This window comes from Arvicanthis niloticus, chromosome 2 (genome assembly GCF_011762505.2).
Source record: "Arvicanthis niloticus isolate mArvNil1 chromosome 2, mArvNil1.pat.X, whole genome shotgun sequence".
Lineage (NCBI taxonomy): Eukaryota > Metazoa > Chordata > Mammalia > Rodentia > Muridae > Arvicanthis > Arvicanthis niloticus.
The window spans coordinates 33,994,271-34,138,449 of NC_047659.1; the positions used below are offsets into that span (position 1 = coordinate 33,994,271).

General features: G+C 37.3%; 2 long non-coding RNA genes across 2 annotated transcripts; one reads left to right on the forward strand and one right to left on the reverse strand.

The window, feature by feature from the left end:
* Positions 1 to 38,479: 38,479 nt before the first annotated feature.
* LOC143441312 (uncharacterized) lies at positions 38,480 to 84,734 on the forward strand. The gene is made up of 3 exons (XR_013108605.1): positions 38,480 to 38,615; positions 69,467 to 69,778; positions 82,885 to 84,734. It is a non-coding gene; the product is annotated as an uncharacterized LOC143441312 (long non-coding RNA).
* LOC143441313 (uncharacterized) lies at positions 42,818 to 54,151 on the reverse strand. The gene is made up of 5 exons (XR_013108606.1): positions 54,001 to 54,151; positions 51,584 to 51,659; positions 50,823 to 50,970; positions 49,973 to 50,183; positions 42,818 to 48,037 (listed from the first exon to the last, which is right to left on the reverse strand). It is a non-coding gene; the product is annotated as an uncharacterized LOC143441313 (long non-coding RNA).
* Positions 84,735 to 144,179: the final 59,445 nt, after the last annotated feature.

Sequence of the window (144,179 nt, forward strand, 5' to 3'; positions counted from 1 at the left end):
AAAATGACATGTCTTAAAGAAAGTAAATAAAATAGCTTTGCCAAAATGGGGTTTGTGTCTAAGTGGACACAGTGTAAGGAAACATATTATAATTGAGTACAATCCCTCACATTACAGGACACACACACACACACACACACACGCACACGCACACGCACACGCACACGCACACGCACACGCACACACACACACGTGTGCGTAAGTGTAAGTGCAATAAACATAAAGAAGCCAAAGTGTGTGTAAGTGTAATGAGTATATAGAAGTCAAAGAATATCTGGTGAAGGTTGGTTCTTTTCTGTCACCACAAGAAATTCAGGGATTTAACTCAGGTTTCCTTAAGGAGAATGATCAATGTTTCCCTTGGAGATCAGTTAGGTACAGACCAAAGATGCTGTGCAGTATCTTGCATTGTGTAGACTAGTTCTCACTCCTTACAGACATCAATAAGTGAGTAAACTTAGAATTAGAGTCATACAGGTTTAATGAAATAAGATTAGTTGATGTGGGCTAGAGAGATGGCTCAGCAGTTAAGATCACTGACTACTCTTCCAGAGGTCTTGAGTTCAATTCCCAGCAACCACATGGTGGCTCACAATCACCTATAACGGGATTTGATGCCCTCTTCACCAAAAGACACTGTGTGTGAAGACAAATACAGTGTACTAATATAAATAAATAAATAAATAAATAAATAAATAAATAAATCTTTAAAAAAGAAAAGAAACAGGATTGTATTTTTAAAAAATTGGCTGATGCTATTGAGACAGTATAAGAATAAAACCAGACAAAAAGGCAACAGAGAGTTCTGTCCTAAAATAGTCCTATGTAGGTTTTCAAATACAATAAATGTCCTGTGTGTCTCAGTAAGTTTTCTTCTGAAATTCTACTGCCCGACTGCATCTGACCCAATGAGCCCAATTCTAGAAATTTATCTTGTGGAAATAATCTAAGAAAAGACATGGTCATAAGTATGTTCTTTGCAGTGCTATTTATAACCTAAAATGTATCCCTAGAATAAGATAACTGATTTATCTTGCAGCATCCCAGAGAAAAATGTAGATTCTGCAATCAGAGCTGAAATGCAGGAGTGAGGTTGAGGCAGAAAACATAAATTCACAGCCTTAATCTTGCCCTAAGATTAAATATATTTATCTCTAAATGAAATTTAATCTGCTCTGATTTCTTACCTGTCTGGCCTTGTCTAGCAGAAATTCCAAGTGCAGTTATTATTGGATGTTCCCAGGCTTGTCCCCTCCTATGTGGTTATAAAAGACTCTTGAACTTATTCAGGGCTAGATAACCGGGATGGGACTTGGTTGTGAGTGTAAGGGAGCCTCTTTCTTCAGTGTTTCATCTTGAATGTGTGATGCTGTTCCTGAGTCCTGGAACTGACAACATAGCTGCCCTTAGAGGTGCCTGCCTCCCTCAATTCAACTTATTCTCCCAAGTATAGGACAGTACTGCCTGGAATCATAGATGGAGCCATCCCCATCTGCTTTGAGGTGATCCAACTTCCTTCTGGTCAGATCCTGTTCTGTTTTTTTTCCTCTTGTCCAAATGTCTTCTGTGACTCCCTTATCACCACCCCTTGATCCCTGTAGGACCTGAAAGAACAAAAACTTTATGAAAACACTTTCAGGGTTTTACAGTAAAAAAGAAAAAAAAAAACAATTATCAGCCTGATTTGACTTTTTAAAAAAGGTACTCCGAATACTTAAAGATGTGGGAAAAGACTTAAAACCCACTAGCTAGAAAAATTAGAGAGCATACCAAATACCCAGTGAAGACAGCAATTTTAGAAAGGAGGGGAGAGACACAGGCTGATAAAGGGTGTAAATTTGGTTATGAAGAGAATACCTCAGTAGTGAATCTCCAAGTGTATAATTTTGGAAGGATAATAAAAGATGAACTAAGATCATAGACATAAAAGAACAAAGATGGTTGGATCAGTTTGCTTTAGAATCAGGCAGCAAAAGGGAGTTAAGAAACGGTACTAATCAGGATAGCCAATACCATTAAGGAAGAATTTATAAAATGAGAGCTATACATAAAGCTGTGAGCAAAAAAGGAGGGTTTCCTTGGACAAAGAGAGTTGGAAGACAAAAAAGAGGTAGGAAAACTGAACAAAAGAGAAGGATACTAAGAACACAGATAGGTTCAACTTTTCAAGGAGGAAGGGCAATTCTTTGAGACTAAGAAGTGTGTAGTTGTCATCACTAAACACCCGAGTAAGCTACTTTCAGCAAATCACCTTGAATCTTCGGAGTACAGAGAGAAGCTCTTATTTTAAGGAAGCTGGGGTCCTAGAAAGTCATAGAATTTTCCTTCAAATTATTCTAACTAAATTCTATATAGTTCACTATAGTAGACTAATAATAAAACAAGTTTAGATTTGTGTTAATTTTTGATATGCAAATTCACATCTACATCTAATGTCCTTGTAAATGCCAGGACACGGGAACATAAAATCTTTCTTTTAAAAAAGTAAGTTACGATCCTACCCAGAAGGGCAGCCCATGTATCAACAAGATTGACACCGTTGTTTTTATTTCTAATAAGGACCTTCATTTACTTAAAATGTTGCTCCCTAGACATTCTATAGCTCTTTTAAGCACGTAAGACTATTGCTATAAAAAGAAAAGGGAATTACATTAGATCAAAAGCCAGTGGAAATGTTAGGTAGAAACTTGGTAGTGATACACAGAGTCTTACTTTTGAAAATGTAGTAAGATTTGACTCCATCATAATAACCCCAAGAGGCAGATCAATATGATGGAGTTAAGATCTGTTCCACAAATCTTTATGTGTGCACCAATTAGGATACAGAAGAACGATGTCCACAATACTGAGGAGCCAGCTTTGAACACTCCTGACTGAGTTCCCAAAAGAGTCCATCTTGTGGCTGCAGGAACAGAGGAATATGTACTGTGTAGAACAAGCAATGATTGCTCTACTGATGAAGCTAACTCAGGCATGGGGATCTTGGATTTTGAAGGCAAAGTTATTTTTAAATAATAACAAGATAGAAAACTTAAATAATAAGAATAGGCTAAGCTGTATGTGATATTTAGTTTTCAAGTTTGGTAGCTGGCAGAATGCAAGGATGACATAAAGTTTGTTCCTAGATGTAGTACCTTTTTCCCACTTCTAATCTGCCAGTTGTCCAAGTACTTAAGCTTTTTCAGTCTAGTATTGACTATGCACAAAATACTGCTTAAGAACCATAGATTCAAGGATGAGAGATTGTACCCTGACTTTCCTATGCTTGGTGAAATAGTCAGTTATTTAAAAATTCAGTAGAAGGCACTGTTTAACATTATTATCAATTTTCAAACTCTATTTTACTGAAAATTGAGAGGAAGTGTTTATACTCTCTATCATTTATAATGTAGTAAGATGTATTATATTAAAAGAATAATGTCTGTGTTTTATATATTACTATAGGAAGCACAATACCTGCCTGATGAAAATTAGATACAAAATAAATGTTTGATTAAATAAAAACGTGAGACTATAAGCATCTTAGAAAGTGAGTAGAATATTAACACAGTGGGAAATCGATTGATTGCTTTTGTCAGAGATGCAGATGTGATGAGTAACCATAGTCAAGCTCCCCACAAATCTAGCTGTTAGAATTTGACCATTGAAGGCCTTCAACAAATTTATACACTATTGCACAATGAAACTTTGAAATTCAACAGTGAATGTTTCCGTACCTTAGTAGCTAATAAATTCATCAAGGGATATGAAGGATGCGTTACAGATGGTTTTTTAACAAGCCAAAAACAGTTTGAGGAGTTGGGCATTGCCACAGGCATCTAAGACTGTCTTCCAACATCAGACAGCTGAGCATCATGATGCAGAGGGGTTGTTAAAATATCACAAGGGAATGGATATACATGCCCCTTAGTCATTTTTTTTTTTGCTTATATTGTTAGAATTTAAAACTGTTTTTCTTGGATTTTAATTTCAATTTAAAGCAGTTTTTGTTGTTATTTTTGATTCACCAATGGTGAGGAGGCAAATTATAATAGACAAAGAGCTTAAGATGAAAAGAATGGAAATGTGGTAATGAAAAAAACTAGAGTGAGAGACAGCCATTATTTTCTGCCATAAGTAGGACTAATGGACACTGAGATAAGGTAGCAAACTCTATGCTAAAAGGAAGGATAGCAGATCTTCAAGATGAATTCATCTCTGTGCTGTTACCAGACACAATATTATTATTATTATTATTATTATTATTATTATTATTATTATTATTATTAATATTATTATCAGTTCACCGAGTTGCTGTTGAAGTAGGGAAAGCTCTGTTTTCTTTCTTTCTTTCTTTCTTTCTTTCTTTCTTTCTTTCTTTCTTTCTTTCTTTCTTTCTCTCTCTCTCTCTCTCTCTTTCTTTCTTTCTTTTTCTTCCTTCCTTCCTTCCTTCCTTTCTTTTCTTTTCTTTCTTTCTTTTAGAGAAATATTTCTAGTGATATTTCCATTTTGTGTGTTTGCAGTTTGCTTCCTCAGTAGATGAACAGCTTCTAGATGAAGTGATGGTGTCATCTATGTCCCTGCATATTATCTAGATTGCCCTTGAACAGTTCCTATTAATGTATAAAATTCTACATGGAGTGCCATGGGAAAACTCATGATATTTACCACCATATTCTTCCCTTAGAAATCCTATGTTGACATCATTATCTCCTATTTTATACAGATTCCAGTAAAGAACAAGGAAGAAACTCACCTCTGCTGCATGCTTTTCACAGAGAGATGCTACTTCATTCTGTTTTATGGCGGCTACAATGAATACAATGAGAGATCACGTACATTTTCCAGGAGATCACAGTTACTAAGAATGGCAAAGAATGATTTGAATACAGTCTGATTTTAGAGCCCATAGGTCAGCAATTTTCAGTGAGGGGCCAGAGAGTAAATATTTTAGGCTTTGCAGCCCATACGGTCTCTGTCACAATCACTCAACTGTGGCGTTTATTGAAAAACACCATAGACAGTATGTAAATGAACGAGCATGGCTGTGTTCCAATAAAACTTTATTTATGGACACTACAATTTGAATTTCATATAGTTTTCATGTGTCACAAATAGTATTCTTCTCTTGAGTTTTTATTTTATCCCCTTAAACATTTAAAAAAAATGTTAGATCACTCTTAGATTTGGTCTATGCATTTAGGAAAAGGGGGCTCTGATTTTGGCCCACAGGTTGCTTGGCCCACCTTGATTGCTTGCTGATCTCTGTATATACCATATTTTTATGTTGCTAGAAAAGGAATATAAACTCACCTAAAATGCACTTGGACTTTATCATGTATGCAGAAAATTGGGCCATTTTGCTTTTCTGCTGAATTGAGTGAGAAAAAACTCAAGGAACTATTCAAAGAAGATTTTAAGATACACCTAAAATTACTTACTGATTTTATTTTGCCGTAAGTACTCCAAAGGCTGCCTAAGATGCTAGATGGAGTCACAAAACCAGAAAGTTCAGAACAAGAAGGCACACCCGTGTGGTGGTTTGAATGAGAATGCCTCCCATAGGCTAGTATGGGACACTAGAATGCTTTATCTGCAGATGGTGAAATTTTTGAGAAGGGTTAGGAAGTATGGCTTTGTTGGCGGTAGTGTACCAATACTGACATGAGCTTTGAGGTTTCACATGCCCATGGCATTCTCAGTTAGCCCTCTCTCTCTTGCTTGTGCATTACACGAGATAGGAGCTTTCAGCTACTGCTCCACACCGCGTCTGCCTTGCCTGCTGCCATATCCTCCACCACGAAGATCACAGATTCACCCTCTGCAATTTTAACCAAGTCCTCAAAAATATTTTCCTTAATAAGTTGTCTTGGTCATGGTGTTTTGTCCCAGCAATAAAAAAGTAACTAAGACAGCATGCCCTCTCCATGTCATGTGGTATCTGGGGTTGTCTGGCTGTCAGCCAGGCTTGTTCAGTGAAAACAGAAATCAGCTCTGTCTTCCTTAAAGTTAGTTCTCTTCCTCAGGCATCCATGGTTGTTAAGTTATGGAAAGCTGTGTCTGATGCTTTTCCAGCATCTACATGTCAGTGTCTACGATGCTTGGTTCCCTGGAGGTGAAGGCTTTTTGGACAAGAAATGTGGCTGTCCTGGTCCTGCAGAATTGAGGAGATACTGAACTTTCTAGCCACCTGGTTGGTGACATTACAGCTCTGTCCATGTTATTTACAGTAGAGAAGACAGGCAAGAGGGGTTGGGGAGAGGGTTTTTTTTGAACTCTAATCAGAAGATGAGGTAAAATTGTCTCTTAAACAATGGCAAAGAAAACACAACTCCTTACTATATCCAGATGTTCCGATTAAACAGAATTTCCAAAAATCCATGGAGTTGGGTTGGGAATCGAAGCATAGGGGTGTAAACTGTGGCACCCAGTGAATGTTGCTGCTTCAGATGCTTATGTGTGGATGCACAAAGAAGAAAACCTTTGAGATCTCCCCTGAATTGGACATCATGCCAAATGGGACCACATTGCCTATGGTCCAGAGGGCCATCAAATGGGAGGCCTTCGTGCAGTTTGCTTTGTAATTAGCTTAAGAGCTAAGTGTAGTTAGATTGGGAGGCTCCAGAGAAGCAAGAGGAGAGATTAGAACATGTTTGAGTCATAAGCTTCAATGGTAGTTGGGAGAGCAAGTAGGTGTCATTTGGATCCACCCATCAACTGAGACTGGGACCCTGGTTGAGAAATGGGAGATGAAGCTATGGGGCCACAGGCAACATGGACTACAGTAGCCTCAGTGAAAGATACAACTTTATCAGCAGTTTGGGAGATACCTCAGTTATAGTTTCCCAGGAACGTATGATCACATACACAAAGGGCGCATTCTAAATACAAGGCATCCTATGTGCAGGCTGTCCTGTAAAATGACTGACAAAAAGTTTACAAATTCATATTACTGAACTCCAGGAAAGTTCAGGTTAAGGCTGACTCAGTAGAAGAAGCAGATGAGGGGTGAAGCCAAGTTGCACTCATGAAGTTGTGGTAGCCATGTCAAAAGACAAGGCCAACATGAACCAGAGATGCATGGAGCTCTCGTTAAATTCATCTATGGGGCAGAAGGCATCAATAGAGCTTAGAGCTGTCCTGTGCAGGGGTGTTGGTGACAGGCTGATTGCTCTTGCCTGGAGATCCAGTCAGTGAGTAATGGTTACCCATAGCAGCCAGGAGAGTCTCTATTGATATGACCAGTTTTAAGTGATTTCAATTAAATTTGTACAGCTAGCCAGTGGACACTGAAGAGTAGCTTTTAATTCTAGAAGACGGTGTATGGCACATTGTGTACTATGAGCTTGAGTTAAAAAATTACTTCTTCAGTGTTTCCTCGCACAACCTTTTTTCTCTTAGCATTTAATATTGAATAAATTGAAACATTTTCTCTTTTCTTGATGAACATTTTGGTAGTGTTCTAGTTTGCTTCCTTGTTGCTGTGATAAAGCATTTTCTAAAAGTAACTTAGGGAGGAAAAGTTTTATTTCAACTTGCAGGATACAGTCTATTGCTAAAGGAACTCAGACCAGGAACCCAAGAAGGGATGGGAACTTGAAGCAGAGCTATAAGAGATTGCTACTTACTGACATGCTCCCAGGGTCAAGTTTAACTACGTCTCTTATACAGTCTAGGTCTATTAGCCTAGAGATTGTAGCATCCATAGTGGAACTGGTCATTAGAGAAAAATCTTACTTCTGCATGCCTTGAGTTTAAGTGTATTGGATTCCCTAGTTGAGAAAGAATTGGGTGGGTGTGATAACTTTTAATTATGAAATAGTCATCTGTCTTAATTTGCTTTTTTTTTACATTGTATAATAATATGCAAACTTTAAGAAAAAAAAAACAGGGGCAGGGAAATATAGCTTAGTGTTAGAGTTCTTACTTAGCATGCACCACTATGACCACTATTATTGCCCTCGAAAAATAAAATAATAGAAATACAGTAACTATTTTGCCTGAAATATGAATCAAATAAATTTTTAGTAAAGACAGGCAGAAATGAATATCATTATGATCATTCTATAATGTCTTAAATAATTCTTAGGGAAGAATAAGATTATTTTTCCCCTACCACCAGGATGGTGTGTGTGTGTGTGTGTATATATATATATATATATATATATATATATATATATATAATTTCACAGAGATGTGCCATCGAGATCAACCAAATATAACAACTCCCTTTCACAACCATGTTGAAGCAACTTGCTTCCTGCCATTTCTATCTCTTGTGATATTCTGAAGTGAAAATGAAATACAGATACTATCAAACTGTGGCTATGACAGATGAAAAAAAAAAAAGACACTTCTGTTTTACTGAAGTGCATTTGTTTTCCTCCTCCATTCTGCAGGAAGCATCACACACCCAGAGTCCCTGAGAGATGGATTTTACTGGGAGGCGGAATGCTAACTTTGCTCAAAGATGTGTAAATGCCACGTGCGCAGATGGTTCCTTTTGCCTATTCATAGGAGAGGCTCAGAAACACACATGCATCTTCTGTGGTCAGTCATAACAGACTTGTTCTAAATAAGCCACACTGTTTTGCAAGATGGCAGGGAACTGTCAGGCTGTATTTTAAGCACAAATGTTTCTGCCAGACAGACACAGCATATACCATGTGCTTCAGGAACACACACACATTGATCTGAGGACAGAATATGGACCATGTGTTGTCATTTGTGGCTCAGACCAACAAGCCTGCATTGCTGTTCTCACCTAGACCACAAGGACTTCATGATACCATCAAATCTTTAGAGCCTAAAGGAAGCCGGCAGACAGACAAATAAAAGGACAAATATTTTTCTTTTACATAGTAATATTCCTTTGCTAGACTTGCTTCTGCATATTGCCCCTGAGGGTTGATGTTTTGGGGAGTTACCTAATAGTCTTCTACCTAACTTTTTAAAACTGTGTTTTAAAAATAGCACAATTTAAAAAAAAACAACTATTTATACTTGATGTGTTATATGCTACCAGGTTAACTAGGCTTTCTGGCTTACCTTGTAAGGCAGATATTCTCAGAAAGAAAACCTTAATTAGTAGAGATTTACACTAGAAAACAAAAGTAACAATTCATATGAACATTCTATTTCAGATGTTAAAGGTAATGTGGGATAACAAAACAAAACCATTTATGTTCCAAACTGACTGAACAAGGATCCTGGAGGTTACTGTTTCAAGTCTGTGGAGTGGTGATCCCCGTGTGTCCTCTTAAGCTTCCTAAAGTAAGTGGATAAGGCCACATTTTACTGCCAGGAGACAACATCTTATCAAACATAAGCAGAGATGAACCTTGATCAGAGAAGAAGGAAAAACACATTGCCCAAGAAAGCTAATTCATTACTAAACTAGCGCATTGCATCACCACACGGGGTTAGCAGGAGCTGGCCAAGGCATATGTTTTAAACTTGATTGTGAGTTCGAAAAGATAAGTAGGCATAGGAGCGAAGTAAATGAAGTCAGAAAGAAAATTGCACACAGCACACTTCCTTTATGAACTCTCCCAGAACTAGCTTGAAAATTTACTTTTGAACTTGTGAAGAGTCAAACAAGCGAAATAAGATCCCTTGCAGTTTTTGTAGTATTTCCAAGTGAAAATAAGACTGACTTCTTAGGTTAATCCTAGCTATTTCAAAGAAATTCTCTTCTGGCCCTCATATGAGGTTTGATAAATGACATCTAACACACTTCTAGTTAAAGGAAATTCTAATGGGTTTTAAAAATAATGAACCTTTCACATCTTATGCAGATGAGACCCCAAACCTCAATTCAGTAGAAGCATTTTTGTTCAAACTTTTTGAAAAGATGGGCCATTAAAGACAACGCTGAAGGTGTACAGAGATGGATGACATACAAGTTTCAGACAGTTCTCATAACTATTTTTATGAACAACTTTAGTTTATTTTCTGACAGAAGCTGAAAGTGTGGATATTTTATGTGAAATTATTAAGACAGATTTTTATGCATTGGATATCAGGTAAATTTGAGGTTAATATCCAAGGCCTCTTATGAATTCACATGCAATCAAATAAAATATATACATGTATAGAATGCCACTCAATAAATAGTTAAAATTTTCAATAGCAAATAACATCCCCAAAACAAATGGACACTTGAGACCTTAGTAATGAAAACAACTTTAATATGTTTTGACTATTTCAAAGAAAATATGTGATATGAACCAGGAAACCATTTTTATTATGCCACTGAAATCAACTTTGTAGGATGAAAAACCAGAGATGGAAATTTAGAAATATTGGGTATACTGGGCAGAAATTAAAATATGACATCTTAATAAACTACTTTAAAACCAATCAAGAAATCCAACTATATATTTGTAGCCTGTAATGCTAATATCAAACCAGGCCTGAGGCATTTCCTGGGGGATTAATGACCAGAGGGAATTAATGGCCCTTAGCTTCACCTCAGGCCATCTACTTTCCCAGTCAGTCATTAATCCTACGCAATGTCCCAAGCCTCCATCATTACAGAGTAATTGAGATGTCACGAAAAGGGTTAAAGAAGTTTTGACTATTTTACTACATGAATACCAACAGTGAGATGCATTTAGAATCCCTGTTTAAAAGACTGTAATTGCCTCAGATTCTTTATATTATCATAACTCTTCAAAAATTGATTGGTTTTAGGTTTATGGAAAAATATGCAAATTCACAGAGGATATGACACACATTTTTTTTTTTCATTGTGGGAATAAAAGTAGTTCACACAGAATCCATTTGATTGAGTTTGATTACCGAACAAAATATAATTATTTTAGATACATGATCAGACTTTTCTGAAGATGTGTATTGGAGGCAAGCAGCTCTTGGCGCACGGGATCGTTTACCACCAGTTCAAGTGCATCGAGTCAGACAAAGGCTGCTTGGATGATGGGTGGCACTTCTAGAAAATTGAGTTATCACTAACCACTTACTCAAAGTCAACAAAATGAAAAGAAATTCCTTAATTTAGAGTAGCACACAGTTAGTCTACTGGAGTGGGGGAAAAGACCATCTCCTTCTATCTCAATATTTTGGAACTTGGCTTTCCAAGTAAGATCTCTAGTCACTTTGCCAAGATACCTCATTTACATAAGAATCTACTAACATGAGACACTGGAGAATGAATCAAAACAGGAAGATTGAGAATCAACAGGCCAAATAAGAAGTATTAGAAAAAACTCCACTAGAGAAGTTCTTTTGAGCCAAATACAGTTGTCAGTGTTGGAAAGGGACAAATTGTGTATGATGGTGTACAGTTTTAATCCCAGCACTGGGAAGGCAGAGGAAAGTGCATTTCTGAACTGAAGACAGGCCTTGTCTACATAGTGCGTTCCAGGATAGCTAGGGCTACAGAATGAGTCACTGTTTCACAGGAAAGTGGCGTGGGGGAAGGAGGGAGGGAAAAAAGAAGGAAGGAATAAGACAGAAAGATATATAGAGAGAAAAAAAATAGAAGGGTCAGATCCACTAAAGATAGATTTTGGCTACAGTCTTGACACTAGCTCCTGGAATCCTGTCAGCTAGAGGATCCTTCTAAGATCTGATCCTTGGTAATTATATTTTTCACAGCAAGTTGTGTCTACAGCTCACTTCTTTTCAAACTTTTTCATCTCTTCTCAGAATCTTACTGTTACCACTTTATGAAGAGTGGGACTGGCCAATGTAACATGTCTGAGGACAGTAAAGATGGAGATGTGTATATGAAAGCATAGGATCACTGAGAGACTACTGACAGAATTATATTGCTCTAAACGAGTCACCTTCTGTGGGACTTTAATCAATGCAGTAGTCACCCACTCACTGTTAGTGGAGAAAGATTTGTTTCAATAGCACCATTTAGAAACATCTTAGAATTTTAAGTGTACAGAGTTAGACCTGAGTTGGACTTTTATTGTCTTAAACTGCTAATTTGGGCTGAGTAAAGGAAAAAAGAATGCAATGCATTCATGGTTAAAGAACTGACAACAGTAATGGCTAGCCTGTTCCACTAGGCTTTATTATTAAGAGGATCGTTGGTTTGTTTTGGTATCTCCACTCAACATGTAGCAATCCAACAACATCAGAGACATCAAAGTCATAACTGAACGACAAGACTGAGCAAGAGGCAAAGAACAATCTGGGTCATGTGATTTTTCTAAACTCCAACTTGAGTGGAAGAGCCAAAGGAATTATCACCTCAAAAAAAGAGGTCCCCTAGAAGTTGGAATCAATTCCTATATCAGGTATCTGCTTGCTCAGTGGACTCTAAAGAAAGGAGGGCAAGAAGGAAGTTTATTTCTGGGAGACATGGCTTAGAGATAAAAAGAATACTGAAATGTCCCTTTACCTAGGGACTCTTGGAGGCAGAAATGTTTCAGATGTCTTGGCAGATTCTGGGCTACAGGAGACTTCCTAAGATTGTGAGTGAATGTCCACTGGCACGAACAACCACGAGAGGGGAGCTGACAGAGAGGTGGAAGAGGGCTTTTAGAATGTACACACTGGACTTTGAACAAATGAAAAGAAAAAGAAAAAAGATAAACTCTCCCCAGAGTACTTAGCTGGTCTGGATGGGAAACTTGACAGTATTTGATGCTATGTTAAAGTTAATCCAAAAGACAGGTTTCTCAGGTAATGGAGCCAGAGGACTTCACTCTCCCTGTCCATGGATTTCAGCAAGGCATCTGTTCTTATGAAGAGAAAAGATTCTGGTATCAGAACGCAAGGCGACTTTCAAAAAGATGTTTGCCTGGTATCATTTGTCTAGAAGATTATGTTAAGGACTTCTAATCCTTAGCAGATTTACTAATCTGCAGATGATCCAAACCAAAACAAATGAAATTAGTAAAGTCATTTGATTTCTATGTTGTCCAGGCTAAACCATGAGAATCAGTTTTGGAATATTTTTCTTCTGTCCTTCATCATGTCCAATATACAGACACATCTTGTTATTCTACAATGTACAATATAGTATATTTCCTCTTGGTACGAACCACTGGTGGGTGTTTTCCTCTTGAAGTTTAGCTGTTTCACTTGCTTTTACTTCTGCTTCTTTCCTGTTTATTTCCAATATTACGCAGTGAATAAATGATGGATATCTTAGTTACTTTTCTATTGATAGGATAAAAAACTATGACTAAGGCAACTTATTTTTAAAAAAGCATTTAATTTGAGTTTACAGTTACAGGGGGTGAGGGAACATGGCCATCGTGGGTGGGAGTCTGGCATCAGGCAGGCGTGGTCCTACAGTAGCAGCTTAGAACTTAAATCTTCATCAACAAGTATGAGGCAGAGAGAGGGAATGGAGTGACGTTTTGAAACATCAAATTCCATCCCCAGTGACTACATCTCCTCCAATAAGGCCACATCTAATTCTTCCCTAACAGATCCAATGGGAATGGATCTATGGTGACCATTCTCATTAAACCACCACATTACGCTACCTGATCACGGCAATATCATAATTCAAAAATGTTTTTAGTCTAGCTTCAAAAGTTCCCATTGCCTCTCACAGTCTCAATACTGCTTAAAAGTCCAACGTATCATCTGAGAATCAAGACAATCTCTTAATTGTAGCCCTCTGTACAGCCAAGACCAAAAAGCAAGTTGTATACTTCCAACATACAGTGGCACAGAATATACATTACCATTCTAAAAAGAAGCAATGCGACCGTAGTGATAAAACATTGGATTAACAAAGACTGAAACCCAGCCGGGCGATTCCGTATCCTGGAGTTCCATGGCTGATGTCAAATCATGGCTCCGCCCTTTCAGTTTTACTAACTGCAACGCACTTCTCTCTACTAGGCTAGATTCACTCACTGCCTAAATGCAACTCTTTCTGGCAGAAATCCAATAGCTCTGGCCCCTTCAACATTTTGGGCTCTTCAAAGCAATCTGGGAGGCTTCATCACAGCTTCATGCCTTGGTAGTTGCTTTTTAGAAGCAAAATCTCCTTCAGTCTTTTCCTTTCACAAAAATTGCAGGATTAGCCGGTTGCGTCTTGCCCTGAGGGCACCACCCCATTTATTCAATTTCACATCAAGTCTTGCCTTATGTTTTTTTCAACACAAGCCTTGACTTTGACCTTAAATTTCCTGGTGCACTTATTCTCCTTAAGCTTTACATTTCATATTTCTTTTTGTCCCGTTTGCTCTTTTTTTATTGTAGATCTGCATAAAAATGATTATAGATAACCACACAACAGGGCAATAGGCTGCCTGAAATATCCCGAATAATTTCAATGAAATTAATCCATTATTTTATAGTTTCTCGGATAAGGCTTAAAGCGGCTACATTCTTTGTCAAAATATCACAAGAATGGTCTCTAGTAAGTTAAGATTTTTTTTCCCCTCTGAAACCTCTTGGTACAGGCCGTTACAGCTCACGTGTCTCTTGCCTCTTCTATCTTCCTAGCTCGTACTAGGTTGGCTTACTTAGTCCTACTTACACAGTTCAAATACTTTCCTAGCCCAACATTCCAATGTCCACATTCCTCCAGAAACATAATGGTTAGGTCTGTCATAGCAGTTCCCCATTCTTCTGTCTTAGGTGCTTTCTATTGTTGTGGCAGTGGAGATGAAAGATATTTATTCAGATCAATAGAATCCAGAGCCTGCTTCAGAGGTTAAATCTCAGTTTTATACTGTCACCCATATGCACCCATGAAGCTTTTCTTTTCTTTTTTTCTTCTCCTCTCCTCTCCTCTCCTCTCCTCTCCTCTCCTCTCCTCTCCTCTCCTCTCCTCTCCTCTCCTCTCCTCTCCTCTCCTCTCCTCTCCTCTCCTCTCCTCTCCTCTCCTCTCCTCTCCCCTCCCCTCCCCTCCCCTCCCCCCCAGTTTTATACTGTCACCCATATGCACCCATGAAGCTTTTCTTTTCTTTTTTTCCTCTCCTCTCCTCTCCTCTCCTCTCCTCTCCTCTCCTCTCCTCTCCTCTCCTCTCCTCTCCTCTCCTCTCCTCTCCTCTCCTCTCCTCTCCTCTCCTCTCCCTCCCCTCCCCTCCCCTCCCCTCCACTTTTATACTGTCACCCATATGCACCCATGAAGCTTTTCTTTTCTTTTTTTCCTCTCCTCTCCTCTCCTCTCCTCTCCTCTCCTCTCCTCTCCTCTCCTCTCCTCTCCTCTCCTCTCCTCTCCTCTCCTCTCCCCTCCCCTCCCCTCCCCTCCCCTCCCCTCCCCTCCCCTCCCCTCCCCTCCCCCTCCCCTCCTCTGTTCTTCTGTTTTCTTTTTTTTTCTGAATAGTAGATCCTGATAACCAAAACAAGACTAGCTCCCTGTTTTGGGTCCCTTTTTTCAGCAGTGTAAACTTAATGAAGTTATTTACTACACATAACTGTATACACACACACACACACACACACACACACACACATATACACCAGAGTTCTACATAGTGTGTTCAAAACATTTTAAAATTTTCTTATATTTATTAAATATATTTCAAAATTAATTTTCTTATTTTGAGACTCTTACAATATAGTATATTCAGGTATTTGGGAATCCATATCAAAATAGCTTTGGTTTGTATTAAAGGGTTTTAGACAGTTGAAGGTCAAGGAGGTGGGTATTTTATTTGTAGCTCTCTAAAGGATATTAAAGGCTACAGATTTCCCATGTTGATTCTGTCAACTACGAAGACTTATTTTAAAATTCTAAAATAATAGATTACATTGAATTTGATGCTTTTTGGTAAAATTTGTTCTGATGCAAGTTGAAAGTAACAAGATGTGGTCTGGAATAGTAAGCTTTGTCATTGAAACAGCATTGGAACCTCAATAATATCTTACAAACTCTAGGCTAAGGTTCTTTAAGAGTGAAAATCCCCTCAGAGGAGGCCATCATAGATCTGTGCATCTGCTGTTATAATTATAGCTAGAGTTGTTACATTAAAATCCATGAGCATTGCCTTAATATTACAAAGCACACTCTTTAGATGAACAAAATACAGAGGGTTAGGAGTGACCCATCATTCTCAGGTCACTTCACTATTAGGCACAAAGCTTGTCTTTGAATTAGAGTCGTTTTCTGTCAGTCACACTTCGATACTATTTTGGACAATCTTAAATGGTTTGTTTTGTTTTTTGTTTGTTTTGTTTTGTATTGTGAAATCTTTGTAAATCTTGAATGACCATAGTGGCTCAGTAATTACTTATGGATTAATTGATTTGCTCATTGATTAATGCAATAATGTTTTATATTATTGTCTTTGTCTCTAAATGTCTAACAACACACAGGTATCTGCTGCTGTTATAAATCTCTGATATGTGTTAATCATAACTATATTTGACTACAATAATTCTAATATAAATCTATAAATATATGACAACTATAATAAGTAAAATAACTGCACAAAACTCCTAGCAAGTAGACAGAAGTGTATATCTTTACAATTATATTTTATTTATTAGTGAATGAAATAGTAATTGCTGTTTATTCTAATTTTGATTGGGTTCTTCTTCTGACTCATATGCTGAGATGGATCACACTGATCCTGCTGCCAAGTTACTTTTTTAATTTCTTTTTTTTTTTTTCTAGGAGAACTTGCAATGATTTTTTTTTAAATAAATTATTTTATTTCAAAACAAGGCTACCACAAGAATGACACGGTAAGTCTATAAGGTAAGCTACATCAATAAGAATTTGTTCTAAATCTGTTCTACCAAATGTTAATGAAGTCTCTTGAACTTAAATGCAAATATAACTTTATGTCTATTTATATCACTTTTGAACATAAACCCACAAAAATTAACCTCAGCAGAAAGTTGATTTCTTCTCTCAACCATACACAAACTCTTTGTATATATTCTCACAGTAGAATATCTAAAAAGAAGCAGAGAGGAGGTCCCAGGCATGAGAGAGGTAGCATTTCATAAACAAGTCATTCAGGATATTCTGGATTAAGAATCTTGAGGATTTTGTATGGAAGAAAACTAAGATTTTTCTTTTCTCTTCAAGTCTGGCCAAAACTAGAAATAAGCCAATTTTTTAAAAACAAATTTCTGGGGATTTAAGGGCTTCTGTAATGATTTCTGGACCATAGCAATGAAGCTATCAATATATCCAATCTCAGTGGTTATCGTGAAGAATTCTTCAAAATAAATTTAACTACTTATGATATTTCATCTGCTTGTATTGAAATAGTTTGAAAGGGTTGTTCAATGTACAAAGAAGTTAGTCACAGAAGTCAAAAAATAAAATGGTTCCTATGACAGGAACGATATTGTCAGAGTAGCCCAAGTATGGACCATAGTGCTTAGGGTATAGTATCTCCACCTCAGATTGAGGCTTATTGATATGCAGGCTCATTTACACTCTGTCAGTTGAACCCCACTATGATTTTTTAAAAGAGGACCTAGAGAAAATTGAAAAGGCTCTAGTTGCAGCCTGTTGCAGTTTGCACATTCTCATGCTATACTAACCTGTCTGATCATACTTTATTCTAATGGAACTGAGTCTTAGTCCTGTAAGATTTGTCCTTCTTGGTCTTTAACCCCAGTTCTGTCTAAGTAGTAGTTCTTCTGGGACAGCTGTGTTCCAATTTGTTGAGCTGTCCTCAGCCTACTCCCTACATCACTGTGTTACCTTACAAAATGTGAAGTTTATGTAATGATCGTTTTTATTAAAATAATTGATATGGATTTTGTCTACACAAAGAAAATTGGTCCATACTGTAGAGATTCAGAATAAAGAGGTGTTTTACATCTGCCAAGGTTCATCAAATAAGAAATTGGAGCTAGTAGGGAAGTCCCAAAGGAAAGAGAAACTTGTTCCTGGGAAGATATCAGAGAAATAAGAAGTAGCCGTGGCAAGAGAGAGGGTGGAGGAGGAAACCTTCAATGGTAGACCCTTTCAAAGTCAGAAGGGGAAAATCTTCTGGATCTCTGCATTCTACTACTACAAAGCTTAGAGGATGAGCTTCTGGAATTCTTTGAGCTCTGTGTTTGGTCCTCATTCTCTCTTGTTTTGTGTTGGGATCATCGACTTGTCATTGAGAAAGAACATGGAGAATCTAAGAAAGATTTGAGCACCCACTGGATGTCTGATGGTGAAGACAAGGTCTAAGTTGTTTAGAGACAGGTTTTGCTGTAAAAAATGTTACAAAAAGGAAGACATCTTTCTTTGCCAAGACTGTTGTGTCTAGTATTTTCTGTGGTGGGAAGAATAAGTATTTATATGACTCTATCCATTCTAAGATATGAGGAAGAAAGCAAACTGAACCTGGCTTTAATGAAGAATCTAATACCCAGATTCTGTGTTGCAGTTGATAGTCTAGTCTTTGATGATATAATATAGGACATTTAAACAGAATAGAAAAAGTGCTTACTACATATACAGCAACATTCCAAGCTGCAAACTGGGAATAACTATTCCACATTATGACAAATCATAACTAAGTCCCATCAAAGAAAAGATATATTAATTTAGAGTACAAAGTGGACTAATTGCCATTCTCTGAACTGCTAATGATGTACTTTGCTGTATAATAAAAAAGCAGTATAAACAAGAATATAATTCTAATTGACATTGAAAGCAGTGTGATTAAAATTATGATATATTTTCATCTAACCTATGATTTTATGATGTTCCTTTTAAAATAGTTTTATCTTGGAAAGTTAGATTTCTTTTATGTCTGTCTATAGTCAAACCTCTATCTGAAATACTTAAGTGATCTATCACTTTTAATCCATAGCTTATAACACTGACATTTCCTGTAAAACTTTCATACACACTATTTCTATTAATTTTCATAATAGGGTGACAAGAGAATTATTGATTAAAATTTATTCACCTAATGATAGACATTTGACTATATAACTCTAGTTTCACTCAAATACATGTGCTTGTCTAGTGTGGAAACTGCCACCCCACAATAAATTACAGGTTTACTTTGTGTTTGGGAAAATATAAATAGGGAATTGGAAATGTGAAGCCAGTATAGTAATGATCTCAGAAGACACATCAATTTATAAGTTCTGAGAGGTAGTAAAGAAATTAGCCATATTGCATGTCATCCAGTTTGGTCAAAGTTTCTCTAGCAAACCATCATGTGGGTATACTGAAGGCCCTTGGTAGATAAGTAATGTAGCCTCTGGAAAATATCAAGTTCAGCATAGAATAGAGAAAAACAATAGATACGTTTCCACAGGGAAGGAATATTTTTCAGTTTGTGTTGAAATTCATATGCAATTAAGAAGAGTTGAATATGATTTTTCTTAAAAGAGGTAGAAAAATCTCACGGTATGAGTGATCAGAAGAGCCAAAGCAGTCTTCCTTCCTCAGGTGAGGAGTTGTCCCAGTGAAGAGCTTAACCAGATCATACACAGAGCCCTTCCTACTCATCTTGCCCATGTGACTTGAAGCTGAGCCCATTGGGATTTAAGCATTGGAGTGAGATTTTCTATGATTAATTTATGGGAGGGATTACATTTTTTTGGTCATTGTTTATTGTGATGCCTAGGAAGGAGAAGGAGGCAAATATTTTTTTAGAATACCAATGATATCTGAAGAATAACTTTCAAATTTACTTGCTTGCATTTTTTTCATCCTTTCTTTTTTTTTTTTTTTAAAAAAAGACACATTTATGCAGCATCATGATCAGACTATTACATTTAGCAATCAGCAGCATGGGTGAAAAAGGTCTAAAGTAAAACCTTTTGTTGGAATGCTTTACACTTTCCACAGAACAGAAACTAAAATAACCTGTTATACAATTAGTCAGAAATACAGTCCTGGAGTTTTTGCCCACACACACGAGTATTGTCTAAAACATGTCTTCTTTGTAGCAGCTAAGCCCTGCCACCACTGTGCTTGGCTGAATTCACAAATCTGTTGTCACCTGTAGCTTCCCTGTCACTTCTCTGGCTCTCCTCTCCTGCTAAGCTTTGTTTCCTGGCTATAATTAGAACCTCCTGCCACTGCCATAGCTACCGCTGCTGCTGGAATCTTCATAGCCACCTTGGTTTCATGGCTTAGCAAAGTACTGGCCTCTGTACCATAAGGGCCAGAGCTCCTGCCTCCAAAGTTCCCTCCCTTCATTGGTCCAAAATTTGAAAATGGATTGTTGTAATTGCCAAAATCACTGTAGCTTCTACCACCTCCAAAATTGCTTCTGTCATTGCCTGTTGTGGCCCGAGCTGCCCCATGTTTGGGGCCCCAAGTGTCTCAGACTGTTCTGTCAATGTTGGGACCCGCACTGCCAAAAGCCTTGGGGGCTAAACTGTTAGAGCACTGCCCCAAGCTGCTCCAGTCTGCGGGTCGGGGTTCAGCAAGAAAGAGAGTGAGAACGGACGTGAAGAATGGAGACCAGACAGAGTGTTATTCAATCCTGTTTATTCTTCAGTCTCTCTTCCTAGTCCCAGTCCCAAGTCTTGAGTTCCTAGTCCCTAGTGCCTCCAAGTTCCAAGTTCTTTCTCCAAGTGCCAAGTGCCTAATACCTAATAACTAACTCCAAGTTGTTCTCTCTGAAGTGTCTGATTCTCTGATCCTCCAAATTGTTTTGAACTCTCCTGTCTGCCTCTCGCCTTTTATATGTCTCACTTCTAAGCCACACCTATAATTCACGTTTTTAATCATGCCTTTAGATCTTGTCTCTAAATCTGATCTCTAAGTCGCACCCTTAAGTCACACACCTTTAAGTCTCACACACCCAAGGGAAGATCCTGGGCATCTAAAGCCAGATGTTATCAGAGTGTGCTCAGCTGTTGTAGGCTATTGTAATCACGTCTCTTATCAGGGTATATGGCTCAAGATGGCTGCAAGGATGATAGCCGCCTTCTGTCGGCTCCCCACAATTGCCAAATCCATTATAGCCATCCTCACTGCCACCATATCCACCACCACCATGGCTGCTATCAAAGCCACCACGACCACTGAAGTTCCCTCTTTGACCAAAACTGTCATTGCTACCAAAACCGCATCCACGACCACCACTAAAGTTTCTGGAACCACTCACTTCAAACTCTCTGGTTGGATGAAGCACTAGCTATCTCTTGCTTCGACAGAGCCTTTCTTAAGTGACAGTTGTGGCCACTCACAGTATGGTATTTCTAACTAACACTCTTATCCACAGAGTCATGGTCATCAAAGGCAACAAAAGCAAAGCTCCTCTTTTTTCCACTGCCTCTGTCAGTCATAATTTCTATCACTTCAGTTTTCCCATACTGCTCAAAATAATCTCTTAGGCGATGTGCTTCAGTGTCTTCTTTAATACCACCAACAAAGATCTTTTTCACAGTTAAGTGGGCATCTGGTCTCTGAGAATCTTCCTTGACACAGCTCTCTTAGGTTCCACAACGTTTCCATCCACCTTGTGTGGTCTTGCATTCATTGCAGCATCCACTTCCTCCACAGTGGCATATGTAACAAACCCAAAGCCCCTGGATCTCTTTGGTGTTTGGATCTCTCACTACCACACAGTCAGTTAGTGTTGATGAAGAGCTTCTGCAGCTGTTTCAGCTCCTAGGGAGACTCTGACTTAAACATGATGGCAGGGTGATGAGAGCCTTCAGCGGTGCTTCTTTGGCAGCGTCAAAGAGCAGAAAGCACTTGCTTGCATTTCTATGAGGTAGATTTTCTCTATTACCCCAAACATTTTGGAGAGAATATTGCACACACACAAAGGCATAAATAAGAATGCAGGAGAAAGGATAAGCTCAGTCTCTCTCTCTCTCTCTCTCTCTCTCTCTCTCTCTCCATATGCACCCACAACAGGAAGTTTAACAATATATATATATATATAATGTTTATATATATATGTATATATATAATGTTAAACTTATAATAATAAGTTAATATAATAATAATAAACTTAAATATATATATATATATATATATATATATATATATATATATATAATGTTAAAACAAGCTTTTCTTTTATATTGTTTCTACATATTGTGGAAGTTTGAATGAAAATGGCTCCATAGCACTTAGGAGTCAGAAGCAAGAGGAATATGAGTTTGAGACCAGCTGTGGCTACAAAACAAGACCTGTCTAATAAACAAACAAGCAAGAAAAAGAAAAAAAGAAAGAAAATGGGTCCATAGGCTCATAGGGAGTGGCACTATTAGAAGGTGTGACCTTGCTGGAGTGGATGTGGCCTTGCTGGAGTAGATGTGGCTTTGCTGGAGGAGGTAGATTACAGGGGGTAAGCTTTGAGGTCTCAGATCCTAGGGCTACACTCTGTGTGGCAGTCTCTTCCTGTTGTGGGTGCATATGTAGAACTCTCAGCTCCTCTAATAACTATGTCTGCTTATGTGCCCCCATACTTCACTCCAGAATTGGTGGCTGGAGCTTTAACAGAACGAGTCATCTCATTAGCTCTCTCATTTAGTGTTCATGATCTCCCCTCTGTCTCACTTAGTCTTCATGAGACAGGTTTTAGAAAAACTCATTATCTGTATATGTCATTAGTAAGAGATGATTCAGGGACCATAAATATACTTCATTCTTCAGGAATTTACATGAGGTTTTATAGACAGGAAAGATAATCTTGTTAGTCTTACATAGGTATTTAAATAAAGGGCATGTGCCATGCTGAGAGAAATGGAAATTTGTCCACCCACCATAGCACTTATTTGGTAATCCCTCAAAAACAAAACCCTACAGCTATTATATCATTTCTCGCTACCACTCCTCATTAAATTTATATCACCACAACACAAGCATTGGCTAATTCATGTTAACAGTGGCACTGTTCACAATTAGCAAGTTATAAAACTACCCTGGGTGTCTGTCAGTGTGTGAATAGAGAAGCACATGAGGTATGTATACACAACTGAGTATTATTTAACCATGAAGAAGAATAAAATGATGACATTTTCAGGAACATTGATTGAAATAACTACAGTAAGTGAAATGAGCTAAACTCAAAAAGCACAGTATACTAAGGACTGTTGAGAACTAGAAAAATACTTTTTTTTTTTAAAAAAACCAGGGATGAGCTCCCTAGTTGGTATAGATTATATTTACATATCTAGGCATATATATATATGTATATATATGTATATATGTATATCTCCACAGTTTTTTAGAGAGACCAAAAGAGAGGCATATAGGAAATATTGGATGGAGTGAAGGTAAAGGGAAGATGATGTAATTCTATTATAATATGTAACAAAATTTAATGAAAGTGTTTTTTGGAAGCCAATGATCAAATGTTTTTTTTCAAATACAGAATTCAGGAAAATATAGACATACAAGTAATAGTGGGACTATGAAAAAGGTGGTGGACAATGAGAGAAAATGAGGAAAGGGGCAAATGGGTTACAGACCAACTAAAGTATGTTATGTGCGTATGCAAAAAGTCACAATAAATTTCAAGTTTTCACAGAATTACTATGCACTAATGTTAGAAGGAGGGAGACAAGAGAGGGTGACTTCAGCTCTAGTGATCTGAAGGTTGTCCTATGTTGCTAGTCAATAAGTATTTATGAGTAGTAACACTGTATTGATTGTCACGAGTTATGTTTAAAGCAATGTTGTAAGTAGCTGCTACATTAACTTAATTCACATAAGTAAATAGGAAAATAGGTGCTTTTTTATTATCTTCATTTTAAAAAAGAAGACTTTAAAACTTGATTTGATTTCATTATCTTCTAGGGTGTAGCCACTGGTAAAATACCCATGCCTTAAGAGGGTTGTGTGGGGTGAATTTTTTAGAATATTTTATGTATGTGAAAATATAATGACTTTATTGTGCTAATATATGCCAATAAATCTCTTTTCAAAGAGACTTTCTTCAGAATCTTTCTCATTCACATGTTGGGAAAGAGTAGCTTTAACTCATCAAAGCCATCGAAGCACCTCTATGGAGTCAGCATTTGCAGGATATATATCATCAAATTAGAAGCAAAAGGCAAATTTGAACTTCTCTGGTAACCAGAAAGCAATTTATTTACCTATGACAAAAAACATACTCTCCAGATAATGGCAATAGACTCTTAGCTGAAAGACATGTTGTCTACTATGTCCAGTAAATAATGAACAGCCCCAAAGTCAAATAACATAGCTGAACCCATAAATAGCACAAACTCTGGGTGACCAGGCAAATAGCTAAATAACTAAAGGATAGTAAGTGCCTTAGGGTTTAATTGTTGTGAAGAGACACCGTATTGGGTGGGTTTACAATTTCAGAGGTTTAATCCACTATCATCATGATGTCAAGTATGGGGATGCACAAGCAGACGTGATTTTAGAGGAACTGAGAGTTCTACATATGCACCCACAACAGGTTTAGACTGCCACACTGGGTGTAGCCCAAGGATCTGAGACCTCAAAGCCTATCCCCTGTAATCTACCTCCTCCAACAAAGCCACACCTACTCCAGCAAGGCCACACCCACTCCAGCAAGGCCACACCTCCTAAAAGTTTCACTCCTTATGAGCCTATGGAGCCATTTTCATTCAAACTACTGCAGTATGTAGGAACAATTTAAAAGAAAAAGTTTTTTTTTAATTATATAAATAATATTATCAAACTGAAAAGAAGTTAAAACAAACATGAGAAATCAATAAAAACTGTATGGATGACAAATACAATATTTACAGTGAAAACTGTTTTTTTCACATTAAATGACAGAATGGGGGTGAAGGAGCACAAAACCTTATTAGTTACAATTCTCTGGAGACACCAAATGATTGAGTATATGTTAAGAGGGTTTAGGATCTGGGCTTATACAACACTGTGTAGATTTCCAGCTATGGCTACTTTCACATTGGAGAAGCAAGACCTCATAACTGCTTAGCCCATGAAGCTGGACACCTTAGCTGTCCCAGTCAGGCATTGAGGGCCTGGGTTATCATTCCATGTAAGGAGGCTGAAGAAGTTGGGTCTGATGTCATTGAAGAAGTAGCCATTGAAGTAACAAGGCAGATGAACTTGTGAACAGGATAGATGAATTTGGTAGACATGAAGGCATCTCATTTCTCTTAGACCTCCTTAGATATGGGCTGTCACTGGGAATTGTCACCCATATTTAGAGCGGGCCTTCCATCTCAGTTAACTGCAAAAGAGAACCCCTCACAGAAGTCTCAAGAGGCTGCTCTCTCAGCTGATTCCTGCTCCAGACAAACTGACAGTAGAGTTAACAATTACAATCATTAAATCTAAGATACCCAATAGAAAATTTCTATTTGGTTGACATACAAAGTTTTGCTTTCATTATAATATTTCCATAGATTGATCATATTAACTTCTCCACTGCCTTACCTAGCTTCTCCTAATTCCTTCCTCATGATCCACTTTCCACCCACAAATAGTTCCCTGTATGCTTTCAGAAATAGTTAAATCTAGATTCCACATGAGAGAAAGCATATGACACTTTTTCCCCCCCCTTATGTTCCCGTCCTCCTCCCTTTCAGCCTCTAGACCTTAGCACAGCTGACACCATGATGTGAGTACTATTTAGGCCATTGAATCCAGCACATAGGCAGCACTGCCTGCCAAATGAGAACAAAGACTCAATCCATCAAAGTCCATAGTTCTGGGAAAATTTCTAAATGTACTAACCTTGCTTTTTGGCTTCTATAGTTTTGCTTCTGGCTAACTGTAATTGCTGAATGAAGTGTGTCAGCCCAGGATGTGTTTTTTGTGCTTAAAAGCTCAAGATGAAAAAGGCTTGGGGCTGTACTGTGGTTCTGAACACCTAGTGTAGTCACCAGCAGGCTAATCAAAATTTTTTATTGGTTTGAACCTATATCTGAGGAGTCTGCTGTGGTAGATATGCCACAGCAGTGGCCCCCTTTCTGCTGTCTCCATGTCACACATGATTAGGAATGGAGAACAATTTTGAGACTTCCAAGCCTGACCCCAGTGACACACCTCTTCCATCAAGGATATGCATCTTAATCCTTCCCAAACTGTTCCACCAACTGGGAAACAAGCATTCAAACATATTAGCTTACGGGACCCATTTTCACTTAAACCACCACACAATGTTACATTTTTTAGATCTTCATACTTGTGTAGCAAGCACTTTTTACCCAGTGAGAAATCTTTCTAGCCACATTTTTCAACATTCTATTTTCTGTTTCCTTTCTGAATTTCTCATGTACTTTGAGGAGTTTCTTCTTCAGGTCTTGAATTCTTCAATTGATTTTTTCTTTTCTCATTTATGTGCTTGTCTTTTCTTTTGTATCTTTTTTGAAGTTACTGATTAGTTTTCAGTGAAGAGTTGAGTAGTTTTTCATCTGGTATTTTACCCATTTAAATATGTTTGGGTTTAGTAACTTTGGAGTTGTAATCTTCTAGCGTAGTCCATGTTGCCTTGCTTTTCCATGTTTCTGTGTTGTGATTTGTGCATCTGTTGGGATGGATATCTCTTTCAGTTTTATGTGGGTGTTTTCTTAGTGAGCAATTCTCACTTGAAAACTCAGTCTTCAGTACTATTCAGGAAGTAAGAAACAAATTGCTGTAATAGCAACAGCATTGAACCAAGCCAGAATAGAAATATGCTTTAAATCAAGTAAAGTCAATAACCTTAGAAAAGGAAGTAGCAAAACTAACATACAGCAAGCTATGAAGTTAAAAATTGCTTAGTGTAAAATTAGAAATCATAATTGAAGAATAGGGGCAAGAAAGGAGTAAAAGAGAAGATGAATCTAGTTTTTAAAAAGAGAACACAGGAGAGCAATTTTAGGGAGAAGGACTAAAAAGGGCAAAAGAGTAAAAAGTACTGAACAATAAAGGAATGCTGTATACAAAATTATACAGTTAAAATAAAAAATAAAAATCTATTGTCTGCCTATAAAATAAAATAAGCATATGATAAGAGAAGAAAACACAAAGGTCAAAAGAAAATGAAAAAACAAACAACAAACAAAAAAATAAAAGCAATGTACATGAATACCTTTCTGAATCTTCAAATGTTGGAGACTTTCAGGTGAAAGGCATTTGAGGATCTCTGTTTCCTCCAGTTCAGACTGGAGTTGCGACCAGAGTGGCTAAGGGCTAGAGAGTACAATTGCTCAAGAGTACTGCAATTGCTTTAGTGGCTTTCCTTCATTGAACACCATGATCTTTAGCTTCACAGTTGGTTGGTTTGGCAGGCTATCACAAAAATCTGAATATTCTTCAATTTTTACTTTGGGTGGCTAATGTCTATGTTAATAGGCATCTTCTGAGTGTGTGTTGGGGAAGCAAGTGGAGCTCTAAGATTGGTTATTTTAATATCCATGTCAGTGCTTTGTGACTGTATTTAATATTAAATATTGTATGGGAAAAAGAATGCTAGGCAGGTTGTCCATAAGAGCCGAGCTCTAGGGTTCCTTCCGGTCTGGGCCAGAGCACTGAGCAGATCTTGGGTGGCAGCTCTGTCCCCAACCTCCAAGAACCCAGAGGAAGCAGGGATCCCAGGCGCTCTAACTTGGACAGTGTCTTAGAAACTAGTTCTCAGATCTGAGGCCTAGATCAGACCTCTGCCAGGTCTGCTGTTGTGTGGACCCCGGATTCCACCTGAGACATACTGGAAGGTCCACTCAATCCAGATCCACAGAGGAACAAATGAACTCAGAGCTTCAGACAACATATCCTGAGATATTCTAGAGGAGACACTGCACCCAGAACAGCAGACACCTAGCTGGACTACGACCTTGGAGGCACCATATCCTGAGGCATCCTAGAGGTACCACTGTAATCAGTGCAGCTGGAAAAGATCACAGAGACATCTGGACCCCTAGGAGATCAGACACAAGCTAGATAACTAGAAAGACAGGCTTCAGTCAGAGACAGCAAGTACAGGCAGCACTAGAGTTAACCAGATGGCAAAAGGCAAGAGCAAGAACTTGAGCAACAGAAACCAAAGTTACATGGCATCATCAGAACCCAGCTCCCCCATCAGAGCAAGCCCTGAACACCCCATCACACCAGAAAAGCAGGAATCAGAATTAAAATCACTTTTCATGATGATGATAGAGGGCTTTAAGAAAGACATAAATAACACTCTCAAAGAACTAAAGGAGAGCACTGGTAGACAGATAGAAACCCTTCAAGAGGAAACACAAAAATCCCTTAAGGAATTTCAAGAAAATGCAACCAAACGGGAAAAGGAATTAAACAGAACCATGCAGGATCTAAAAATGGAAGTAGAAACAATAAAGAAATCACAAAGGGACAATACCCTGGAGATAGAAAACCTAAAAAAAAGATCAGGAGTCATAGACACAAGTATCACCAACAGAATACAAGAGATGGAAGAGAGAATCTCATGTGCAGAAGATACCATGGAAAACATTGACACAACTGTCAAAGAAAATGCAAAATACAAAAAGCTACTAACCCAAAATATACAAGAAATCCAAGACACAATGAGAAGGCCAAACCTAAGGATAATAGGTATAGATGAGGGGGAAGACTCCCAACTAAAAGGACCAGTAAATATCCTCAACAAAATTATAGAGGAAAACTTCCCTAACCTAAAGAAAGAGATGTCCATAAATATACAAGAAGCTTACAGAACTCCAAATAGTTTAGACCAGAAAAGAAATACTTCCCGCCATATAATAGTCAAAACATCAAATGTACAAAACAAAGAAAAAATACTAAAAGCAGTAAGGGAAAAAGGCATAGTAACATATAAAGGCAGACCTATAAGAATTACCCAGACTTCTCACCAGAGACCATAAAAGCCAGAAGATCCTGGACCGATATCATACAAACCCTAAGAGAACACAAATGCCAGCCCAGACTACTATACCCAGCAAAACTGTCAATCATTATTGATGGAGAAACCAAAATATTCCATGACAAATCCAAATTTACACAGTATCTCAACACAAATCCAGCACTTCAAAGAATAATTGGTGGAAAACTCCAACACAAGGAGGGAAACTACAACCTAGAAAAAGCAAGAAAGTAATCTTCCAAAAACCCCAAAAGAAGAGAGTTACACAAACATATCTCCACGGATGTTAGCCCAAAAGCTTGGATTAGCGAAGACTCAACCCACAGACCACATGAAGCTCATGAAGAAGGAAGACCAAGAGGGGATGCCTCAGTTCTACTTAGAACGAGAAATAAAAATGTTCAAGGGAGCAAATAGGGAAACAAAACATGGAACAGAAACTGAAGGAGGGGCCATCAGGAGACCTTTCCACCTGGGTATTCACCCCATGTACAGCCACCTAATCTAAACACTGTTGTGGATGGCTGGAAGTGCATAATGTGAGGAACATGATATAGCTGTCTCCTTAGAGGTCAGCCAAAGACTAAAACACTCAGAGGACAATGTTCACAATTAACCACTGATATGATCAGGGGTTTCCCAATGGAGAACTTAGTGAGAGGACTGAAGGAGCAGAAAGGGTTATTGACCCCAGGTGGAAAGCAACAATACCGAACAACCAGAGCCCCCCAGGGTCTAAACCACCAGCCTGGGAACACATAGGGAGGGACCCAAGACTCCAGAGGTATATGTAGGGGAGGATGGCCCAGTCAGACATAGGTGGGAGAGGAGTTTCTTGGTCCCATAAAAAAAAAAAATGAATGAAAAATGAATGAATGAACACACAGTGGGGGGGGGGATGTGAGGGCGGGGAGGGGATAGTGAGGGGGGTAGGTGTGGTCACTGCCTCATAGAAGCATGAGGAGGGGGATGGGATAAGAGGTTTCTGGGTGGTGGGAGGAAGTAGGCTAAGGGGATAAAATCTGAAACGTAAATACTACAACCAATTTTAAGAAGCAGGGGGGGGGAAGTCTTCAGAACCAACATCTTTAAAAAAAAATGTCAGCCCCCTGGGGGTGGAATTTTTTTTTTCTTGATACTAAAACTTGTTCTGAGAATTGTATATTGCAGAATACACAGCCTTGGTGTATCTACTCATCAAGCATACTGAGCAGACCTGCCCAAACCTCTGATGTCCTGGAATTCCATCTGGATTCAGTGAAGACACAGCATCAGAGGCTTATCAACTTACTCTCCCCCCCACCCCTCTTCTAAAATCTCAACGCCCTTAATCAGCTTGAAGAAGTTAAAGAAGAGTCAGCACCCCTATTCCCTGAGCTTGGGGACTAATGTGGTTAATAATGGTCTGTCTTTCTAGGGACAAGTAGTGGTTTTGTTGGAACAGGGGGGATTAGCTAGGACTTACTGCATAGCCATAACCTACTGGTAGAAATCTGTATAATTATTATGAAGATGAAGTTATAAATTCTTAAATGGTACAAAATTTACTTTGATCTCAAATTTAAGGTTTTCATTGGTACGAGCCTCTTATTAATATAAAAATGAGATGAATATTGATACTCTCATGGGCATAGTGCCTGTATAACACATTTAGGAATACAATGCCTAGGCCCAGCCCTTTTTTAACTTTTTTAAACTGATTTGGGACGGTTAACCTATGAGTTAAGGGACTATAGCAAATTCATATTTTTGAGTTTATTGTTAGGGTGCTTTCCATATTTTACTTAGAAATAGCTGAGAGGAGTTAACGGAAAACAGTCCAGGTTACCTTACATGGATAGTTGGTTTTCAAAACATCAGAAGTCCATAGAACTGATACTACAAATATTTATATATTAATGTTCATATTGATTAGAGACCTGTCTGCTCCTGACAGCTTCCTGTCATGGATTCTAAGAAGAAATTGAGCATCCTTGGGGTTACTCCAGTTGTGTGGTAACAGCCACTAGGCAAGAATTGCCTCTCTCCATCTACAGACAAATTACTGTCCAGAAAAGGACACACATGCAGAATAGTCGACTGATTATATCTGCCTAGACAGAGTAATCAGTCCTTAATAATCCTGCATCACCAAGGTCTGTCAGATGATTCTGGGCCAGAAGGCTGAAGATTTGATGCTCCAATGTTCGGTAGTATAGGGGCTTTTCAGGTGTTCAGAGGTCTCTATAAATTGGCTAAGTTTTAGAAGCTATGCTTTGTGCTTCCCACAATTATAGTTAACTCAGTCATTCTGGATTTCTGACGGGGTTGAAAACTTATAGCTATTTACCGTAAGAGAAAAGATTTGAGTGGATGGTCGTCAGCTGACATTCATCCTAAAGCCAGGTTCAGAAGTAAATATTTTAGTTAGGATAGATGACAGAGGTGCTGGTTAGTCAACAAAATGATGGACTGGGTATTAGGACTATCTTGTACCTCACTGGTACAAATTGGCATAATTATGCTCTAATTGTATTTTGAGAGAAAAGTTTCATTTTAACAGGAAGGGTGATGTGTAGGAGGAGCTAAGGTAGGAGGAGTACTGAGAGGAAGAAAAGGAGTAAAAAGAGGTGGAGAAGAAGGATAGGAGAAGCTAGGTGATGAAAGAGAGAAAGAGGGGGGAGACAGGGAGGCAGATATTCATGTATCTCCACCAGTCAAAGATAGTTGTTATATCTAGGTCGGTCAGTGGGTTACACCTCTGATTGAACAATTCCAAACTTATAACGCTTATGATTAACATTATTTTAAAAAAATGTATAAATGCAAAAAGGAAAAGGGGGCATGGGATAGGGGTTTTCTAAGGGGGGGAATGGGGAAAGGGGATGGCATCTGAAGTGTAAATAAAATATCTAATAAAAAAAAAGAAAAAGAAAAAGAAAAAGAAAAAAAAAAAAAAAAGAGCCGAGCTCTAGACTAAGTCCTGTTTGTGGTATACTCTACAGCAGAGAGCAAGCTGTGAACTTCAAGTTGTAGTCTGACTTCTGCATCAGAACTACTTAGTTTCCACAGTTACTATACTTACTGCTCTCAGACAACTGACTACATGGTAGAACACTAGCTACAAAGTTAGAGCTGACCTCCTCACTAAAGAGGGTGGTGCCTTTCACTACTGAGCTTTTCAGTGCCGTCCTTTTGTATTTTCCTGGTTGTCCAGTACATGTGTCTAGCCTTTTTCCATATCCAAAATAATATCATGTAGATAGTCCCTACCCAGGGGGATGTGCGATGGTCTGGGTCTGGGATTCCCAACCTTTTGATTGTTCCTTGCTATTAGGCTTGCACAGAGCCTTAGTCTTAAATCATAGTTGCCCTCTCAAGATGGTGTCCAGCTCCAGCCAAGCCTTCTTTCCCAGTTCAGACTTGTCATTCTTGAGTTGCAGACTCACTAGGATCCTCAGTAGATGTAAAGCTAGCAATAACTGTGAGCTTGTCCTGTGAATAGGAGAATGGCTGATGGCTTCATCTGAAATGCTTGGCTTTTTGCTTGTATGAGGATCCTGTTTCCTATCCCCATGCCAGTGACTCAAGAATTTTGGGCCGTGGGCTGTATATTTCCCCTGGGTTGCCTTGATTTTCCATACTCTTCAGCTCTCTTGTCTCCTTTTTGATTCTTGATTCTTTTTCTCCATTGGAAAACACTGTATTCTTTGTTTTCCTGACTTTTCTAAGTATGTCCATGGAAGCAGCTTCCAATTCAACATCTTTACAACAAGAATTAAGATTACCATTTTAAATATATTCAGTGATTTAAAGAGAATACAAACTAAAATGAGAGACTTATGGAGAATTTGTGAGATCCTTGATTCAATCCTAGTATCAAGACAAACTGAATACCTAAAATGATAAAGGGACATATAAAATGATATTTTGCCAAATAAATAATATCAACAAAATGATACAAGTTTCCAAGTTTCATTTACTTCCACTTCAGAGTCCATCATCCAGGGAAATCAGGGAAGTATTTCTACCAGGGACGGAACCTGAAGATAGGCCCTGAAATGGAGACCATAGAGGAATGTTGCTTACTGGCTCACATCCCAGGCTCATATTTAGCTACCTTTCTTATACCTCTCAGGACAACCTGCCCAGGGTTGGAACCACCCACAGTAGGATGTGCTTTCTTTTATAAATGATCTGTATCATCTTTTCTCCATCAAAATATAGACACAAGGCTCAGGGAACAAGAAAGAATGTAAAAGCCAGAGGATGTGAAAGAGTGCGCTGAAACAGTGACTTTGACACAGTACATAGTCATTGTATTCATGAACTCATTGCAGCTTGGATTACTTACACAAGACATGATTGCAATGTAGGCCATTGCAACTGGAAAGATAGCTCAGTGTTTAAGAGCAGCAAGTACTTTGCAAAGGACCTGTGTTCAGTGATGGCCCACATCATGACAGGTTTAAGCCGTCTATAACTCTAGTTCTTTGGGATCTGACACCCTCTTCTAGCCTCTTTGGGCACTAGAAATCTACATCACACACACATGCATTCACGCACACACGCATGCACGCACATTAGGCTAGATACTCGGACACATAAAATAAAAAGAAATAGTCTTAAAAACATTGATTCTGAAGTAGAAATTTTTGGTTTCTTTGGAAACTCAGTTATGTCATATTTTTGCTGGGGAAAACAGGTGGAAGGATATTTTGCTGAAGCAGACACATAAGAGGATGTGTGATGTGTAGAAAGATTATAAATATGACCCCACAGACAGTGAGATGGGGCTCTGCCATTGATTCACCTTGCTCCATCTCACAAATCCTCACTGATGATGATCTAGCATTGGTTTGCCTTGTGTTGCCAATCTTGCTTGCTGTGACTTTTTAGAAAATAATCCACCAAAGAACTTCTCATGATATTCCAGCAACTTCTTGCCACTTCTGTGGACTCCAGCTGATTGGTGGAGCCTCACAGTTTCTTGTGGTCATATTTTATCCTGGTGACAGAAAAGTCATTAGTAGAGGATCCAAACTCTAGTCTTCACCAACAGAAAGACTTCATTAACTGAGCTAACCTCCCAAAAATGATAAAGTAGAAAACAAAATCATTCTTTTATTTGAACTAACCTTTGTTATTCTCTGGTTACATTATATTTTTAGTCTTAATATAGTCTATGCTTTACTGATATAAACTCTTATAGTAGGTAAGTATGGTGTTATACAACTGCAGTTCCAGCATTTAGGGGGTGGAACCTGGTGGATTAGGAGTTCAAAGCTATACATAGCTACATAGTTGGTTGGAGGTCAGCCCTTCCTTAGGTCCTATCTCAAAAAAAAAAAAAATTTTATTCATAAACAGAAACTAAAAACAACTCAAATGACAGTTAAAGTTATTTCATATCAACATATGAGTGAATAACCGATTCTTGAATGCCCAGGCATTAAATTATTACTTATTAATAAAAGTTATATGTTAAAACATAGAGTTATTTGAACAAAATACCCAGACACAATAAAGGGCACATTTTTAATTCTAAGTATGTCAAGTCTTCGAACAGAGAGAATTAGTTTATAGTTCTGTTAATAACTAGTGGTTCCTGTGGTAGTAACGAGGGGTGTTTAGTGGACTGATTACAAAAAGTATGATGGAACTTTTGGGGTGATAATAATATGGCACACACACTGTGATAGAGACGAGCTGTGCAAGCCTGAAGATGGATACATTTGGCAGAACAAATCAAGCTGATCTCTTAAGTCAGTACATTTAATTGTATGCCTATTATTCTCAATAAAGTTGGTAAAATTGAAGTTATGTAAAACAAGGCAATCTTTAATTATGTATTTAATGGTATGTATGTTATTTAACCTAAAAGTTGTTAAATCATAAAAGATATGAAACTCAAGGCTGTCATAATTATTTCTGAAATTCCCAAGAGTCTGATTGGCAACAAGACAAATATGAATCCTAAAATTCATCCAGGAAGTTTTTCTTCTCCTATTCCGTGTATTATCACTCCGACAAAGAGTCCATTGTCTTTGCCCATTACACACTGCATTGGCTGTATTCTGTATGTGACATACTAGATAAGACTCCGAGCCTCAAAGAATGCATATCCTTGCTGAGAAAGCATATGTGAAAAGATCAATCTGTACATAATGCTCAGAGGTTAAAGCGTTAGAATGGGGCAAGCTGCTGGACAGAAGAAAAACAATTCTATTGGAGAAGTCAGAAAAAGCTTGCCAAAGCATCCTGTGATTAAGATCTTGAAATGAGTAGTAGCTCTTTTTCTGGTGAAGAAGATGTTAAAGGGCAATTGCTGCTCTTTAGAGGACCTGGCTTCAGTTCCCAGCACCTATATCAGGTGGTGCTGATACAACCCTTGTTCCCTTGCACCCTTGTTCCAGGCATGTGACATCCTCTCCTGTGTATGCAAAACCCTTGACCACAAAAATCTGCAACACTTTCAAAAGTAGAAAAGCTTAGAGTCGGCGAGAGGATGGGGGGAGTGAGGAAGAGGAAGGGAGATGTAGCTACGTTTGAAGGATCTTGATACTTAGCTTGTAGCAAACCATATCCATTTCCAGCCTTTAAAAGGCTGGAATACTGTTATGGCTCAATTTTACATTGTTGCTCTGAACTCTGTGCACCTCAGTTTTTATTTTATATTTTATTTTATTTATTTAGCCTCCATTTCTAGCTTTTAGCAACAGTGTGTGAAACTGTCCCTGGAAAATGTTTATTTTTAGATAATAAAGATAAGGTAAAATAGAAATTATTTTAAAGGTCTGAGTATATGCACTCAAATATTGGCATGGGCTCCTTTGTTCACTTGTTTAAAATGTATGATGTATGATGTGGGAAGGTACATGTGACAAGATAAGCATGACACCAGCTGGTTTACCTATATGGGTTACTAAGTATTCTATATGTGACATGTATAAATTGAGATAACATGGAAACTTGAAATAGGAGAGCAGAGTGAAAGTTAGACAGTGAGGCTTTGGAACAATTCACAGGAGACCACACACACACTCCTTTGAGTTTGTTTGAGCCTGTGATAACCTTTGGATGGTATCCTTCCCGGGGGAGACAAAGAAATCCACCTCCAAAGCACACTGGAAACACTGACTATGGCTAGTGTGCACTTACTATTGGGTTTAGCAATTATTTCTTGGGTGCTGAGGGTACAGCTAAAGTTCTGCAGTCAGGCAGCAACAGCAGAAGCCAGATGTTTCAAGACTTGAGAGTGGGGAGGGGGAGGGAGAGGAAGAGAGAGAGAAGAAGAGAGTTTTTCCTTTTGGTTTGTTGTAGTTGCTGAATATATATATATATATATATATATATATATATATATATATATATATATATGTATCAAGCACTAAAAAGGGTAAATATTTTGGCTTGCTAGTTACTGCATTCAATGTTAAATCTGATGCTAATCTGATGTTTCCTTTCTATCTCACCTAAGCCTCAAGATAACATGGCTAGGTGATTTAATACATTGTTAAGCTAAAGCTTTTCCTGAAACCTTTCTTTAAGGGAGGGTGTCCCCTCTGGATTCCCACCTGAAGCCTGGGCTTCCATTTAACCGCCAGGGTCTGGGGGCCCTGCATATTGCCTAATTTACTGTCGCAGGCAGTTCAGAGCTCATCCAGCAGCCAGTTTAGTTTAAGGGCATGAGATTTGACAGGCAGCATTGCTTGATAATGCAATAGAGGTGGGATGGTTGTGGAAGGAAAGAGTCTGTCTGTTTTGCCAGAGGCATGTGAAATGGGTGTACAGAATTTAGCAGTGGGACAGAGTAGAGTTTTATGAAATAGCTCAACAGCACCTGCATTCCTGAAAGTGACCTAAAGCCTGCTCTGTTTCTGAGTGGGTAGAGGAAAAGTTACTAATTTTATTTGTTTTCTCGGGCTATGATGGTGCCATTACCGTTTATGGTTGTTCTGGCCAAGGTTCTTTTGGTTGCATCAAATCAGAATGCCATGTGAGCTTGTTCAGAACTGTTGAGATCAGATGTCAGGACAAAAAGCAGATGGAAATGGGATGAAAAGACTGCTCTCTAGCCCTGTTTTCCCAGGGTTACCTAGCACAAGGCTCTGCTCTTCTCTTTCAATACACAGGCTTCCTGAACTTGCACACAACCATCTGAGACGCTTTGCCAGCTTACACACAATCTGACTATTTCCTGGACTTGTACACAATCTCAGATCATCCTCAGGTTTGCCCACAATCTCAGGTCACTGCCATTCCATCTTGTCCTTTTCTGTATCAAAGATGCCATGCTGTACATTCTATTACCTCAGTCCCCTAAAGTTCCAAGGTCACACGTATTTAGGCTTTGGTCAGGATCTTTGTACCTGGTGATGTCATAGCTCCCTCATCTGTATGTGAAATGGTGCCTTGTGTGTGTCTGACTCTGGTCATATGGTATATGGTTCACTGAGCATGGACTGTGGACAGAAAAGGCAACAGTGCTTTTGTCTGACGTGACACCAACTGCTGATATGAAAATTTCACACTCCCACTTTCACTAGAAACCATTGAGTCTCCTGTCTATGCTGCAGTTCTAAGTAAGTTGGCAGATTTGGAAGAACAAGTATCAGCAAGGTGAAAATCTATGGTCTTCATGGTTTGTCCTGGCCACATCACCTTGGTTTCCTTCCAGTAAGTTCATTCAGTATGTTTTATAGGCCATCTTTATCTTCTGAGTGGTCTGTGCTTTCAACACCCTTCCTTAGGCTAATAAACAGGACCTTCTCATTTTTACTACTTCAAAAGCTCTGGCAATGGAATTCCTTTATTCTCCGTTCATCGTATTTCAGATCACTGCCCTCAATCCTACCATACTCCATGTTAATTTTGAGGGTTTGTTATTGTAATATCATTTCCTTACTGTTTAACCTCTCTTCATCTCAGCTTACAGAGCATCCCTAAGCTAATTAGAAAACTGTTTTGTTGAAAAGTTGAGGTCCCATATTGTATACAAATGAACACTTAGCTAAAATCATTTTCTATGAGCTAGATTTAAAGAGTGAGGCTTTATTATTTAGAAATCCTTCTTTTGCAGTACAGGTTCTACAAGAACATATTCTATGTAGCACAAGAAGTTGGCTACATGAATGCTATTCTCCAGTGATTCACAGAGTGGGTAAAAACCAGGTACACTCTTGTTTCTTCCTGTGGGTACTTTAGCAAACGGAACAAATAACACCAGAGAAAAGTTGTCTCTTTCACAAATTCATCAACACTTTCCTGAAATCACAGTACCTGAGCCATGTGCGTTTAGTACTTCAGAGAGGGGGTGGGCTAAGGGGAAAAAGGAGGAGGAGGAGGAAGAGGAGGAATGATGATGATGATAAGTAGGGGGAGATAAGGAGAAGGAGGAGGGGGAGGAGGAGGATGATGAAGAGGAGAAGAGAGGAGAAGGACAAGGAGGAGGAGGAGGAGGAGGAAGAGGAGGAGGAAGAGAGAGGGAGAGGGAGAGAGAGAGAGAGAGAGAGAGAGAGAGAGAGAGAGAGAGAGAGAGAGAGAGAGAGAGAGAGAGAGAGATGGGGTGGGGAGCTCTTTGCAACTTCCATACAAATCAGGGGCACTGGCAAGGTCACACAGAAGGGAAATTTAGAATGCTGAAAAGATGTTCTTCCAAATGCAGTAAGCAATAACAGCATTCTACACAGGTTCTCCAGCATCCCAGGATGCTGCGCTCAAGCCTACAGCAGCTTCAGGTCCACTGGGAAATGTGTATTATGCCTGGGTTAATTTGCTGATTAATCTCTAGTCAGTGGTTTGTGCTTTCCCCAGATGGCCAATTAAAATTTACAACTGGCAGAACAGTGTCCTGTTGGCAGGCTGCTGAGGGCTGAAGCTGGAGGCAGTGACAGAAGGCATGGGTTCTGCCTTGTTTTCCCCTCCCCTTTTCTTTATTTCTCTCTCTCTTGCTCTTTTTAAAGCTGCTGGATTTATTCGGAGGAAAGTGTAAGCCGGGCTTGTGCGGTAAGTGTGAGATGTGTGGTGTAGTTTACAACTCAGCTGCTATTTACTCTCTAGGACTCTCAGGGCCCCTCCAGTATTCCAGGCATCAACGGTTTTACCCACAGCAAATATAGCTGACAAAATCAGCCAGGGGGCACAACTGATTTAACGGCTTTGAAATGTAATGGCCTTTTTTTTTTTCCTCCTGATTTGCAGTCCCCATAGATTGATGGTCTAATATCATTCACTTCCTCACAAATATATAAAACATTTACAGTTGTTTGTGTAAATCAAAGGCAAAATGCTGTGTGTAAAGCTGATAATAAGTAATGTTGTGATATATATAAAAGATAACATACTTTTACTGCAGTAACCCCCAAATTAACTGTTAGGTTTTGCTTAGCATTCTATACAAATGGCATTGTATACACATCTGAATAAAACATACAGCAGGGATTTTAATTAGAGAAATGTAATTTGAAATAATTCTTTATTTTATAGTGAAATATTTGCCACTCATTTCAAATATGCACAATTCATCTAAATTGGTAATTCTGAAGGAAATTTTTAATCAAGTTCCACTGATCCTTAAATAAGCCAAGCATGGCAGTGATATATGGTACCAAGACAGTTTGTTGATTTCACTAACTATTGAGAGCAGTTGCCAAAACAAAAGAAAATAAATGTATTCCTCAATGGTAGAAAGATTATTTTAAATTGGATATTGTCTATTGGTGGTGAAAAATAAAAGATTCACTTGTACATCTGAAATTAAATTGATAGGAAGAAAAGAAATTCCATAAGGTTATCATTGTATAAAATGAATAGAATTTGCATTTTGTTTTTCATAAGTAGCATATGTTTTAAATTTGTGTAATAGACAGGAACCATTTTCCTCAGACCCTAAGAATGGACTTGGAATTCACAGGTGGCCTTCTGTGAGCCCTTTCCACTATCCTAAATACCGCAACAAAGATGTAATTGTTAAATTTCTTTTTATCCAAATGAAATTTGCAAATGCTTATGAGGGTGTTCTAGTTAGGTTTCTATTGCTGTGATAAAAAACATGACCTATAGCAACTTGGGGAAGAAAGGATTTATTTGGGTTAAATTTTCAGGTCACAGTTTATCACCGAGGCAAGCCAAGGTAGGAACTCAATCAGTGACAGGACCTGGAGATAAAACCTGAAGCAGAGACAATGGAGAAATGATACTTACTGGGTCCCTCTACCAGATCCTGTTCAGCTACTTTTCTTACACCTCTCAGGATCATTGACCTGGGATGGAGCCACCCACACTGGGATCGACCCTTCCACATCAATTATTAGTCTAGAAAATCTTCCACAAACTTGCCTCCAATCTGATGTTTTTCAGTTGAGGTTCCTTCTCAAATGACTCCATCTTGGGTCAAGCTGACAATAACTCTAAACAGTACAGAGGCATAGTACGTTCCTATGGACAATGAGTGACTCTGGTTATGCTCTATTTTTAGCACACAGAATTCTACCTGCATACAGTAGATACTCTAGAAGCATTTAAATGTTGCACCACCTTTTCATAACAAGTAGAAAAAGTTCAAGGTTTTCTAAGTTGACCTCTAGTCAAATAAAGATTCTTGGGACATTCTATAAGTTGTTTTTGCCAGGTGTATGGGGTGGAGCTGCCTTTGTCTAGGAGGTCACAGGGTCATTTCTTTATAGCAAACATCTTATAGGTACCTTCTTTAATGCTAAGCGCTAACACCATTGTATCTGCTCAAGTGCATACAGAAGCGAATTAAAGTGTGTTTCGAATTACAGCAGTGGCCCTTTATAGAAATTAGTCAGCTCTATATTATGAAGCCAAATTTCCACTATGCAGAATTTTAGTTCAGCTTATGATTATCAGTCAAAAGCATTATAAAATGGGAGACATCATGAGAGGCTCTGCTAGAGCCTGACAAATACAGAAGTGGATGCCACCCTCTGGACTGAGCACAGGAACCCCAGTGGAGGAGTTACAGAAAGGACTGAAGGAGCTGAAGGGGTTTGTAATCCCATAGGAAGAACAACAATATCAACCAACCAGAGCCCCCCAGAGCTCCCAGGGACTAAACCACCAACAAAAGAGTACACATGGAGGGACCTATGGCTCCAGCCACATATGAAGCAAAGAATGGCGCTGTCTGGCATCAATAGGAGGTGAAGTCCTTGGTCTTGTGAAGGCTTGATGCCCCAGTGTAGGGGAATGCCTGGGAGGTGAGGTGGAAGTGAGTGGGTGGATAAGAGAGTATCCTCATAGAAGCAGAGGGAGGGTGATGGGATAGGGGGATTCTAGAGGGGAATCCAGAAAAGGGGAAAACATTTAAAATGTAAATACATAAAATATCCAATAAAAATGGGAGTCTTCAAAACAAGAGAGAATTGCTGAAGCAATATTTAGTTTAATAGTCCAATTTTTGTTATATAATTGCATGTTGTACAAATAGAGTAGATTTTTCTCTAAAGGTAAACATTTTACCCATTCCATAAAGACTTTATGGAATGTATGGGCTGCATCTAAGTTGTTTTATCTAACTTGTGGCTTGCAGTTGGTCATATGGGATGCAGTGGAGAGGCTGTTTAATGCCCAACTTGGACGACGTATTGCCCTGGGAACTGTAAACCATGTCTTGATAAGACAGGCTGCAAGTAGTGTTACTAATATTTATTAAGCATATAGTGTATCCAGAAAGTAGTATCATATGCTGTAGTGCCTTAGATGGAGTGCCAGATATTAAGAAAGTTAACATCCATATATCAAAATGATTTTAAAATTAAGAGAATATGATCATTGCCAAGGACAAACAATTATATGCAGTTCTTGCTAGAAATGACTGATTTTTTTCCTGGAAGGATTAGAAAAGCTTCTTCTGGGGGTGGCAAATTCCAAGGAATATACTGGGATTTGTCAGGGACAGGAGAGTGAAAGGGATTTCCAGAGGCGTGGAATTACATGAGCAGAGGATTTCAGGTAGAAAAACATTAATTCTATTCCAGGAATTGATGAAAAGAATGATGAGAGAGCTTGTGTGGGTGTGGATACAAATTGAGACTGTAAAGGTCAGTGGATAAATTTGGTAAGTAGAGCTGTGAAAATTTGTATTGAGTTTTTGATCAATGCAGGATCCTCAAAGTTGTAGAAGGGACATTTTCTAGTCCTCTCTCTGTGTTTAAGCATGAATAAGAAGTGGGAGTCTGACAGAGGAATAGAAAGTCAGAACTGTTATAGGGTTCTAAGCCAGAGCGAGGAAGGTACCTGTATAGAAAGAACTGAGATAGGACAGCATCAGGAGTTTTCTAGGCTGAGGCTCAAATGTATGAAAAGATCCTGTCAAGAAACCAGGTAAAGGAATATCATATTTGGAGGGAAGAGACATAGCCCGCTCTAATTGGGTGGAGAAAGTTGTTCCTCTTCAACTTGCAATCTTACTGGCCTGACCATGCTGATTATTGTAGCAATTTCTTTCTTACTTGGGTGATGAATACAGCTGTCTCAAGCTCTTCATTGCATCCTCTGTGCGCACACACACACAGACAGTCATTAAGACAGCATATAGTGTTAAGTAGAAAACCTTTCTATATTATTCACCTGTCCTGTGTGATAAAACACCTTGTCAAGAGAGGGTTAAGGAAGATTCTGTGTTTGCTTGCAGTTCAAAAGGCACAGTCGATCTTAGTGGAGGAAAAAAGCACTGGAGTCAGAAGCTTAGGGCTGCTGGTGATGTTCTAACCACAGTCAGGAAGCAGGGAAGAAGGAGGGAGGGAGGGAAGGGGAGGACAAGGGAGATGGAGAGACAGAGTGGGTTGTCTTGTTACTGCTTGTCTATTTTTGTTTTTTGTTTAGCCTAGGACCCCAACCCTAGAATAGTGTTACCCTCAGTTAAGATTGAGTGTTTTTATTATAGTTGACCTAATGTATAAAGTTCTTTGCAGATATGTCCAGGAGCTGATCTGCCAGGTGAATTGACAATCCATGTAAACCATCCCAGCAGCATAAAAACCACAAAACAAAACAAAACAAAACAAAACAAAACAAACTCTGAACTTTTAGGTCCATGTCCCATACTTTGATAGGCATGCAATTTGACAATATATATTTAAGTGATTAAGAAGGTTTATTGTTGTTAACAAAACAAAAATTCATACAATTTTGTTGTACATTATCTTAAAAATAATCCAATCTTGTAAGTCGAAGGCAACTAAATTTTAGTGAAATTGCTATATCCATCACTGCTCATTCATTAATATGCCAAAATGTTATTTTATTGTTGTTGTTTTTTACTTTGTTTTCTTTTGTGTTTTTCGAGACAGGGTTTCTCAGTATAGCCCTGGCTGTCCTGGAACTCACTCTGTAGACCAGGCTGGCCTCGAACTCGGAAATCCACCTGCCTCTGCCTCCTAAGTGCTGGGATTAAAGGTGTGAGCCACCGCTGCCCAGCTTGTTATTATTACTATTTTTTAAATTTTAGATCATACCTACTGTTGGAAAAATCTTAAAGGGAGATAATCTAGAAAACCCTGTGACAAGGCAAGTTCATTCCAGTCTATTTTCAGGAGCTGTAGGTTTGGCCACAGTCAGGGATGCCCTACTATAAACCTCAGGCAGCCTTGTGGTTGAATTTGTGCAAGCTGCAAGTTTTCAGGTCTCAGATAAGTATTCCTTCTGTCAGCCATAGGAGAATTCAATGAATCAGTCTAGGTCAGGGTGGTTTTGTTTTCCAGTTGAAAGGTCAGGTATCAAAATCAGAGAGCAAGCTACAGTCTTCCCAGGGCTTTCTCAGCATGAGAGAAATTTAAGTATTCATGATATTATAATTACACATACCAATCCCTTGCAGCAGAAACAACCTTAAAGGAGAGTTGGAAAAGTATGTTTTTCATCATTACAAGGAAAGAAAAAAAAATCCTTTCCTGTTCTAGTTATTTGTTATTAAACTTATATTATACAACTTTAATAAATATTTTAATTTGATCTGATAATTAACTGGCTCTAAAAGGCTGTTCTCTTTTTTCATGATCTCCTCACAGGGAGAATAATTTTGAAGACACACTTCTAAGTTATTAACTGGTGAATTATATAAACCCTTAAGTAAATAATGAAAATGTAAATATTAGAGCTCTAATAAGAGGTGGGCCAGAGCGCAGTAGATATTGTGGTGCAGACCAAGCTTATAATCATGGCTTTTATCCTGCTAATTGTGCATAGCTGTTAATCATACACTTATTCAATGCAGAGTGGGGTGAGCCCATACAAGATTTTTTGTATAAATTTAGGTATGATTCTTTAACTGAAGCTCAAATCAACTTTTAGCTGCCCCACTGACCCATAACACCTAGTAAAGAAGTGTTTTTCAGAACAACCAGTTTCATGGCTAGAAATAAATATGTATACTCAGTGCTTCTTATAGTCAAATCAATCCAGTTTTTTTGTTTTTTTTGTTTATTTGTTTAAAAAAAACAAACCAAACAAAAAACAAACCCAAAAAACTGTCACTAACCTATAGAGGCATATGGTGCATTAAATGAAAACTTTTGGAGATTGTTTTATTCTACTTTCATAAGAAAATGAAAAATTAAACCACAGACATGTATTTATCTAGGTGGGCTCAAAACAAATCAACAAAGGTATCTACCATGCTTCGGTCTTTTATTCTATGACATCTTTCAGCCATATAACTGAGAGGAAGTGAAGTAATGTGTTAACATATAGTAACTGGAAGAGAAAATAGTTACAGTCATGAGACTTCATGGCAAAGAGGGGATAGGGAAGAAGAAAAATAATTTTAGAAAAGGGGAGAAACTAGAATCAAATCGAACACAGCAGACTTTTCTTTTCCAGGAGATGAGCAAGGCATAGAAAATTCAAATGTCTTCTGCAAAGTTCAGGCATGTTAATTATTGCTCACATTTTAGTATCTCTTTGTGGAATCTGCGATGTGGAATATAAATAAAGGAATAGGTTGAGAGAGGAGCCTCATGTATATGTTTCTGTGTTTTGTTATGGCATATGGCTTTAATCACTCATGCAGCCAGTCACTCACTGAAAATATTTATGATGTATATGGCACAAGGCAGACACACAGAGAGGTGAGTAAAATAGACATACCTCCCTATTAAAAAGCCTCCATTGCAGGAGGAAGGAACAGGGCATAAGCAAATGCATATGAACAAAGCATGGTAGTAATTATTGCTGTGCATACATGTAAATATAGGCTAGGGGGTACCCTAGAAGGAAAACTGCAAATTTAAATAGGATGATCAGAGAAGGATGGGGGCACATAAAGAACATGTTATGGAGGTGAAGGAGCAACAGACTTATGGGGAAGGCAGAGAATTCGAGGCGCTGGGTAGCTGGCATCTTCAAGTACTGAAAATGCAGTGAGAAGAAGGGAAATTACTATACAGAGGGTCTGAGTGCAGAATGAATCAGGAAAGGGGTTTGAAGCCAGGGTAAAGTACACTTTGTTGTTGTTGTTGACTCTCTTGATGACTTTTTAGTTTGTCCAGGTAAATCTTTGATAAGATGAGGAAAGTAATGAGAAGACAAGAACAGAACTGGGGTCAGCTTTCAGGATGTTGCTTAGGGTACATGAAATATACATAAAGGCTGGTGAATATATATCTTACTTGTGAATACATTTGGTTCAGGTACCTAAACACAGCCTCTGAGATGATAGGGATATAAGAATATGGGACAGTTGTGTAATGGATGAAATTTTCCAGAATAACTGAGAGGAAACAAAGTAATGTGTTAAAATTGTCCCTGGCAAAAAGGAGATTATGAGGTATAACAAAAAGAAAGATACTAAAGATGACTCCAAGAGGTAGACCCTGAGAAACCCAGAGAATAGAGTCACAATTTTCCTACAAGAAAGAGGACTGCAAAAGAAAAGTTAAAGGGAAGGGCGAACGCAGATTGAGAACATCTGAGCTGAGATGTCTTGAGATGCTGAGTAGGTAGTTGGAACTATGAACTTAGGATCCAGTTGAAGAGGTATGGCTGGAGACACATATTTGAAAGTACAGAGGACAATATTGTGACCAAAATGAAAAGACTGTATAAATAACATCCTTGAAATGAGTGAAGGCTGAGAAGACTGGTTCCAAGGGTCTTCAGATCTAGGAGACTGAATGGGACATAAGAAAAAGAATCAAAAGAGCCTATGGAGACATAGTAGTCAGTGAGGGGAGCCATGGGTCAAGATGACTAGCTGTGATAACACTGGGTGAATTTCACCTGCAGTCTCCTTAGTCTTGCTTAGAGGATAGAATAATGAAGGTTCACCATTTTCTACTATCATTTTTTTTTTTTTTTTAATAATATAAAGCCTCAATTTTTAGGATGGTCTCTAGTCCATTTAATTTAATTTTTTGCATTTCTATCCATAATGGCATGATGACTAGAGGCAATTTAATGACTGATAGTATGAAGAATTCTTTGGCAAAAACTTTCAGTTCTTTTTCAGAAGTTTCCAAAACCAATGAACAAAGCAAAAATAGAGCTCTTACACATTTAAGGGCTTTACACAAAACACTATGCGCCATTCAGAATGTAGCATTTACTTAATAGAGATTCTTTTTGGTGAACTATTAGATTTCAGATACTTTGTTAGTGCAAAAACCACATGCTTTTTCTGGACTTATAAGGAGAGTCCCTATTAACAAGGCTCATATCAGAGGACAGGGACATTATCTACCTAAACCAGGATCCATTGTGGGAGAGGTTGTGATGTGTTCCTAGTAGCTCCTGAGACAGATGTATAAGAATGTGGCCTATTTAGACTGTAATTATTTTCAGTGAATAGAATTCTCAACAGATGACAAGTCTCGATACAGTTCAATTACAGTTGCTGTGAGTTTAATCCATTTACAGTTGCTGTAAGTTTAATCTACTCTAGTTGAAATCAAGTATTTTGTGAGATTTTTCTCCAGAAGCTTGTGATTCAAATATGTGTCTCAGATAGTACACTAGTTAGAATTTTATTTCTATTTATTAATTTTTTGTTATCTTGACACCAACTATGGTTATCTGGGAAAGGAGAATCTGAATTGAGAAAATATCTCACTCAGATTTGGCTTTAGGCAAGTCTGTGGAGGCATTGTCTTTTCTTAGTTTTACTTTTATGTGTGTACGTTTTGCCTGCATGCATGTCTGTATACCATGTGTGTGCCTAGTGCTCTCAGAGACCAGAAAATGGCATCAGATCTCCTGGAACTGGAGTTACAAATGGTTGTGAGGTCCATGTGGATACTAGGAATTGAACTTGCTCTTAACTACAGATCCACTCTTAGTTTTAACTTTACATCTTTTTGAGACAAGTTCTCACTGTGTAACCTGGGCTGGTCTATAACTCAGATATGTAGACAGGGCTAGTCTCAAATGTATAGAGATTCACCTCTGTCTATTTACCAAGTGATGAGGTTAAAGGCACATGGTATTTTCCCTGGCCTACATTTTCCTTATTAGTGACTAAGTTGGAAGGCCCAGCCCACTGTGAGTAGTGCCACTCTTGGTGGTGGTCCTGGATTCTAGAGAAGGTTAAGATGAGGGAGCCACGGAGAACAAGGCAGTCAGCAGTGCTCCTCCATGGTCTCTCCTTCAGTTCCTTCCTCTAGATTCCTCAGTTGGCTTCCCTCAGTCATGGATAATGATCTTCAGGACAAACGAACCCTTTCATCCCCAAGTAATTTTTGGTGATGGTGTTTATCACAAAAATCGAATGCAAACTAGGGCAAGGGTCTGATACTGACTGAGCCTTTTTAATGTAGACACTCAGTTCATGTGTAACAAGTCCAAAACCTCTGCATCTCTATCTACTACCTAGGTGATGCCTGGTGAGCTGAGAATAGATTTTTACTTCTCTCTTATCCTGACACAAAGTGTAGGACTTCTCTGCTGGCAAAAGGTGTGAGCCAGTCGCTCTGCTTTCAGACCTGCCTGAACTTGCCTACCTGACTACAGAAAAGGATGGGGTGGATTGTGAGACGGAAGAAGAAAGAGAGTGCTGCAGGAATCAGAACTTTAAGACACACTAATTTACAACCAACAAGTATTCCAGTTAATGTCCTGGCTCCGAACCACTAAATTAATAATTCATAAAAGTTTACCCAAGATCTATGTTTCTCATACACGTATGGCCATGAATATTGTGAAATTATATATTTTCCCCATCGACTCTAAAATCCTATGATTTGACAACCAAGCAAATAAAGAGAATTTTGAAAATGTTGTGAAAAATCAGGAAATTTCTCGAATTTTCAAAGGATCATCAGGCACTTTCTTCTCAGGCTGGGATGGTCAGGATCAGCAGTACATGGGTGCTGGAGAGAGAGAGTCATCAGAACCAATCCCAGGCTAACTGAAGCAAGAATGCATTGGACAAAAATCCCTGGGACTGGTATGTGTCTATAAGTTTCAAGCATCTGGAAAAAGAAAAAGCCCATAAAGTATCTTAAACTTCAACAATAATGTTTTAAACTTAAAGTCATAAAACTGAATCTCAAATGTCCCTGTCACCAGCTGACAGTTCTACTGTGGACCTTTACATCTAATGAATGAAAAAAAAATTGTCTAATGAAACCTAAGGATAAGGAGAGACATTCACGATAACGGTGTCTTCTTAGCTTTTATTTATGGTACCATACTACTTATAACAGCATCCAGCTGTCCCACAAGCTTCTTTCCAATGCCTCTTGATTAGTGAAAGCTTCAAACTTTGATGAAGGTGATGCAGAGCACTGAAAGTTCATTGAAAAAAAATTTGGAATTTTAGAAATGACTTTACTCTGAAAGCACACCTTCCTTGTTTTTAATATGCTATTTTATATGCACTCTCTGTGCTATAAATACTATTATCAGTTGGAAACAAAGGTACAGCCATGTTTTTCTCTGATTAGAAGTATTTGTGAGGACTCCTTGCTAAAATGGGGAAAGTCTTAACTCCAACAAAGAAGTCTCTATAAAATTTACTTCTAATAATTCAAGCTTCGATATCTATGGTTCCTCCACCATGGCAGCCCTCATGTTTTTGCTTCTCACAACTTTTATTCTTAGACCCGAGGCATTTTCACACACACACACACACACACACACACACACACACACACACACACACACACACATTATTTTAAGAATTATACATTCAAGTTATTTGTCTGGCACAAACCAGTATAGATATACACACATTTAATTAACTTTCTCTTTGAAAAGGAAATAGTTCATTTCAAGTTTGTCACTTTGATTGTCTATTCAGAAGTCTCCTACATTGGAAAGCTCCTTGGTTGAGGCAGATATTACATGAGCAGTACTTTCTGGAATTAGTTTAGTTCAGAATTTGCTGTGCATCTAGTTATCTGCTAATCCTAGAACAGGACCAGTAATATTCTGAAGAAAGAACACAGTCATCCATCAGGACTTCCAATAATCTTCAGGTGTTCAAGTCCCTTATATAAAATGGCTTTAGAAACTGCAAATACATGCAGATGATATAAAATGCCCTATACAATGTAAATTCTATGTAACAGTTGTTAAACTGAATTATTTAGGAAATGATGGTGAGAAAAAGTTTGTAGTGTTCAGAAGAGTCAGTCTTTCTGAGTATTTTGGGTCTGATGTTGGCTGAATCTGAGGATGCAGAACTCGTACAAAGGACTAGCTGTAAATGAATGGTACAGGGCATGCTCTTACCTGGCAATTTCTACATATTTTAAGAAACACCAAGAAGGAAAAAAAAGAAACACCAAGAAGCGTATAAAGTAAAACATAATGCAACAACGGAATAAGAGTCAAGTAATAGATTTTGGGGGCTGGAGAGATAGCTTACAGGGATCCCAGCACCTCTCTGGGGGCCTTATGACCACCTGGAACTCCAGTTCCAGGGAATCCAACAGCATTTTCTGGCCTCCTTTGGCACACATATGGACAGAGGTATTCACACATACACACACACGTGTAATAACTGAAATGTGATTTACAGTCTGAACCTCAGTGTCTCAGGTATGAAAAATAAGGATTGGAATATAGTCAACAAATTTTATTCTTTGCCACTCAAAACCAACTAAAAGTTTTAAAAAATTGGGCCATTTCCTGCCTTCTGAAACACCCACCCCCCCCACACACACCTTATTTATGTGTATGTTTATATAATATGTCTATGATAATATTTGACATGTTTCAAAACCTTTGTATGATTTTAGGAAAAAAAATACAAAAGTAAAAATACTTGAAAATAAAGTCTTTGTTGTTTTATTAGAAAATTGTAATAAGAATATATTTTAGTAAGCCTTAAAATATTCAGGAATGCTAATATTGATTGTCAGTTTGACAGGGTCTAGGATCACCAAGGAGAGGGCACGCACCTGTGAGGGAGCTTATAGATTGGATTCATGAAGGTGGGAAGCCTCACTCCAACTGTGTGTAGCATCATTTCATAGCTCTGCTTCCTATTGTGGATGCAATGTGACATCATGTTCTTGCTGCTGTGACTTTCTCCACCATGATGGACTGTAACTCAATCCGTGAAGCAAAACGAGTCTTTCTTTTCTTAGGTTGCTTTTGTCAAGGATTTTGCTACAGTAGCAGGAAAAATACTGAATACAAAATTAATAGCCCAGCTCCATTTTCTCAGATAGAACAATATGAGTTATGATTAAGAACAGGAGCTTTGAAGTTAGCCATGAGTTCAAATATAAAATATATGAAAAAGAAATAATCATAAGTTGGTATTAGTACAATAATGTGTTCATTAATGAAATAAGTGGATCCATTAATTAGCATTAAAACTATCAATAAGACAATATAATGACAAGTTGACCCATATGTTGTACATAATTTATCCTTAAACTTATATGTAATTTATTGAAAACTATAATATAGAGTATGTTGAGAAAGGTATATAAAATGTATTGATGTGGTTATGTCACCATAAAATGACAATACTGCATTTGGATTAAAGAATGATTATCCTTCATTAATAAGAATATTCCTTGAAAATAAGGTGATGGCATAGCAGGTTCCAGTGCCCTGAGAGAATGATAAGATACTACTTAGGAGAATTATTTAATTATAGATTGCTTCAGAGTTCTCCCCTCTTTGAAGTCTACTATGTCGGTCACATGATCCTTGTAGACCATCCTAAGATAATCAGAAGAGAGTCACACATTTATCTTTAAGATGGAAGAATTAATGTAAAGAGTCAATGTACTTTACCTTACTGTCTGTCATATGGTTGGGATACCATGAGGCTAACTCTTGCCCCTTCACAGCAGAACTCTGTTTCCTTGCTTGTTTATTCAGACCAGGTATTAAGTTGGTTCGGTCTAGTTGCCCGATACAAATACTTAGGGGTTTCATTTAACTAAGGAAAATTTAAAAATGCAAGTTATAAAGCTTGGTAAAAATATCTCCAAACATTTCAGAACATAAATGCACTCTAAAATTGCTTCTGTTTAGAGTCTTGAGTTGGCTACAAGCCAATCTTGAAATGTTATTCTTCTGATGAGTGTCTGAGATAACCAGGCAATGAAGGAGAGCAACTGTACAATCTACTTATGGTACTTTGTGGCTCTTAGAGATAAGAGTCACTACAACTCTCAGAGCATCTCAGACTTTGACTTCTGTACCTGTGGTGTGGAGGAACCCTACATAAGGCATTTCTAAGCAATTAAGTTGATTTTCTAACTGAGAAATGGATTTTCAGAAGCCATAACATTATGGATGTTTGTTGATGTTTTTAATCCAAATCAATAATTTAATCCTCATATGCATTTAAGAATCAATGCTTTATTTTATTTTTAATATAAAAATCCATCTTTTAGGACAAACACAACCTTTACATGAGTATTTTTAATCTCTTGAAATACTTACTATGAAGTATGGTATTTTTTAGCGTCTTTAACACTGGGCTTCTGGTTTGCTCAAGGATGAAAATGGGAAGGCAAGCAGGATGAGGCTAAGCTATCGCAACATACCTTGTGAGGATTTTCAATGATACCAGTTTCCCAAGGTCTAGGTTCACAACATTAAAGGAAAAGTAAACCATGGACACTAATCACAGAAAAACAGGCAGAGAAGAGTAAAGGTGATATTAGCTGTAGATGACATTGCAGACTAGATTGTTGGAGTAAAATATCACACAAGAAAAATAAATTGACATTAAAAACTGTAAGTGTTGCGAAGGGGCATTGAAGCACAAGAATTTGGTTAACGTCTGAGTCCTGACATTGTTACCCAAACCTTCGGAAAAAGTAGCTTATTTCTCCAAGTTCATCTCCTTCATCTGAAAGTGGGTGTTGTTTACTCTCTCTTGTGGGGTTTCATAAAAATTGAAGACGTCATACATATAACACATTTCGTGTTGCTTTCTACACGTAACTAATGCTCAGTGAAATTACTTTTCACATTGTTAAATATATATAAAAAAAAATACCTAGCATTAGCTATGGAATTGTTTACTATAAATTTCATTTAGAACTGCAAATATTTTGACAGCAGAGTCAGAATAAAATATTATCTAAGCACACAAGTAGAAATTAATATTGTGAGTTTAACTGGACCATTTATGTATGTTCTTTTCTTTTGAGTTTTTAAAAAAAACAACTATAATTTACTGATGAGAGGGCAGAATTGCTTTTAATAAAGTCTTTCTAATTCATTAAAGTCCTAATAAGGTCAGTTAATTTAGAAAGCTTTTTCCTATAGCACTTATAAGACTAAATGTAATTCTGAAAGTTGAGAATCAAGTTTTACTTAAAGATTAATAATTTTAAAGTTTATTATTCAATTAAATTCTATATGAGTTTATTGAAAGCCTACAAATGCCTGTGATTGAATTTTATTCATCAGACATTATTAAATCTATGCTATTTTAAATTAAATCCATGCAAAATACTATAGAATAATCACATTCATTAGAAATAGCACGAATCTAATATGTATTAAATGCTAAGCACCATCTGACTCACTTGTCTCCTTTTGTAGAAGAGAAATAAAAAGTCAGAAGTTAGCAACTTCAGGGAATAAAAACAATCGTGTCTTTACTACCCTCTGCTTGGCACGTAGCTTGGCAACAAACGCATTGCTGAAAATCAACCAAAAGAAAAAGTCATGGTAATCACACCCAAAGAGCAAGCGGCTGAACCAACGCTGCCTTGTCAACTGCGCATGCCCAGGCAACACAAGGGCCTGGAAGCGACTCACCCAGTCAGTCTCTTGCCCTGAGATTCTCATCTGATTAGAGGATCATTTGTTAAGATTTTCAGAAAGAGGGACTTTGAAGTCCCTCTTTGTTACATGCATATGCACATATCTCTTAGAGAAACAAAGAGGAATGTAAAGTGGCTCATTCATAGCATTAAGAAGAATAAAAACGAAAACAACCTTAGAACCTTAGATTTTTTTTTTTTTTTTTTCTTTGCTGTTTTGATAGCCAGTGATTTGGGTCCTTTCTAGAATAAAGATCTTTGGAAAGAGATCATCAAAGTGCAGTAGCACTCTAGTGAAATTTAGGAGTTTGCAAAGCTGTGGCCCAGCTTGTCCTGGATTACTGACAAACTTGAGAAAGAAAGATCTTATGCCTGGTAAAGTGGAGACCTCCACCAGCTGTTTGGAAATAAGTAAATTCCAAACGTCCAGCTCCCCCAAAGAAACGCGAGGCAACTCCACCCCTCAAGTGCAAATTCACACGTGGACCTTATGAGTTTTCTGCTGAGACACGCAGAGTGATAATTGAAGTTGGGGGCCTTCTCGTCTCTCCGAAATGGTGAGAGGTGCTTTTTTTTGTCCCTACAAAGCACAAGTGAGACTGCCCAGTGACCGAAAAGAAACCTGGCTCTGTAGTTCACACAAAACTCTTGATTTTATAGGCAAGGCAGGCAAAGAGCACAGTACCGTGTGATGTGAAAATACTGCCTACCTAGGTTCAGACTGGACGGTGCAAGACGTTCCTTATTGTCTAAAATGTAATAGAAACGCAGTACTCTGAACAATAAAAAAAAGGAATTACACTTTGGTTAGAGAATCGTGAAGCTTTCCAGCCGTTTCACAGGCCAACCAAATGTCTTTTTCTGCCATGTAAATGCAGTAAAAGGATATCTGCATTAAATTACAGGATTTATAGTCAGCAGGAAAACGAAAGCACGGAAAGATCACTTTTGCATTAAAATTTGGTTTTTTCAACTCGCAGATTATTTTAAAAATATAGGTGCCTTGTACTAATGAAGTACATCAAAGCACATTATGTTCTGCGTTTTGTGAGAACTAGGCAATTTATAAATGCTATTCACATTTAATTAGTAGTCATTTCTTTTCCATAAGCATATTTACTCGGCTCTCCTGTTCCTACGGCAACCCAATGAGTGCTACAGCTACAAGAACAGCCTAGACTAACCTCAGAAAAGGACGGAGATTAATGAGCAGGCTTAGTATTAAGAGTAGAAAGCAAAATCCAAGCAGCGACCAGGAGAGGAGCATTACAAAGAAAAGCGCAGAGATGACTCCTTTTTCAAGGAGCCTATTTATAGCAGCACAGATCTTATTTATTCAAGAGCGCCCACAGTATACAGCAAATACAAGAGATGACTCATTTAGTGCTAAGTTCTGCTTAATTGGCTAACCACTCAGGTATTGTGGAGCGCAAATACATACATATATACACACATGTACGTAATTATCTGCTTAACGCACTTCTCAAGGGACCGCACAAACAGCTGCAAGCGTTGTGCTTATGGATGGTCCCTTTAAGTACAGCACTTGTGTAAAAAACCGGGCAGTATTTAAATTTGCTTTCTTATAAAAATGATGTCTTTAGATGTTTGGTGGGGAAAAAGATTCATAAATCTGAACGGCCACAGTATTTTAAGGGTAATTCTCTACTTAATGCTTTATTTTAGTACTCCACCGTTATTAAAAGGTTGACTTGAGAATAAATGAATTGTTAACAGCACCAGAAACAAACATAAATAGGTAACAGAAAATTTGCATATATGCTACTTAAATTCTGCTTACAAATGGTATTTCTTAATTTAAGGGTTTAGCTAGGAGAGGGAGCCATAAGGAATGAAGGCTTTAATATGTCCCCTTGATTGTTTTTTCTTTTTTTGCAAAAGTTATATAATTTTACAGTTTCTATTAGATACAAGTTAGGAGTAATTTAGTATTATTTCAACTTTGATAAAAGTAAGGCATATTAAACAAAAACTCCCAGAGTCAAGCTAAAAAAAAAAATCTCAATTTGATTAAAAAAAAAATATGTGGGAGAGACAATGAGTCTCACAAAGGGCAAATTAGAAATTATAGAAGCCTTGTTACCAAGTCTCACTTAGTAAAAGTGTCAGGCTCTGGAGAGCCAGGCAGCATCTTCCTGCTATAACAACACAGAGGCAACAACATTGCCATCAAGGCTCTCAATTATTCTGCTTAGCAGGAAAAAAGTAAAAATGTTTCCTTCTGACCTTTCTACATTGCTTCATTAACTCTAACGTACAAGCAACAAGTAAGAGAGAGAGAGAGAGAGAGAGAGAGAGAGAGAGAGAGAGAGAGAGAGAGAGATCCGACATCCCCCTTTGATAACAGCTGACTGGAAGGAGAGACCTCTGAGGGTCTCCTTAGTCCAACAGCACTGCCAATTCAACGTGGGACCAAAAATGTCAGCCCAGTCTATACTGCTTATTTTAGTTCAAGCAGGACATTTCCTATTTGGCTGGCTTTGGATCGAGTAGGATAGTCATGGATGCGAGGTGGTTTGTACATTTTCTGCTGTTAGTATTTAATACCAAAGATATTTCATTTAGCACTATAAATCAAAAAAGGAAACTATTTTACAAAGGCTCATCTATGCAATTATTAACGACCAAGAATTCTGTTGTCTCACATCTACATGTATAATATCATATTAAATACTGGTTAAATAAGGCATAATAGCTTCTACCTGGATTTTCCTTTGTGAAAAGGAGCCCTTTCCAGCAACTATTGTCTATGCCTTGAATTAATTATGTTGAACAATTAAATCACTAGGCATTTCTTCCCCAGATAACCTGTGAATTTGAGTCCAGCATTTCTATAGGTACTTTTGTGCCTGCATCAGAGAGTATTTTAATACCAAGGAACACAGCAACTTAAATGCCATTCCCTGGGATTCATGAAAAAGCAATATATGAGAGTAAATAGGGAAAATACCAACAACAAAAGCCCCCCACTTGGAATCAAATACTCAATGCAAATAGAAGACCTAAGCAGAGATGCTAGGGGTAAACACTGTGCTCTTGAGGTTTTCTTGAAAATGTTCTCTCAGCCTGTTTTCAATAAGAGTATTCTATCTTTAAAAATGTCTATCCTGATCGGTCATCAGCTATCCCAGTAGATGGAAAACGGAGTCCCATGGGCAGGAGCTGAACCCTCGCTGCAGATAATCAAGCATGGGAGAACAGCTAACTTCTTAAATAATCACAATTGCGCTTCACACATCCCTCTCTTCTTCCTTCCTGGTTTTTCAAACGTGGGGTTATTTATCACAGGAGAAAAACTGAAGGCTGCATCTTTAGAAGGCAGTCAGGCACTCCTAACCTAATTAGCGTTAGCCACCTCTGAAAGTAAATCCCCCGATCCGCGGCTCCAGCTTCTCTCCCCGCCTTCGTTCACCCCAGCTACAGGAGCACCTGAACTGAATGGAGCTACCTGCCAGACTGCCAGACTGAACCCTGCTGACCTGACCCCCAGCAAAGCAAAGCGTACTAAAGAGAGATTTGCCAGGACCTTCAGGCAATCAGGTGAAGCAGCAGCACGGGGCTGATGGAAGCGATTTGCTTTGTCTGTGTTCAAACTTCATGCTTGCCACGACAAAATACAGCCCAGAATCTGCTCCAGTTTGGACGCCGCCATGCTCAAATGTAAAACTCAGAAAAGAATGGAGATTCGCAGATCTGATAATGAGCCAGTTAATGACATAAATGATACCTCAAGAACCTCACTAAACCATCCAGGTCCTACAATTTAATCTGTAATAAATACTCCTGCATCATTGCGAGATGGCTGCTCATAATGGCAAATGAAATATGCTGGTATGATAGGTACAATAAATCTGGATTTTCCTATGGTTCCCTCAGGCTAGAACAATATGTAACCACAGTGCGCACTGTCAGGAGGAGCAGATCTCAAAGCCATCATAAAATCTAAATGGGGACTAATTAGGAGGCCCTTCCCTTCCAGAGTTACTATTTCTATTGACATTTTCCATGCATGAGCCCCTCCATAACACCATAAGTCACCAAGATAAGAACTCCCTAGATTATAGGGAAAAAGCTTTAATGGAGAAGTTGAACTCAAAGGCGATGCATAAATTTTCCTTTTGATGTGATGGGAAGTCTGTGTTCAGTACTTTCTTTACAAACTTTCAGGCTATGAACAGGTACTTTTTAATCCCTGTGCAGGATTTTTCTCTGTCTGGTTGGTACCTGGTTCCTCTCTGATCCAAGAACAGGAGTCTCAGGGAGGATATTAAATAGAGTGGGCAGCTGTAAAACTGATGGCTGTGGGTCAGGGACACTTTTGGGAGCACACTTGACAAGTTGGCTTCCAGGTCTTGACTTTTGTCTTGAAGATTCCTGTTCTCCTAAAGGTCACTGAAAATTCTAATTTCCCGAAGCTCTTCTGATGTGGAAAGGGGCAGATTTCCCTAAACTGACCTTTCCTGTGCAGGAAGTGAGTTAAATCTTTTGATAACCTAGGATGCCACAGTTCCTGGAAAAATTGTGTGTGTGTGTGTGTGGTGTGTGCTTGAGAGAGAGAGAGAGAGAGACAGAGAGAGAGAGACAGAGAGAGAGAGAGACAGAGACAGAGAGAGAGACAGAGACAGAGAGAGCAAAAGTGTGTGTGTGTGTGTGTGTGTGTGTGTGTGTGTGTGTACACTCTAATGTGTAAAGGTGGTGAAAAGACATAAGGCCATGATGCTCTTATAGAACTACTGAACTTTTTTGATAAACAAAATCCATATTTGAAATTGTAAAAGTAAAATTAACAACTAATCCTATAGGGATGTCCTGAAGTTAAAATTCCCTTGGAAATTAAGTACAAAACAAAAGAAAAAGTCATCACTAGCCTTACCTGTGAAGTTTATTAATTTCAGAGCATTAAACTTAGGATAGTCATGTGGAAAGAGGATGCAAAAGCCAGTATTCTGCTTTCTCAGTCTTTGCTTTACTTAAAAAGAGCCCACCAAAACTGTTGCAGTTGGATGCTACTAAGAAATATAGGTAGCAATGGGGGATGGGGAACTGGGAGCAGCCACCAGAAAGTCCCAGATGCCAGGAAAGCAAGAGGCTCTCAGACCCAACAGGGATGAGGTTAGCTGAATTACCCAACAAAGGCAAGGGAGAACCTGTAGAAACCATATCCAGAGGTTAGGCAAGGCCCCCATTGTGGGAAGGGGCAATCCATTCACCTTCAAATTTTTAACCCAGAACTGCTCCTGTCTAAAAAAAATATAGAGACAAAGTGTGGAGCAGAGACTGAAGGAAAGGCCATCCAGAGACGGCCCCACCTTGGGATCCATCCTCCCATATACAGACACCAAACCCAGACACTATTGTGGATGCCAAGAAGTACTTGCTGACAGGAGCTTGATATAGCTGTCTGCTAAGAGGTTCTGCCAGATTCTGACAAAGGCTGACAGAGGCAGATGCTCACCATTGGATTGAGCACGAGGTCCCCAATGGAGGAGTTAGAGAAAGGACTGAAGGAGCTGAAGGGGTTCACAACCCCATAGGAAGAACAACAGCATCAACCAACCAGATCATCTCAAAGCTCCCAGGGACTAAACCACCAACCAAAGAGTACACATGGAGGGACCCATGGCTCCAGCTGCATATGTATCAAGGATTGCCTTATCTGGCAAACCATGAGAGGAGAGGCCCTGTGGAGGCTCGATGCTCCAGAATAGGGGAATGCCAGGGCAATGAGGAGGTAGTGGGTTTGTGAGTGGGGGAGCACCCACATAGAAGCAGGGGGAGAGGAATGGGATAGGGGGTTTCTGGAGGGGAAACCTGGAAAAAAGATAACATTTGCAATGTAAATAAATCAAAGATCCAATAACAACAACAACAACAAAAAAGAAACAAAAAAAAATGTAGGCCACACTACAGAGGTATATTCTTATCCTGACTTATCCTTATCAATTCCTTGCCAGTGTTATCTGATTTTGTCTGTTCTTTTGATTCATGACGAAAAAGCACAGAAAGAAGTGCAAAGCACTGGTGGTGTTGATGGAGGTCTCTGCTCTACTAGGGAACTCCACAATTTTCTAACAACTAAAGTTTAGGACTCTTACACTCTTTAAATAGTTTGTAATCCAGGAAGAGTGCTAAGAAATAGCAGGACTCCCTATGTTTATGAATGACGTGGACAGCATGCAAACCTCCATTGGGTGATGTAGCAGTGACTGTATAACCAATCCATTCAGCTGCTAGTGAAGGGAATGAATCCCTATGCTAGATCCAGCCAGGAGATGAACAACTTCGGTAGGCATTGGGTTACTCAGCTAGTTGCAAATGTATGGATACATCTGAGTCTCAGGTTAAGCTGAGAGTGCTTTAGAAGAAGATAACTATTTATTCCCACAGCTATTTGGTTTTTACATCTATGTATAAACTGCTTTGCATTTTCATCTTCCAACAGGGCTGAGGGTCTTATTGTTTTTATCTTCATTGTTGCCCATCAGACTTGTTTAAACTTCACTGGGCTCTTTTAGTTGTAATCAAATCTCAGCTTTTATTTATTTAATATTGAAGGAAGAGAGTGTCCTTGGAATATTTCCATAAAACGATATGCTTACCTTTGTATTTGTTTATTACTACAATAATGATGATACAGGAATATTGAGATGTCTCTGAAAATGATTCAGTCTTTCTTGGCTTTTGGTAAACTTTGCTTGGAGGGCTAAAAAAGTCTTAGAAAACTTAGGAGTCACCAAAGTCACCCCAAACCCATAGCTTTGGGTTTTTGTCTCTTAAATTCACAGAATGAAATTTGTGTTTCAAAGAAGAAATTTACTGCACATTCTCATGTGGAAACTTAAGAAGGAGGTAGGGATAGGGGAAGAGAGAAAGGAAGGGAGGGCAGGGGGAGAAGGAGAAAGAGGAAAGGAAGAAGAAGGAGGGAGGGAAGAAGAAGGAGGGAGGGAAAGAGGAAAGAAGGGAAGGAGAGGGAGGGAAGGAGAAAGAGAGAGAGAGACAGGGAGAGAGAGAGAGAGAGAGAGAGAGAGAGAGAGAGAGAGAGAGAGAGAGAGAGAGAGAAGTTGCTTTTTATTAGAGAGTGAGTGGAAACCACAGAAAATAGTGCTTCATTGAGCTGCTAGTCTGGTGGTCCAGATGTTAGAGTGAGGCATAGGGAGGGGCTGAGCTGGTCAGTTCAGTTGGGCCATGAATTGTTTAGATGCTCCCTTTCTGTTTTCACATGCTCTCGTGTTCTCAGTATGCAAAGATGTACACTTAGGAGATAATAAAGAGACAGGAACCAAAATTCTCTTCTGTCATTTCTGGCCTCAAGTGAGGACATTCTCAGAAATGCTACTCTGGGGTCCCTGGCCTGCCTGACTTGTTTCTATCTCCTGTTCTCATCTCTGAAGCTGGTGATACAGCTTTATTGATAGGGGTACTAGTGTGCAAACCTCAGTTTGATTCCCAAAACCCACAGTAGAAAGAGAACCATGGTTACTGTGGCATATTTCCACAAATAAATATATAAATAATAAATGGATGTTGAAGGTAGCTTCAGTCTGAAGAGATGTGTTAATGGGTAGAGAATGAATGATTTTGGATCTCCAGCACCCACATAGGGAATCTATAACACCAGTGATCTGTCTAATCTGTATAATACCAGGTTTACACTGTCTTCTGATATCACCATATCACAAATCAAGTCTTTAACCATGACCCCTTAAAGAGACAAAAAGAAAACCATATTCAAGCCATAGGAGGGATGGTAGGAAAGGGCTACTGTAATTCTGATGAGACGTGCGATGAATCAGTGTGCATATTTTGGAGAAGTAGTCAGATTCAGAATATATTTTGAAATCATGAAAAGCAAAGATAGGAAAAGAAGAATTAATGTCCTTAAAATTTTCATTTAATAATAAACTCTGGTGCAGTTGGGCAGAGTAGCCTGTGCTACAAATCTAAGCACTGTGAGTCATGGGCAGGAGAATTAAGAATTAGCAGAGAGCCTGGGTTATATAGCAATTCAAAGCCAATCTTGGCTGTAAGAAAATTGCTGGGAAAACCAAACCAAACCAAACCAAACCAAACCAAACCAAACCAAACCAAACCAAATCAAAACAAAAAACCAGAAACAAAAGCAAAGCCAGAGAACCCAATTATCAGACACTGCTAGTATTTTCATATGGACATGGGCAACAGAAGGGCTATTGCCTTGTGGTATATTGTCATCAAATGATTGCAAATTGAATTGTTAATAAGCTCTTCAGATACAGAAGAAATATAACATCGAGTGCTAGGTGCATAGCAGGGAATACAATGGAAAGTAAGGCAGTAAAGAGCAATTATCTAAAGGGTCACAAACTAATGTAAGGTATCCTTCAGATTTGCAAATAAAACCTTTCAAATCTAAGAGATAGAAAGTGAAAACCCATGTACCACATGGATCCAGAGGAGACCATTTTAAACAAGGAAATAAAAAAAAATACAAAAAGATATAAAGATGAAAATTCGGTGACAGTTGAGTTTTAAATTCAACCTAAAAATTTATTTAGCCAAATGAGACCACTGGAATGATGAAATTAATTTTCAGAAGTTCAGATTATTTCACCTTAATTTGATGGGTAATTGCTTCCCAACGTCTTTGAATGATCTTATTTGTTTTCATAATTTTAACCATTGTTTGTAATATGCAGATGAGTATTTTTCTGTCCCCAGAATCCACTGTACTTCTGGCTCATGTGTGTGAATGCCGGCTGAGCATGTCCACCATAAAAATACTTTCAAGCCATATAGTTCTTAGTTGTTTGTTTTTTTTTTTTTTTTTTTACAAAATCTCACTTGTTTGATTTAACCAATAAAGACTCAGGAGCCAGATGCTGGGATGAAAGGATGTTAGCTCAGAGAGCCATGGAAAGCACCCAGCTGACCTTCCTCCTCAGCTGACATCCCAGGAGGAATCCCTTTTTCTCCAAACCAAACCTCCTTCAAACTCAAAGTTCCTTCCTTCTACTTCCTGTGCATCTCTCTGTCTGTCCGCTAGACTGTCTCTTACTCTCTGTGGGTTTTTCTTAATATTCACTTACACCCAGTTCACTTACTGTCAATTGGTTGCTTGCTCTGCCTCTTGACCTAGAGGTGACTGTATTTAACCTAGTTTACAATATTCCGGAAGAAAACACTTGGTTAAAGGCGTGTGCTAAGGCTGACCCACACCACAACTAAAACAGTTTTTTCCCCCAGTTAATAACACAACCTTGGGGTTCTCAGTGTGATCAATATACCGCAACACCACGTCTACACATTTTCTAACTAATTTAGTTCATCTGTCCATTCAATTTTTCTCTCCTTAGTTAACTACCCCATCAGTCACGGAACCAGAAAGTAGTCTTTCCTTCTTTCCTCCTGCTCAGGCCCAGGTAATACAAAATTAACACCTTAGGCAGAAAAGACCGCATTCCTCCATAGTTATGTGTGATGCAACAATAATCACGAACATGCAGTCTTCAAACAGTCTTCTACAGTAACCTTCCTTATAAAGAATAAGCATCCCACTCATACCTTGCAGGCCTACAATTGAAAATACATACCCACACACTATGCTAGGGCTCTTCATAGCATGTGACATACTATTTACCACAGTTTTGCTCAGAAGTGGTACATGCCTCTTCTTTCCACATCTATGAGCTAAAATGAATCTCCCCGACCCACCCTCTACTTGAGAACCACGGTTTTAGAAGAGTCTCAAAGACGGGGTGAGCATGTTTGTTCTTTTAGATAGATATATTTTAAAATAAACCTTTGCACTTTTTAGTTTGCTTGTTTTGAAATCTCCAACACCGTAGCATCTCCTTTTATCCACAGGATGTTACCATTTAGCCACAATTTTCTGCATCTTGCTTGTGCAGCTCCTCACCCATTGGTTGAACTGGATGAGAATTTGCTTGCTCTGTTCTTCCCCTCATGTACTTCATAAATATTAAATCTGAAGATAGATTTCAGGCCTCATCCTGTCCAGATAATGTTGTGGATCTATGAGTCTTCTTTCTAGCTCCCAGAGCTCTTGGAACACACTATTTTTGGAGGACTTTTAATACATCAGCACATCAACAACAGTTCTCCATACATCTGTGACTGTATAGCATCTGGATACAGGTTCATCAAGGGCAGAAACTTGTCCTGCTTATCTTGCATCCCAGCTTGGAGTATAGTGCTCTCTCAAAAAAGGGTGTACTTTCACAAATCTGGTTGACATAAGCTATACTTTATATCTTGTTTTTTTGAAATCTGAATAATCATATCTAATGTTTGAAATGCTAAAACTAATGAGGCCCAATAGATTTTGCATTGTATACGTCACATGTAAGGAGTTTTTCTAGTCCTGGATGTATAAGTGAATATTTTAACTAAATTGTTTCTTATTTTATTATTATTATTTTTAATCTATTTTTCCAGTCCAGTTGTTATCCTCCTCCAGACAGTTCCCCAACCCATTCCTTCTTCCCCATCTCCAAAAGGATGTCCCCAACCCCCAACCCCCCACACCCCACCAGGCCTCCCCATTTCCTGGAGCCTCAAGTCTCTCACTGCTTCTTCTCTCGTTGAGGCCAAACCAGGCAGTCTTCTGCTATACCTGTGTTGAGAGGTCACAAATTAGCTGGTGTTTGCTGCCTGTTTGGTGGCTAAGCATCTAAGAGATCTCGGGAATATCGCCTTGTTGAGATTGCTGGTCTTCCATGCACCATGTCTGTGCAGTTCCCATGAAGGCCTAATACCTTGGAACTGGACTTATTGTGAGTTCTCGTAATGGTGCAGGAAAGGAAATCCCAAAGAGCAGTTAAGGACTCTTAACCTCTGACCTCTCTCCAGCACCTTTTCAGCATCTCATTTTGTTTTCTTTCTGTGCAGTAACATCTAAACTAAAATCTATCTGGGGAGTGGTAGAACGGCTAGAAGCCCAGTTCTTTCTTTCTGTCCTTCATCGTTCTTGGCAACTTTACTGCCTATCTTGTATCTTTTGGAGAGTTTCTGGAGTCTTGGTTCTGTACTAATTGCTAAGCTCAATAGTACGTTATGAACTATGCTGTTATTCTTTTATGTAAATCTGGAAATGGATAAGCAATGTGAACAAGGATCTACAGGCAAATCTAGCGAAGGATATGCTCTCAAATACAGGCTCATACAAAGCTGGTTATTGAAACAAGATCAATCAAACAAAGACTTCTAGAACTCTTCAGTTAGAGTCATTTCTCCACTTGATCTTAGTCAAAAGGCCAAGAAGTGATTAGAGACATTTCTTTATGTTCATAAAACATTAGTTTATATCATTTGGCTACTTGTTAAAAATCATCTGCTAAGCAATCACAGGTATAGTAATTATAATACATAATTATATTTAATAATATATTATTTACATATGTAATAATTTATATAACTAAAAAGTGTATGTAATTTACGTAAAAATAATTTTATTATGGTAGAGTCTAACTTTGCTTATTTATGTGATAAAGTGTCAGGAAAGATGGTATATGATATAATATAATATAATATAAGTAACCTTTCAGACTCTATGAATAAAGGTAGGTAGACCTGAGTATATAATAAAATGAATTGGCCATATTAAGGATTTAGTTGTGTGATGACATGACTTTTTAAATTTTGATTTATTGCCCTAAAAAGAACTAGTTACAATAAAAGCAGGAGATTCAACACTCAGCTCTAAATTACTTTTTCTGTAGGGTCTTTTGTTCTGAGTATAAAGTTTTTGTTCAGCATTTGGGTCAAAAATTTTATTATCTCACTTTTCAAGTCAATTTTTTTTTCTTAGATGACCGACAGTATCTTATACTAATGACAGCCGTCAGGCCCTCTGAATGGGGCCTTCTGATGATTAACCTTCAGAATGCCTAGGGTCATCCCAATAGAAGTTTTAATACTTTAAAATGCAAATCTGGTCATATGGGCTGTCCAGTGGATAGTAACCTCTTCCCAAAATTAATGATTCATATGAATTAAAAAATACTGTACTTCTTTTGCCTGGATTGTGTTGGTATAGTTGCATGAATACAATAAAATGATGTCATGATATATAAATATGTAATACACTATACAGACATAGCATTTTCTGTATTTCTCCTAATTGCATCTTGAAGATTCTACATTTTGATAGACTAAAGGTTTGTGACAGCTGTGTGTTCAGCAAGTGTATTTGTGTATTTTTCCCACAGCCTAGATAATCATGTAACTTTTAACAACAAAATATTTTAATTAAGACATGAGCACTGTTTTTAGGCATTATGCTTTTACTTAATCAAGCAGATACCTTTAATGTGTACTAAAAAATAGTGTGACTTGTCTTATTGTGAATTTGCTTTATTATAGCAGTCTGGAACTGGATCTGAGCTAGGCACATGTGTGTGTCCCCTTTCACTCTCAGAATAAGCTTTTTAAAAATCTGCTACTTAGAAGAATCAGCCAAAGTGGTTGTTTAGGCAAAAAGCAAATTTGGTACTAGTTAAGAAGGATAAAGTTTAACTGCTGTACCAAACAATTCCAAATTTTCAATGACTTAATACAAAGGGGCTCACGTCTCAATCACCTTTTATGTCAATACTGTTTTGTATCTGTAGCTAGTAAGTGAGGTAGGATGATGGATGATGTACTATATTATAAAAGAAATAAGGTTAATGATGGCTACAGACACATTAAAATATCTCAAGGGCTTCTGCTATATGTCATCTAACAGAGTGATGTAATCTGGCCTAGGGATTTCCAGCCCTGGCCTCAGATTATTGCTTCTCTATGTTAATAGAAACCTAAAAATCCCTGGTTGCCCTAGAGACAAGGCTATCCCAGCACAGTCTCAAGTTTCATAAATTGTAAAATGTAGTTTACTCTCATAAAAACCAGCTTAACTCCCTTTATGAAAGAAATACCTGGTGAATGACTCAGACTGTACATAGGTATGAAGAAGAGGAAAGGATCTCTCAAACTCGGAAAAAGGCATCTAGATAGACTCTCTGCTTGATTTTATATGGCCATCTGCTCTTACTGTCTATCTTGGAAGGGTGTTGCCAGAAAAACAAAGCTATTTAAGTAGCATATAGAGCCTACATATGTCTCACCTTTGACATGATTTCAACCAAACCAGAAAAGTGACTCCTAGGGAAGCCAGCTAATTAGGGCAGTTTGCAAACCTTGTATACAGAAGGAAACTGTTCAATGGAGGAGACAGATATGTATTTTATTATATTTTATAATATTATATTATATTTTATACAGTGTAATCCAGTAAAGCCAGGGATGAGGGACAATATGTGGAGTGGAATAATGACTCCTCATGCTTTCTCCCCCAATTAATAACCCAAAGCAAGTCAAGTGCTGAAGCCTAAACTCCTCAAGAAGCAGTTTAAAGATGGTGGAACTTTATTCTGGTCCTAGAAGATGTGTGTTTGGGGGAGAAGCGGCAGTACTTGTCAGATCACTGTCACAACTACCAAAATAAAGATTTTCAGTTTGAAATATATGAATGATCTAATAAACTGCAGAGACTATTACTTATGGATAAACTAGAAATGAGTGGAGCGGCTTTGGCGCAATACAAAACTCCCCATCATGAGAACCAAGTAATTTTTTTAAATTTGAAAGGATAAAAACTAGAATTATAGGAATAGTATAAACAACATAGGAATGGAACAATTTCTTTAGCATTCTTTGAGAATTTCATACATGACTATTGTATTTATATCATGTCCTTTCCACACACTCCAGGCTCCAATTCCTCCTGTATTCTCCATGTCCCTTTCAAATTCATGGCATTTTCTTTGATTATTATTGTCTCTACCCACAAAACACTCAAACGTTCTGAATCTATTTTAGTGTTACACATATGTGTACATGATTAGGGCTGACTACTTGGGACTGAATAAACTTTTAGGGGGCCAATCACCTGGAGGAGACTGTTTCTGTAAAAGTAACTTTTATTCATCAGATGTAATTGTTGTCTTAGATGCTGACTGCTAAATTAGCTTACCCTTTCTTGTTCTTTTTGAATTTTGGCTAAATTTCTGAATTTCTGACTGGCTAGTCTGGCTCAGACTTCTTTCTAAGCTGACTGATTTAATCTGGCTTCTCTCAGCTTCTGACTGAATTGCTCTGTTTTGAAAGACTACCTCTGAACCTCATGAACTGAACTGCTCTGACATCAACTGCTCTGCTCTTAACTGAGCTCAACTGTGCTTATCTGAATTGTTCTGCCCTCACCTGAACTGAACACCACTGACTGAACTCAATTGACTCTTTTTCCTTCACTGCTCTTCAATAGCCTCTTTCCTGTGCTGTTCTCACGAGAGTTGGGCGTATCCTATCTCTGACTCATTTCATCAAATCTTTCTCTGATTCATCACTTTATCAGCCCCTCAATTAGATGTTATTGTTTGGGATTAAAGGTGTGTACTGAAGGTATGCCTGTATACCAGTCAGAGGGATTAAATGTGTGTGGTGTGTCTGCATTCCAGCTGGATCATGCCTTTACATGTGATCCCTTGACAAAGCAGCCATGTTGCTGGGTTAAAATTGCTCCACAGTTTCCCCCTTTCTTAGTAGCCATCAACTTTATGGAGCTCTTCATCTAGGTGTGGGTCCTTGTGAGATTTCCTCCATCCAGATTGGGATGTCAACTGGTGTTGCTATTGTCCAGTTCTTGTTAAAGTGACTGTATATGTAGACATATATGTGTATATTTAAAGATTTCAAGGGTGCAAATCCCTGTCATATATAGAAGACATGATCTCTTAGCAATGTCCCTATCCCATATACTTTCAACCTTCCTCCTCCTCTTCCAAATGTTCCTTGACCCTTAGGTGAAGAGGTTTTATTATAGATGTATAAATTGGAACAGGCACCCTTCAGCAGTTTTTCTGTGCAGTTTGACTAGTTGTGGATTTCTGTAACGGTCTCTTTCTACTACAAAAAAAAAGTTTCTTTAACAGGAGATGAGAGCTATCCTTCTCTCTGGCTATAAAGAAAAGTTTGGAGAACTGTACAATCTTATCTGACATATAAGTTGCAATCTGAGGATTAAAAGAAAAAGCATGTATATGTTCACTTAGTCTGGCTTCTAAACTATCTGGTAATCTTTTTCCATAGTGTGTGTGTGTGTGTGTGTGTGTGTGTGTGTGTGTGTGTGTGTATTCTAGAAAAGCTAGTCAGAGTTATGAATAGCCACCACTATTTTTGTGACATGATTTGTGAGAGCTAACTGGAATCACCCCAGACTTATGCTGATCTAAGGATGACAGAAACAGTAATTCAATTACCTTGTACTAGGTCCCATATCTTACATATTCTGGAACCTCTAAACATAGCTACTCTCAAGACCAGGATCATAGGCCCAAAGATATTAGCAATAAATGTTTTAAATACATCTAAACCACAAGTATAACAGGTATTAAAGAGACATCAGCTACTGTATAGTAGATGCAATTTGCTTATCTATGCACAGACAATAAACTGGGTTTATTACTTATATCATGTGCATATCAGTGTCAGCAAAATTCAAAATTCAAACTTAAAAACAGAACTTTAAAATAAAGGTACCTCCAGATATGCTTATAAGATTGAGATAGGGAAGAATTTCAGAAAACTAAAATATCATGAATAAGTTAAGTAAACAAATTCATTACGTTAAGAACTTTTGTTAACTGAAGAGAAAAAATAAATAAATCTTTTGACAATTAGATAACATTCTAGGATTGAGACTATAACAATAACAACAACAACACACACACAAATTTCTAGTACCATAAAGTATATATTTAATGGTTTAGTAACTATATTCTTATGAGTATTCCTCATAAAATATATACATGAACACATCCATAGAAATGATCATTGGTGGATTCTGAATTTTATATGAAAACAAAATATAAGAAAGACAGTGATTAAAGGCAGAAAAGGATCAATTGGGGGAGACATGGCCAAAAAGTATTGCATACTTATATGAACAAGTACTTATGAAACCCATGCTACATGCAATGAGAATGTACAATAAAAAGCATATATAATAAGTTTGCCTAAATTAACAATAAAATACAGAAATAGTCAAATTGTTTACTGACATGTAAATTTAACAATAGCAATAAAAGAAATGAATGACATATGACATGTGTCAGCCTAGATCTAATTCATGAGCATGCCATATATTGCAAATGTCAAGTTGTAGAGTAACGTGCATAGTAAATAACATTTATACTAAGTTAACAACGTGGACCTCTTCAGTAATAATTTGATATGGTATTTTATGTATGTGTGTACACCAAAAGAAGTCCTAGCTAGTATGGAGGGAATTCAAAAGAGGAGCTGGAGATAAAACAATGTGGTGGGCTCTGGAATCTAGTAGCATCCCATGATGTTTTGAGGTAGGAGATGCATCGAAGGCTGTGGCTATACATTTGTTAATGTTCAGAGGCTGGGCAGAGAGATTGTGATGTCAGAGACAGTAATGGGAGGCACGAGACATAATCTCCCATTATAAAATCTATGTATCATCTCATTTAGATAGAGTGAAGAGAGAGGAACAGGAAGCAGTGGGGATTGAGCATGTGATCAGTTTGATGAGGGTCTGACTTTTGATCTTTATTGTTCTGTTAGCAGGAACTGGCCTACAGGAACTAGAAGCATCCTTCCAGAATACTTACCATGACAGGATCTTTTATCATCAAGGCTTGCTCGAGTGTGAAAAACAAAACTGGTAGAAGATGACTGCCTTTGGAGAGAATGCACAGACAATTGACAAACTGATGAAAAGGCTGAAAGATGAGAGCCATTGAGGTGAAGTTAAGGGTGCTGGGTTTAAACATAGGCGGAGTACACCTCAGCCAGGTACAGTGCCAGGATGGAGGTGGCTACTGCACTAATGACAGGACATTGCTCTTTTGGTCATGGATACTCAAGCTATAGAAGGTGAGCTCAGGTACTAGCAAAAAAGGTTTATGCTGGCCAGAAGGAAGAACTCAAGGCAGATCAGAAATGTAAATTTCACCTTTCCATTATGGAAAACATAGAATGGCCTGCACTAAGTTAATCTTGTAAAGAGAAAGATGTGGAGGACTGGTGGACTCTGTGGGCACCTTCACGTTATTCTGTCTGTCTCTGGCCTTTCAGGCTGTCCTGAGAGTTGTGGATCCCAAATGGCTCCAGGTGGTAATCAGTAGCCTGTATCACATGGTTAACAGATAGTTCCTGCAACTGAAATCAAGAATATAATCTGATATAGTTGTTTTTCATAAACAAAACAAACAAGTCTGCTCAAAAAATTTAGATGGCACCTGGATTAATAACATCTGTGTCAAAATTAGGAGGTTTTTAAAATATTATTTAAAATTTTAAGTTAGCACGCAAAGTCACGGATTTCATTGCCACATCTTCATATATAACTGCCTTTATGTGTTTTGCTGGTTCACCTCCTCTGCTGCCTTGTCCCACTGGTCTCCTCCATGTGTATCCCCCTCCTCTGTTTTTGTGTCACATGTATCTCATTCCTTCCCTTTTTATTCCTCTCTCCTGAGTCCTTTAAAGCATGGTTCTCTCCTCTCACACTTTGTGTACTGTAGTCTGTTGACATCTGCTTCAACAGCTCCCAGAGGGCTTTGGTGCTCACAAAGAGCAAGTCTAAAGGACAATGACAGGAACAGCAGGGTGGCAGCTCTCCTTGTCCAGCATGTCTGGGAAGTCTCTGGAGCAGCAGGTCTTAGCAGCTGGAAGTCTTGGAGGCTGAGGCAGGAATAAGTCCACCCCCCTGCACCCCCAACCCATGTGGTGTGCCTGCAGCAAGAGTTTTGCTTAACATGGGGAGGTGGTGAGATTATTTTATTTTATTATTTTACTTTTTGCAATAAACAAATATTAATCTGTTCCCTGTAGCTCCCTAGGAGAGACCTACTCTAACAACATGTATATAATATGTAGCTATTCATGTATACATACATGCACACAAACATATATACACACATGTCATTTTTCTAATAAAGCAAAGTATAACAGGAAGAAGAAACAATAAGTCAAACACGAGTCAAGGTCAGCTTTTGCATGATGGGGCTACCAATGTATTGTATGTCTTTACTGTTTTTGCATATATACAAAATATATAAGACTAAGTAACAGAGACTGTATGTGTGTTTTTTTTTCTAAAAAATCTAAGTTATCTGCCTTCTTTAGAAGATTTTTGGTTCCTGTATTATGGAGTTAAAATATTATTTTGGAAATAAAAACACATATCCTTTTCATAGCTACTTCATGAAAAAATCTTGAATGCAGTATGTTATAAATGTTTCATACAGAATCACAATATAAAACATCTCATTGAAATAAACAAAGGTTTGAAAAGATTGAAAATAGTTCAATTCCCACCCCATACACAGCCGGATAGTCAGTATACAGGGAGCCAGCCTTACTGTATTTTCATGAGATACATTTCCTACTTCTCAAAGATACCATATTTCTGCTTCTAATTCTGTTATGTTGCCAAGCTTTCGAAAACTTTCCATGATATTGAAAATAAATACGAATACGTTGACAGTTTTCTTCCAGGCTGATAATTGTGCAAATTGAGTATTTACATGATGAGTTGACACCAGCTGCTTTAGGCGTGAGCCTTAACAGGTGAGGTCAGACACTTTAGACTCCATTTGTGTTGTTTTCACAGCTGGTAGCTTTTAAAGCCTTAACATGAAGTGTATGACCAACAAAACAATGCCTCCATATGTGGCCAGGACACAATTCCTTCTGCCCATGAAAGAATAAGATTTGAAAGATTTTTAATAATACCAGTGAAGTGGAATTAGTCATCAGTTTCAGGACCTGCCACGACTCCAATCTTCCTTTAAGGTTTGAATTCCACAGCCAATGTCCAGTGAACCTGGTTACCAGCTTGACCCAACTGAAAGCACACTGGAAATTTAAAGACATGAAGCCAATGTTAATTTAAGTGCATCAGCGGAAGGGTCAATACAGAAACTCCCATTATTATTTTTCTAAGGCATAAGGTTTTGTTTTTTTCTTTTTTTTCTTTGATTGCAATGGAGGCTTTTTAAAAACTAATTATTTTGAAGGAAATATCCACTAGTTGTTCTCAGTTACGATAGGTGAAATTAACTGAGACCACAGTGATTTTACACATCCAAAGCTATTTACACATTTCCTCTTTGTCTTCTTGGTAGAGTGTCCCAAGTCCCAAACAGAGAGCACCTCCACTATTTAGTCAACATCAGTAGTAATCAAACCAGGCAAGAGGGGAAGATGAATGTATTGTGAAAGGGCCTTTCATTGCCTTTGCCAACCCGGGAACACACAGCCGAATCTCCAGAACTGGTCCATGGTCCTGCCCAACTGCCACACTGCTTAGGAATGCAGCTTTCTGATGTCTTCGGGGAAGAACGTGAAGTGTGATTTGATGCATTTTCTCAGCCACTCCATCCAAAGTTGTAACTGCTTTAAATCTTCCATCTTTGTGCTTTCCAATTGGTATGGACGTTCTGGAAGAAAAGAAATATTTTGTGAGATGCAATGCTTATTTTACTTGCTTAGTGTCAATTAAGTTCCTGTACAATTTATTATCAATTTACCCGAACCTCATGGAGGTGTCAAGAGCCTGTGCCAGTTTGGAAGTGGGGTTTGGGGAGAAAAGAAAGAGTTTGAGAAGCATTACATTCTAACTTCCCAAACAGATGGTTCTTGTGTTGGCCATTGTCCCAGAGAATCATCTTCTGGAATGTTCCAAGAGACAGACTGATTTAGTCTATTGCTTGCTCTTGGGAAGAAATTACAAAGGATCACAAGATATTTTCTCGTTCCACTTGATACAACTTACATTCCTTTTAACACATCACTGACTATGCAAACACAGAGAACTCCTTGTCATCTTTTAGGTCATCCAAGACCCATTACCCAGACTAATTCTTTTCAGTGGTACCCCTCATAAAGTTTCTCTTTTCTCTCTTTTCCTCACATCAGAAGGTCAAACCTTCTTGCTTGTCTGATCTCTATTTATTACGAATTTAAGTACCATTGAAGTATTGCTATTGAGGGGGGTTAATGATTTGCTTACTTAATCCTTTATAGATGTATCTGGATTTAAAAATGGAAATCTGGAATCTTGGGGAAGCATTCCTTCCGTCCAGAATGATTTTTTTTGTCATTGCTAATTTTTGTTGTTGTTTTTGTGGTTTTTGGTGGCAGGATCTAATGTTGCTTAGTTTGGGGTTTGGACTCACTGTAGCTGCTGTTGGCCATGCGCTTCTGATTCTCTTACCTCGACCTCCAGACTGCTAGGAATCCCATATGCAAAATTATTAGTTTCAAGAGTGGGCTATCAGGAATGATGTCATGGTAGGCTCTTAAAACCTTCAAACAAGGAGTTGTTCTAGAATGCCCCCAATATATTTTCTCTTGAAGTATCTATTATCATTGTATGTTTTTGAAGTATGTGTGTCTGTGTGTGTGTCTGTGTGTGTGTGTGTTGCCATGCATGTGCAGAGGTGAGATGACAATTTGATGGAGTCATTTTTGTACTTCCACCTTTCCATGGGTTCTGGGAATTTAACTTAGATCATCAGGTATGCATAATAGGGTGTGAAATGTCTTTATCCTGACAACCTCACTGGTCCAGTCTTTACTTTTAAATGGCTTATATATTTCTGACAATATTCAGTATCACTTACTTATTTATTCAGATGTTTGTGTCTTTTGCTCATCTAACATTTACTGTTTTCATAACAGTCTGCCAAATACTATAGTAGTTTGATAGCTGAGAATGTATGACTGACTATATGGCTAGTGCTTTCAAAGTGGTACTGGAAGGAGACAAGACACTAAACTATAAAGATACGGTTAAGTATCTTTTACCATTTTAACTTTATTGAGGTGTAATCCATATATAATAAAATGCTCTCATTTTCAAATGTTTAAAACTGATGAAATTTGATAAACTTTTCCATCTGTGCAAACTCAACTACAATCATGGCCCAGGGTACTTCCACCATCTCAGAAAGGTAAAAGGTATATCCATACTGTGCTAATTCCCAGCCCTGGCAACCTTTGCTTTGCATTCTGCTTATAGTATTCTGTGTACATGGATCACACAGTGTACAGTCTACTATATCTGGCCTTCTCTACTCAGTAGCATGTTTCTGAGATTCATCTGTGTTTCATTTCAGGAGTTTATTCCATTTTACTACTGAGTGGTACTTCACTGTAAGGCTAGCACACAGTTTGTTTATCCACATACAAACTGTGGATCGACACTTGGATTATCTCTAGGCTTAGACTATAAAATGAATCAAGCTGCTGTGAATTTTTTAAACCAGTCTTTATGTAGACATATGTTTCATTTCTCTCAGGAATAAATACTTAGGAGTGAAAATACTGCATTATGATAAATGCAAATTTAACTTGACAAAAATGACTTCAAAGTGACTGTGCCATTTTGCGTTCTTACGAGTACTTCGTGAAAGTTCTAGTTGCTCCAAATTTCTAAAGTAGTCAATCATTTAAATTTCAACCATGTTAGCAAACTGTACTGTTGTGTAATTTAATTGTAATGTGTATTTCCCCAATGACTAGTAAAGACAATCATTTCTTCACAAGTTTAATAGTTGTTTAGGTTTCTTCGCTGAAACCTTTGTTTTAAACCAATTATGAGGCTTGTTTTCTTTCTTCATACTTAGCTATGATTCTCATATATTTTCGGCTCCAAGCCCTTTGTCATATCATAATGCAAATAATTTGTCCTAGTGTATGATTGACTTTCAGTGTCTTCTAAAATCAAAAGTTCTTAGTCTTTGTGATTCACAATTTTTCTTTCAAGACTCATTTGGTAATATTCTATTATATTGTTGACTGTCTCTAAATCCGGAAGTTTTGCTTTAGTGTTTTCATGAGTTTTATAATTATTTATTTATAGGTCTGTTTCAAAGAAAATTGAGCTGGGAAAGTTTCAATTTTGAAATTGGATGTCTGGGGCTGGTGCGGTGGCTTATCACTAAAGTGCTTGCTACATACTGAGAGCATCTGGGTTTGGTCATCAGCACTCGCATAAACAGGTACCTAGACTGTCAAGTCTAGGTCTGTAACTTCTGCACAGTGGGTAGACAGAGGAAAGTCCCTGGTCCTCCTTGACCAGTGTTGCCAAAGAGTAAGCATCAGGATCTGTGCAGGATCCTGTTTCAAAAATATGATAGAGTGTGAAGGACAAAGCCCTATGACACTAGTCTCTGGTGTACACACACATGTGTGAATATATACATGCACACACATGAACACATACACACATGCACAAGCACACATCCCCATACACAAATCAACATTTAATGCTTCTTCAGTGTTTTCTAGAAACTACTTTCTCATTGATAGATGACATTCTTGCTGAAAACAATTGATTCTGTAGGTGTTTAATTTGTGACTTTTTACTCCTCTCTGTGAGTATATAATATCATTAATTACACAGTGCCTTGATTACTGTAGTTATAGAGTAGACTCTTGAGGTTTCTATCTTATGACTAGAAAAATCTTCACTGTTTCTAGAATTACGGCTTCTGGAACTTTGGGTTTTAAAGACCTGTGAATTAGACTTGGGGGAGAGGGATGTACACTTGGAAAAATTTTGAATCTTCCAATTCATGAACATTAGTATATCTCCCTTTGAAATTAGATTGTGTACAATTTCTTTCAGCATTTTTGTTTACATCCAGTTAACGCTATCTGTGATGTCATCATTTTCATTATAACAATTATTTTCTCTTGTCCTCTAGAAATACACTTTCACTGTGATAATGGACACAGAAGTGGTCGGAAAAGAAAGATAAAATCCTCAAGTTTTAACTACTTTTTCGATTATGAAATTATGCACCAAATTGGGGAGAGATGTCCCAAATCTTTCCTGAGCTATTTTCTAGGTTATTATTCAATTATTTTTTTTAGCCAGGTATCAGTTGTAATTAAAATGGTATAAAAGCAAAAAGGAGGAGGGGGGATGCGATAGGGTTTTTCTAGAGAGGGGGAAATGGGGGAAGGGGACACTATCTGAAATGTAAATAAATAAAATACCAATAAAAAAAGAATAAAAGATTCTGAAACACATAAATAATTTTGAACAAAGTCATTGATTATTCGTTTCCATCACCTCTCTTTTTTAATTTTACTTTTTTTTCTTTTCCTTGTAGGGTAATATCATTTAGAATGTTCTCCTTTTACATGAACATGTAAAGTGATAAATTTTACCACAAAACACTGCCTCGGTAAGAAGCATGGTGTATTTTCACCAGCATCAAACTTTTTTTTTTTTTTTTTTTTTTTTTTAGTATTTTGGCATTTGATAAAGACATCACTTAAAACTATATTATTATATATCCTATAATCAATAACTTGTGTATTGTAATGTATATTATTTAATTTCCAGTTATCCATATTTCCTGTCTTTATTGCTTTTTTGTTTAATTCACTTGTGGAATAGAGATACCTGTAGTATTTTAGTAATTCTAAATTTGTTGCAATTTGTTTATAGCCCAATATATTTATTAAAATAAAAGTTCAACGTGCACTTGAGAGTGATATGTAGTCTCAGGATTTATGTGACATGATTCCTACAGTCAAATGGGTCAAAGTGATTGATAGATTAGTTCAGAACACCTACATAATAAGTGATTTTTCTGTCTTTCGATCTAAGAATTGCTGACAAAAGAATGTTGAAATCATCAGTAATACTTAGGTTTTAAAAACATCTTTCTGTGCTCCTGTTTTTTTTTTATGTTTTCTTTATTAACATAGAGGTTTAGGATTTTTCATCTTGATGACTATTTCATCATTATGAAATGATAATGTATTTTCTGAAAAGGGAGTAATTTATGATTCATTTTAAAAAAGACGTTTTATAGATAATGATATAGACATCCTACGTTGTTTATAATAATGATTTTTTTTAAAAAGTATTACTTTTACTCTATCTTACAAATGAGGAAGTAGAAACACAGGTAAAGTAATTAACACACACAGCTGGTAGTTACTGCTGTGGGTATTTAAATGGCCATCCCCATGCTGAACCCACACTTGGATTCACAGTGTTATCTGGCCTCTCAGGATTATTTTGTTGTTTCTTTTTTGTAATTAATATTTTTCTGAAGTAATTTTACTCCTTCCCTTTTCTTTATTCAAAATCTCCCATATATTCTTTCTTGATCTTTTCCAAATTCATGGTCTCTTAAAATTATCATTACACACACACACACACACACACACACACACACACACATACACACACATACACACACACACACACTCACACATACAAAATTTGATATTGGATAACCATGGGGAAGACTATTTCTCCCCCCCTCTGCATTTTTTAGTTATCTTTAGTTCTTTTGCATGAATTTTTCCTTATACACTTTCGCACATCTATTGTCGTAGTCCTTGTTCGGCTCACACTTTAGGTAGTCATTTTAGTAACACTTATGGATGTAGCTTCTGACACTATCTGACAGAAATCTTCCTGTTCTTCTGCTTTGTGCAATCTTTGTACCCTCCCTTCCAAAACTATCCTTGTGCTTTGGGTACAAGAATTATATTGTAGCTATATGAGTTGGGACTGGCCTCCAGAACTCTGCATTTTGATTGGCTATGATTTTTTAAAATTGCATTTGTCTCTTTAAAGAGAAGTTTTCTTAGTAGGAGGTGGGGGATATGTTTTAGTATAAGGGAAAATATTTATAATGTCTTTGGGCATTATTCTGGTTTAGTAAAGTGGTAGTTATAGGTTCTCCTCATGAGATCCATTCATTAAGCCCTTGGTAGTCAGTTAGGTTTCCAGTTTAAGGCATGATTTCCTTCTTGTTGGTAGGGTCTTAAGTCCAATTAGAGAACTATTGGTTACTGCCAAAGTATGGGTACCCCTACTGCACCTTAATGATTGTCATGTAAACCACTAATTGTCTTTTAAAATACGATTTAAAGTCAAGAAAAGTATCTTTTATATTTATTCAAATATATGTCGTGTGAAATGCTTCTCTCTAAGCATGCACCCAGCATGCATTTTTTTTTTAGCTTACCTACGTTTTAGACATTTAGTAACTTTTTAAACATCTCTCTTGTGTTAATCTCTTGGGTGTTAATTCTCTTAGCTTCCTGCCCATCTTTGCAGTGTTCATTTAACCTACAAATATTCACTCAATCTAGAATTGTATGTTGAGTTTTGGCACTTTAAATATGATGCTTTGTTGACTTTGTGCTCTTGATGAGAAATCTGCAGCAAATCTTGTTTGTTGTACTTTATGTAGACCGTGAGTCAGTTCCTTTGGTCCTTTAACATTTTTTAAAAAGTCTATCACAATTTAATTATGATTTTTTTTCTGGCTGTGCTTTCTTCTGATATCTATGGTAATACATTTCATCAAATTTAGGTATTTTGGTTATTATTTTTTCATGAATCTTACTTTGTACATTTCTTATTCTCCTTCTTTCTTTGACTACAAATATACACATCATACATTAAGCTCCTTAGTATCATCTACAGGTGATGTAAGTCCAAATAGTTTTTGAGACTTAGTTTGAATATATTTTTATGTTAATATATGTAGTTCACTGATTTTGGCTCTTCTTGAGGCTTTAATGTACTAGTGAGCCTATTACTTACTTTTTCATTTCTAATGTTTTGCTCAGATCTAGAAATTATATTGATTCTTTTAAAATTATTCTACTTAATGACACATTCATTATGTTTATGTTTTTCTTTAAATCATAAAGCATGCTTGCTAAGTTTTTGCCTTTGCAAACCTTTTCTTTTGCCTGTGATTAGATATTCATCACTTTGCTGTGAAGTCAACACTGTTTTTATGGGAGGTTTTTGTTTTGTTTTTTACTTTTCCTTAAAGAATGTTAAACTGTATTTTGCCATGAAGTATTATTTTATTGTCCTCTTGTTTGGTTTGGTCTGGGTTTGTTGTTGTTGTTGTTAAGTTTTGTTAGACTATGTTTAAAATAGCCTTTACCTCTGAGTTCATGATGCAGCAAGATCTTGGCCATAGATAGTTAATAGTTGCACACCCCAAAACCTGATTGAGCTTTGAGAATTGTACTGCTCATAGTTCTGGGTCCCTTGGTCTTCTCTCTATTCTGTAGTTTCACCCAATAAAAACGCAGATCAGTCGTGACCCGAGATTCAGCCTATGTGTTTCAGTGGCTCCCAGGTAGATGGGGGATGATTTCTGTAAATAGTTCCTTCTTCGCCAGTGCCCTGTCCCAAGAAATCATTTATCTTCTTTCTCTTTGTCAGAGAGATTCTTTCTCTAGAAAGCTAGAGAATAAGCCCTTCCCTCTCCACTAGTCACTGGACAGCTGAGCTTTCTGCTGTCCAGCAGCTGAAAATGTTTGTATGCCACATTTAGTCTAGTGTTTTAATCATCCAGTTGGTTGTGCTGGAACTCAAGTCCCTGATAATTCACTGCTTTCTAGATGAATATGAAGTTGCTTTTCCTAGGTAGCAAAGAATCATAGGGCAGCCTGTTTAATGAATGAAACCATAAATATTCATTGGAAACACACAAAGACATAAAAACTTTGAATGAATTCGACCAAGAGGCAAAAATCACTTCGATTCTTGAGTGGCTATGCATGCAAAGTAAGGACTATTTTGGGGAGGGGAGTAGTATTCTCTGTGTAGTTCTGAGTAGGTTTATGAAAACACAACGAAGATATAAAACAAAAGTATCTCTGTGTGAGGATAAATTAGAAAATTATTTATAGAAGGGCAGAGGGATTTTTGAGCAAAGTCTAGAGGAATAGAAAATGCAAAGAATTAAAGGAGGCAGTTCATATGTGGAAGACATGAATGGCTACAGCATGAAATAAGTTGATTTGTAGGCTTGTAGCACACACAGGAAGACCCCTGACTGTACCTTAGTAATAAGTTAAATCACAATCCAGAACCCCCTTCCCCCAATACCGCCAAAAAAGATTTAAGAGTTATGTATTTCAGTAGGTGGGGCACAAATGTTTTGTGGGAAATTCATTAGCAAGGACCATGGTTGGGCATAAATGATGTCTTTCAAGTACAGACCCTCGCTAAGGTTGCAAAGTTATTTTTTTCTTTAATAATGGAATAGAAGAGAGTAGAATAAAGAATATCATTTTACATATTTCCAGAGTAGTTTTTTAAAAGTTTTATTTTACCAACTTACATTTGATTTTAATTATATATGTCTATAGTAAGTCATCATCTATATATATTTCTTCAAAATGTTAGGAAAATGTTTTAAAGCCATCGTGTTAGCAGACTATTAAAATTGTCCGGTTGAAAGATTATGGAGTTTAGTCAAAGCATTTAAAATGAAAAGAGTACAGATGATAATGAAAAGACAAAAGCCATAGCGTTGAGAGCTCATTGAGTTCTGTGGTTTGAGAGTAACAGAATGGTAATTTTAATTCTTTAAGACAATGTTCATATTGTGGTGCTGGGGATTGAGCTGAGAAACTTGAACATGCTAGACAAGTGCTCAACCATTTAGTGTGTGGAATCTTTGAGTTTTTCACACATAGTAGAGTGTTTGATAGAAGATTATTCACATGCCATATGAGGAAAGTAAGTTTCTGCAGGCTATAACACGTCAGACAAATACCAAAAAAATACAGAAGGAGTAATTAGGAAAGAATCTAAAACATTACAAAATAATCAGTCCTACAGTGACCCTGATTTGGGGATGGAAGATTATCTGACGTAGAGTAAAAGAGCAGAGTAATCCAGCTGCACATATACCACGTTGGGAAAGAAACCAAATGAAAGTAGACATTTCCTTTCTGATACATCATTTTAATTTTTGTCTTAAGAAAAAAAAAGATTTGATGATGAAGTAAAGCCCATTGGATGATTTTGACAAAATATAGAAATATAGAAGATCGACAGAACTGTACATTATATGTAGTGCATGAGACCTTAAGCCCTTGATGACATTTATCTTCACTTGTGTGAAGAGATTTAATAAAGTAATTTATTAGGTCCCTTCTCACTCATAAAAAGAAATGTCGTAAAAGACATATTCCTTCATATATTCTCCATATATTGAGTATTAATCCTTATATTACTGACACAGTGTGGTGTGCTAAATTTTCCATGCTTCTGTTTTAGAGCAAAACAAATGTAGATGCTTAGGAAATCTTAAATTTGGGGGGCAGAAGAATTGTAAGATTGATAGATGCTCTCAAGTTTCCCAATTTGGACTGCATATTAATTTTCAGAAAAGAACTGACCTTGGAAAATGAACTGAACATCATTTCAGCTGTTCAGCTGTTTAAATTATGACACCAAATAAGATATCCAGTCAGTGACAGAGGTAACATTTTACAGGGAAGGAGTCTGCTTCTTGGTCTTTACTCTCCCTGAGATGGGAAAGACAGTCAATGGTGTGATGTAAACCCTTCTGCTCTCAGAAAAGCAGGTCGATTCCTAGTTTATTTTGTGTAAGACAGGAGAGTCATCACTCCGTAGAGCACTGTACATAGATGACAAGTATTCATGATGTTCATGTCTACATTGTAAGTAAAAGATAAACAAATTTTATATATATTATACAAATATTAGCCCAAAGATAAATAGGAAGACAAAAGATTTAAGAATCTGCTAATTACAGATCACTTTATTTTAGTCAATGATAATGATGCCAAGTAAAATGTAAACACTGAAGTTCTGGGCCATTTTAGTTAGGTGTTTTTTTGTTGCACCTAAAATATTCACCTTTGCCTTTCCTGCTTATCTGCACGAGAGAACGGAACTGTCATATTCAATAAATTTTCAGGTACATCTTCCGATGTTTGAGACGCGAGCAAAATGATGTCCTATGGAGCAAATATGAACTGATTTCAGAAACTGACACAAATTCTTACAATTGACACAAAGTGACAGTTCTCTTCACAGGGAAACTGCTAACACCGGATTGGATTTTTGTCCTTAAAGCAGACTTCTTTTCTGCATCTTGGATAAAAGGGAAGGGGTTCCAGGAAAACAGACAGATGATGCAGTTTCATTAACTGTCATAGTAATGGATCTATGTAAACCACAGATTTCTTGGTCAAAGTTCTAAACGGAGACTCTCTTCTTGAAAAAAAGCTGGAGATGAATCTATCAATGGCAGATACAGAGTCTGAAAGTCTGATCCAGTTGTGTCTGGTTAAGCAGAAGTCTTGCAAGAGTAAAGATCGTGCTTTCTTTGGGAGTGTTCACTTTCACCTCTGTAGCAAGAAGACTTGTGTTTGATAGAATTCACAGGGCAGTTAGCAGAAGCAATATGGCCATCTTTCTGTTCTCCAGTGGGAGCTGGTATGTATGTTTGTAGAATAATCACAGGCAATGTCTAGTAGTTCAGTGAAAACACCACGAGTATAGAGCCTCGTGTGAAAGGAACATACATGCATTTTAAGTTTTGTATCAGCTTTTAAAACTTTAGGAAAATTCTAAAAGAGTCACAAAGTGTATGAAAAGAAAAACTTAAGTTTTTCATTTTGAGTACAATTATTGATAAAATTACACCTTTAAATATGTTAATAGACATAAATAAAATTTCCCAAATGGCTACATATATTTTATAAAGTAAGAGGCAAGTTAATTTTACATCAGTTACCAGTTAGTAAAAAGCAAGGGAGACATCAAGGAAACTCTAACACAAAAGAATTAGAAGATGAGAATAGAAAGAATATAAGCTTTGATGTGATTAACACGTCATTTCAACTTGTAGACAGAAACAAGACTGATGTGTAAAAATTCCCCTAGACTAAGATGAGTGGGTAAATCGGAAAACAGGACAGAGCTATTTCAGCAAAGAGAGCCATGTGGAGAGCAATGGCGGCTTAGCAAATGCGTATGGAATTGAACAGAAGAGTGATTTAACTTTTACCAAACGCCCTTTAAAACATATAAGATTCATGGCTGCATGTGTGGGTGTGTGTAGTAACACAGCCATGGGATAAATGTAAAAGAGTTAAATTTATAGATATTAAAGCAAATTCGTTTTTTCTTTGTGTGCTCTTTTCAGCCCACCCCTTCCTCTGGAAATGGAGCTGGTCACTTTCACTTGCAAAAACTACTGGAAGAGAAGATACCAAGCAGAACAAAGAGTTTTTGAAATGCATCAATTAGCAGAGATGAAAAGATCTCTGTTGATATACTTAAGGAAGAGTAGAGGGCCCAGCAGAACCTTCTGCAAAGATAAAGTTGTCAGAACCGTTGTTCGGTAGCTTTTTGTTTGTTTGTTTTTTATTCACAATAGTTTGATAGTACATCTGAAAGTTCATCATGTACAACTAACGTTTGGCATAAACAAGCCACACACCAGATTCTAAGATAGACGAGAACGATCACCATTTTTGGATGAGTAGTGTGGTTGCTACGAGAGGCTTATGCAAATCATCAGAAGAGATAATATTTTTGAAGTCATCTGGCTTCAGCACCACTGGGCTTTCCAGGAAGCAGTCAGTTAGTTTGTTGTTACTTAAAGCACAATTTTGCTTATCTAATTAAAAAGGCTAGACAAGTAAGATCTTAGAACTTACTCCACAAGCCAATGGGTTGAGATAAATGTGTGCTGTGGCTCAGCGAGGTGAAGTTGTGTGCTTTCAAGTCAGTGATCTTAATTTGATTCCTGGGACCCACATGTTAGGAGGTAAGAACTGCTTATTAGAAGTTGTCCTCCAACCTACACACACACACACACACACACACACACACACACACATACACAGGCACACAGGCACACATGCACACACATGAGCACACACACACACACATATGCACCTGTGGAAGTGCACCTATGCACTACATAAATAATTAAGTAAATGTAATATATTTTAAACAAATATTTGATGCTTTTACAGTTTTAGAAAATGTTGCTAAAGATTCAAACGAGCTGAGACAAAGGCAACAGGACAGTAGGCGGGAAACACTCTCTTTTTAGGGAAACTCTGAAACTGCAATAGTGTGGCCTCCTCCCACCGTGGTACCAGAGCAGAAGACAGAGTCTGGGAGTCCTATAAATAGGTGTGGGCAATCTGTACAGACTCTCCAGTCTCTGGTTTTTCCTCACAGCTTCAGAGTTGCTTAGAGCAGCATGCTAGACGAGAGTACAAGAATACGCCAAGAGAAATTACTGCCAGCCAGAGTGACTTTGACTCGTGAGCAAGTGTTGAGGGGGAGAACTAGCCAGCCTCAGTGATGGACACTGAACACAGAAATGGCAAGCCCCAGGGCCCTGATTCTAGACCTAGAATCATATCTAAGTCTCCTGCAGGTTACACTGTCCCAAAACCCCCCATGGAAGAAGAAGAGACAAGAAAAAAATGGGTAGGCAGAGAAATAATTTTTCCTAATACTCCAAAGCCCAAGTTTCACGTGGAAGAACATAAATTGGCAACTTTTCTTCATCAGGGGATATGGGGACTTGAGAGCAAAATTAATTTCAGTTAGGCAAGAATAAAGATAATTTCTTAGAGCCTTTAGTTGTAGATATGGAAAACACTCCACATAAAGAAGACATGATGACAAAAGCCATAAAGGAAAAACTGGGAGATTGCAAAGTGGCTATAGGAAATGGATAACATTGAATTTGTATGTTTTTAAAAAATTCTTTAAAGTGCCCATAGAACATTCATGCATATTCAACAAATACCTGAACACAACTATGTCAAGAATAGACAGAACAAGAGACCTCCTGTGACAATTTACAAAGTGTAAAGCCTTAACATGAATCTCATATTAAAAGTACCTGTGGGAGCAGACAAAGTCTTATCAAACTACAAAGACGTGGTCATTAGCACACGGTGATGCTGACACAGCAATAAAATTCAGAGCCTGGAATCTACAGAAGAAATCACATATACACATATACATATACATATACATATACATATACATATACATATACATTCTATCTATCTATCTATCTATCTATCTATCCATCCATCCATCCATCTACCTTTCTATCTATCAATCACATTTTGTATATATTACTGTTCTTTTTTGTCTTGGTGAGAGGACAAAAATTGTACAATGTGAATACACTTTTAGGGAAAATGTTAATCACTACCTATACCTAAAGAAACTTCCAGAACAAGACACGTAAATGACTCTTTTGTAATAATATTGAGGAAAAGTGTTTCTGTTTGTTTTTGTTGTTTTGTTTTGTTTGTTTTTGTTTTGTTTTGCTGAGATAGGATCTCCAATATCCCAGCCTGGCCTGGAACTTTCTGTGTAGTAGAGACCCTCCTGCCTCTGCTTCTTGTGAGCTGAAATTACTAACTCATTCCATCCACCAGTTTTATGCTGTGCTGGGAATTTACCCCAGGGCTTCATGAGTGTTTGGCAAATACTCTTTTGACTGAGCTGCACCTGTAGCACCACTTTTCTCCCCCCCCTTTCTTTTAGTTTTGATGATTGAACAGTGGGCCTCACAGATGTTAGGCCAGTTCCTGCCCATGATCATCTAGAATGGCAGGGAAGGGTTGCACCTGGGTCCTCAGATTCTCAGTCAGGGCATCTTTATGCAACTCTGGCTGATTTTTTTATTTAATTCAATTGTGATTATTGTTATATGATGTTGATTATCCATACTTAACACTTCACAGAAGGGATTTGAAATTTTCAGCTTCCTCATATTTACTTTAATATTCAAGATGTAGATTTTAAGTAAGGTTAAATTAGATAAGCCAGTGAACTCATGCTGGGCTCTCATTACTTACAAGTATTTTGTTTTAGACATGAACTGTGTTTTGATCTTTAAGTACAGCACATTTATCTTTTCTAAATAGGAAGCTGGGATAAAAGAATACAGCTAGGATTATTCATTGTTTGAACTGATGGTATCTGTAATATATAGAATAGAGATAACATAATTTGTATTTAAATAGATTTGTAAAAAATTTTTTTTATAGAAAACAATAAAGATTGAAATAACAAAGACCAAACATCAAGTAGATACAATATGGTTTGGCTGGGAAGACAGAACATTTGGTATAGTACCTGTTCTGCAAGCATGAGAACCTGAGTTTGAACCATCAGCATCCATATTAAAGAAACAGTCTGGAAACATCATCCATAATTTTCATGCCAAGGAGACAGGAATAGGAAAATTCCTATGCTTCGTAGCCAGTCAGTGTAATTGAGTGGATGAGCCCCACATGCAGTGACAGACCACATGCAGTTTCAAAGAATAAGGTGAGGAGATATTGATGAAGAAACTGGTACCAACCTTAGGATTACACACACACACACACACACACACACACACACACACACACACACATGCACAGTACACTTGGACATTTAAGTGCAGACTCATACATGAACATCTATTACACATGCATAAAAAGCAATTCTTCAAATTGAAATATTAAGTGGCATTGGAGACATGGCCCAGTGGTAAGAGCATGTTGATCTTCTGGAGAATCTGAATCTGACTCCAAGCACCTACATCTTGCAGTTGTCTGGAACTGCAGCTCCGGGGTATCAGATGGCCTTGGCCTGCTGCAGCAACTGTACTCAAGTGCACGCACAACACAGATACGCAGACATACACATAGTTAAAAAACAAATTTCAAATACTTATAAACAGATAACTAATTTACTCAAACAATATAGAATTTGTTAATAGTTATTTTATTTGAAATACAGTAAAGTTCCTCTAAAAAATAGATAATCTCACTTTGACATACTTATGAAAGATATTTAAATGTGTATGATAAATTCACAAATAATATTGTTAATTATTTCTTAGTGTCTACTAACATATTTTGATTTAAACATTCTTTGTCTATATAGTTTGATCTAAAATATTGTTTGCCATAAATTTAGTGTATAATTTTATTTGACTTTGTATCTATATCTGTTAATATCTTTGTATCTATATCTGTATTATTCCCTTGATTTGATTAGTGCATTTTATATGTATAATATTTTTGATAATAGACTCAAATTAAACATAAAATTTGTAAGATTTATAGTGAAACTTTTCATTGAACTGTCTTAAAATGTTAAAATACAAGTAATTACATCATACATGCAGTTTAGTAGACATTTTTGTATATTGCCTGAAGACAATTTAAACATATGTTTAAAATATGATTTTATGTAATAGAACATTTAAAAATACAATTTGGCCTTTCTGGTCTGTGCCTGCACCTGGAATCATCCTAGCATGTCAGCTCTGCACCCAATCCCCCAAAACTCAAAGGAGGCTGGACTCCCAGGAGCTCTAACAGGCCCAGGAGTGTAGGATGCTGAAGAAACAGGGTGGCCGCCAGAATGATGGGTGAGACATGCTGATGCCAGGACAAAGAATAATTCTGACCTGTGAGCTTGCTGAGTGCCCTCACAATGGTGACTGGGAAGCTGTATTGGACATATGTTCCCTACCCACCATTGCTTACCTATACCCCTGATGGGACAAGCTGCCTTGCCTCAAGTTTTTAGACCTTGTGGAACAAAGAATCAAAAAGAGAAGTTATAATGACTTTTGTATCGTTCTTAAATATGACCAGTTATTGGACTCCATTATGGACTGGTCTAGAAATCAATCCAATATTGGAAATAACAGTCTTCATTTGGAAGTCTGGTTCTGGACATTTTCAAAGACATATTTGAGAGTTAGCTGCAGTTCTCTATGATGTTATGATAGCAAGAGATAAAGTTGGGGCAGAATCTGGATTTCAAATAGTTGTTAGCACATGTGTTAAGGCTCTTTTATCCATCAAGTTAAAATTACTTTTGTTTCTTCTACGGTATTTAGTGTAAGTTGCATTGATTGTACACCTTCTAATTGTGTTGTGTTTTGAAATCCATCATGTCAGTTATGAAGGTCTATCAACCAGCTTTTTGTTTTATTGCCCTCAATATCACAGAACCTTTGTATTCTAAAAATAGCTTGCAAGTGCTGGAAGAAATGAGTCAGGCTTTAAGTAGAAGCAAGAGGGTAGTGGGCTTGATTATTACTGGTATAACAGCTTTAATTACATTAATTGGGAGCACTACTGCTTCTGAAAATGCTTTGACACAGAAAGTTAAGACAGCTACTTTTGTTAATCATTTAGCAAAAATGTTACTAATGTGTTGAATATACAAGAGGATTCAGATAGGCATTTGGAACAATGGATTGATGCTCTTTATCCCATTCAACTTATCGGAAGGAGGTTCAGAGTTAGAGTAAGAAGTTATCTAAAGTATCATGCCAAATACCATTGGATTCATGTTAGTTCTAAAATTTACAGTGGTAGTCACTATAATTAGGAAAAAATTTAAAGACCCTTGAAGTGTATTTGGTATAATTCTAACACCTCTCTGAATGTTTTAACTTTACATAGTATGGTTATGAATTTAAAGAATGCTACTCTGAGTATTGATGCCATAGATACTGCTGATAAAATTACCCATGGCCTGAGGTCAGTATTTCTATTTTGGTCAAGCTTTAAGAATGGCATGTATAGCTTGATCATGCTAGCCCTTTTGTCCTGGGAATACATTTATTCCTGACTATTGTGTTAAAGCTTGTCTCTAACAACATCAACATGTTGGCAGCCAAAGTACATGGCTTGAAGCTGAAAATGGACCTCTAGACAGAGTTATTAAATTAACAGACTGGCAAGCCAAAGATTTTTAGTAAAGTTTCTTTTATGTATGTGGGTGCCCTTGCCTTTGGAGCATAGATGTTCAGAATTGAGAATTCATATTGGTAGATTTTTTTCTTTAATGAGTATGAAGTGTCCTTCCTTATCTTTTTTGATTACCTTTGGTTGAAAGTTGATTTTATTTGTTATTAGAATGGCTACTCCAGCTTGTTTCTTGGGACCATTAGCTTGGAAAATTGTTTTCCATTCATTTACTCCGAGGTAGTGTCTGTCTTTGTCACTGAGGTGCGTTTCCTATTTGCAGCAAAATTCTGGGTCCTGTTAATGTATCTAGTCTGATAGTCTATGTCTTTTTATTGGAGAATTGAGTCCATTGATGTTAAGAGATGTTAAGGAAAAATGATTGTTGCTCCCTGTTATTTTTGTTATTAGAGGTGGAATTGTGTTTGTGTAGCTATCTTTTTGGGGGGCGGGTTGTTGGAGGATTACTTCCTTCCTTTTTCTAGGTTGAAGTTTCCCTCCTTGTGTTGGAGTTTTCCATCAATTATCCTTTGAAGTTCTGGATTTGTGGGAAGATATTGTGCAAATTTGGTCTTGTCATGGAATATCTTGGTTTCTCCATCTATAGTGATTGAGAGTTTTGCTGGGTATATTAGTCTGAGCTGGCATTTGTGTTCTCTTAGGGTCTGTATGATATCAGTCCAAGATCTTCTGCCTTTTATAGTCTCTGGTGTGAAGTCTGGTATAATTCTTATAGGTCTGCCTTCGTATGTTACTTGACCTTTTTCTCTTACTGTTTTTAGTATTTTTTCTTTGTTTTGTGCATTTAATGTTTTGATTATTATGTGATGGGAAGTATTTCTTTTCTGGTCTAGTCTATTTGAAGTTCTGTAGGCTTCTTGTATGTTCATGGACATCTCTTTCTTTAGGTTAGGGAAATTTTCCTCTATAATTTTGTTGAAGATATTGACTGGCCCTTTAAGTTGGGAGTCTTCACTCTCATCTATACCTATTATCCTTAGGTTTGGCCTTCTCATTGTGTCCTGGATTTCCTGGATGTTTTAGGTTAGGAGCATTTTGCATTTTGCATTTTCTTTGACAGTTGTGTCAACGGTATCTTCTGCACATGAGATTCTCTCTTCTATTTCTTGTATTCTATTGGTGATGCTTGCATCTACAACTCCTGACCTGTTTCTTAGGTTTTCTATCTCCAGGGTAGTCTCCCTTTGAGATTTCTTTATTGTTTCTACTTCTGCTTTTAGATCCTGGATGATTTTGTTTAATTCCTTCACCTGTTTGGTTGTGTTTTCTTGCAATTCTTTAAGGGATTTTTGTGTTTCCCCTTTAAGGGCTTCTACCTATTTACCTGTGTTCTCCTGTACTTATTTAAGGGAGTTATTTATGTCCTTCTTAAAGTCCTCTATTATCAACATGAGGAGTGATTTTAATTCTGAATCTTGCTTTTCTGGTGTGATGGGCTGTCCAGAGCTTGTTATGGTGGGAGAACTGGGTTCTGATGATGCCAGGTAACTTTGGTTTCTGTTGCCTATGTTCTTATGCTTGCCTCTCACCATCTGGTTAACTCTAGTGCTGCCTGTATTTACTGTCTCTGACTAGAGCCTGTCTTTCCAGTTATCTTACTTGTGTCAGAACTCCTCAGAGATTAGATGTCTCTGTGATCCTGAGCTCCTGTATGGAAGAACTCCTGGGACTCAGGCCACTTCTGGGATCCTGAAATTCTGCTGCTCTGAATATAGTGACTCTTCTAGAATGGCTCAGAATATGGTGTCTTCACAGGAGGAGAGCAGCTAGCTGTCTGCTGCTCTAAGTGCAGTGGCTCCTCTAGGATGTCTCAGGATATGATGTCTTCACCAGAGCAGACCAGCTAGGTGTCTGCCCCAGCCAAAAGGACCAAGAGAGGATTGGAAAGAAAGTGGTATTCCGGAGGGGCGGGGTTTGGGTGGCTGGTGGGTTCTGAGCGCCCCAGGCTCTCAGTTGTAGCCTTGGGCGTAGGGTGGTGGGAGAGGGTTTTTACCCACTGCTCTGAGTGCAGTGGCTCCTCTAGGATGTCTCAGGATATGGTGTTCTCATGGGAGGAGACCAGCTTGGTATCTGTCCTAGCCAAAAGGACCCCATTATCATAATCTTAAAGTCTGTCTTATGCTTCAGCTTTACTGCAATTCTCAGAGTTATTGTGGTAAGGATGCCAAGCTCAAATGGGACAAATATGTCCTACCAGCTATTTATTGGTTGTGTTGTTTAGATTGTGATTTAGACATCTGTGTTTTTTATAATTATAATTCTAGGTTCTGATATCTGGTCTTTTTTTTTTATGATGGATGTTTTGTTCCTTGGTTTCTGTTACTTTCTCTAGTTCTTAGGGGGATTAGATGGTAATTTTTTGTCTGGTAGGGGATTCTTCTGGAATCCTGTTAAGTGTGGCCACTCAGGGGTCCATGTAAAATGCATTCTTGGTATTGAGAGCTGGTACTTAGAAAAGTAGATGGATTAGAATGAGTTAAAGTGGTCCACAGGAGGAAGGAAAGCAACCTGTTCTACCAGTATAAGCTTGGCCTCCTGGGAATTGTGGCAGAAACTGAGGAGAGGCCACAAAAGGCCATCTGCTAAAGAGCTGGTAATGAGTCTTGGGGGTTGGGTTTGGAGAAGAGGAGGGAGAGTGGAAAATTGAAGCTCACCTACTTGCTTCTCTGGCATGCTTGGCTGGAGGATTCCCAGGGTATGCCTGCTAGAGTTGGGGACTGGGAAAATAGGATGAATGGGAGGAAAGTTAGAGGAGAAATTACGTGTAATCTTCTGGAAATTTTATGCAGATGGGGTCAGAGAAGAGGAGGCACTGCTTCAGGTGGTCTACTACAGAGTTGGAGGCAAGACTAGAGGGTTGCATTTAGAGGAGAGAAGAGAGGGAATGAAGATTCAAACAGGGTTACCTGTTTCCCTGGCATGCTTAGCAGTTGGTGGATTCCTGTCTGCTGGTGTTTGGGGCTGACTACCCTTGTTTTCAAGATTTAAATATATTTAAATAAAAATTTTCAATGGAAAACAATTCAGTGGTTATTCCAGGTAACAACATTAACAAACAGCTTTGCAGATGAAAATGTAATGATTTCTTCCAAATCAAGAAGGCACCATAGATAAAGGAGAAGAACAGCAGTTATAGAAGGAACAAAAAGAGAGTTGACATACCTTCACTTCACATGGCCAGATGTGACTTTAATAGAGAATTCAAAAAACACGCTCATAGTTAATCTTGCCTGTCAGCTTCACTGAATCTGGATCAACTGAAAGACCAGCTTCTGGGTGGACCTGGGAGGGATTTTCTTATTTTGTTAACTGGAGTGGAAAGACCCATTCTAACTGCTGGAAGGCCCATCTTGTGGTAACCCAGATATATAGAGATATAAGAAAAGAGCTACTTTTTTTTTGGCCTGCTTTTCTTTATGTCTTGTTGATGAATTCATCTACTTTGTGGCCTCATCTATGCTATTGCTACTGCTGCTTCCATCATTCACTGATGCCAGAACCTAGACTTTTCTGTTGTTTAACATTGACTGTGAGAGACTGCTTCCTCTTCCTCACTTCCTGGTCATGAGGCAAGCAGTTTGCCTTGCCACGTTCTGCAATCTTGTCCAAGGTTCCAAAGCAAAAGGGTAAGCAGTTGTGGAGTGGAACTTCCTGAATCCCCTTGCTTTTCATTAGTTGGTGACCTTAGGTTATTTTCTATAGTAATGAGCAATGGAAATCCGACTAATATTCCTTAGCAATAATTTGAACCAAGAGCAGCATTCCTAACAGACTCAAGTCTTCTCTTAGGATCTCTCATGAATGACCACATGATGCCTCTCATCACTGTTCTCTGCTGAATGTGCAGCATCTCAGAACTTAAAGCTTCAGCGATGTTCAAATAAATGGGTGCATGATAGAAACAACTGCTGTATAACACCCTGAGACTTACTTGCTATAATATACCCAATATGCAATTTTGGGGTATAATGTTTCAATATGGTCTCTTATATCCCAGAAACCTCTAACTCACCAGAAATATTCTGTCTTCAGGCAAGTACTGTCTGTAGAATGTCATCCCAGAGATATAGAGTCATCCCAACTAACAAGAGTAGAATGTCTCTGCTTTCGTTAATTTTATGTTTTGCACAGAGTGACAATGCCATTTTTTGTGGGCAGAAAGGTTTTGGTGCTTCTTGTTTCTTTTTATTATAGTTTTGAGAATTTTTACAATGTATTTTGATGGTATTCTCTCATCTCACAACTCTTACCATATTCTTTTCAACCTTTCTAGACCCACAACTTTGGTTTTTTTTCTGTTTCTGTCTCTTTGTCTCTCTCTGTGTCTCTCCGCCTTCTCCTGTCCCTTTGTCTGTCTCTGCCTCTATCTATCTATCTATCTATCTATCTATCTATCTATCTATTATATGTCAGGCTATCTTTTCTCTGGTGCATCCAGTTTAGTTTTTAGTGCCTGCCCGCAATTTGTCAGAATATCAGATGATACACCTGTGGCCCACGCCTTTTATCCCAGCACGTGGGAGGCAGAGGCAGGCAGATTTCTGAGTTCGAGGCCAGCTTGGTCTACAGAGTGAGTTCCAGGACAGCCAGGGCTACACAGAGAAACCCTGTCTCAAAAAAAAACCAACCAAACAAACAAAAAAAACAAAAAACCCCCCCAAAAAACAACAAAAACAAAAACAAAAAAAGAAAGAAAACCGACTTTTCTCCTTCTAACAGTAATCAAATGTCAATAGTTTCTCAGCCAGGAACCAGACTTCCTGGCCACATTCTCTCCTCCTTGCTGAAATTTTGTGTGCCCTGAGCTTGCCCAGGTCTTGGGCATGCTGTCATAATCACTGTGAGTTTGTATGTGATTGGTTGCAGATTTTTAACCTTTTTTCTGAAGCCACAAATGCTGCCTTTTAAACAACCATGATAGTATTGTGATTAAAGACAATAAAAGCAAGCAAACACACATGAGGACACACACATACACACACACACACACACACACACACAGAGAGAGAGAGACACACACACACATAGTTAAAAAAAGCTATACCTACTTACTGCATAATCCCTCATGTTGCCGCAGTATTAAATAAACTTTATAGGGCTACCAAGTGGAAACAAAAGTAGACATGTTGCCCACACTGTCTGTTCATGGAATGGTAGGTGTGTGTATGTATGCAAATATATATGTCCATGTGTCGGGGTGGAGTTAGTAATGGCTAAGTGAAGAAAAGAAGAAACATCATTAGTAATGAAGAAAGAGATCATTTAATGCCCTCTGAAGTATATTCTTAGTTGGATGTTCTCTCTTGATCTCTTTCTTCATCACTAACGATGATGAACATCCAACTGAGAAGAATATACTTCAAAGGGCATTAAAAATAGGTTCCAAATACTAGGAAAGCAGAAAATAAGCTGTGGTGAAGACGAACCATGGGCTACTTTTGTCTGGACCTCTGAAAGTCATCGAGAAAGGTTGGCTTATTACATTTCAGGAGGATAATTTACCTCAATCTCAGGAAGTTTCCTGGTCTTTTACTCAGGTTTCCCATTCATTTTATTTTTTTCTTGAGTAGTAGATAGACAGCATGTAAGAGGGCATAACATATTTATACTAGTCACATTAAATATAAATGATTAAATACAATGCAAAGTTATAAGAAAACTATGCATGACAGAAGGTTTTTATTTGTAGTATTTAATAATACACTTTTTACTTAAAACTATTTCATTCTTCCCAATAACATATTTTTGTGTATCACAGAGTAGTATCCAATTCAGACACTACAGAATTTATATTTAGATGATAGTCTTCTAAAATACATGACTGTATTTATTAGTGAACCTAAGTTATCTGCTTCTGGATTAAAATGATGAGAATTGACCAGCACAGATGAAGAGCTGACCTATTATAGAGTAACTTTCATTGTTATTTTTCTTTCTCAAAATTATTTTTAAATGGGAATATTTTACAACATACAGACTTAGGATTTAACTTACTATTGGTGAACACTTTTTAAACAAAATCATCTTATGGTAATAAGAGGTGAACACAAATTCCAAGGCAATAAGAGCTTATCGTGAGAAAATGGTGTTACAACTTGGGTGTCTCCTGATTATGTCCAAGATCACAATCCTACCTGGACAGTCCAAGATTTGCTACAATTGCCTCCCAGGAGGAAAGCCTTGATGGTAAGCTGTGGACTCATTGTCTGAGTAATAGGTGAAATCCATTTGAAAAGTATTCTCATTAATCTAGTAGGCAAAAGCAATGTTTTAAATCTTATTTAGGATTCACTGAAAGGTCCTTTAAACTCAGATCTTCAAATGCTATCACTGGAAAATAAAATAATAAATTAAACAGATGACTACAACAGATGACTAGGCCATTATTTCATACACTCAACTATTAAATATTGCAAATGAAGACAATTCTCATCTACTTGGTAATGATTCCCCTTTAGAGATTATTAGCAAGTACCCGAAAGAGTCAGATGCAGATACTTAACACCCAACCAATGGACAGAAGCCAGGAACCACTGCGGTTGAATTAGGAAAAGGCTAGAAGAAGTTGAGGAGGAGGGCGACCCTATAGGAAGACCAGCAGTCTCTGTGTTTGAGATCTCTGACACTGAGCCATTAACCAGGCAGCATACACTAGCTGATATGAAGTCCCTGACACATACAGCAGAGGACTTCCTGGTCTGGCCTCAATGAGAGAAGATGCACCTAACCCTCCAGACAGTGAGGAGGTCTGGTGCGGTGGGGGGTCGGGGGGGAGGTGGAATGGGGACATCCTCTTGGAGACAGGGAGGAGGAATGGGATGAGAAACTGTTGGAGGGTGGAGCAGGACAGGGATAATGACTGTACTGTAAAAAAAAAAAAGATTAAAAAGTAATAATAAAAAAAAATTCTTAGCTATCTGGGTCTGTAGTATGATCTCACCTTTTTTGTTTTTTAATTTTATTTAATCTTTTTATTTTACACTCCAGATTTTATCCCCTTCCTGTTTCACCCTCTGACTGTTCTACATCTCATACCTGCTCCTGTACCCTTCCACCATCTCCTTGAGAATGTTTCCCCAACCCCACACCACCAGGCCACCCCACTCCATGGGGCCTCCAGTCTCTTGAGGCTTAGATGCATCTTCTTTGACTGAACCCAGACCAGTCCTCTGCTGTATATGTGTTGGGGGCCTCATAGCAGCTGGTGTATGCTGCCTGATTGGTGCTCAGTGTCTGACAGATCTCAGGTGTCCTGGTTAGTAGAGACTGCTGATCTTCTTATAGGGTCCTCCTTCTCCTCAGCTTCTTCCAGCTTTTCCCTGGTTCAACCACAGGGGTCCCTGGCTTCTGTCCATTGGTTGGGTGTAAGTATCTGCATCTGACTTTTTCAGCTGCTCGTTGGGTCTTTCGGAGAACAGTCATAATAGACCCCTTTTTGTGAGCACTCCATAGCCTCAGTAGTAGAAGGGGATAATGGTTGAGAAGCTGTATCTTAGATGCTTATCACTGCCATTTTTGTTCCTTGTCTTTGTAAATTGTCTTCTTCCACCTACATGCAAACATGTTTGTCCTTTTATGTAATGCATTTGTCATTAAAGTACCACTGTCGCAGAAATAAAGCCTGGGATACTGGACTCTTCCTATCCAGCATCACAAATGCATTATTCATGCAGAGACAGGTATTTTGGTTAAGAGAATCAAGTTTTCTTTGTAGGACTGAACATACTATTGGCAGAAGGTCCTCAAAAAAAAAAGTCATCTCTGCTGTAGTATTGTTGGAAATGAGAGACGTCTCTGCAATTGTTCCTATTCCAAAACCACAGCTATTTTATTGTTAAATTGTTTAGGAATTTCTGAAGTTTTGGCATAACACTATTGTAAATGCTTTTATGTTGTGTACTTTTTCCCACTGTGTGTTGGAGTCTTCAAACTGATCAATGGACATGAAGTAATTTTTCAAAAGAGAAAGACACATTAGATTTCAGTACAGGACTATCAGAACAGAAGAATCGGCTACTGTTTGGCTGCTGTGTCTGCTCGTGTCTCACACACGGAAGACAACTGGAGCTGCCTTTGCTACTTTATGGGTTCTTTTTTCTTCCACCCTCTCAACCCCCTAAAACCAGTGAAGAGAAATAAAAGGTTATAGAGGAAAGGAAAAGGATCCCTGTATAAAGTCTGGCGTTAGAAAGGGTCAGTGTTATTGCTAGGCTACTTTCTGTTGATAAGAGATGTTGCGTTCCTTGGGACAAATTTGGTTCTCACAGACAGGATACTTAGTTTCTGGTTGTTGTTTCTTCTTTGCATATGTCTACTTAACAAACCATGACCAACAATAACCAACTAACAACCCACACTTCCTCTAGGGGACTTATATAGGCCTTATGTATTTTATGAAATGTCCTAGAATTCCAAATATCACAATAGCAGAAACTACCTGAAGATGGCAAAACCACGCCTCTCCTACAGCAAATCAGAGTGAACTGCTGTGAAGCAGCCCCATATCCCACACCTGGGGTCAAAACACATTCCCATACTATTTTAGTATTTTTTTAAAGAAAGCAAAAAATTCCAGAATTCTCACTACAGAGAACAGAGAATAGTCTAAGAGGCAGATAATATCTGGGTTCTCTGTGGAAGAGACTCCAGCTGAAAATTAGGCAATCAAAAAAGAGAATAAATGCAATATGTAAAATTCATGTATGCATATGTATGTGTATGTTTATGTATACATGTAAGTTCGTATTATTATGGCTTATCAGAGCTATTTATCTAATAAGTTATTCTCTAATAAATTGTAAGTCAGGGTTGCTTACATGGAGATGAATTAACATATTTAAGAGCCTTTGATTTAGATCATTTATAAGGAAATTCTCACCCTCTGATAGGAGAAGATCGTATATAAGGAAACTCTCAGCGCAAGTGTAATGAAGAATTTAGAAAGTCTAGAATGATTTAATCTCATTGTAGCAAGTTGCAGGCCAATATAAAGATGTAATTGTGTAGGTTTTATATTTCATTTTCAAAGGCAGTTGTACTGTTTCCCTAAGCTGACACAAAAACCTCATGTAAACTCAATATTATGAGTAAATAGAATTTACTTAATACCTACATCTACATAAGAAGAACATGTTTCTTATGCAAAAAATTTTAATGTTGTTTTGAAGTTGTGAGTTATTATAGATGTAATTAAATCAATATGAAATATAACATGAATTACATTTTAAATTAAACTATATTTTATATTAATGTTAGTATAGGATTTATGATTTTGAAATTATGTTGCTACCTGTTTGCAAATACACAATCCAAAGCTTATCATTTTAAAATTAAATTATTCTCTGTAGGTGTATGAAGAATATAAATTCCAAGATATATAATATGTAAAGTTAAGAATTCATTTTAAAGGATGTCTTCATTTGTTATTCATTCTGTGATTTTGATATTGATTGCCATTCTTTCTTTCCTCTTGTACTGAAGACAATTCAGGAATAATATTCTTTGGTGATAGTTCTAGTATAGGACATTATGAAGGCAGTTGAAAAGGGTATGGCAGTGTGTCCACTAATCTAAACACTAATGAGTCAGAGGGGTGAATTGCTAAAATTTCATGGTCAAAAATAATAGTCTAGACAAGAGCTACACAGCATTTAAAAAGGAAGAAAAGCAAGCAGACTGCAAAAACACTGCGCACTATTGAAGTTCTTGAGAACCAAGAATTTATTGAGGAGGAGACAGGGTGTTAGGTGTCCTTATACAACTGTACAGGACTGTCCCTAAAGGGAGGATTTTCCTAAATGTGGCAGGGCTTTTAAATATCATTATGGGTAGTGGAAAGAGCTGTAAATCTTGATAATATTATGGGTCTAGCATCTTCTTACTTTTTCACATTTTAAAAAAGTGAATTAGAATTTTATTATTTGTAAAATTTTCTAAAATTGGTTAAGTATCCACTACATATAAAAATTCAATGCACGAAATTTAGTCATCACTTTGAAAAACCCTGAAACTCACTAGCAAGGTCCTTCATTGTCCATGAGTCATGGATTAGTTACTTTGTTGGCTAATTGTGTCTTCATGTCGATTTTTCTTAAGAAGACAAGCATTGAATTAATTCACCATGTCACCCAGTACAGTTATTTTCAAGTCTTTGAAATACTGGAATACATATGCATGCACACATAAGACCTCCATGAGCTGCTTTCTCTTTATGTATATTTTTGTCATAATCAATGCATTGAGCTGATGTTTTAAAATTATATACGTAGAGACATGTATAATTTCAACAATTGGTGATGGTCAGACTGGATAGCTGCATGTAGAAAAATGAAAATAGTTCTAAATTGGTCAAAGACCTCAATATAAATAATACCAGATACTCTGGCTTTGATGGGAAATAAATAAATAAATGGGCTTGAACTCGTTGGAACAGGGAAAACTTTCTTAAGGTACCAAGCACAAGCATCAAGACCAACAATTAATAAATGAGAGGGACCTCAGGAAGCTAAAAGATCTGTATAGCAAGGACACTCCCATTTGATGAAAGGACCAACTTACCAAATTAAAAACAAACAAACAAACAAACAAAACACCTTTACCGATTATTTATCTGTTTGAGGATATCTAGAATATATAAATAATATCAACAAAAATAATACCAAACTTGAACATCAAAAAGACCCAAATTGCATAGTTTAAAAAAGAATATATAACTAAACTGAGAATTCTCAAAAGATAAAACAATTTTCTGAGACACACTTAAAAAATGTTCAACATCTTCAGCCATCAAGGAAATGCAAATCAAAACTATTTTGAGAGTTTATCTTATTGCAGTCAGAATGACCAAGATCAACAAGTGAGTGACAGAACATTTTGGCAAAGATAAGGAGAATAGGAAAATGTATTCATTGCCAATAGGACTAAAAACTGATACAACTATACTAGTCTTTTTCATCTATGTTTATTGCTGCTCTATTGATAACAGCCAGACATTGGAAACAGCCTAAACACCCATCAATGAATGATTAGATAATGAAAGGGTGGTACATTTATACAGTGGAATGTTATTTAGTTCTTAAGAAAAATTAAATTTTGAAATTTTCAGTTAAATGGTTAGAACTAAGAACAATCATCCTGAGGAAGAGAATTCAGGCAAAGACAAATATCACATGTATTCTTTTTTATATGGGTGTTAGTTTTTAAGCTTTAAATAAGTGTGTTTTGGCTTGAATAACTAGAAGTTAGGTAGCTAGTAAGAGAGATCAGAAGAAAGGAGAAAGTCCTCCAAAGAAAGGGAAATAGAGTATAATGTTATAAAGAGAAAAATGTGAATCCAGAATAGGAGGGTTAAATGGGCAGGGGGATGGAAGGGTAGGTACAGAAGTGAATATGGGGAAGGACAACTAAGAGTAAAGGTCTTTTCAAAAGTCATGTGGAAACCTACTTCTGTACAAGTTCCATAAAATATATGTGAAAGGAATTTAAACAAAAGCTCCATATAATGGGGGAGTTAACGCTCTAAGCAGACATCTTATACAACTAACAAAACATAGAGTGCCAGGAATGGGTTACATCTTGTTGAGTAATTGGCCAAAGGTGTTCGACAGATAACCTCCCAAATAACAAGTTATTGCAAAAATGCTGGTTACCTTCCATAATCTGGTGGTGAAGCCAGTTGTATGCTGAAGCTAGAAGCTCCACCCCTGTTGACTAGTGTCCATGGCTTTGGAAGGTCCTTTTCAGGCTATTAGAGGAGAAACGTAATCATCAATTTCACCAAGCTCCAAACCCTGTGATCCATAAAAGAGCCCTATCTGTGAGATATAGTGATGTAATGGTGGAACAAATATTAGGTGAGTAACCAACAGTTTAAATTTTAACTGGACTTAAGATTTTCTCCATGAGATGGAAGCCATACCTGACAGTGTTAAAGTTGGCCTAGGGGTAAATCTACTACTATAATTCTGCCGAAGGAAGATAGCAATAAAATGACTCTTAAAGACATATTGCTATAGTCATAGAGTGAAGCATCATTCAGCCCTACTTAGAGATTGCTTTGTTGTTGTTATATTTTATTCTTTCAGTATACGTGGTAATAATACATATTCAGTGTATATGGTGGTTAACAAAGAGATATACAGCTAGAAAATATTCAGAGAGTGAGAAACTTTGGAGCATTCAACCTTAAATTAGGTAATATCAGCAAACCCTTCTGCTCAAGGCTCAGAGATCTCTGCAAAACAGGTAGACAGCTTGTAAGAGCCAGAGGTAGTGAGTGACTCTAAGGAAGCAGTGTTCCAGACATAACTGGAAAGATGCACATATGAAGTCACAGAGACTGTGATAGTGTGCAGTGCACACAAAACCTGAACAGGTCCAGACCAGACAAAATCCTAGCACTGAGAAGAGAGTTTAGACACCAACTTTCATCCATAACTACCAAGCTCTTGTAATTGACACCTTCTCAGAAAAGGAAAATCAGTTTTTTTCCCAAAAGAATATCACCAGTTATGTCAATCATATTCCAGGGTAGATATCTTGCCCAGAAGTCAAACAACAACAACAACAACAGCAGCAGCAGCAGCAGCAGCAACAACAACAGCAACAACAACAAAACACAGACTCCATGATTTTGTGTGTGCTTTTACTTTTTTTTATCAGTATTTTGGCTTATTGATTTTTTTTTGAGAGCTAAAAAGAACATGAAATTGGATGGGTAAGGGGGTAAGAAGAATACAAGACGTGTTTGGGGAGAAGAAAAAATATGATCAAAATATATTGTGTGAAAACATTTAAACAGATTAACCATTATGTGTGTATGTAAGTTTGATTTTGCATGAATTTTAGTTTAGGGCAAATATGGGGTCAAGAAATTTATTATGGAATGAAAACATTCGAGTCTAACAATATTAAAAACTGCTGTATTATCAGCATTGTAGTCTCTCTCTCTCTCTCTCTCTCTCTCTCTCTCTCTCTCTCTCTCTCTCTATATATATATATATATATATATATATATATATATATATATATATTAAAGCAATGTGATTTCCACTAAGCAGTAAAATTACTTGTTATACCTTGAGGAACGTATTAGCAGTATATATATATATATATATATATATATATATATATATATATATATATATATTAAAGCAATGTGATTTCCACTAAGCAGTAAAATTACTTGTTATACCTTGAGGAACGTATTAGCAGTATATATATATATATATATATATATATATATATATATATATATGTGTGTGTGTGTGTGTGTGTGTGTGTGTATACACACATATATTACTCTGATTAGTGGTTTTGATAAACTACATCTCATTTAATGTGAGAATTGAGGCAGGGTTCTCTTTTCACTAATTTCTTCTTCCTAACTGTAGTGTACTTATTGGACTCTAAGCCATTGTGTCTTCCTAGGTGAAAATGCATTTCCATCAGGTGTAAACTATGCAGAAACTGTCTAATATATGTACATTGCTACTAGCTTTTGCTATCTGTCCTCTGACTCATATTTTTAAATAAATTTTTACTTTGAGAGAGAGAGAGAGAGAGAGAGAGAGAGAGAGAGAGAGAGAGAGAGAGGTATGTGAGTATGGGTCCTTGTAAGTCACAGAACACAAATGGACAGCCTATGGGAATCAATTGTCTTTTATTGTGGGATCCAAGAACGAACATCAGGTCATCAGGTTTGTCAATGGCTTTTACCTACTGAGCGATCTTGCCAGCTTTGTCTGTCTGTTTTAAAACAGTGAACTGGAACATGTTAAGTAATGTGTAATTAACTCTTAAAGCAATGTGATTTCCACTAAGCAGTAAAATTACTTAAGTTATACCTTGAGGAACTTATTAGCAGTATTATATGTATTTTTAACAACCGCTAATGCTTTTTGATAAAACTGTTGGCACAGATTTTCTTTTTAAACTCAGACAAAAGCATGCACATACACACATACATATGATAATGGGAGTATATTAGGGTATACAAACATATATATATATATATCAGAGTATATAATCATACACATTGTATATACACATATATGGATACACACATGCATATGATAATGGAAATACCTATCAGATTATATAATCATACACATATACATGTTGGATACATAGGCATGCCAATATAGAATAATCATATATAAATTTACATACATATACTGCATGAACATACATGCAAACACATGCATATACTTTTTGCTATTCAGATGAATAAAGAGATAGATAGGTAGATAGATTTACTTGTGATGTTTTGAAGGGCACATGCAGTTATACATTTTAATGGTTGATTTTATTAAGGCCCAGACGAGATTTTCTGAATGAAATATACATAGTAATAATTGAGAAAATGACTTGTCCTCGGGTCGTCTAAAGAGTTGGTTAGAAAAGGGCACATTCATCTTCATCTGTAGGGTAGGGCAGCATTCTCCCCTTCAATTCCCACTTCCCTCTTCCCTTGGCCACACTCACCTTGCCACCCTTTTCTTTAAATTATCAAGGGGAGACTGTGAGACAAGGAATACTTCACAGCGGGAGGTGATGTGAAACTGACAAGTAGTTTATAAGCTAGCCCTACCCTATTGCTTGGAGAAGCTTTACAACTGATTGTTTTAATACCAAAGTGACACCAGAGGGGGTCAAGTAAATAAATATGCAAGCCTCCTTAGTTCAAAATAATAAAATTCCAATGTGTGCAAGCCTGCTTGTTGAACATATGTTTGAGGCACGGCTAAGCCATCTGGCTCAGTGTCAAGCATTTACACCAACTGCAGTCTTACCGTACCTGACAGCAGAAAAGCTTTATTCCCCTGGTGTTTGGGCACAAATGGAGAAATATTATTGAAATGATTATCTGCATCAAGACTCAGATTTGCTTTGACATTTAGCTGGCTCTGTTTAATCCAAAGGGTTGTCTGAATGAATAAAGAGAAGGGTTCCTCCAGAAGATGCAGTGAGCAGCCAGGGAAAGCCAAATGATTAATGAGACTGAAAGGCAGGGTAGACCTGCCCACCTCCACCCAGACCTCAGTGCCAAGAACTGAATATGAAATGAGTCTAAGGCTTCCCGTGGTTTGTCAGGAAGATTCTTTTGCCTTCACATAGGCTCTCTTTTTGGTATTCTGGAAACAAAAGGATCAGATATCCTGCTCAATATAGAAGGAATTGAGAGGCTGAGAGCTTCATATATAATCAGTGTTTCATGTTCAAATCTTTTTTTTTCTTTTTCTTTTTTTGCTTTTAACAGCACTACCAGAAACATTCAGATAATATTTTAGGAACAGAGAGTTTCATAGGAATAGGAAGCCTCCTGCTTGTTGCCTGAGTTCTGTTTTGGCAGTTGTTTTCTATAAGTAATGGCTCTTAATGGAGATGGTTCCTCTTGGCTTTGTTGTTGACAGTCCTCCAGTTCCTCTGTGGTGTCATTTACCTTTAGGAGTTATGCTATGCTCAGTTCTTGAGAAAGGAGGCATAGTACTAGTTTCTACATTTACCTCTGCTGGTGGGTGAATAGATGTCTAGAGAAGACATCTCAGTCAGTGGAGTGTACGCAGCAAGAAAAGCAGGTAATCATTTAAAAGTAACAGTAACAGAACAGGCAATGTTGATATAACATATACCCTATCTTGGAATTTCTCTATCAAAAAGTTCTCGGTTGGTACCAGCTTTATCTGATTCTCAAAAACACTGCTATTTTGGAGGGAGACTCTAAGTAATGGCTGTTGATTTAGATTCAAAATTACTTTGGTGGTTTTGATTTAATAAGAATGTTAGACATGATTTCCTCCTCACTCTTACTTTTAATTAACTTTTTATAGAGATATGAATGAATTCTAATGAACACAATTGGCAGGCTAATTGATTTGTCTCAGACACAGTGAATGATCGGTATGCTGGCAGCATTGTGATATAGTATTCAAGGATGTCAAACAATTTGGGGGTTAATTTTCTGACAAAGGTTAGTTGGAGAAACTGCTTCAAATATGTACTGTTTTAGATTTTCATAGAAGTGCCTTTTTTATTTTTAAAGTCAGTGAATTAAAAGACTTCTACTCCCTTGAATTTATGGTGTCTTTAAATTATCACATTGCCGCTGGGGAGTTGCTTTGTGTATCCTGTGAATATTAACAGAATGCTTTTACATGTGTGTTGCACATGAGAGTATCGAAGATGAAACATTCTTATTGCAAGAACAAAGCAAAGTGTATGTGCCTCTATCTAAAAAAATAATTCTTAAAACTTGTCATGAAAATTAAATGGAGTCAAAACAAACCTAAAAGCACCCATTAAAGAAAAAAAAAGAAAAACAACCTCAATTCCAAGAGGTTGCTGTTTTGCTTGAGGTCTCATTCCAAAGGTTTTGCTTAAATAAATCCCAGGGAGATGACATTCTTTTATAGTGTAAAGAACAATGAGCGTGTGAGAAAATATATTACAACACAGTTAAACACAAGGCTATAATTTCTAAACTGCATAAATTACATGTTTTCTCTTATTATGATACAGACAGCCAAACTGAACATTTTTTTGAAAGAAAATGACCAATGTATGATTAATTGCAAGCTCACAGATTTTGCAGCTTCATGAGTAAATCAACTGGTTAGAAGTGCTAACTTGCTAAAATTTAGTCTCTGGATAGTAAAATATAATCCATCTTCTTTTTCCTGAAGAAATCTAATTAGAAATGGTGGCTGTTAAAAGTAGGGGAACCCTAAAAACATCAGGACTAAGTCTACTCAAAACCCGAGCCTAGAAGAGGTGGCCAGACTCTGCACTCTTTCCTTTGTGTGTATTTGAACTTCCTGGGGCCAGTGTATGGTAACACCTGCTACCCAAGTGTGCAAGTGACAGAAGAGAGAATTTGTAAAATGAATGAGTTGAAAATTTGTAAAAAGAACTAATACTACTATGTTGTAGTAGTCTCAACATAGACTACTACAAATATAAAGTGGAGATATGGAGAAATGACCCATTGACTTACCTGTGCATTCCTTGAACAAGTTGACCACTCCCAAGTAACATGTCTCACAGTGGATAAGTCCAGCAGATAAACAGAAATTGCATTTTGAAATTTTATATACAAAGGCACCTTTAAACTGTGCTCTGGTTGTGATTCTGAGTAGCTTTTCCCAGAGTTGGAGGTTAAGGTGAAAAGTTATGGGTTTAGAAGAGAAGAATGACTGTATATAACTCTGTATAGAGTTGCATGGTACAATATTTGTTGACAATTTCTATTCGCTGTTGGCTGGGTCTAACTTTATAGAATTCTGGGTTTGCCACATGTTTAAAATATAAATGCAGTAGCAATCATTATTTAACAATATAACCATTAGATTATTCAGTCCAAGAAACAATAGATGAATCATAATGCAAGGGAGATTTCCCAACAAATAATATGGTCTAGTGTGACTAAGTGACTGGATTAGAACTGCACAGGTCTTCACAACATTAGTCTTATAAAAACAATGCTCTTCCTTGGCCACTGAAGGAAGTGTTTCAGGCAAGCATTTCACAGTGAGAGCAGAAGACTATAAAATGTGGAATTAATATACTATAACCTTCAAAAAATTAAAGACAGTTTTAATTTTTTTTATTAAATTTGTTTTCATGCTTATCTCCAGTGTATGCTTAATGCAAATTTGGGAGATAATGTCTTCATCTGACTTTGGGATTAGTTATGATATTTTCTTATTGTAATAGCATGGATTTTCCAAGGAATTTAATAACTTCAACATATATATATATATATATATATATATATATATATATATATATATATATATATATGGCTCAGTTAGAACAAAACCAACCCTCAAATATTTCCTTTCTCTTTCTTTAACAAATAAAGAATCTATTCAGCTGAGATTGCAAATTCTAAGGTAATGGGCATACCAATTGTAAACTAATTAACATATTAAATAAGGACTAAATTACCAAGCTTATTTGGGCTCAGCCATTTCCCAATTCTAAAAAAACAAAAGCAAAAAAACAAAACCTGAAATATTTGCTTTGAGTTGAGCTTAGAGAGCTAAGGGGTTTCATACAGAAATGGGTGACATCATTTTAGTCTTTAACCTCACACTGAATCTTTGCTATATGGTTTTAGTGAGAAGTTTATAATTCAGCCCACTGCACATGGGATGGATACCATGTGGGGGCATACCCTCATAGAAGCAGGAGGAGGGGGGATGGGATAAGGGGTTTCTGGGTGGTGGGGGTAATGGGGTAAGGGGATAAAATTTGAAATGTAAATATAATATCCAATATAAAATGAAAAAAAAAACAAAAAAATTCAGCCCACTTAATTATATTATTTGTAAAGTACCTAGCACTAATTAAATCAATTATTTAAGGTGTAAACATGAAAATCTTATTTTCTCTAAGAGAAAGTGTCATTTCAAATGCCTATTTTTTTCCCTCCAGAGCTGAGGACCGAACCCAGGGCCTTGCGCTTGCTAGGCAAGCTCTCTACCACTGAGCTAAATCCCCAACCCCACAAATGTCTATTTTTATGACAAACAAACTGATCTCATTTATCATTAGATATTGCTGCAGTCCTAATTATTGATTGCTGTCCTAATGGCTCAGAAGTCAAAAGAGTGTACTGCTCCAGCAGAGGACAGAAGTTTTGGTTCCCAGCACTCATGTCAGATGGTCTGTAACTCCAGTTCCAAGGGATCTGGAGGCCCTCTTTTTGCTTCTATGGGCGCCTGCATTCACAAGAGACAGATCTACATATATTTGCATGTTTAAAAAAAAACAAAAAAAGAAAAAGAAAAATGTTGAGTATTATTTTTATTATGACTCTTTTAGTTGGATGTAAACGTAGTGAGATTATTAAGTGCATTCAAGGGCACACAGTCATTATGAGTGGAATCATAACCCAAAAGTAGATTAGTTAAGTTTTATAAAATGTTATTTTTAAATTATATTATTCATCAAAAGAAACAAGATCCTTTTGAAATCTTACTATATTTCTAAAAAATAACTTCTCTTTGAGCAAGCCATAATTATCAATGGTAGAAACTTTGAACCCTGGATTCACAGCTTACTGTCTTATGCAATATGCAAGCAAGCTTGGTGGTGCACGCTTTTAATTTTAGCACTTGGGAGGCAGAGGCAGGTGGATCTCAGAGTTTGAGGCCTCGAGGCTAGCCTGGTCTACAGAGTGAGTTCCAGAATAGCAGTGGCTACACAAAGAAACCCTGTCTCAAAAAAAACAAAAACAAACAAACAAACAAAAAAACTATACACCATATGCACACACACACACACACAGAATATGAAAATACTCTGTAAAAAAGTCGCTGTACATGTCAAATCATTTTTTCCAGTGTCTTTGTTTTTATATTAGTATTTGAATTCCATGACCTCTTAGAAGGGTATCAGTGTTCTTAACACCATGGCCCCTAATTTATATTGTTTTCTTAATTCTTCTTTACTATTTTAATCAGACAGCAGCATCATTTCTTATAGGACAGAATGAAAAATGTTTTCACTATGTGTCATTGAAGCCCCAGAAATAGTGTAAAGAAAGAATGAGGCTTTTGAAAAATTATTAAATGGCATGGACATTTTCTGCTATGATTTTACAGAAAATGCGTTCTCTGTTCTTTCCCTTGTCTCCCCCTTTTCCTTCCATCACTTCCTCCTTCTCTTTCTTTGCCCATAAACCAAAGGTTTGTGTCATGATAGTGTTCCGAAGCTCTCTTAGGTTGCTCTAAATTTTTATTAATTTATTAATTTATCATTGGCTTGAATTGAGCCATCCAATTCTTCAACTTAGTCTCTCAGACCCAATACTGTTTTCCACATGATCCACTCAGTCTTTTGCTTAGGGTTTTATTTGGCTTACTGAGTTTTCATACCCAATCTCATTTCAGTTTGGTCTTTTGAAAGTGGTCTTTAGTGAATTCCATATTTATATTGCATGTTGACTTTCTTATTTCAGTCATCTCTCTTTTTTGTCTTCTTCTCTTCTTCCTCCTCCTTCTTTTCCTCCTCCTCCTTTTTAAAAATAGATGTTTGAACACAGTTAAAATCATTTGTCTAGAAGATGATTGAAATTGGGGTTCATTTTTATGGAATAAGTAAGTTTTAGAGAAGACAATAATTAGATTTTCATGGTTTTGTTTTTGCACCGGGATTTGTGCATTTAGAATTACTTTGGTTAAATAGTAGTGTTGGCCTGGGGTAGATGTTTTGGTACTGCTTGACTCAGGAGCTGGAGCATGGAGGGGAGGGGCTGATATGGTATGGCTAGAGTTGCTCTTGCTTATGGTGGAAGCTAGGTTGACTGGGGAAGTGTGGGTCTTTCCCACCATTTGGTAAAATGCATTTCCTATAGATTAACAAAGTTCCAAAAATCCAAACAAGTAAAACAAACATATGGAAAAAATTCACTGAGACACACAGAGTAAAACAGCTGAAATCTAAAAACAAAATGCTAAAAAGCAGCCAGAGAAGAATAAATACAGTCTTTTAAATGGAACAGCAAGGGGATGTCAAGACCAGGACACAGCATGGAAGGCAAGTTGATTGTGTACTTCCAACAAACAAAACCAGGACACTGTAAGGAAAAGTGCAGAGCAGCAGGAGGGTCATTGCTGAATAAAGCTAAGAGGACATTCATTACATAGAGTAATAATGATAATTCCTAAGGAGGGTAATATGTGTGGAATTAAAACACATGTCAATAACACAAACATTTAGAAAAATAAACAAAAATGTTGAAGTTTTAATATTATTTGAAACATAACAAAATTATTAATAATCGTGGAATCTTAATATATCAAATATACAAGAGTGATCATTAAAATAATATTAAATAACTTAAACATAATGTTATAAATGGAGGAAAATAGAATAATAAAGCAAAAGATAATACAGATGGAAAAAGAATGTATGAACCTAGCAGGTCGGTAAAAATAGGTGGGTAGGTTAGAAATAACTAAATAGACAACAAATGCCAAGTGTGGGGACAATCCTGTAACACATGGTAGTCAGGAGGGTAAAGCAGAAGTATTGCGAGTACAAGAACTACCTGAGCAATATAGTGAGATCTTGTCTATGCACACGGAACAAAATACACAGACACACACAGAGACACATACACATGCACACACAAATAGAAAGACAACCACACACACAGACAGACATACACACACAGACACACAGACACACACACACACACACACACACACAGAGGGGGAAGGAAGGAAGGGAGGGAGGGAGAGCAAGGGGAGGAAGGGAGAGAGAAAGGAAGAGAGAGAGAGAGAAATAATAGTAATCTGCTTCAATATAAACAAGAAGGAGCTATGGGAGGCAGACATTTTATAGCAGAAGTCGGAACAGGAATGAGAAGGGATCCTATTGAGAATGTGGAAATGTACTGAGACAATGAGACAATGACAGAACTGTGAAGGAATGAAAAAATGATTAAATGAAGACAATGAGCAAATGCACCACAATGGCATGTGAATAGACAAACACTATGTACTAGAGTGTGAATGACTCAAAATTCTATGTAAGCTTGTTTCTAGTAGTGTTATTCTCAAAATCATACAAATACCAGGAAAGTTATATTGGATATACATTATTTTATAAAGTAGGAAATATGTGATGGGGAAAATCTTTCATCTAAATACTTAAAATAAAAAGCAGCATTGTAGGAAGCAACAACTGTACATGATATACAATTCTGCTTTGCCTTAGCCAGCCCTTTGTCACTAGAACACAATTTCTATGATTTTGAAACAGCTACATTACAGTGAGGAACAATGTTCTTCTGAAGCCCAAGCTTTTAATCACAACGAACTCCTACAGAGCATAAACCTTCTCCAAGACTTACTTCTTTTCCATACCATGTTAGAAGACCACGCCTCACTTTTATGTGAGAAGAATAGGTCACATATTATAGGACACAGGGAGCTAAGTTAGAAGCATGGAAAATGTTTAAATTAGAAGATAAAAAATTGTGAGAATGCGCTGGAACTATGTATTAGATTTATATAGACTAGTCCTGAAACTAGAAAGACATATGAGTTATCTGACATTTGTCATTATTGAAGTTGTTAAAATGGGTATTTTTTTTCCCTCTGGAGGTGTGTAGAGCCCTAGATGAGGACCAGTTTGGTAAGTGGTGGTGGTCCACCTGGAGTAGGCTCAGTATAGAGAGCATAGAACAGGAAACTTTGAGGATCATAGTCAAAGGTCAATAATGCAAATAACTCTTTTAGCTTTTGAACATTTCTCCTGTCATGCGAAACTCTGTATAGTCAAAAGTTTCTTAACGGATGCCAAAAAGACAATAAAACCTCCCAAAGGGAAAGGCCTTTTAAGAGTTTATTAGGAAAAGCATTAAAATATAAAAATAAATATAACAACTTATTTCAACTAAAATCATGCTTCCCATACTTATTTATTTAATTAGTGTGTGTGTGTGTGTGTCTGTGTGTGTGTGTACAAGATGAGGCCACAAACAGGTGTTGAGTCTCTTGGGACTGGTAATAAGACTTTCATTATGGGTACCTAGAATTTAAAAGTCCTCTGCAAGAACAGCAAACAATCTTCACCACTGAGCTATCTCTCCAGCCTTTGAAATCATGTTCTAAAGGGGGTTGAAAACTTTTATTTTTTTACAAGTAAGAGAAACATTTGCACACTGTTAATGGATATATCCATTGTGTTGCCAAAACATGAAATACAACGTTGGAAAACCAAAACTTGCAAAAAAAAAAAAAAAAAAAAAAAAAAAAAAAAAAAAAAAAAAGGCAGAAAGGAGCTTCAGTCACTTTTGGTTATGAATTCTAAACTGTATTTTCCACAAAATTTCATATAAAATTAAAATCCAGGGTCATATAAAGCCAGCCAATCAAAACAAGCAAATGAGAAATGCACACAGTAAACATTTGGGAGAATAATATACTGGTTTTTTTTCCTTTTATTCAGTTTTGACTGAACAAATGCTAAGTGCTTTCTGTTAGGTGAGCTACAAGGAGAAATGACAATGAGGCTCAAAGCAGAATATTTTAAAGATTAAAATAATTCCATTCAACTATGTTAGTCACATACTCACCTTACCTTTTCATGCTTACCCTTTGAAAATGTTTCATCTGTAGCAATAAAGCTGAGAATTGTTAGGATTTCTTTTGTTGCCTTATTTTCCTGAGCTTTAAAAGATTTGCAGATAGTATAAAGAAATCAATTACACCAAAGAATAAAATAAAACGCATTTCTAAACAGTTACTAGTAAGAAACACAAAGTAATTTACATGTTTTAGTTAGAATGCTGTCCTGTTGAAACCTTGTTGATCTGGAGTTTGAACAAATATCAAAACAAAAAAATCTAACTCTCATCTTTCCCCTTAGCACTGGATAGTGCATTGAGAGGAAGCTGCATAAAATATGGGAATGAAACCTGATAATTCAAAGCAAAAGCATAAATTTGCCTCATTTATCAATGGAGACACCACATTAGGAGAAAGAAAATAATAAGAGCATTTGAATAATTTTAGAATTATTTTCAGAGAAAAAAAAAAGAGAAATAAGAAAGAACTTGGCCCAATGGGGGAAAGGATGTTTCATTACAATAATCAGAGGTTCTGCAGAAACAAAAACCATAAAAAGATGTTAGAAGGAAAGTCACTTCAGTGATGAGAAGAATGGGCAGAAAACATTTTTTAATTCATAATTTTGAACATGGAATATTTATATATGATGATTTCAAAATGCATTTTTACATTGTAATGAGCTTCCACACAACTTAGTTGGCTAAAGTAAAAACTCAAAATATCACTGTTATCATCCTCCACAAACACTAGTTGAGAATCTCTATGAAACACAATATCTACTTTTCAGACTTAGAGAACCCAAAATATAACCACAGTAAATAATTGTAATCTAATGGGCTGAGACTATATCTTCTTAAATGGTCATATTTTTACTTTTATTCAGTTTACATGCACTTTGTGAGTGTTAAGCTGGCATAAAAACCTTTAGAGAGGAAAAGTAGCTGCAATAGCTTAACTGATCTCAGTGATTTCATTAATAGAGGTATATTTGTGTGTATAAATTGGGTTAATTGATGATTCATACTTCTAATATTTACAGGACTAAATAAGAATATTGAGAAAGAATAAGTCCCTATACATTTGCAGGCAGAATATTTAAACAGTTCTTAAAGATAGTGACAGAGGTGCCCTAAGAGGTTCATACTACTGTCATTACTCCTGGATGGCTAGAACAAGGTATGCTTCATGACAGAGTGACATAAAGACACTTCTAGGATTTGAGTGCCATGATAAAAATGGAAGGGCTGTTTGGTAAAGTAAACAGCAGGGGTTCTGAGACAGGAAAATGTAAAGAAGATAAGGGGATTGGAAACAGGGCTGTGAATTGGCCTGAGCATAAGAATGCATCTGAGGTCATTTCTAGTGCAGGTGGTTTATGAGTTCATGCACTGAAAATACTCACTCAGCTTGGTAGAGACGCTTCATTCTACAGTAGGCAGTAATCAATGCAGTGACTCATAACTCATGGAAATCATGAGGAGAAGGGACTGCTGAGTGTTCAGCCCTAAGTACAACATCTATATCAACTCTCCAAGGCTTAGAAAACATTGTGGAAGAGGCGGTGGGAAATATGAGAGCCAGAGGACTGAAGAAATGCTGTGAGGCAGTGCTTTCTGGGTGTGGTGTGGCCAGTCTACTCATGAACTCACTACGGCTTTGGTCAAGCCTACAAGATGAAGACAACTAGATCAGTTAACATCCCAGCAGGCAGCTGAGATTGAACTCTGGGTTATAAAACAAAATAGAGAGCACATACAGTAGAGGACAAAAAAATTTACTTAAATATATCATATATAAACACACACATACACAAATATACCAAACATAAATACATAACATAATGTATACCACACAGTACACACAAACACCACACTACAACATGTGTATCACACAAGCTTTGCATATATACATACACTACACCATAATATAATGTACCAAATACATATACCATACCACACCATATCACACCACACTATACCAGACACATGGTGTACCAGACACATGTACCACATCACAACACAACACTCATGTATAAACATATTACATATATATCTTTAAACATCAAGCTACAATGAAGGAAATATTTCAACATATTAAACAGATAGCTGTAAGAACAACAGGACTATATCTGGGAACTGAAAACCAAAACAAATATCATCAGGACGTGCTGAAGTAATATGTAAAACTAATTGCCAAAGCAAATTCGAACAAAGGGAAGAGCAGTTAACACACAAAAGGAAAATCGGTAGCATAACACCTTGAAGGCAAAGCAAGGGAAGAACATTTAGGAAGTGAAGAAAATGAACCTAGCAAATAGTGATAGGAAAGGATAGCTATGAAAAGGAACAAAGCAGAAATCATATGAATAAAGAAGAAGGTGTAAAAGGACTAAATTGGAAAGTAGGTGAAAAACTGATCTGCATAAAATATTAAATGGTGGGGGAAATATCAACATTATGTATAAGAAGAGGCCTGGTGGTAAGAGAGTAATGGAGAGGTAACAAGCAAAGATAGGATGAGTGTGACTAGTTTGCTAAAAAGTAAACATATCTATTAAAAAAAATCAGAGAATCATTTTAAAATACCCGGACACATTCACTGAATATGTGAAACATCATTAGTAGAGGGAAAGACTTATAAAGACACGGAGAGAAGAGGGAGAATATGCTTCACAGGACAGTTATCAGCTGCACAGTTCCTAGCTCCAAGAGATGTCAAGAGGAAACGGAAACAACCTTATTCTCCAGCTAACATTTTTAGTGTGAGGACAAAACAGACACTTGCGTATTCATAGACTATAAGCATTTACCATTTCATTGAATCTTCAAAAGAGTATTAACACTTCAATGATAAGAGATTGTTGACTGTCCTCCTTCAATAGCAAAGCTTTATGAGCATAAACTATATGCTGCACATTGTTGTGTGCTGAGGAAGAGAATGATCAAAGCAAAAGGAAACCGAGTTCCAATCCACTGTGATCACAATGTTCTCATTCATGTTGGGGGGTGGTGAACATAAAAAATTATATCCTCAAACCTCAAATGATGAATGCGATAAGGCTACTAAGAGTCCTTGAAACACCTTCTAATGGCAGGGTAATTTTTGTGAAACAGACATTTCAAGACTCTACAGAGCAGTGAAATTTGATAGGATGGAGTGGATGTGAGGGTGTGAGCAGTCAGAACATCTGAGGGAAGAGACCTCAACAGAGGAAAATGCCCCAGCCCAAAGGCTTACTTACCCATAGCTAAAGAATAATAATGAAATCAGAAAGGCACATGAACAAAAGAATACAAGATGAAGTCAGAAGTGGGCAGGTGTTGTACATGCAGAGAACTTGTAAGTTACCATGACACTTTGGACTGTAGTGTGTGTGTGTGGTGTGTGTGTGTGTGTGTGTGTGTGTGTGTGTGTGTGTGTGTTTTGCAAAGCTACTTAAGTGACATGACCACTACATTTGCCAAAGAACATTCTTGTGGTGGTGCTATGAATAGACAGAGAGAAAAAGAAGCAATAAGACATTCTAGTAACATATTGTAGCAATCTAGGTGATAATAGTTTGATCATAAGTTAAACAATGTGACAAGTTAATAGATCTGGATATAGGTGAAAGTAGAGACAAAGGCATTTGAAACTTGGAGAATGCTATAGGATACAAGAAATGGCATAGAAATGACTAAGCACTGAAAAGTTGAGGCCAGAGCTCGTGGGTCAGATCAAAAATGTTTGTACTTGTGAATACTGGAAGTCCATTTTCACTATATCTTTGTCTGTGTGAATAGTTACTTTTGGTGTTATAGTCGGTCTAAGAAGACTTGGAAAAGATAGGATTTGGATCCAACTTCTGCTGGGGGATGCTTCAAATTGCAAAAGAAAATTCAGACTAACATGCAGAATATGGAGCTTAAAGACAAAGACAGGCTGGAAGTGGTGGGTTCGACTGGTAAGGGAGGGGCAATAAAGTACTATGGCCATTCTGATGGTGATATGGAGACATGAGTAGGAAACCCAGACATAAACAACTCTAAAACCCAGCCTAGCAGAGAACTCTAAAATCCTAGCTAGCAAATAAAATACTCAAACACATGGTAATGAAGCCTTGCCTATAGATCATGAACAAGTAGAACAACTGGGAACCATAAATTTTGTTAGTTACAAAGATCTGCTATATTACTGCTGAAAGTATAGATCATTTCTCCCACAAATGTGAGAAGCAATGGCAATCAAGATTGCTGCATAGCAGTTCTGCAAGAATAACACGGCATTAACATTCTTTGTATTTTGTCTGTTTAACCGTTACTCTTAATGTAACCAAGAATTTTTGTAGTTTGAGTTTTCTTGTGCATAGCATTCAAATTGCATTCCAAATGTTAAAAAGAGGAATAGGCTGTTGATAGAGCAACGCCTAACTGATTTACTTACCTACAGATCACGTGTGCTTGAGTCACATGACCAAACCTAGTTAAAATGGAGCTTGGGACATACCTTTTGGCTAAATGCATTGCTGTAAGTCAAGATTTTTATTAGTCAGTCAGGGAAGATGAATAGAATGTGCATAAAATAAACAACTTTAATTCCCTTCTGGAGCAGGTTATCAAAATGGGAACTAACTCAAGCAAGACTAATTTAGGAACAAATATAAACACTGGTGTTGTTTATAGTGGAAGTAGGAAGGCATGAAGGGAAAAAAATGAAAGGAAGGAAGAGGGGGAGAAATAGAAGAGAGGGGTAGAAAGATATGATTGGCTAAAATAATACAAAATGACCTATTAGTAACTCTGTCATGTGTTACAGCCAGTGAAAATATGCAATAGTGAAATATGCATTATAATTTGACATCCATAATTTACTCTTCAATTTTCTTTATTCCTGTATGTCCTGGACATTTGAAAATTTCCATTAGGTCATACTTCCTATTGCTAGTCAATGAATCTGTCCATATTGATCCCTACCATTTAAAACTAATGAAGCCATGTAGCAGGATTTACCATTGCTTCAGAAAACAAGCTTTACTATTGTCACAATAGCCTTTGGAGCAGTATCTTAGGCCTTAGTGTTTCTTGGATATGCTGCCTGGTTGCAGGCCTTGTTTATCTTTAGCGCCTACTCAGAATGCGCTTCTGAGTACAGGATCACAACTGTCCCTCCTGTCTCCTTCGGATGTGTGAGATTTGTAACCTGGAATGTATCTCCTCTATGAATATCAGGGACCTCCAATACAGGTTGAAATTGTGAGGGTTGCTGATAGAGTGAGTTGCTGATAGAGTGAGTGATGACTAAGAGGGTTCATTTAGGGTCAAGTACTTAGGTAACAAGCAAGACAATATTTTGTACAAGACTGGATTTTTGTACAAGACAAGGGACAATCCACCAAAGTTCACTGCTCAAGACAGTCACTATTGATCAATGGCTTAGTTTAGATCCCAGCCCTAGCTATGAATATTAATGTAGTATATGACTTCTTTAGTTCACGTCTTTTTAACACCTTGTCTTTTTGTACAACTCTTGGAAAAACTGGCTGCCCTTTAGTAAACAGTTTAAAGGACGCACAAGCCTTTACCTTCTGGAAGACTTTACCTGACTATCCAAGCATGTGTGCTGCAACAGAACAAACGGTAAATGGGTCCACTCATGTGCTTCTGAGTGGTCTCCAAGTTTTCTTTGCTCCAATAGGATTGATATAATTTGACTTTTGAGTGTTTTGGAGGCTGTTTGCTCCTGATCTTTTACAAGGTTCCAGATTTGCTTGCTTGCTGGACTCCAGACTTTGTGATACTGAGGCCATTAGTATTCCTATGAGAGATACACTCAGTAACAAATCATTCACATCCCAAATAAATAGGCAGGGACATTGTGATCCTGAACCCAGAAGCACAGACTGAACAGGCTATGAAGATGAACATTGGTGGTAACTAGGCACCATGTCCAAGAAACACTAAGGCCTCAGTTACTGATCCCAAGGCTATTGCAGCAATTGCAAAGTTTGTTTTCTGAAGCAATGAAGAATTCTATGACTTTTATTTGGTTTGTTTTAATTGGCTTGTTTTTATCTAAGTTTATATTTGAATTCTTTACTAGTGAGTAAGTATACTATATGTATGTAGGATTCAATATAAAGCCTCACATGGAATGTGGTAAAGAAGTTATTTATTCTATTTAAGGCCATTTTATAGAAACATATCTATACTGACTTTGTGTGTTTTACCCAACCCCCAAAGCAATTTAATCAACTGGTTACAAGATGTTCTTTTTATAGATAAAGGAAGTAAAAAATATAAGTCATTTTGAAAGAGATACAAGTAAAAAATGACAAAAGTTTAAATGCTACATGCCCAGAGCTAGAGTAAAAGCCTCTATCTGTTTAGAAGGGTATGAAGGAATAATGGTGTCCTGACACTATCATAATCATAAGCATAGGAATTGGAATAATAAAAGGGGAACTAAGTATGGGCAAAGGACTTTTCAGTTCTCAATGACAATAACCCTATTTAAAAATAGCATTCCAGACACCAATGGCTAATACGTCAATCCATAGGCTTCTACAGGAAACAGATAATCACCATTGACTTGAGTGCCTTACACAAAATTTCACTATTCAAAATTTCACTGCCAATACCCAGCTTCTTCCTGGGCTTCATTAAACGAGTTAGACATTTGATATTGATGAGAAACATTTTCAAAGCCTGGAATCCTGGGTTCTATATTTTCCCTATGATTTTTACATGTCAATCAGCAAATTATTTTCTTTGCATATCCCTCCTACCCCCTTCCTCTGATCTTGTTAAATACAGCTAGCATAGGCCACCTCAAGCTTTGAACATTCTCATTTAGAGTCTGTTCACACAAGTTTACAGATTTATTAGGTATATTTCTGTCTTCTAGCCTATTGCAAGAAATGGATTATGACAGTGGTTCTCAACCTGTGCATCATGACCTCTTTCAGGGTTGATTGACCCCCCTCACAGGAATCTCCTCATACCATCAAAAACCACAGATATTTACATTATGATTCATAACAGTAGCAAAATTAGTTATGAAGTAGCAATGAAAAGAATTGAGGGTCACCATATGAGGAACTGTACTAAAGCATCTAAGCATTAGGAAAGCTGAGAGCCACTGGCCTATGAAGTAATTGATACTATATAACAGTTACTATTTTCTCAGTAATGCTTTTTAAACAGATTCTTAGCTGTTTTTCTAACTCATGCTGGGACTGTTCCCGGTGGTAGTGGGATGGTGACATCTCATACATCACCTCTTTAAGTTGAATAAAGAACATGTGTATCAAATCTCATGCCAAATCCTTCCTCATGTGTATGATATCTTAAACTATGTTTTAACTCACATAGCAGTGAGACTATGCCATGTCGACCAACAACTGGGGTCAAGTCCACCATCTTCAGAGTGCTCTGTTTTCTGTGTTCATTTCATTAGCTTGCCTTATAAAATGATGTAATTATTTCAGTGCAAACTGGGAACACACCCCTTTGGGAACAAATATAGCTTATTCTTAGTAGTCACTATGCTAACTATTGAACTTTTAGCTGATAACTTATTACCACAAGTGTTCAACATGTTTGAGACGAAAATCATCTGCTTTTGCAGAGCAGTGAGTTCAGGGGTAGTGACTGAAATGGGTTCACTATTAAACACTCTTACACCTACAGTCTTGAGAGGTATAATTCTTTTAAAATATTTTCATATTGTCTATTAAATACATAGAAATAACTAAGGGCTATAAATTCAAAGCCTTTAATTTGTTATTTCTTATTTACTAATAGCTGAATTTCATTAGAATTAATCATGATGCAAAATTTGTTTGTTGTGTGTATTTCCCTCAGTTACTATTAAGGTTATACTTAAAACGTTTTTTTAGTAGTAATCATTGTATGTTGTACACTTGTTCTCCAGGCTAAGTAGTCTACATGTATTAACTTTAGAGCACTTCATACATCCCATAGTAAGGGGTATTTATATTCATCTTTTATTAAGGGAGGAAGTAGGTTTGCAATGCTGGCTTACCATCTTGCTAATAGTCTTAGACTTAGTTTGGATTAGAAATAGATATATCTATCTCCAAAGCTTGTGATCCTAACCACTGAGCTACATTTTAGTCATATTAGCTGTGTTCTGTTTCCAATGACTTGCCCAAATTGTATAGATACATTTTATCTATGTTAATATAACAGGGATATTATAGGTTGAAGAAAACTACTTGTGAGGTTAGTTTCTTACCCATTTATAAGTCTTGTCTACAGCATTTGAAACAATATGTAATATCTCTATGTTATGAAAGTATTCACATGTTTTTAAAATTTTGGCAGAGTATATAGGCATTACATTAGAATGTACTGGTAATCTGTGGTCTCAAAGGTCAGAGGCTATGTCTTCTTTCATTTCAATCATATTTTCTTATACTATAACAACTGATTCAAAGAATATTTCCTGAGAAACAAATTCTCTTTTCAGTGTAATATAAATGTTTTTCAGTGATGAAATCAGATTAGAATATGAAAAGTTTCTGATGGAACATCAAATAATTTTAGTGTCAATTGATATTCTACATTTAATACTTTGGAGTTTGTTATGAAAGAGCCAGGTAAATTTTTCTTAAGTCTCATAAAATGTATTTACTAAGACAAGATATTATAGATAATGTATCTAAAGGTTATTCTGTCTTAAAGCAAACTAGAGGTTTTATAAGCACAAATATAGTATGTTTATGTCAAAAAATTTGATGTATCATTGTGAATTTATTTCATAAAACTATCTAGTGACTATGCAATGGCATCTTTGACCAAGAGCCACCACCATTTAGAAAATTAAAGATTAGCAAACATGCATGGCATATTAGCACCACGAGTTCTTTAGGTCATTAATACTATCTGTTTTAAAATACTGTCAGTTTCCAGCAGTGGTCAAATTAGGACAGCGTAAGGAAAGTTTAGAAGAACTGCCAGGAATCTAAACAAATATTTTTCAAATTAAAATGTTCATTAGAAAATGTGCTCAAATACTTAAATTTTGTATTTATAATATTTGAGAAAACAAGGATGGTAAACCTTTTACCTTGTTTTTCAGTGATGAAATCAGATTAGAATATGAAAAGGTTGGTAAAAATAAGGTAAAAATAAGGAAGGTATTATTTTTAAATGACATTTTAAAAAGCAAAAAATAGAATTTAAGGGTGTTTTAAAAGTTATTTATATTAAATTTGTATTTGTTTTAAACTAAAAAGTGTGGTATATATAGTAGTGTACATCATGATATTTTAAAATATGAATGCATTAGGGAATGGCTAAATCAAGCTAATTAGCATATGCACTGCTTCATGTACTTATATATTTGTGGTAAGAACACTTAAAATGACTAATATTGATGGAAAAAAAATAATATATTCCTGCCAAATCCACAACATACTATAGGATTGAATAAAATGTCTATGAAAATGCTATGCTAATGTAAGTTGCCTTTTTTTTTAAATGAAGAAAACAACCTTGTAATTATGCTCTTCATTTTTCCTTCTTTCATTGACATTTCCAAGAATACACAATGCTGTCTTTCTAATGATCCAGTTAAAATGCAATCAAATAATTATGATATGATGTGATAAGTGTGAGAGATTAATTTTGCATCCAGAAGGGGGTTGGGCAAGACTTCAGAGAGCAGGTAGCATGAGTTGGACCTTGACTATGGCCAGGAAGAGCATTTAGCAAACTAAAAGAAAGTATATAGACGTGTATAAAGGGATGTCACCGTTTGGTTGACTTGGCAAAGAAGGAAGCGAGTCAAGATTGCAGTGTAAAGGATGGGCAGAATGTGGGAAATGGCAGTAGATGAAGCTGAAGGAGAAATATTATAAGTCAGGGTTCTACAGAGGAATAGAACCAGTGTGAAATACATTAACTTAAATGTGCACAATTAATATATGTGTGTTTGAGATACATAAAATACATGTACTATATTTATTTATGGGGAATAACTCAGAGAGTTATGAAGGATAAGAAATCCCAGGACTGTAGGTCAGAGTCTTGGGAGGCTGAGGTTATGATCCAGTCTAAAATGCAAGGTCTGAGGATAGATGGAGGCAGACATGCTGCTGGTAAGTTCTAGTCTGAGTCAGAAATTCTGAGCACAGGAGTAACAATGACTAAGGCCGAGATACAATGGCATCCACGATCAAGGAGAGGATGCAGATTCCCTCTTCTGCCACCATGCCCTACTCATGTTTTTAGTAGCTTGGGTGATGGCCACACACGTTACAAGTGTTACCTTTACTCAATGTATACACTCATGTCTTCTGACATGACAACCCAGGAGCCATGTTTTCCCTGCAATCTGAGCATCTTTAACCCTATCAAAATTGATGTACAAATTAGTGATCATGTGAACATTGCATTAAACTGTTTAGGAAATTCCCCTTGCACATTCGCACATACTAATTATAGTGACGCTTATTTTTATTTGTCTATTTATTTGGCTGAATAGTGGTAGTTTTAAATTTGATCCTCATATTGGAATTCCCTCGAGAGCTTTTTAAAAATTACCAAGTCCAGGACCAATTAAACGAGAATCTCAGGGAATGAGGATCAGGCATAGTTTTCTTTCTTTCTCTTTTTAAATGATCCCTAGGTGATTTTAATATGCAGCTCATAATCAGACCCTGCACAGCAGAATGAATAAGAAGACATGGCATGATCTTCAGGCAAGATTTATTTCCTTGAGCATTAGGCCCACAAGCCAGCTGCTTTTACCCTCATCCTCCCATAGACCTTCTTCCGGGCAATGCACCGACGTCCCAGTCAGACTTCAAACTGTACTTTCCACACGTTCAAAATGTAAACTTTGTAGAATATCTTGTACTTTCCTGAATGTCAACAAAATACATTCAGTACACAAATCTCTTAGTCATTTCCAAGTTCCCTCTTCCACAATCACTGCTCTCTCTTTGTCTCTCCTAATTATTCATCTGGGCTGCCTAGATTTTCCCATCTTATTTCCATGTCCTAGGCCAGGCCTCTATTTCCTCTCACCTGGACAGTAGCTGAAATGCTAGCAAGAATTTTATCCCATTCCATTCAATTTTCTAGATAATTGCTCCACTGACATTTAAAATGTATGGATCTGCACGTCATTCTAATATTGAGGACCCTTTGATACTTTCTCATTTTTTTCCTGAAAATTAAAAAATATTACTACATTGAAATGCCTTTAAAAGCATCTCAGTGCCTCTCTGTTTTCCTTTGGTTGCATTTGTCAGTACAGAGACCAAACCTGCTCCTTTTGCCTTCCACAGAACTTTCTGCATGTTACACCCCAGTCGAGTGCAGTGAGATACCTCTCTTCCACATCTCTTCCCTCACTCATACTTTCCCCGAGTCAAATCTTTATCTTACTATCTTTATCAAAATGGATGGGACTGTATTTTAACTACTTCTTTGGTTTAATAGTTTCCTCACATAGTATAAGTTTTATAGGACCCCCCCAAAATGTCTTTCTTGGTTATCATTATATTCCCAAAGTATAAATCAGTTGGAGACAGAATGGAGGCTTTGGATATTTGTTATCTGAAAGAATAACAGTGCTTCTCTTGGATGTGTAATGATACAATGGTGTACAATGGTCAAAGTCCTTTCACACAAGTTTGTGGTCTTGGGTCTTGTCTCCGCAAGACAAGTAAATATAATGTGAAAAGTTCTATTTCAGGTAAAAAAAAAAATTACGCCTGTAGCAGCAGTGTCTCATCCACTATTGACATGGGCAGAGAGGTTACTTGTGGAAGATTTGGTGATGAGTGTATGTTTAAGCTTTATCTCTAAAGGTATAAGCAGTGTTGGCTAGAGCAGGAGTCGGGGGAGGAGGAAGCTAGGATAATGAGCAGATCTGAGGTGAATGAGTGGCTATGCATTTGGAATTTGATCTTAAGGACAATTAAAAGCTAGCAAATCTCCCGAGCAGACCCTTACACTGTCTCACTTGTTCACTGGAGTGATTGTTTTGTGACTCCTGGAGACTGTTTAGAAAGAGCAGAAAGTAAACCTAGATGGTTGAGGAGACAAGTATTTTTAGCATATGTGCAGAGATGGGAACAAACAAAGACATTGATGAGGAATCCCCAACGCTGACAAGAGAATGAAAAGAGGCATAAGGATGAAACTCAGTCCGATGTCTAAGAAGGTGGGCAGGGAATCACAGGATATGTGAACTTTAGCTTGGAGAATTAGCAGAAAAGAAGGTTAGATTACATATGGGACATAACTCTAAATTTAATTGTGAACCCCTAGTGTATCAAATTGTTGAATATAACCCCAGTATCTCAGAATGTGGCCTTAATAGGAAATAGAGTGATTTCAAATCCGCACTGAAGTCATCCTGGAACAAAATGGACCCCTAGCCCAGTCTGACTACTTACCTTTTAAGAAGATGACCACGTAAGAGCAGGAACTCAAGGAGGACACCTTGTCAAGATAAGGATGAGATGACAGCAATGCCTCCACAAGCTGAGAAATGCCAACCATGGCTGCAAAGGATCAGAATCTAGAATCAGGCAAGGGAGGCTCTGCCAACTCTGTGACTTCAGAATTGTTAGATAATAACACACTGTTACTTTTAGCGACTCAGTGTGGGCTACTATGCTATAGCAGTCACCAGCAATGAATAAATCTTGTAACAACTCTACTGATATTTTGGAGTATTTACCACATGTTAGTAACTGTCCTGTACAGCTTTGCCTATCAGCTAGTTCATTTCTCATGCAACTGTATGATGGTTAGTACTGCCATTACATAGATAATTAAAGATCAGAGCATTAAATAGCTCACATAACAGATGGAAATCATGGGAAAAAGAAAGGAAACAGTTGGATTAAAACTACATGGCTGGGGTAATCCTTCCTTTTGAGAATACTAAGCATTTCCAGGACTGTTCTAGAAAGAGGTCAGCAAGGTTCATATAACCTGAAAATCAAGCTTTCCTACAGACCTGACAGAAAGTGTACTTAGCCTACAGAGCATTTCAGGTGAGCACCTGTTTCTGTGTGCATTTTTGACTATCCCATCTTATGTAGCAACATCTTTATTGACCACTCATTTAACAATGACACCAGCATGGAAGGAAAACCAATGAGTTTTTCTTCCAGACCAGGTGCCATAGATGGCATACTTGGGTCTACATAGTAAGAGATAAAGGCATGTCATTTAGGAGAAAAGCAAAGAAGCACATTTGATTTGTTACAGAAGTTGTCAATTATATTCATAGAGCTGTTCTTATGAAGGACATAGCCTTCATTCTTCCTTTGCCTAGTGCCACCCAGAATGAATTGAATATCTTAGCTAGTTCCTCTATCTAGGAGTGATTGTACTTTGACTTGATTTCTTGGTTTCTTTCCCACCTAAATGGTAGGGGACATATTTCTATAGATGTAAACCCTTAAACCCCTCTCTCAGTATATATGTATATACATATATATTTACATACATATATATTTACACACATATATACATATATATTACATACATACATGAGCTTTCAATGTTAGGACATGAATTTTCACTTGGAGCTGATAAAATCAATTTTGGAATCTGAGTAAAGGGCAGAGATAACTCTTGCTGCTTCAGTGAGTTAATTTTGAGATAATTTATATGATCTAAAGTATGTGGGAATGGAGATGAGGTAGAACTGTGGTTCTCAACCTTGAGAGTCCCTACCCCTTGGGAGTCAAGTGTCCCTTTCACACCTAAGACTCTCAGAAAACACAGACATTTACCATTCACAACAGTAGCAAAATTACAAGAATGAAGCAACATTGAAAATAATTTTAAGGCTGGGGGTCATCACAACATGATTTATTGCAGGGTTGCAGCATCAGCAAGGTTGAGAACCACTGAGGTAGATGAAGAGATTTGGGAAATTAGTAAGTATTATATAATTGTGTTCTCATTCTCTATGGTTAAGAATTAATCTTCTTATTTAGCACATTGGCATCTAAAACCTCTTATAAATCTTAGATTGCAGTTTAAACATTATCCAAGAAAAAAATTTAAGAATTGATTATTTCTATTTCATCTAGAATAGTTCTTAAATTTTTATTGTACCTTTATAATAATTAATGCTTATTTGCACTGAGCTGAAGAGGTCATTACTATGACCTTTCACCTAGAAGTGACATAATGATCAACACAAGAGCTTTTTATGGGATTAGTTTATAGTCACAAGAAAGAGATAGATATCCCAAATCACTTATCAAGGCAGCAGTCAAAGTTAGAACATAGCCTTGGTCCTCATTTATGTACCATGACTTCCCCTTTCTGCTAAACATTTATAGGTGTTGCATTCATACTTTGATAACTGTATGACTAACGAACTCAAATTTCAGCCTCTGGGTGGTCTAAGGCTGAGATGCAGGTGCAACCAGGAAGCTGCATCAGCTAATGAGTAGAGCTAACTGGAACCACACCACTGCGCTCATGTTTGTGAAGCTGATGATAAAGAAATTGTATGCTTTTATGCTTTTATTATCATGTGATTCTGCAATGCCCAGGATTGGTACATTTGTATTCTGAGAACTCATGTGTTTAAATGTCACTCCAGCTTTCAGCAATGTTTTTAATGTCCAATCATTTAGCAATGAGTCTTCATGTTTCCTCGGGATATACATTCAGAATCTGAGGAAATGAGCCTCTAGGTAACTATGAATGTGGAAAAAAGGCAGCTGATGTCTGAGGACGGTATCTTCCAGAAAGTGGTCTTTTACTCTGGCTGTGAATATGTTAGTATTGTTCAAATACAAGTACCCATAGCAGAAGGACTTTCAGTTCATATGCACAAGATAGCGTGTACTAAGGAGAAACACAAATACTGAGTGGTGACTAGACAGGGATTAATTTAGATTTATTTAGTGTCAGACAGCACATTTTTTTAATGACGTATAGATATGCTTTAGGGGTGGCCAATGCTTGCTCTACTTACATAAGAAAGTATATAAAAATTCATCAAAACTAGGAAATGTCAATATGTTTTATGTAAAATTTTAAATTAACCATTTTATTTCCAATTTTATGTATCCATCTTAGAATAAAAACTGTAAAATAACAGCAAAGAATAGACTGTTGTCAGTGCTCTGAAGCCAGGAATGAGAATGCAGTTGGTTAGATAATGATTTGGGGATACCGACAAAAGAGTTTCTAGTTATACACTACTCAAAAACCTCTATAGATTTTAAAAAATATTATGTTATCTTACTTTGAAGCACTCCATATTATATTTTTATTGCAGCAGTTATTAAATGCTATGTATGAACAGCTTCAAACATAAGTATTAATGGTTGAAGGAGCTAAACTGAAATACGATTTTCTGTATGTGTACCTGTTTGCACACACACATTTGTAAACACACACAGATGTTTCTCTTTTTCTGTTCTGTCATTTTCGTAAAATTTTACTTTCCGATTCATACTCAGAAAAGCGCCTCTTGAAGTTGTGCTTTATTCTTAATTCTGAACTTTCCAAATTATATTGGTTTAAAAATGGACTGGTGCCTTCTACCACTTAATACATAAAGATGTATAAAATTCTCCATTGTGGGTTAACCATGGAGATGTCAGCACAGACATTGGTGTCCCACAGCCTGTAAAATCAACCACAACTCTTATCTTTAAATATTCACCTCTCATCTAATTCTCTCCTCATAACAAATCCCTGAGAAAGAGTCCCTGGCATTGTAACTCACTCTGATGTTATGCACTGCCTGCTATTGTGACCCGCTCTGATGCTATGCACTGGCCTAACTTAGGAAAGCAATAACTTCATTACTAAATGGCAAATCAGTGGGGTTATCTTTGTGACCCCTTTCTTACACCCTCCACTGCCAGTATATCTTGCGCACGACACTTGATCAGTGAAAGATCCAAATAAGACTTTTCAATTCTTCAGGATGACTGACATGAACATGATAATGTGATATTCTTCGTTCTGCACTTTCAACCCTGTGGATGAGAGCATCAGAATTTAACTGGACATCATGCAGGTGATGTATGAGAGTATAATCTAATTAATTCTGCAATGGCTGAACGCTGTGCTGTTTAAAAGTATTAGCTTGTTTACATGTGTAAGTCCCATTTCCAAAATAAAAATATGTAATGCTACATCAAGCAAAACTTGAAAAAAATGGGAACATGAAGCAAAATTCTTTTTATTTGAATACAAAATTTCCACTTAAAAATATTGTCAGTTCAAACATGGATATTGGGGTTGTCCGTGCTTCCCAGAGAGGAGAAGTTTGTCATTGCTGAAATACCCTCCTAACCTGAGCATGTTACTATGCCATTTGATGCTCCAACCTAGTTGGCCAATCTAAAAAAAAATTTAGTTAGCTGAAAAAAAATTATCAAACAATTATTTGGGCAAATGTTAAACTTTTAAACTAAACATGCCAAAACACTATCATAATGTCTGTCAGGGCTCTCATTTCTGATATTTCAAAACTATACTATAGGACACTATGGCTTTACCTAAAGCAGCAGCAGTGACTAATACAAATTCCAGTCCACCAAATAGGATGGGGAGCACAGTCAGAAACCAGAGGTTTATGTGTGTGTATTTTAGACTTAATGAAGATAGTGATGGAGCAACACCAATCATCTGATATATTTTTGGGTTGAACTCTAAAAATTAGCTGAAAAATTTTATGAGATTTTTCTACATTTAAAATATTTTATTTTCAAGAAAACGTTTTAGAAACAAATATTAGCCTCCTCTTTGCAACACCTGAATAAGTTGAATTATCTGTTCTTGCTCATGTGAGCCTTTTGTCTTTTAAGTAAATTCACCACTATATGGATATAATGAGATTTCAGAGAGTGATTGAGAGTGTGTTTGTGTATAGATGCACTGTGTAGTGTTTAATGGGTATTTTTAATTATTCTATTTCTAACAAGCCAAGTATTTAATCATATAGCCTTTTATACTCCCTCATCTTACAAAATGCAAAAATCCAATTATTCATTGAAAACCTCATCTTGCTCAGATAATTCCGTTTATGACCATGTCTCTTCTGTCTGGACCCTTTGGGTCCAAACATTCTAATGTTACTCAAGTGACAGCTGTGTTTCTTCATGCTGGTAAATTATCAAGTGAGCAAAGATGAAGCTAGACTAGATAAACAGTAGGGTGCTGTTTGGTTGAAAAAAATACTTAACTCTGTTTATTCTTTCAAATTCTGTGGAAATTAAAAGGTTCCCCTGATTCATTTATTTTCTTTAATATTGTGCATTGAGCTACTAAAAGATTTCCTGTTTTCAAGTTACATCACACACACACACACACACACACACACACACACACACACACACGGGCAGAGGCACACACCATGCTTGGTTACTATTTATATACTATCATCTGTCAGGGTCTTTGAAATTTCTGTTTTGCATCAAAGACAAAGCCTTCTTCTCTCTGACTGCTCATTGAGGGTTTCCTGATACGAGAACATAATTAACTCTTTCTTGGCTTAATTTCTGCATTTTAAAATGTAGGCAGATATGACAAAAATGGAGCGCTCAATCCGCAGGGTGGCCATTAACTGCACTCCGTTTCTGTATGTTCTCAATTCAGACCACAATTACTGTCAGGGAATGGCCCGGGAAGCTCCTTCGTGTACGCAAACAGGAATACTATTCATTAAAGAGCACTTTCAATAAAATACAATCTCTATTTTTTAATGAATATTTGAGAAAGAAAATACAATCTTGGGTTCAGAAACCTGCAAGACGGTTATTATTCTTTTAATAATGTAGACTGTCTCATGTACATACACTGAGAGTTGTAGGGGAAGGAAGCAGAAATGAGGCGGCGGGCTTTAACTCAGAGGAAATGAAAACGCAGAGCCACTGTAAACGAAGTCAATGTTAAATAAGGATTTCCTCGAAGCGCCTACAGCAGCCATGGCTTGCTTTGGGTTTTATTGATGTCCCAAGGATGATAGATTCTACTTAAATCTTTCAAGCCCAGTTAAATATAAGAACACGAGGCACTTTAGAAACTGAAAACTACCACTAGGCTCTTCTAAGCCCTCCACTTCCTTCAAGAATTTATCCTTTTGTTTAATTTATTTTTTATTTTTAATGATGGCCGGGTTTATATATTTTATTTGGAATCCTGGTTCTGATAAAATGACTAGCTACAGCTTTGTAGAAAATGCAATCAGTGTTGTTTAATGCTCAAGAAAAATGTCTACAGCCTTTTCCCTTTAATAAACTTTAAACGGGAATCAGTACTAATAAAGACAAAAGCAAGGCCAGTGCTATCTATAAGGATAAACATCTATATATAAGGAAATGAGCTAGGGGGTGCGTTAAATGTTGGAAGCAGGTTTCTCTAGGGGCAGCGTAGTACAGGAACAGGGACGTGCCAAAAGCTCCAGAGAGCAAAAGCACTCTGCAGAGTGTCTCTTCTTTCACAAAAAAACATCCCAGGAATTCTACTCCTCAAACAAACCTTCCATTGAAGATCAAAATTGTACGTTCCAGGAAACAATCGGGTCACAGTTCTTTAAAGAAGTGACAAAATAAATAAACGAAATAAAATGCTAAAGCAGAAGCATGATAAGGTTAAAACATGCCATCTTTTTTTTTTTTTTTTTTTTTAAGAAAAGGAAAAACTCTAATTTAGCATTTAGCTGAAGAAAGCGAGTTTTTCATAAAGGCCTGAATTTACAGTGGGTTGAACAAAACCAGCCCGAGTCTCCACAAAAGAAACCACCGCTGGTTACCCAGTTATCATCCGTATCCTGGTATTGGTTTTCACTCATGTCTTAGATAATTATTGAACAAGGGCTAATTTTAAAGTAAGTTCCCTGAAAACAAATCCTTTTTCCGATGTTGGCTTTTCCGTTTGGCTACCCGTGAAGAGCTTGAATAGACACTTTAGTGAGCGAATGTTTGGGAATAGGGGCATAGTAGACACGCCTTTCAACATTTCATAAAGCAGGCTGTTTTTCCTCTTGTCTATCAGTGGCAAAGAGAAAAGAGCAGAATTACAGAGACAGCTTTTTGCCCGCGTGTGCCAGTCACGCATGGAGTGAAAGGCATTACCCTTTAAACAATTTGGGAGTGGATGGCGTTAATAGGTAGGACAGATAGTTACAAAGTCCAGATTAACTACAAAGCGCAGAGACATGTGCAAACTTGTTATGCGGTGAAAGGGAACAGACAGAGGCGATTATTTACCGTTCTGGGGACCCAGTTGGAGCACAGTGAGGAGGTTCCACACAGCAACATTGCCCTCTTTTGGTAAAACAGTGCACACTGTGTTTACCTCACTGACAGGTGAAAGCATTTCTTCAGGACACAGAAAATTTCCACAGCCAGAAAAAAATGACACAAACTAACCCAAAACAGAGCATGGAGCAGGAAGAAGACGACTTTTGCGTCTAAAGAACTGACAACAATCTCAACAGTAAAAAGCCGACGGGACGTGCTAACAAAGAAACCTCTAGACCCAGTCTTTCTGTGATCCCTTTTCAGCGACAGGGGGATTATTTACTCTTTAATTTATCCTTGACAGCTTCAAGTCTTCTCCAATAAAATCAGAATCATGTAGGACTCAGATTGTGACCAAATAAAACAAGAGCTAATTCTTTTCAAAGCCTCTCACCCCCACCCCCATTTCCCCCAATGCTTCAATATGCAGGCAGTCTGTCAGCAGCGGGAGCTGAAGTCACTCAATAGAACCCTTCAGTCAGCAAGCATTTTGTGCTTTCTGGTTCTAAGGACTCTGCAGTGATTTAGGGCAGCGAAGGAAAAGGGGCTTGATTACATCAACAAAGGGAGAAAGCGCTGCCACGACATGACACAAAGTTAACCTAATTACTTTTATTCACGTTGAAGGCACCTTCACCACTCTATCAATAAGACTGATTTCAGCCTTGTCACCATTTCTAATCTCCTTTCTGTTGTAAGTTAGAGTATGTCTCTTGCCTTATTATAAGAATTCTCTAATTAAAACTTTAGGTATATAGAGGTGTCCTGCACAAATGCAGATGAGCTGAGCCAGTTAAGAACCGTGTGCTATTCTCTCCCCATGACGTTAAATCATCATCCCTGCTAACCCTAAACATGTGACCCTTGGTTATTTTACAGGCTTAATGTTTTTTTTTGAGGGATGATACCTGTCTTTTATTGATCATAGTCCTTTTAGGGAGCAGGACAAAGCAAGTTCATTGTCTTTCTTTAATAGTATTTGAAACATTTACTTTACAGAAAGAGGGAGAACCCTGAGTCCTATTTCTATTTTCGTTTGTTACTCACTAAATAAAATGTCAGGTAAGAAAACAACATTTCTGTGCAAGTGAAAAGCTAACTGTAAGCTAAGTAACTCTGTTCTTGGGGTGTCTTTTTCAGCTTTTTTCCCCTCTCTTTTCACTCTTGTGATTCAGAAAGTCCACACCACTACGTTAGCACCATTTTAAAATCAGGATTTTTAAAAGAATTAAAATTTATTGCTTACCTCAGATTTTCTTGATTTATGTGCAAGAAAAAAAAAAAAGCCCAAAACCAAATAAACAAATAAACAAAACCCTAAAGGTTTGATTTACTACAGTAGCTGAGAAAACAGTTCTAAATAAAACTTCCAAGGAACCACCCTGAGGTTCATTCCAACCAGTTCGGACTGCCTTAAGTCAGCCGATGCTCTGATGCTCTTACTGAGGAAGGCTTCCACATTGCGCTCACATCAGTGGCCTTATTTTACCTTTTCAGAAACTCAGTGGGGTAGATAAGGGTCCTGTGATGGCCGGCAGATCTTGTAGACTTACTAACAGACAGTGAGGCTGGAGATGGAGAGCTCATGTTTGTCTCATAGAAGGGATGTTGAAGGTAATAGTGAACTGAAGCCTGCCGTACTTTAATTTTTGTGTCCTTTCATGACTCCTGTTTTTTTGCGACCATATAAGTTATTTCAAAAAGTACCCCAAACTATAGGCAGTAGAACTTTAACCCAGCAACACCTCCTACTAGAATGTAGAACCTTAAGCTGTATATAAAAAAAAAAAAAACACTTTAAGATCGAAACGTGGGCCTTTCTGTTCATTCTCGATTAGAGTGATTATGAACTGCAACATAATCTTAACTGAAGAGGATTTTCCGTGGTATCAGGTCCCATAAGACTAAAGCTGTTTGCTGCTCTCAGTTCCTGCTATGCTTCACAGTGACAAATAAAGCCATCCATTAATGTCCCTGTTCCATCATGATCACACTGACATTTATCGCTCCCACATCCAGGGGCTCCTCTCCACACTGCGTCTCTCAGCCTGTGCAGGATTCATACCTGAAGGGGAGGAAACTAATCTCCCAGTGGCAGTATTTGAGGGGCACATAGGTGGCAAAAGCAATTGTATAGGTCTGCCACCAAACACAAACAACATTCCAGGTAAGCCCAGCCAGACAGCACTGTCCTGCTATAGCATATTTTCACTGAATTCCCCTCTGAACCTAAGGAATTTGCTTACTATTACCTGTAGAAGAATATGTGCTTGTGCAAATTTCTCTTGGCCAAAATATTCAAGCCCTTATTACAGTAAGAAAGAACTGGTTCCCTGTAGTCATCTATGTCTTTCTGCATGAATGTCTTCATTGACCTTTGAGGCCAGCAGCATAATTGGGGGGGGGGGGATTGCACTGGGAGAAGAAATGAAATTTATTCCAGGACAAAACAAAACAAAGATCAGTATGGTTGCTGGGTATTTTTTTTTTTTTTTTCATATGGAAAGACAGGCATTTTTGCCCCCTGTCTTTGTGAGTGCCAACATGGACAGGTATGCACTGTGGATACAGAATAACTTGTATAGCCATTGCCTTTTCACATAGGAAATATAATTCAAGTGAGATTCAAGTGACATTTCCCAGCATGATACTCAAGTTATAAATAATGATGTTTCTTGCATTTATTTTTTTTTTTCTGGGCTAAAATGAGGGAGAAATGACACAAACGGGCATTACTGCTATCATTTTGTCAGTCGGTCAAACAGCAAAAAAAAAAAATCTAAAAAGCATCTTTTATTTTTCTTTCTTTTTTATTTTTATCTATCTTTTTTGTACACTGGGATTCTGGCAGGTAAAACAAGGGGGCTCAGGATGTTACGAAAGGATGCTGTCACAAATTTTGTTTGTCTGTTTGTTTGTTGTGTTTTGGGCTTGGTTTTTTTTTGTTTGTTTTGTTTTACAAGAGTCAAGCAATATCTTATTAGTATTCTATGAAACACTGTCTCATTTCTTTGCAAAGTTTCAGCTCCATGATTTTTGAAATACTTTTAGATGCCTAACAAGCTGCAGAATGTTTGGGGTATCTGTACATATTTATGCTTTATTAGAGTCATTATTTAAATTGACCGTTTTTACAATTTCCAAGTTTCTTTTTGCTACCTTCATTAGTGTTAATTTGGTCTTCTGGACTAAGTGTCCAGTTTGTATAAGAATTACAGCAGGTAAACAAAAAGAAAAAAAATGAAGTTTTGAGAGCAGACCCTGCAAAATTGTTTGGGCTGGTGAAGAATTCACATGTTCTCATTGCAAACTCTTAGTCTTTCTGATGCTTTAACATAACCGAGTCTTGGTGCTTTTCAAAGGAACCCTTGTGGACAAGCATTTTATTTAGCATGATTTTTCTGCAAGTCACATTTTCTAAACACATCTCCGAAAGGGTAGACACATTTCCCTTCAGCAGCAGTGTAATAACAGTAGCTAAAACCTCTGACCACTTTCTCCCTGCAACCACCCTCAAGATGTTGTTGGAAATAATGTCTTACATTTTCAGAGGAGATTTATTAAAATGACTGGCTGTTTTCAAACTAGTAATCAAACACCAGAGAAAAATAATAAAATTGAAAAGGGCTATTTCTAAGAAGCTGCAGCTTGAGAAAAGCAGGTTTAATTAGAGGAGGATGAGGATGTGGGTGGAGCCTGTTGTGGAGACTCTGAAGGGGACTCCTGGGCACATTCAAGGGCTCTCAGGTGCACGGTGCTGGCTGGTGATAGTGTCTAATTTCACTTCACAATTTGAGACCCCACTTCACTCTTTATTACAGGTGTCTCATGAATGCTTATGAACCATAATTGAGGTCATTGTTTCTCTGTGTGTTCTCGAAGGGGGGCAATTGCTAAGGGGGAAATGATTATCTTGGGAGAAGCACACAGGAGATAGAAAGAGGAAAACAGCATGAACAGCAACAAACAGCCTAACCACAAGTTTCCTGAGAGGAAAGAAAGAAGTTTTAAGTGTTTTTCTCTGAAGGATGAACGCAGTGGCTATGTGTCTGGGTCCTTTCGGGGTGGCTTAGGCACCGTATTCCTTGAACAGGACCACCTCTCACCAAAGAGCTAGCAGAAGCAACATTGAGGCTGGCTGCCTGAGGCTGGCTGGGCTGAGTTAGTTACCTTTTTTGGGAGATATGCATAAGTTTGGCTGTCTGTGTCCCACACATAAGTGGGGGAAACAGGGAGGTGAATAGACACAAAACCTTCTTATGTTTGTTACCCTGTGTTTTAAATATCTGTGAGCTAAGTCTCCTATATATTAACCTGTGAAATAGTCTATTTACACATGGATATGTGTATATATGTAAAAATTATATATATATATATTATATATTATACTCACACACTTACTATGTAGAAGGACATGTGTGTATAGATACAATACAGTGGGGAAAAGAACTAAAATAAAAAATCGGCGGAGATGAACATTTTCACAAATCATTTTCAACTATGCCTTCTATCAGCATTTACTTTTTATTAATTTAATAAAAACATACATTGCAAAACTTTGCAAGTCTGATGACTTTGTAAACAGACTTTGGAGAGGATATGTTTAAAAGTAAAACGGTTTCTTGAAACAATATATGTATCTAACAGGGATCATAGCTGTATTTCCAGGAACAAAACAATATCATGTCAACTCATTTTGTTCACTGATTATATGTAAGACACATATTATTTCTTATAAAAGTACATAACAGTTTTGAAGGCTGTTATGTACTTCAACTTTTCCTAAGACCCTGTGAAAGACATACTGTGCAAAGAAAACAAATTCTATGAGAGGTGGTACATAATTGGTTTAAGAATATGTGTGTGTGTGTGTGTATGTGTGTGTGTGTGTCAGTGTATGTGTGTGTATGTATGCATGTGTGTATAAATTGAAGCACAACTTTTTCTGAATTCAAAAATCCATTGCTCTTGACAGTCATATATGCTTGAAAATATACTCTATCGAGGAACATAGTTAGACTAGATAAAGTGTTACATTCTTTGTTTTAATTTCATAGTGCTTAATTTTAGGTTGCTTCTTCTGACAGTGAGCTCCTAAGACAGTGTCAACAACAAAGGATGAATTGTTCTGCTGCCTGGTCTGATTGGTCATTGTGTCTTTGCCTGGTGAGAAGTCTACAAGGTGACTCAATATCAATACCACTTGTCACAGAAGGGACAAGTAACAGGTTAGGTGTTTTTTCAGACAGTCATTACTGCTACTGAAAGAATTCTTCCTGGGTTGTTTGAGCCAGCTTTTTACATTGCTGTTGCTTTAGTCAGCCTTTTCCACTGGTCCTACTCAGGGTAAGAATGCATTCAAGCCAAACCTCAAGGCTCAGACATGCTGTATCTTTTTCAGTCAGGATACATTAGACAACAGACAATGGTTTTACTAGGTTAGAGCTGTTGTTAATAAAGAGTCCAATAAATAGTTTTACATAATTAAATGAAGTCACTGAGGTGATTTTAAAACTTCTGGCTTCTTTTATTATGGGTTTAAATCATACCGATAAATTTGTACTTTACAATGGCTGACTGGAAGCATGCTTGCTCTGCTTTTTCTCTGGACTTCATCCTGTATGGATAGATTCATTCCACCTGGCCTAATGGAAGGAACGGGAAAGTTGCATAAAAGAGTTTAGAAGGTACAAGAAAAAGGTGGAAGCCAGTTCTCTATCAGCGGAATCACTGGGAAAGCTGGAGACCAGTGTTTACCTTATTAGGAAAGCCTTCTCTGATGTTCAGGGATGAGAACCAAGGAATAAGTTAAAATCCCCAGCAAAGCTCAAACATAACAACTGTTTACCTCCAAGTAGGTAACAGATAAGTCATTAAACAAATGTCTTACAATGTTTGTCTTCGGGGCAAGTATAGTGCCAAAGCTCTTCTTGTTCCTGAATTCGGGAGACTGGGACAGAAGTTGGGCCCTTAGCTGAGATATTTTGATCCATTCCATTTCACAAAATCCTATTTAGTATTACTCTGAAACAGACTCAAGAGGAGGAAAATTCTATTATCCTATGATACAGATAGCCTGCCTACTCTTTTCTTTAATCTTATTTATGAACCATCACCAGGAATATATGCATGTAATGAATATGGGAGGAAAGCAAGTATGAGTGCAAAAGGAAATGGAGCATTTGAGACAGAGTGCGAATACCAATGCTATCCTACTCCATGTGAACTCTGCCATGTGGGGGCCCTTCTGCCCAGAATCGGCTCTGAGTTGGAAGCAGACTAATCCCATACTGCACACTAAGTATGAATATTTTCAACCCTGAGAGTCAAAAAATCACAGACTGCAGTGGTCACTGGTGCAAGGTGCTGCATCTGAACTAGTAACCACACTCTTGAGCTCAACAATGTATACCTCCCTCTGTTCTTCCCTCTCCTTTTATAACAATACTTTTTTCATGAAGACTGGAGTGGGTTTGTCTAAATGAGAAGGCAAGCACCTTAATTAGAAAATCTGATAGTTCATACATCTAATATCCTTTAAAAAATTAAGAAAATATTTCATCCATGAAACAAATATAAACCCAAGACATTATAAAAGGAGATAAGTAGAGAAAATGAAAGTCTGTATAAATGGTAAATTATTTACAACTGTGAAATATTTGAGGACAAATCCAAAGACACTCCAAGGGAGAAACAATGAAACAAAGAGCAGACATTTTAGGAATTAAGATGCTAGCAAGTTAGGAGATTCTGCATTCAGTTAGTACTTTTTTTTTGTTTGTTTGTTTGTTTGTTTGGATCAAATAGAATATCAAAAGCAATAAGAGAAATTATCAAAGATAAAAATATAAGAACTTTGCAAAGATTAGAAATGATAATTTTAAAATTGACTGTTTCCACTTAATGAGTACAACTGATCTTCAAGTTACCATAGAGTCCAAACCTGACGGACTTATTTAAGTTATAACAATAGTGAATAGACAATTTGCAATGTTGTTGTTATAGCAATAGATGTAACATTAAATATACTTGGTACTTCACTGATTACTGGCTGGGTGAGAGCTGTGGCTTGCTACCCATGCTCAGGATTTCCACAGAATGTCACAGTCCCCACTGGTAGCTAAAAAAAAGGACCAATAGTGTGGTACATATCACTTCATGGTAGTAAGAGTGAGCTAATTATGAAGTTACTAAAATTATGTCAATTGCAAACTGTGCCAAACATAACCAAGCACTCTGCCCCATAAACATATCTCTGTTTCAACTGTAAGTGTCTATAACTATCTCATTTTACATGACAAAGCAGACTTACAAGTGTGCCACAATCAAGAAGAAGAATAAGAGGGATTATCTTGTATGATCCAGAGGCCCTATGTGACTGAAGAAAGGCTTTACTTTTAAGAAGTCAATAGGTTGCATTTATATATTTATGTGTGCTCACACACACAACACACATGCATGCAAACATGTATACATGCATAGGAGTGTGTGTGTATTTAAATGTTAATAATCAAAGAAAAAGAGGCCAGTGAGTGGCACATAGAAGAGGCTAGAGAAAGAAGAAACAGGGAGGATTGAAGGGAGAGGACTTGGGAAAAGATGGAGGGAGGAAATGGAGAAAAGGAAATGATATAACTATATTTTAATCAAAAATAATTTTAAAAAATGAAGTCTTCACGTCACAGGGAGAGATTTACACAGACAAAATTTCACAAAGATGGAAGAAACCATTACTCTTAATCTAATTATAACTTGAATTTTGAATCCTTCCATCATAAAGCATAGTAAATCTTGGGGAAGACACTTTATTCTTATTTATTAACATACCTTACACAATGTATAGGTGTGTTGAGTTATTTCATGGTACCTTCACTCCATAAATACGTACGACATTAGTGTTCATTATGTAACAGTTTAAAAAAAATTAAAATAAAAATGGTACATCCAGGTCTTTGGGAGAATTAAACCAGACTCTAAGAATGTATATTTACCATTAGTTTTTCAAAGTTTACGAAGGTGACTTTATTGTGAAATTGGAGCAGAACCAGTGCTGCTGACATTGACTCACAAATGTTAGTAAGAGACAGAAACAGTGTTGTGGCAAACAGGACTCTAAGGATAAGAACATCTGAGAAATGCTCCTCTCTTGATTTCCATGCTCCTCAACTCTATGCATATGCACCTGTGTGCAATATTTTACTCCCTAGAACACCTAATGTTCGGTGTCGAATGGCCTGAATACTGAAGACATGTTCTCTAGTGGTTTGGTTAAGAAGTTTCCCCTCCAAAATTCAGTTTCAAACTCAAGGCCTGGGTCAAGAGATGCACAGTTTTTAACTCCAGAGCTGGAAATACTTATACTCAGTGTGCAGCATGAGATTAGTCCACTTCTAACTCAGAGCTGATTCTGGGCGCAAGTCCTCATTTTTGAGCAGTTTGTTGTCAACTCAGGACTCAAAAGAGATACCAGAGTGAAGAGATTAAAAGGCGTAGGGAATGATACCGAGAGGCTAGAGAAGGGAGAACTCACAATCAAAGACTAATGGCAAAAGAAACAAAATCAATATAGAGACAATGAAAACAATTGGAGGAATATTCTATGGAAGACAGATATGTTGAGAATCTCATGAATAGTAGACTAAATGTCTGTTAAAATAAAAATCATATCTTAGTTTTTAAAAATAGAATCAATAAGAATAATTAGATTATAAAATGAATTTTATAAAAATTTAAAGACAATAATAGGCAAACACAAAGGAACAAGTTGGAACTGGTGATACACTTTAGAAAGAGTGATTAAAAATTCCATACATGGAAAATGACAGAAGAAATGAAAATATTTCAAGATTCAGAAGACAGCACCAAAGATTTATTTAATCCAATGTAGAAGGAGAGACAGAGCCAAAGAATATTAAAGGGCCACACAAAAGCACAGACAAGCAAAGAGACCAACTGAGAACTCTCAAGATCTGTTTAAGAATAAACCCCAAAGAGAACAAAGCAATATTGAAGAAGAGATGCTGAACACACCATCAGAATCTCTTAGAGAAACAGGAGAAAGCATGCATGGTACCAAGTAAGCCAGAAATGCAAACATATCTATGCACATGTGATGCATTATTAGAACACCATATAAAGTGAGTCTTAAAAGGTACCAGAGAGTTGAAAAATTACCTGGAAAACCATAAAACTGATTTCTCAAGAGTTTAAATTATTGCCAAAATACAAATAAAATACCAGCAAAATACCATATAGTTGTTGAAGAATAGAACAAAAGAGGTATATTTTTCTATACATTTTCTCAAAAAGAGTTACTCTGGAAATAGGGTTTGTGGAGAGTTTCTGATACCAAAATAGAAAGGGAGGTCTCCTGGAGATCTCTCTAGGAGGAGAGAGTAAAGGTCCCTATTGGTATTTAAGGGAAGAATGAAGATGAACAGTCAGGTCAAATCTACCTTGCTGGGCAGTAGGAGAAGCTAAATCTTGGACAGGTAATGCAAGTGTGGAATAGTAAGGTGGTTTAGTGACATAGTGGGTCTAAAGAGGAGCTCAGATAGGGTACCAACTATGGAGTTTTTTGACTCTAAAGTGAAACCGAGAGCCAAATGCCATAAAATCAATTTCAATAGAAATTTGAACAAAACATTTAATACCAAGAAACTTGGGGAAAGCACCATATGCTACATTGTAAAGAAGGAACTGTCAGGTCATTTTGGGAAGGACTGAATGACCTTTCAATCTTTTACTTCTAAAATTGGACCCTGTACAGTAGCATTCTTTTCAACTATGCTCTTGGAAGAAAAATGCAATCAGATGTATTTGTCCCTGAGTGATGATTCAGAGGGTCTTTAACCTGTCCTCGATTTAGTCTTGACACAGTTGCTGCCAGGGCATTCTGACTATGATCTCTGGTATGGAATTCTCTTTTTAGGTTATCTTTTCATTTAAAATTGAATTGGAAAGCCTCTATTTAATGCCATTTCAACCACTTGATAATGCAGAAATATATTTTTGAGTATGCTGAAAAACTTCTTGAATTCTCTCTTCATCCTATGCATTTTGTTGATGGATAAACAGAACAGTGATGTCAATTGTGTTTTTGCTTCACAGATAACAGGAGAATCATACAATTTCATGAGTCTGGTCAAAGAAAATCCCAACTACTCTCAACCTGAACACAAGGAAGAAAGAGTTCCTGGGTTTTCATGAAAAAATGAGTGCAGAAATATGAAATGATAGATTAGGGAAATACAGGTTCTTGAATGAAACTTGGTAGACAGAAAAATTTGTTGTGAATACTCTCTCCCACGATCCTTTGCCCCATCATGATGGGCACAACGGTACACACTTTAAATCTTTGAAGGCTGGAGTTTGAGATAGAATAATCTCAAGTTATTAGGCTGAACTGTATTGTGAGAGTCTGTCTCAAAATATATTTTTTAAGTTCTATACTACTTTTTGCATTGATTGCTGCTATTTTTTAATATGAAACTCTCTAGCAAGAATCTACACCAAAGCTGAAAGGACATCTACAATCTTCTGTAGGAGGAGCTAAGGTGGGAGGAGTAAGGAGAGGAAGAGGAGGAGGAAGGAGAGGAAGAGGAGAGGTAAAGAGAGGAGGAGAAGGAAGAGGAGGAGCTAAGGGAGAGAAGGAGATTGGGGGGGGGGGGACATGGAGGCTGGTGTTTGCTTGTCCGTAGCAGTCAAAGGTAGTTGGTATATCTAGAGCCATCTCCCATGCTGGCATATCATGGGTGGCAGGGCTGGTGTTTCTGGCTGGCTGTTTCTAGCTGTGGCAACATGATGGCTGAGCTCATCAGTGCTGCTGCAGCTTAGATAGTCAGCTTGACTGAAGGCCGCTTTTTAAATAATTACTACAACTATCTCCCTCTCATTTAATTGATACCACTTTCATCTACTTGATAAGCAGTGAAAAAATCACTCTAAGTTCAAAACTGTCATAGATACTCTCACATCGTGTTTGTAACTTTTTAGAGTTAAAAAATCAAGTCAGCTCAGCTTGGCAAAGTTGATTAATAGGAACACAGGTTGTGCTCGTATGAAGATCATGCTTCATCCAATTATCCACATTCACCATAATTCAGGACAAGCTTTGAATGGTTGACATGCACGTGTGGATGGATGCCTAAACTTAATCTTTTCAACATCTATGGCAGTGTGTGCCTGGAGCTATTTGCCCCTAGGAAAAGGGATTTTTTTAAATCCTGTATTTTTATTAATAAAGTTTCTTTGAGAAAACAATATCCGCAGCATTTCACATATTTTCTCCAACTTTGTCAAATTCTGGATCTGTTTTTCCCTTTCTTAAAATCTTTCATTCCTAGGGGAGTTCTCATCTGGGCTGTAGTTGCTGCAGTAATCACAACATTGTCTGTTGTCTGAAGTCAGGCAAATAGTTGACTTTGGGCATCTTGATGACTGGCAATTCATAGAGAAATTGAACTATATGTCTTATCATTACCCACTAAAGTAGATAAAAGTAAGAAGCTGTTTGACTAGATATCATAAAGTTCTGGAAAAAACAGATAGTGGTGGACTGCCTCAAATACGCAGTAAACAGATAAGATTGAAGCTTTTGATGCTGGAGTTACCCTCTTGAAAAAGGAGTTCACTGAAGAGCCTAGATGTCATTCCTGCTGCCTTAGGCAAATGGTTATGGGAAAGAATATTTGTAATTAATTTTCCCATTCAAGTCACATTCTAGAACTTGTGTTTTCCTAATACAAATATGTATATTTCTGCAATTAGTTTCGTTTAGAAAACTCAGAAACTATTCCTTCCTGTGTTTAGTTGAAAAGTAGTTGTGATATTTTTGATTAAATGCATAAAATAGAAAACTAACTCCAATCCCCAGAAGGAACAAAAATGAACCAAATCTCAAGATGTCATCCCAACTATTGCCATGCTGAAAGAAGATGGCATTTGTTTATACTTTTGAATAGAAATTTTCTTATGGGCACGAACAAATTCAAATGGTTTACCCAAGTGTTCTGGAGTGGGAATCCAAGTAGAGCCCAAGAGGTGGAATGATACGGGGCAGGAACATGTGATGAACACAAATAGAGATGCACTGGGCAGAGAAAACTTGACCAGGCTAGAAAGAACATGAGACCCAGAAGGAATAAGATTCAGGCCAGGGTATTCTAGCAAAGACAGTCATAGGAGTGTATGGCTATGCCCTGAGGAGGGAAGTGTTGTCATGAGTGAATGAATGAGTGTGAGGTGTGTAGGCTTATCATAGGAAGCTTCAACTTGTCTGAAGTGTGCTTATGCAAAACTTGTAATGTTCAACAGAGTTAGCAGAAATCACTACAACTATTTTCTCAGAGAAGAGAATGAAATTCAAATATTAATTCTTCAGCAGAATGTCAAATACTAGAATCTATTATTTCATGGAATACCAGTAAGTACAGAGGAACATACTTATTTCATCTTACAAACACATCTTTGAAGAGATTTTCTGTGGGTAAATCTACATGTCAGGATGTTCTATGAAAGTGGTCAGGGGACAGGTCAGGTCATAAAGACAAGTTCTTCATATCACCTAAATAAGATCATCTAGGATGGTTAATATTTAGATGATACGCCATTCTTGACTTTATTTTTTTATGTTACAGCTTCTGGAGTCCGATTAATTTAGCTTTTGTGTACTTTGAAGTCATACCCCAGGTCACCTCAAACTGAGCCCTTTTTTACTGAGAATATCATCTTAACATTTTCCATGACTTGGAATCATTTCTATTTTTTTACCTTGTTGCTGTGTCCTTAATAATACATCATACAAATGCAGATGCTACTTTCTTAGACAAGTGTATTTGATTAGTAAGCTGGAAGAATCGGTCTCCATAATAGTTATGTTTCCAACATGTGTTGTTAGATATTTTATATAATATTGTGTGCTGAAACAAAAGCAGGTTTAGAGACTCATATCTGAGTTTGAAATTCAAATCTTTCCAAGATTAGAAGCTGATAATATTACCAGTCCTCCTGAGAACTCAGTTTTCCAAAACTGCTTTGCATATTAAAAATGAATTGAATGTTTTTAAAGTAATGCCAACATGGCAAAGACTCAATGCAGAACTGTCATAGTAAAGCTGGAGAGAAAGTTCAGTCATAAATGAGGGCAGAATTTGAGGCACAGATCACACCCGAAACCATGCACAAGCATATCACTGAGAATTGTTGGCTAGCCAGCTTAGCCTGATCAACAGGCTCCAGGTCAGTGAGAGATCCTGTGTTATAAAACAATTATACACAGGCACGCTCACATACATAGACACACAGAAAGTCAGAAATTCACAGATCTGCACATAAACAC